Consider the following 144,179-nt stretch of genomic DNA (forward strand, 5'->3'; position numbering starts at 1 on the left):
TACGAAAAACAGAGCCTAGTGAAAATAGGAATGGCTATAACTCAAGTCTCATAGGATTGTAATTTTATCTTTGAAATCCAATGTCCTTCCCTTAGGTTATAACGATCAAGCTTTCTTTCTTAAAATGCATTTGCCTTTCATTTTCAGTTTCCTAATCCTAGTACTCCACATTTTATAGAGAGTCCATGTCTTTCTTTTGTTAAATCGCAAATTTCTGTAACTATACTTTTGATCACTATTAGTCTAATTTTTTTTTATTTTTTTTTGGCTTATAAGCTGCTTTTTCTAAGATAAGCCAAACAGGCCCTAAGAAAGAGGAAGGGAAAAAAGGAAAGCTAAAATGAAGATAAAAAATTAAGAAAAACATAATTAAGTTTAGCTATTATCCAATTATAAGATGACGTGTATAGTTTGGATCATGTTTAATTTGGTGTTTTTCCCTTCTCACGCGCATCCCAAAAATGAATAATATTTTTTTGCCACGTCATCTATTAAGGGGATATTAGTTTCACTTCAACCTGAATAAGAGTATTTAAACGTCTGTAAAGTTAAATTGCTACAGTGAGTTTTGTAGACAAGTTTAAGGGGTTTTTGTTTTTCTATATTTTCTCAAAAGGTTATGAAAGGTTCACTAAATTGACATGTACATGACCTTTTTCCCCATTACAACCCAAATAGCAAGAATTGTTGCATGGTGAAAAATGGAGAAAGGAATTGTTGCATATCACGACGACTTTAAAGTTTTCCAATAGCTTGCCAGTTAAAAACATAAATAGGCCCAAAAAGTCTTGAGAATTAAACAGATGAATCTCAATAAGTGATAGAGAACACAAAAGGAGATTTAACATGAAAACGACTAAAATTTCTAAGATTCATTTCTTATCCATCTAATACTAATGATTTTGTAGAAATTAAAGTTTGTCTTTAGTAGTGCCAGATTCATGTTATACGGTCTCTTAAAATACTTATTTATTTTGCATGTGCTTTCGAGATTCTACTCAATTCAATGAACTTAGTTATGTGAAACAAATTATTTCAGGCGACAAGCGTTTGTAGATCTATCAGTCATGAAGTACGCATATATAAGGGGAAAATAAGCTAAACTGATGGTTATAATTCATCTCAATAGAATATCACAGAAAACAAAAAGGAACTTTGATACGAAAACAATCAAAATTTTCTAAAATTCCTAACTTTTTCTTTCTTTATTTAGGGTAAGGTCTGGATAAAATTTAAGTATTTGATTCATGAGGCAATCATCTCTATTTTACTTCTAAGAGTAAGGACAGAAATGACGTTTCATTCATGAGCCAAAACTTCGACTTCATGATCTTGATGCCCCCATGTGTGTTTGTGCAATGTCTTTTGAGTGTCGTGTCTAAATTTGACATTAATCCATGTCCATTGAATATTAATTAAACTTTCCTGTTCTGTTAAAGGTATGTAAGTATTAAGTTGTCCTTTTTTTGCTTTCCTAGTTAAGAGTGGCGTGGAGGGTTTTAAATTGTTATTTCAAAAACGTATGTACATAATAGAATTTGATTTTCAAATATCATGATCAAAATGAACTTCTGCCTTAAGATTAAGTTCATCCAATGATGGCTCTTCAATGCACGTACACTTTCTCGTGAGTACCTATAAGAGTGTTAAAACAACTAGAAGAAAAGGTAGGAAATTTAGAGATTGAATAAGAAATAACCTCACTCAGGCTCTCTTGTTTTTCTTGCTCTACCTCACGGTCATCCTCTCCTTTTTCTTCTCATGGTCATCTCTTTTTTTTTTCATCTCAAGTTCACTTTTGTACCCTAACATTCCATTCTCTTCACACATCACATCCTCTTTTTTTTTTTCTTTTTTTTTTTTCTCTCTATTGGGATGTCAACATGCGCTCCCTTACTTCTCTCATTCTTTTCTCTCTCAAATTTTTTCATTATTTCCCGCACACGTTTCTGATCTTCATAAATTTGGGATGGCGTTAAAGGTGCAAGTATATATTTTCTTCTATTTAGCTCAAGAGAAACTTTATTCTTTCTCCTATCGCTAATTGCATTCCTATTAAAGTGTCATCGCCATCCAAGCATAATATGACAATCTTGCATTGAAATTATCACAAAGAACATTATCGGAATACCTCCCAATGGTGAAAGAAATCATGCATTGCTTAGTCACCCTAAGCGCACCAAAATTATTCAACAATTGCCGCTTATAAGGAGTAGTGTGATTGATGCATGTAAGTTCCAATTTCTCCATCACGCGCGAAATCACCACTTTAGATCCCCTTCACTATCAATAATCAAACGAGCTAATTTTACTCTTTATCCCACACCTTGTATGAAATATATTTTTCCACTTTAAATCAACTACAGTAACATTCATATCCTCCTATCATGTGGACACCGGTTCTTATTTCTCTCCTCACGTCGGCCATGTTCATCTTATTAGGTGGATTGAGGGAGACCTCTATCGCATGAAGTTGAACAGTAATCATTCTGAGCGCATCGACTAAATTTTTGTTTTGAGTTCCACTTAAAGACATCTTGAAAATGAAAAACAAAGAAGGAAATCTCGTAATTTGACTTTTTCCCTCTATTAACCTCATCCTGTCTTGCCTTTTCCACTCAAATTAGTATCGTTGGTTGATTCCTTTAAAATTTATATATAAACACTACTAGTCAACCTTTCAGAAGTAAGATGTAGAAACAAACAGAATTTACCAATTTCCAGACGATTGGTTTGATGAGACAAGAAAAAACCCGAGGAAATGAGATCTCTTACCCTCCTACAATTTGAATGGAAGAAAATGACCTTTTCAGATCTCTTATGTATTTTTTTTCAGATTTATTATGTGTAAAATGGAGATCTCTTGTAAGAAGGTCATGGAACTAAAAAGAATTTGTAAAGGACTAAAAACACATTTCTCCCATAATCCCGGAGTTTCTTAAAGTAGCTTAATCGCAAGCACTTAAGGATTTTTTTTTTAATTTTCGTTTTTTTTCCTTGTTATGTAGCTTACATTTTAAGCTACTACAAAAAAATAATTTTTCTTTAGCTTTTTTTTTGGGCTACAAAACTCCAAAGATTATCAAGAACAGAACCTTGATAGAACTGCTTTGATACCACTTAATAAGAATTGAGTTATTTGAATAAAAACAAGAAAATAATGTGGAAGTGATATGCAAAATTCGAGAATAAAATCCCCAAATTTCAGGGTTAAGGTCTAAGAATCCTAATTTATCTTAGTATTCAAGATTAGCTGATTAAAGCTAATTATGATACTAATTGAGTTAATTCAAGACTAAGATCAAAATATGATCTAGACCCTTTTTCGAAAAAACTAGAGATAATAACCAGTATAAGAGTAATTAAATTTTTTAATTTATGAATAAGAAACAAAAATATCAAGCTGAAGAATTAATCTTACCTCTTAGAAGAATCGTTCTTATAAGGTTGCAAGATAAATCCCAAGTAGTCAACACGCAAAGGTTTTAAAGAAGAGAAACTCTCAAATGCTAATGTTGTGCAACGAAAATAACAAAATCAACCCTTATATATAAGGGAAACTTATCCCAAATAGCATGAATTAGAATCATACTTTTATGAAAATAATAATAAATCTAAAACCCAACTAGGAAACTTTTTAAACTAGGAAAGCATGTAAAAGTTAATGTCAAAAACTACCTAACTAGAATAAGGGAAATAAAGAGCAAAATTTGCATCCAAAAATACGCATTAATTTCTGCCCTATTTGGACTGTGGACGTGTAAAAATAGTGGGAGAAATGGTTTTGGGGGTAAAAAGGTCAAATTTTTTCTATTCAAATTGTAAGAGGACAATATATCTCATTTCCTCTAAACACAAGTTTGTGAGGAGCTTCTTTGGGTTTTCCTTTGGGCTCCGTTCAACTTTATTTTGGGCTTTATGTTGCTCAATTTTCCTCCTCTTGGATTTAGACTTTAACCATGAAACATGTGTAGTACTAAGTCTCTGTCTCACCAATGTGGGACTCCAACATTTTCAATTTAAAATAAGTCGAAAAAAAGTTGCTACATGATACATTTTGAGCCTGAAACTGGCGACATAAACTTTCAACTTACAGAATTATACCAACAATAACATCATGAGAGGGAATTTTCTCAATTTTTCTTTTCATCTTATCTGGTAATTATAATAAATATATTACAATTCTTTCGGCTAACTTAAGAAATCCATTTTTATTTCTCCTTGCCCTTTTAATGGTTTGATCATTTGACAGAAAATAATGCTCTATATATGTCAGCAATCAATTTCTTCATAGTCAAATTCTCAAATTTGGTCAACAAAATTCAATCACAAATATCACTATGTCCAAAGAGTGAATATAGTGAAGTTAGATAAACTGAGACTCCATAAGAAGGAATGGAACACAGCAAATTATTTATATAACTTCGCCCTAAAGGGCAGCTTTTATTCTCTAATTTATTTTGATATACAACCTTTACTCCTATATATGGAGCAAATCACAATCATTTTGAATAGCTTGATTCTACCATACAAAAGAAGAGGAAATAATGTGTATATATGACTAGGTTTAATTAGTAAAACTTCTAAAACGAATCAATATCTTTTCAAACTCCATCTTTCCAATTAAATTGGAATCTAAGCAGTTGCAATCGGATCACTTTTCACATCTGCTTCCCTGGCCTTCATGGTTTCAAATCTTGGCTCTTTGGCCTGAAACTTGAGTCCAGCATATAACTTCATGTAATCGTCAAACACAAATTTTGGGTAAACTTGTTTGCTTTCCTCTTCCTCTTTCTCAACCAGAGTTGGTGCTGGATAGATTACTGCATCATTTCCTGGATTATAAAACGAAGCTAGTGACATTCGAGTCCCATCTGTTGGAGCAATCACTCTGTGCATCACACTCTTGTATTTTCCGTTGGTGATCACCTGTTTTTTCATTTGATGATAAATGGTTAAATACCATTCTAGTATGTAATTCTAAGTTTTGTCAAAAAAGAACAGACACATGATACGTGTTTGATATGACAAAAGTCAAATTCCACATTTTGACACAAAATCTTGTCCTCTTATATTGCCAAAATAATCTTTTTTATAAAAAATAACTTTTGTTGTATCAAATGTAATTTATTTTTTTTACCTCAAGTTGGTCGCCGAGGTTAACAACAATAGAGTGGCGCATGGGAGGAACATCGATCCATTGGTCGTCTTTGAGGAGTTGGAGGCCGCTCACTTTGTCGTCTTGAAGAAGAAGTATGATGCCACCCGCGTCTGTGTGAGCGCGGAGTCCCTTTATCAAATCGGGCTTGGGGCATGGTGGGTAATTGCTCACCTTAGTCCCAAAATTGGGACCTTTTGATCCATAAAATGCCTTTTTCAAGTAACCCTTTTCAAGTCCAAGATTTTCACAGAGCAAGTCCAGTAATTCCTCAGCCAACTTCTCAAGTCTTCTGGCAAAATCTCTCATGACCTCTCTGCATCATTTTGGGGCGACATTGATAAGAAACTTTATTAAGTACTATATATCTTTATGCCTGTATATCTTACATGTAGGACACGCCAAAAAATAAAAGAATAACGGAGGTGTAATGTGTTTTGCATGTTAAGTTAGGTACAGTATTCTCCTTCAACTTTTCAAGAACCTCACGTTTCGCAAGCTTGGGATCTCGGAGAGTTAACATTTCATGCATTGACATTGTAAAATGTCCATGTTAAGTTTAGGTTTTATGTACTGATGGCGTAACGGTTTTTGCACAATTATCACTCATAGAATAAGGATTTAAATTATATATACTGAATATATACCTGTATTTGTCATCAAGATCGGGTACTTGAGAGATGTTAGAAGCAGGAAGATGGCGCAAGAAGAAAGTGCTTTCCCAATCCAAATCAGTAACCTCAGCTTGCACAGCTTCAAGACCCTTGCTGGCGACCAATTTTTTAAACCTCTGTTCCATGCACTTCTTGTAATGTCCCTTTGTCAATTTCTCCACTGTGTCCATCACTTCATGTGGAATCCCATGGTTCACCAACTGCAATAATGACATAAACAAACAAAATATACATCAATTTGCAAAATTTCTTACGGGCTTAAATATTACTACTACTATTCGCCCTTTTGTTTTATGTGTCTCTGTTTGACTGAACATTAATTTTAAAAAATTAAGGAAAACTTTTGGGTCTTGTGATCTAAAATTTAAGATATGCTTAATATACCACCCTTCAAATCTTGCCGTGGTATTAAACATACCATGCAATAATGCATGATGTTAGAATTACAGGTTCCAAATTTAGAAACTGAAGTTCATTTTTATACAGATTAAAATGGTAAAGTATGAGCATAAATTAAAACAAAGGGAGTAATATATGTTTATGAAAACTGTAACTACCTCAAAGAAGCCCCAGTTCTCACAGGCATCTTTAATCATTTCCATGGTGTTGGATCTCTCAGCTCCATTGAGCTTTTCCAAGTTGATAATTGGGAAGTTCTCCATCTTTCTTGGTAAAGAATGTGTTTCTAAATGTGTTACTAATAAATAGAATATGTGTGAATACTAAAGATTGTAGAGATGAATGAATTTTAGATTAATATTTGATGCAAAAGAATGAGGTTTGTGAGGGTATTTATAGGAGAAGAAATCCAGAAAGTACGTGTTATAACAACAATGAGGAGACTCAAAATAATAGTTTGGCCCCATAATGCACAATCTTAATTCCAAGTCTCCATGAAAGGTCCAAGTCCAAGTCTACCTTATGAGTCATAGTTCCTTGTTGAACCATCTTACCTACAAAGGGGATTTTGGTCTTAAGACAATTGGAGGACCCATCTTGACCAGAATACAAGGCTCCAATTGGTGGTGGATCATGACTGCACTAGTGGAAACTATTGTGCTTTTGTTTCATGTGTTATTTAAAATTCCTTTTGGGACAGTTTGACTAGGATGCTAACTACTATATGTTTGGGAAGTTGCCTTGAATTTCACAATAATCTTAAGGCTGCGCATTTAATTACTTATATTTTCTTAAGAAACTTCCCGGTGAGAGCCAACGCTAGGGGTGTTAAATGAGTGGAGATGAATTGAATTTGGATGAATCAAAATGGATTGTATTGATAAATTGAAGGGTCAATGATCAACCTAAAAGTTATTTGGGCTAAATTGAGGAAAGAAATAAGGAAAAAGGACACTGTGTGTCTAATGGCCCAAAGTAATGTCCCATTTGGCCAATATTTGGACCTAATAACCTTAGGAGTCCGCTCGGCCCCAAATAATGACAATTGCTGGCCGGCCCAGCAGCCCAAGCGCTTTTAAAAAAAAAAGTCATATTTTTGTGGCGACTAAAAATCGTGATAAAAAAATAGCCACTAAAGGCTTGCTATAGACAACTCAGGCTTTTTAGTGGCAATTAAAAAAGTCGCCACTAAAGATTAAATATCCCAAAACTTGTATAATATGTGTATATTTAGTAATAAATATCCCAAAAAATGTATAATATGTGTATATTTAGTAGTATATTGATACAGTTTATATACATATGCTGGAATTATATATACAGTTTATATACAAGAATGATACAGTTTATATACATATGTTGGAATTATATATATACTTTATATACAAGAATGATACACTTTATATACATATGTTGGAATTTATTATACATACATTATACGTTAATTATACATTTATTATACTCATATTATACAATAATGCTATGATTTTTTGTTTTTACATATACAATAGTGATACATATTATATACCACAATGAAACAATTTCTATGATACATTTTTAATACGTATGATACACTTTTTATACAAGATTGATACAATTTATATACACATGCTGGAATTATATATACACTTTATATACAAAAATGATACAATTTTCTATTCTATAATACACATTATATACACAAATGATACATATTATATACAAAAATGATACATACCTTAATGATTCATATTTTATATAGTTTATATACATTACAGATAGGTAATGATACATATTTTTATAAACAGATGCTACATATTACATACAAAAATCGCCTCAGAGTTTTTTGAAATATTTCTTACAAAATATGCACATATTATACATGTTTTGGGATATTTAACGTTTAGTGGCGACTTTTTTAGTTGCCACTAAAAAGCCTGATTTTTCTGTAGCAGGCCTTTAGTGGCGACACAAAAATCTAACTTTTTTTTTTTTTTTTAAAAGCGCTTGGTTGTTGGGCCAACCAGCATTTGGTGATGACTTTTAAAAAAGAATTTGGCGAAAAAGTCGCCAGAAAAGGCTTGCTACAGATTTTGGCTACCTCATGGGAATTGTTTAGGGGATACTTTTTGGGTTTGGGAAAACTTGGGCCAGGGCATGCGTTTATTTTGGGCCCAGCGGCCATTTGTGTCCTTTTCCTAAGAAACAATTCATAACTCAATCCGTCTAATTCTTACTGAGTTTTTAATGTCTTTCTTTGTTTTTTCTATGATTAGTTTAAGTAGGCGTTTGGCCATAAGAATTATTCACGTTATTCCAGAATTTTTTTTCACTTTTTTCACATTTTTCACTTGTCAGCGTTTGGCCGTAAGAATTTCGAATATAGCTTGAAGTTGTATTTCAGAATACCAAAAACTCAAAAAAATTGTTTTTAAAATTTTTTCACTTTTTTACAACTACATTTCACCCTAAAACTACAATTTCAAAAACTATGATCAAACACAACTCCAACTCCAACTCCAAAATTTAAAAAAAAAAAAGTGATTTTTTTTTTGGTTTCTATGGACAAACGGGGCCTAAGTACTGAATAAAACTTTTTTCCCTTTATATGTGAAATATGACACATCTCAAACAAAAAATGTATATCTATTTTGACATAGTATTTAATGAATTTTTTGAGCTACATATTAGCTCAGATTTTAGACGAACTGAATTGAACGGGTATAAATAAACGATTCAATGATCCGCCCGATCTAGAACAAATGAAGTAATTGCATGGTTTGTTCTTCAAATGGAATGGTCTTTATTTTTGCCACTCAAAACCAAATTTATGCCTAGCGGGGCAGACGTTCTTTAAGGGCACATGCATAATTTGTGGATATTATAATACATAACTTATGTTCCTTTAGGCATAAGTTCGATTTTGAAGGGCAAAAATCATTTGAAGGGCAAAAATTAAAGACTAACACAAAACAGGACAAAAGTGCAAATGACCCGAAACAAATTAAGGGGGTCATATTTTCATGAGCTAATTTTTTCGCCACTAGCCAAGGTCTTGCTAGCACTATTGGTTGAAGTAATTTTGTCTTGTTAAATCAGCACAATTTTTTTTTTTTTAAATTGTCTTGTTTGACAAATTAACTCTCAAGAGTAGCGGCAGAACTATGTAAATAGGGGTTTCAATATATCGAATGCCTGTACTGCCTGCGTATATAATTTTTTATACATATTATACCTAACTGTTTACCCCGAAATTAGGTAATCAATTGAATTTGTAAGTGAGGTATAGGATATGTGGACAAACTTTAATCTATTTTGATTTTTGAGGGAATATATATATATATATATATATATATATATATATATATATGGATTCGTGCACAATGATTTGTAGATATGAATATACGTGTTAATAACTTGGATAAATACGTTGCATATGTTGCTATGAATGATTAAGTAAAGTGATATTAGAAGAGTGAAGCTAAACAATAATACTCCACAGATTCGGACTAAGGAGAGAAATAATGTTTTAATTTGCTATTACAATACTCTAGATTCCAAAAAGCTAACTCTTAAAAGTAGGGAAATGCCCCGTATTTATAGTTTTGCCTTATGGGCCTTGCATACAACATAAAACCCCTTTAGAATAAAGAAAACCGTAAAAGGATAAGGTTGGGTCGTACGGTCTGACACCCGTACAATTGGCAATACAATGTGGCAGATCAGTCTTGACGTGTGACAATTTTGTAACTGAACACCCGAACTAACAGCCACGATCAACTTGGTCATGAAGGAACCTGACTAACAGCCACGATCAACTCGGCCATGGAGAAATCGGACTGGCTGTGATGAGGAATTTGCTCCGGACAAACCGGACCAAACGATTTCCTCCGCTTTCTTCTGATCAACCACTTCTGGTGCAATACCTCCGGTTCGAAAGAAAGTCTTCATGCTCGTGCTTGTTTCTTTCTTCCCTCAATTCCCGGTCTCACCGGTCTAGCATAAATCCGATTTTTACTGTATACAGATAGCCTGATAAAATCTTTTATTAAAAATTAAAAAATTTAATATAGTAGTTTTTGAACTTGTAAGGGTTTCTAACTCTGCCACTATATAAAAGGCCAATTTAATTTATTGCTTTATTTATATGTTAGTTTGAGATCATGAATGATAACAACAACTAGGGGTGTACATGGACCGGGTTGATTCAGATTTTTTAAACACCAAATCAAACTAATTGCGTCGGGTTTTTAAATTTATACACCAAACCAAACAAATAAAATTTGGGTTTTTCAACCTTGGGTTTTCTTGGGATTTTCGGGGTTTTTTTTTTCCGGAATAGTCTTGATACAAAAGATATAACTTTTACTTCAAATATTTCTTTAGTCCTAGTAAGATACAACTATATAATTAAGGTGTTTCTTAAGAATATAACACAAAATGTGAGAAGAGTAATGATGTTGTATTAAAATATTCAACAAAAGCAATAAAATTGGTTAAAATAAATATTGCTAATTAACAAGCCATAAATAAAATGACCATAATCTAAAAATACTAAGTCATGCTAAAATAAGTACGGCTAAATAAGTATTAATTACATGACAAAGAAAAAAAACTTAAGTTATGTATTTTCACTCTCTAAATCAATTATGCAAAACTAAAGAATAAATATCCAACATTATTGTCATTCCTAGTGGTAAACTGAATTTCTCTTGTTAACATTAATGTTGAGTTGGTTTTGGCTTGGACTTTATTTGAGTTACCAACATCCATAATATAAAACTTATTGACATTCAAAATTCTAAGTTCAAGCTTGAATAATATGATAATAGATAAAAAAAACTACGAAAAAATTTAAGAAATATTTATAAATTACATTACAAATAAATATTTTTATGTACAAAATAAGTTAAAAATTGAATTCAAGTAATGTCGGGTTCGGTTTGGTTCAGTTTGACTTTTTTTTAGTTAAAACCAAACCAAACCAATTATGGTCGGATATTTTTTTTTCAACACCAAACCAAGTCAAACCAAACCACTAGTCGGGTTTTTTTCTCGGTTTAGCGGTTTGGTGCGGTTTGTCGGTTTACATTGTACACCCCTAACACCAACCCATACAGGCCTTCATGTTTTATTGTTAAATTCCTTAAAGGATGAAATTATATCAGTACTGGGATTAAAAACAACTATCGCAGATTTATCTTTTATTGGTCTTAGAACTTAGAGATATTCTTGATACACTTTGCTGAAAACTTCTTTTGTTCTTAATATAAACACTTTATTTAAATTCTACAAATCTCTTATTTATGTTTAACTTTAGGCGTCAGACTAAGGTGACCACGTAGATTTGAGTCAATTGATGTTATAGTTCTTTATAAATTTATAAGTGATCGTAGGAGGTCATTTCCTTGGTGGATTTTGACAAGAAAATCGAGATTACTCCAAAAGATTTGAAGAAGTTGAAGATGATATTAGAGTAATTTAGACATTGGAATCACGTTTCTAAAACTATATTCTTAAGTTACTTTCTAATCCTGATATTAACTATTATTGACTCTGATATTGTTGAACTTTGAACAGGTCATATTTGTTGTGTATTTTTTGCTTTGTCATCCATTTTGTTCATCAGACAACTTTACCTAATTAATTGTGCAAATTCATTATCTAACTAATTTTCCACATAAAAATCAAGTTGATGCACATGCAAGCGTGGGCCAGATAATAATAATATAGCAATTAAGACGCCCAAATTGACATTTAATTATTTTTGTTGGGTGTAACTAATTAAGTTTATCTTTATAATTCTGGTTATTTAATTGGAAATCGCTGAGTAGAACATTCTACATGAGAAGGAAAATAGTAACACCAAGAGAAATGTTCATTTGAATTTTCTTTATAGGAGGAAAAAGAAGAGAAGGGTCGAGACCATGTGGGTTCCTCTATTGATGGATTTTGATTTTACTACTTGCATAATTAATCAAATATATTCAACCTTCAATTAATTAAATCGTGCCACTTTTAATCTCTTTATTAGTGAATATTTACAAATTTACCCCGGTTACCAATTGTTCTACAAATTAATTACCAGGCCGGGCCGGGCCAGTTTTAAATATTTTTCAAAAACAATTCTAATACTAAAATTTATTAAGTTTGAACTTTAAAATCTAGTTGTTGCCAACTTTATTTTACCCATCAGGTTTCTTAAATAATATTTTGGCCTTATTTCCAATCTATAAATATCCTTCATTCTTCTTCATACTTAGTGGATTAAAACAAATATAAAAATCTTTAATAAATCTTATTTAATCATACAATTAAAGGAAAATTGACTAGTTATTTTAGAAATGTTGTGTCTATTTACTCTCATAACTTGGAAGGAGATCTTTCATTGAGAAAATACTCAAAATATTCCCCAACGTTTGACCAAAATTCCAACTACACACCTAACCTTTGCGGGGGTTCTATTACCCCCCTGGACAAATTTTTTCAGTATTAAAATGCCCCTTTTTGCTGATATGGACAAGAGCGTGAATGCACCGCTCAGTGGCGCATGATAGCCTTCAAAAAACTGCATCTGACGTGTTTTGGAGCGCCAACTAAGCTGCCACATAGATAAATTTAAATTCTCTCCATTTTTAGGCTACTTCATCTTCTTCTTCACCCTATTTAATACCCATCTCCATTTTTTTGGTCAAAATAATACCCATTATGAATTCATAAATTAAACTCCGTTGCTACTTGTTGCTTGGTTGGGGATTCTTTGAGTTGATTTGGCGAGAAAATTAAACTCCATTGTGGAGAAAGCTATGAAGAACACCAAGTGAGTTTCTTTAAATTCTTGATTGTTTGATCAAATTAATGGATGAACTTTGTTCTACTTGGCGTTAGGAAACTTCCTTTCACATTTGGGTTTGTTTGGATTATAATCACTGTTTTCCCAAATCAAATTCAAAAAAAAAAATCTGAAGAAAAAAAAACGAAAAATCTGGAAAAAAAAACCCAAGGTTGAAAAATCTAACCTTGTTAAAGAGATTTGAGATTGGAAGTTGCTTGTTTGGAGTTGCTACTTGTTGCTTGGTTGGAGATTCTTTGAGTTGATTTGGGGAGAAAATTAAACTCCATTGTGGAGAAAGCTATGAAGAACACCAAGTGGGTTTCTTTAAATTCTTGATTGTTTGATCAAATTAATGGATGAACTTTGTTCTACTTGGTGTTAGGAAGCTTCCTTTCACATTTGGGTTTGTTTGGATTATAATCAATGTTTTCCCAAATCAAATTAAAAAAAAAAAAAAAATCTGAAGAAAAAAATTGAAAACTCTGGAAAAAAAAAAACCAAGGTTGAAAAATCTAATCTTGTTAAAGAAAATCTGATTGGAAGTTGTTTGTTTGGAGTTGCTACTTGTTGCTTGGTTGGAGATTTTTTGAGTTGATTTGGTGTGATTTTGTTTTTCAACTAGATTCTTTGAGTTGATTTGGTGTGATTTTTTTTTCAACTCCTAATGAAGACGATGATGACGTGGCACGTGGGCCAGGCGCGTGTAGACAAACGCCTGTTAATAATTGGGAGTTATCATATTGGACTGCCACATCAGCAAAAAAGGGGCATTTTAATACTGAAAAAATTTGTCCATGGGGGTAATAGGACCCCAGCAAAAGTTAGGTGTGTAGTTGGGATTTTGGTCAAACGTTGGGGGGTATTTTGAGAAAAACACTTAAGATGAAAAATAATTAAAAGAACACAGTATTTTTAAAAAAAAATTATAAATGGGGGATGAACAATTAAAATGGGCAAAATATGCATTGTTTCAGATGAGAGGAAATAATATCTAGTTTAAAGTTGAAGATAAAATTTAATTTTTAAAGCAATTGAAAGTGATACTTTTTTTTTCCCCTTAAATGTGATAGTGATACCTAAATTTAAGTTAGACGGCCTCGACTTTTACTAGTTGGACTCACCTAAATTGAAAACGTATTCTATCATCTTGTTACCATTTATTATATATGAATTACCTTATTGTGGAACTTTTGCCATAGATAAATGTCGTACTAATGTAAACTTAGTTAATTATGCCTTTGCCGAACCGGGCCGGGTTGGGGGCTCGGTGGGCCAGAACCCGAACCCCCGTGGGCTGGGCTACCAAGCTACATAGCATGTCCGGCCCAACCCCTAAATTGTTCCACCTAGCCCAGCCCACTACCCCTCTTACCGGTTCCATTCCGGGCCGGTTATGGGCAGGGTTAAACGAGCTGGTCCGGCCCACTTGACAGGTTTACTCTAGCATATGATAATATGTGAACTTTCTTCCTACCCTTTCGAATACTCCCTTCGTCTCATTTTAACTATCGTTAAGCTCTTTTCACTTCCAAAATCAATAATACAAGTTATATAGTTAAGTTATCCCTATTTATTATATGTTTTTTGAAAATTTAATAATTATCCATTTAACTAATAATCAATTAATATATATTTCTACTAAAAATGGTAAGTTGATGAGCTTGGTGTAAATAGTAGTAAGTACTTAGTAGTGCATGTCATTACATATTTACCTTTGACCTTATAAGGATTTTAATGGGGTTAAAGTCCTAATAATTTCAATATTTTATCAAACACACAATCAGGTCATTGCACTAATTTTGCCATCCTAGTGGGGGAACTAAAATGCAGGAATGTACTTAAAGAAAAAGGAGCTTTATAACGTGACCCAAAGAAAAGAGGTATATTAGGAGCCAAGCCAAAGAGCTGAGTCACTTTCAACTGATAATTTCAGTTCATATTCCTCTACGAAACATTATATGTTATTTACTTCCCTTTTACTTTTAGAATTTGCTCGACCAACCTCAAAATATCATTTTTTGTAAAGATCTAGCACATATATTAAAAAGTCAAAAGGTATATTTAATTTATTGCAGTAGAAGAAACTAACTGATAACATTTACAGGAGGAAATGATGATTATGTTATCTATAGTTTTGTGTTTACTGAACTTGCCACTAATTGACATGGCGGCATTGAAATAACATAATTGACGGATCTAGAAAGGAAGAAAGAGAAAGGGTAGAAAAGAGTAAGAACGAGGTCGGTAACGGTGCCGCGACTGAGACAATTAAAAGACGGGAATTTCAGTTTTATTTCATAAGTCTCATTCCTCTCAAGCCCTAACACGAAAGTTCTCTTCTCTCAACTTCTCCAAGCATCAAGGTAAGCTCCTTAAGACCATCCTAAGTGAATTCCATCAATTACCCATGAATTCTAAGTAGGAATTTCATGTTCTTAACATAGGATTTTCAAGAAAACCCACCTAAAGGAATCCAAGACCAAGGATTAGAATTCTTCTTCTAAGTTCAGATTATTAATACAAGTTTGGAGCATTACCAGGTATCTAGGGTTGCTATCTATGTGTGGAAACATCATTGTTCTTCTTCACGCTTCTTCTTCCATATAGTATGAAGCTTTACGAAAACTTGATAACGTCCAAATTCACTCCTCAAAGAGAAAGTGTACACGGTCGTATGCAATATAATTTACCCAACTATGAGTCGGGGTCGATCCCATAGGGAACAATATACTAGGCGATTTAAACAAGTAAGGAATTATCACTTTCTACGCTAAGCCAAACACTTGATAATATTTTGATTTTAAGAAAATTATAACTAATGCAAAAATGTAAACTAACCTAGAAAGAAAGTAAAATGATCAATGGCCACAAGCATGGGTACAAGGAACTCTCAAGTAACGATCCAATATGTTTTATGATCTTACAACTAAGAGCGGGTTTATGTTAATAGATAATGGTTTCTAAAATCTCATTAAAAGTTTTCCAACCAAATAAATGAATTTCACTCTAAGCTTTTCCAAGCCTTAGAGTGTGATATCAAGCACAACCAATTGAATCTCAAGTAACTTTCCTATTCCTAGCTCAAGTTATTAGATGGGTTTAATGATCCAAATTCTTGTTAATTAATCTTTCCCAACCTAGATTTCCTCTTCCGAGCTCAATCAAAGTAAATGGGCGAGTCTTAGGGTTAGTTAATCCCTTAAGAAACATTAAAGAACAAGATTAATTAAATCAACAAAGACCCACTTCAATAGCAATAAAAATAATTCAATACATAAGCAAAACAAGAGTTTCATCCAACACTTTAATCATAGAATATTTCCATAAACAAGATTCAAGTGAAGAAAATAAATACTACACACTTAGATATACAATACAAAGCAAGAAATTGAAGAAATGAAGTAAAGGTTTAAGAAATGCTCAACCAAATCTTAAAATCTTCAACCCCAAAGTGTGGTGTAGGAACCTAGTCTCCAAAACTTGTATGAAATGGCCAAAGATAATGTTTTACAAACCCTAAAAGAGTATTTATAACATTCCAAACTGGGAACAAATTGTGGATAAAAATGCCCTGGGTGTAGCGTATGTTGCAGCAAGTGCTACTCGCAGGCACAACATGCTACAACAAGTGCTACTCACAGATGCTACATGCACAACATGCTGCAGCAAGTGCTACTCGTAGATGTTGCATGCACAACATGCTGCAGCAAGTGCTGCTAGCATGTACTGCGAGAAAGTGCTGATTGTTCTATTTTTGCTCTATTTTGCTCCGTTATGCTCTTCAGGCATCTTATCCTACAAAACGACATAAATACACAAAAAGTAACAACAAAAGTGCTAGAAGATTCACAAAAGCTTAAGGAATTAGCATCGAATATCTCGAAATTTCGCGGTACATCAAAACTAGGGTTTTTAACCATGTTCATGATAATCCTAGGTCCATGCCCCATGTTATATTATGCATTAAATTGTTATAAATTCTTCATTGTGTTCTTGATACATCATTATGATTATTGAGAATCTGTCCGTAATTCATGAAAACTCGTACCTTGCATTCCATGGGTTTTTACATGCAAGTTTATGAACTATTATGATATTTTCAAGAAAAGATATATATGTTTTATAAGTTCATGCAAGAATAATACGAATGATATCCATGTACATGCAAGTGATGATTCATGAAAAGCCATGGGCAGCAAGTGCCACTTATTTTTCATGTTCATGTTTTTGGGAGTTGAGTTGCATTAATTACCGAGAAGGCTTCAAACAACCTGAAACTACGTAGCCACCGTAGGATGAGGATCACTCCACCCATGCTTAAGATGATCTCTTATAATGACTGGATCCTTTCATAATATTATTAAATCTCATGTCCCTGGCAAACTATGAGTATTCTGCTAGTAGGACGCAAGTACCAGACCATGTTGTCGGTTGTATTTAATGCTCTCCCTACTTACGATACTTTACACATGTTATATATGTACTCATTGTTGACACCCAATTTTGTCCCGCCTCTCCCCGAAATACCTATTTATACTTCTGATATTTTGAGAAATTAAAAAAAAAAAACATGCTCCTAAATTTTACTATAATTATTAGTCTTTTATTAACACCCACGTTTTATTATTCCGCTGCAGTTATTATTATCGTTATTATTATTATTATTATTATTATTGTTATTATTATTCTTAAATTATCATTTTTATTTTTGTCATTAATTATTATTTCTTGTTATTTCCTTTATCATTATTATTGTTATTATTATTATTATTAACTACTAATCATTATTATCAGTGTTATTTTGTTATCAATTATTAATCATCATTCATCGTTATTTTATTATTAATTATTATCATTGTTTTATCAATAATTTTTATTTATTATTATTATTATTATCATCATTATTATTTCTTCTTATTATTATTATCATTATTATCTTATTATTACCACTATTATTGTTACTATTATTAATTTATTAACATTTTGTCACAATCAATAGCGTTATTTATTATTATTTTTTATTAATTATTATCATCTTTATTATTATTATTATTAATTATTATCATTTTTAATTATCAATATTTGTTATTTACTATTATTATTATATCTATTATTATTTTTTATCACCATTATCATCAACATTATCATTTTTACCATTATCATTGTTATTAGCAGTATTACTACCGCTATTTATTTGCTACTATTATTTAGTATTATTGAAACTTGCATTTCTCGACGTTTCTACCAACTTCCGCACACACATCGCATTTATTTCGCACATTTAAATGGTAGCGTTTGTTATTAAATATTATAGCACGGTCATTTGCGACATCATATAATTTTTACCCGGATCTTTTTTATAATTACATATTTCCGTATTAGGTGATATTCTGGCACCCTTAGTACATCGTCAATCAAAATGTGTCTCTTATTCAAATTTAGAAGCCAAACTATTTCTTGCACTCAGTCCGTATTTTGACTTACCGGACCCCAAATCAAAGTCCGATTAATTCCTAATATTTTTTGGACTAGACCATATTTTTTATCTCAATTTTTTAGATCAGTCCATGTTTAATTTAATAGTCCATTCTTTTAATACCCAGTCTAAAATTTGACCCGGTCCACAAATGGACCGGGTCCAATTCATTTTTCAGCCAAATAAGGGAAACCCTTTTTAGGGTTTCCCCTTCATTTTCCTCCATACCCACCGCCGCACCCCTCTCTTCTCCTTTCCCTTTCTCCCTCCTCCTTTCCCGCCTCCCTCGCCGCCGCTCCCACTTCCCCCCTTTTCTTCCTTCTTCTCCGCTCCCCACTCACCCTTGTCCTCCACTCTTCTCTCTCTCCCGCTCCTCCTTCCCTTTTTCAAGCACAAAAACAAAAAAAGCAAACAGGCAAAAACCTATAAAAAGGAACCATCGGGGGAGAAATTAAAAAAAAAAGCCGGAAAAAACCTCCTAAAAAATATACCAGATCTTGAACCAAACCCCCCCTAAAAATCATTTTTTTTTCTCTTCAGCAGTAGCAATCTCATCTTGATACCGAATCCGAGTCCAAACCGCCTTTCTTTTTTTTTGTTCTATTTTCGCGGATCCGAGAATACACAAATCCAGAATTTGAGTTAATTTCGCAACGTCAAATCTGAAATGTTTCGAGTGTAGATTGGAAGCCCTGTACCCATTTCGCTGCACCTGCGAAAGGTCAGTAAACCTCTTTCATTTATTCTACATTTTTTATCATTCAATTTCTTTCGTCATTAGTAGTTTGGTTTTTCTTTTATTAGACTAATATGTTTTATGGTTAAGTATGGTTCAAGTTTCTGTCTAAATTGTTATGTGACATGGGTTAGACGTTATCAGTTTTAAATTTTGTTAAGTATAAGTTTGGTCTTGAATCACTTGAATCTGCATGTTAGTTAAGTTAATGAGCTAGAATCAATTTGTGTATGGCTTTTGTTGGAATTGTGTGAACTCATATAAAATATAGAAGGGTATGCTGTTTCTGCTCCTGCGTTTATCACCCTGTCCATTAGAAATTTGTTTACTTGTGTAAATGACTGGTTTTGATTATATTGTGTTAGCTTGAAATCTGGTTTGATCAGGATTATCGAAAATACTCATGTAGCCTGTTTTTTGATGATTTACATGATTCTTAAATAGCTGTTTGGTATTCGATAGCATAAAGTCATAGTTAAGCATGTGTATGTCTGGTTGTAGATCGATATAGAATGATTATTCCATATGATGTTAATTCTTAAGGAGCTTAAATTTGTTGTATATTAAGCCTTGATGATAAGTTATATACAAGTTTAGTATGAGGCTGCTTTAATCTAAAGTTAATTTATATTTGTTCTTCCAAAATAAGAACTCCAACTTGTTTCTTTTTTTCTTTGAATTTCGAATGCTGTTTTCTGGAAGAAAGTTTAGAAACCTTGAATCATTTTCAGTATTTCTCTTGAGAGGTTGAAAGAGAAAATCTTAAACTGGTAATGTCAAGTTTTGGTTTGAAACATGCAATCTCTGTTTTCTTGCAGAAAATCCACATTAGCTTACAAATGATATTGCCATTAAAAAAATGACCTGGTTATTCTTTCCAAATGCATGCTCATGTTAATACCTTGTTCTAGGCTATTCTGGAGCTGGCAGCACTCCTATTGTGTTGTATTTGGTGTCTGACATTCATTAAATAGCTTGACATGATCATGTTGAAGATTTAAACTGGAATTTTAATTAGCTATAGAGGTATTTGAACCCTAATTTGCCTATTTTGGAACGTGCTGTTAAAAACCTTGTGTCTATGCAAGCATGTTCTAAGTACAAAGGTTTGGACTTCTATTGGTTCATTAGTTAACCATGATCCAAATTGGAATTAGATATTAATCTCATCTAGCCTTCAGGTTCTCTATGTGTTAAAGATAAATTTGAAATAACTAGTTATGCCTTTCTCCTCTCTTGCTTGTATTAATCTGTGTTTGTAACTTCTATGCTCATCTACTTTGAAATGGCAGCTTTGATGATATACATATATCTGGTTCTAACTTGTTAAGTATATCCAGTCTTGCACTATGATAAGAATGATAATTTGTGGTAAAGATGATTGAAATTTGGTTTGTTGTTACCTTAAAAGGGTGAAATCTGGTCTGATTTGCTTAACCTCTTGAAATAGACATTGTGATCATAAGCATGAGCCTTATAGATTCATTGTTGTATTCATGGAAACATTTTCAAAAGCCCCAGGGATTGCCTTCTTTTACTCACTGTCACTTCGATGCAGTTTGTTTAATTGCTAGTTTCATGGATGTCATGTATAGGCTAAATCCTCATGTTCTTTGGATTCTGCTCTTCTTTCGCTGATTTTATTTTGCCCAGTAATGTTTAGAGCACTTCTGCCCCTCTATCTTCATTTAGATCTATCGGGTGAAATATAACTATCTCTCAGCTCTGTGTATTATTTTACCAAGCATAGATTAACTAAATCTGATCTGAATTAGGAACCTAGTCCATCTGTAACTGTTGTCTCTATATTTATGGTATAAAATGCTTGTGGTCTATTTGTCTGCCCCTGAAGCAATGAACTGAAATACTGATTTAGGTGTTTTCACAGGCTATATGCGACTGGCAGTTATTTAGATATATCGAAGTTGCTTGTATTGATTAAGGCTGTTTGAAATGTCAATTTGCTGGTTCCATCATATATGAACTTAACGTATTCATCTTTGCTTAATTTTGTGCGATTGGCTATAAAAAAAAAAAGATTGAGAATCTGTGTGTTGCAAGTGTATTGTGTACGAATGTGTATATATGAAATATACCTGGATATACATAGTCTTCACACAAGTTGCTGAACTGTTTGTTTTGAATCTTGCATTATATATGGCTTTATTTATTGATTATACACTAATCCCTTTTCTTCCATTTTTTTGTGCATGACCATCACGTATGAGTCCGGAGGACTCGTTCTACTCCGCATTCGGTTTGGGCTAAGGCCCAACGTAAATCTCCTCTCCGTGTCAGCCCAACAGCAGTTCAAAAAAAAAAAGAGGCTGCTGGGCCGAAACCCAGCAGTGACCCAGTAATAAGCAGCAGCGGCCCAACAAAAAATAGAGCTGCTGGGCCGAAGCCCAACAGCCCCAAAATGGCTGGGCCCATTTGATCCATTTTTTTTTATTTCATTTTCGTTTGATTGTGTATTATGTGACTAACGTTTTGTATTTTTGTTTTATCCTTGCTGATTTAGATGAACTTAGTAAATTTAGTGAGTTAATTTTAACATATTGGGTAGTAAATTTAGGAGAAAAACTCACAAATCAATCTCCCATAAGTTTCATCTTTCTTCTTTATATTGACGGTACCCATAATAGTTACCCCAAGAATAATTAGTGGCATAAATTCATTTTGAGTTAAAGGAATCACATTTTATTCTTATTATATTACTTCCAAGAAGTCATTAATGTGCAAATATAAACTCAGGCATATTTTAAATAACCCTTTAAAGTTTGAATCAATCATGCATGTCTTTAATTAAGCATAGTTCATAAAAAATAACAAAAGGGATGAAGAAGCTTATCCGTTATTTTGTATTTCATTTATACTTTTAAAACTCAAAGTCAATTAATACATCATCGTTCAAAATTGTTTAAATCTTCATCAAAACGCTGTACAAACTTGCGTTTTCTTCTATTTATTATTTTATGCAAATTTTATTTTAAATAGCGTTATTTTATAAGTTTATTTTAAATGGTATTTGAAACGTCCTTTTATGCTAATCATTATGTTTTTCCACAAATCTCATTCTAAATAGCTTTTTTTAAAGCCTTATCAACTTTTTTTTAAATTCTATTCAACTTTTATAAATTCTATTGTTAATGGCATTTAGAATCTTCTTTTATACAAATTATTATATTCTTTCCTATAGGTTTTATTAGCATTTTATTTTAAGAACCTTAGTAACATTTATAAACTTTTATTTTAAATAGCATTCTAAAATCCCCTTTTATGCGAATTACTAGTCCCATTTTAACAACATTATTATTTGAAGTCCCTTTTTTATAAAATGACATTTAAAATCCTCTTTTGCACAAATTGTTATATTTTACAAGTCTTATCTGCACAAGCTATTTTCTTAAAATTGAAATACTATATCCAACATTGATTAATTAACCCAAGTTTGGTCGGATAACCGTAAGTTAACGGATTCTAAAGGATGCCTAACCCCTTCCCTTTAGGATAATATAGAACCCTTATCTAGAATCACACTGGTTAAGCAGACCATTAATAGAGGTTTAGCTTTAGCTTTACCTTAGTTAATATCTAGGTGTCCTAATTCACCGTAAAATCAATTAGGTGGCGACTCCTTAAAACATAAGTATTTAGGAATCTCCAATATGTTGTACTCCGCTTCAACCGGGGTTAAAAAGGGGTATAACACTCATGTTCATGATCATGTTTCAGTTCAGTCTCTATTATGTTATTTCCATGTCCCATGTTATTTCATTCAGTTGCTTTACATACCAATACATTCAATGTGCTGACGTCCCTTTTTATTGTTCGGGGGCCTGCATTTCACGATGCAGGTACTGATTTACAAGACGATGCATCTGTCTAGTAGGACTTCACACTTATCAGCTTGTTGGTGAGCCCCATCTCTTCCGGGGCTTAGGTATTTATTATTTATTCTTTTCATGATAAGATATGCATTTAAAGGTATGCTAGGGGCCTTGTCCCTGTGAGTATATTTTCATGTTCAGACTTATGTAGTGGTTTCATAGAGTAGACTAGTCAGACATGCCATGTCAGATGATTGGAGTCGGATAGCCATTAAGGCTCATTTACGATATTTCTGCATTCACGTTTTAAATCAATATTTTATTAATGTTATGATTTTCATATTTTATAAAATCTCATCACATTCATGTTATATTTTTCCGCTCATGTATGCCTCAAGATGATTCAGCAAGCCATGTGGTTCGCTCGGTCACATGCAATATGGCAACGAGTGTCGTGTTTCGCCCAGGCCATGATTCGGGGCGTGACTGAAAACCTACTTGGATCGGATTTAAATGATAAGATGGATTTGGTGTGGAATATGAGTAGACTTATATGAGCTTCAAAATGGAATTAAAGTGGACTTAATAAAACTCTCACTTTTCTTATAGGGACAAGGCCTCATTACCCCCTTCACCTAGTAGCGTTTTTGCTACAAAACACCTTACCTAATTTTTTGTCCTATCACCCCCCTAAACTATTTAAAACAGTAATATTATCCCCTCTTAAGGTTGACGTGGCAAGGAGAGTGTGTTTCACTCTCTTTGAGAGAGTGAGAAACATAAAAAACGGGAAAACTTAAATTTTTCTTAAAATATGAATATAAATCTAGTTTTCCACATTTAAAAAAATAATTAAATTTTTCAAAATTTTATAAAAAAATCAGTTTTTTCTTTTCAAATTTTGACAAGAAAAACACTATCTCCGTATTTTATTTGAAAAATAAAAGTGTCCTAAGAAAATGAAATCATGAAAATCAAGATCTTTTAAGACATTTTAAAAAACATAATCAAGCTTTCCATATTTTTAACAAATCCATTTTTCCATATATTTTTAAAAAAACATGTTTTCAGTTTTTTTTTTTTAAAACATATGGATTTTAAAAAAAAAACAATTTTTTTTTTTTAGAAAAGGGTTTTAAATTTATTTTTTTAAAGAAAAATCAGTTTTTAATTAGCGTTTTAAGTTTTTTTTTAAAACAAGTTTTAAAAATAAATTTTTAAAAGAAAAAATCAGTTTTTATTTTTTTATTCTTAAAAATTGACACGTAAGCGGATTTTTAAAAAAAAAGCGATTTAATTTTTTTTTAAAAGAAAATTCAATTTTTTAATTCACGTTTTCAGTTTTTTTTTTAAAACGGGTTTTTAAAATAATTTTTTTAAACAAAATCAGTTTTTGATTTTTTTATTCTTAAAAATTGACACGTGAGCTGAATTCTTTTTAAAAAAATAAAATTCAGTTTTTAATTCGCGTTTTCAGTTTTCTTTTTTTAAAAAAAAAAAAAAAACGGGTTTTAAAAATAAATTTTTTAAAAGAAAAATCCATTTTTTATTTTTTTATTCTTAAAAATTGACACGTAAACTGTTTTTTTTTTTTTTAAAGAAAATAAACAAATGCATATGTGGCAAGGAGGGTGTATGTCACTCTCCCATATGAGAGTGGGCATCAGCGTTTAGGGGGTAAAATATTACGGTTTTAAATAGTTTAGGGGGGTGATAGGACCAAAAATTAAGTAAGGTGTGTCGTAGCAAAAACGCTACTAGGTGAGGGGGGTAATCATGCCTTATTCCTTTCTTTTATATATATATATATGTATGTATATATATATATATATATATATATATATATATATATATATATATATATATATATATATATATATATATATATATATACATACATATATATATATGTATATATATGTATATGTATGTATGTATGTATGTATAAAACAGAGATATACTCGTATTTTCCTATATAATAACAAAACGCATAAGTAATAAACCCATTTTATTAGGACTAGAATAGTAGTAACTGTACTCGGGAGAAATCCCAGGTGTGTCCTAGTCCGGCAATAAAGTGAGTTGAACACTTATGCGGATTTTTAAACCCAAAACCCCTTTTCTAAATGGGTACTTTTTGCCATTCTTGAGTTTATGATAAGAATGAATGACATTTTTTGCGGAAAGTTAAATATTTTAGCAAATAAATACATTAATCACACATTGAAGCTCGTAGGTCAACCGTATTCTATGGATCTTTAATACTAGGGTGCGTAATACCTTTCCTAGGGTATCATCAGAATCCTTACCTTAAACTTTGGTACCAAAAGATTTTTCTATTGCTTGAATAAATCTTTTACTCAATTTTTCTAATTTCCCTTAATAAATTAGGTGGCGACTCTAAAATACTAAAATTTAATTTAGAGCACTAACAATCTCGTAGTAGCTTTTATTTGCCCGCGTAAAAAGAGAACCGTAATGAATTTAGTTACGTGAAACAGATTACTTCAGGCGACAAGAGTTTGTAGATCTATTAGACATGAAGTACACATATATAAAGGGAAAATAAGCTAAACTGATGGTCATAATTCATCTCAATAAAATATCACAGAAAACAAAAAGGAACTTTGATACGAAAACAACCAAAAATTCCTAAAATTCTTAACTTTTTCTTTCTTTGTTTAGGGTAAGGTCTGGATGAAATTAAAGTTTTTGATTCATAGGCAGTCATCTTTATTTTACTTCAAAGAGTAAGGACATAGATGAAAATGGCATTTCATTCATGAGCCAAAACTTTGAAGACATGATCTTGATGCCCCCATGTGTGTTTGTGCAATGTCTTTTAGCATCGTGTTTAAATTTGACATTAATCCATGTCCATTGAATATTAATTAAACTTTCCTGTTTTGTTAAAGATATGTAAATATTAAGTAGTCCTTTTTTTTGGGTCCCTAGGTAAGAGTGGTGTGGAGGGTTTCAAATTGCTATTTCAAAATCGTATGTACGTAATAGAATTTGATTTCTAAATATCATGATCAGAATGAACTTCCACCTTAAGATTAAGTTCATCCAATGATGGCTCTTCAATGCAAGTACACTTTCTCGTGAGTACCTATAAGAGTGTTAAAACAACTAGAAGAAAAAGTTGGAAATTTAGTGATTGAATAAGAAATAACCTCGCACAGACTCTCTTGCTTTTCTTGCTCTACCTCACGGTCATCCTCTCATTTTTATTCTCATGGTCATCTCTCGTTTTTTCCTTCTCAAGTTCACTTTTGTACTCTGACATTCCATTTGTTGGAAATATTAATAATATTAATCAGTAAAACGAACAAAAGGAAAGAATCAACTTATCGGATGAATGTTGCGTCATCGCAAGCCGCTATCTTGAAAGAGATTTCGAACCGACCGTGGTGCAAATCGTTTAGCCCGGTCGCTCCCCAAAGTTCCACAGCAATTCCAAGCACTTGCATTAGTGGCTGGAAGTTTGGAGTTTGCACAAACACAATTGCCCAAAAAGAGAAGAAGAAGAAGAAGAAGAAGAAGAAGAAGAAGAAGAAGAAGAAGAAGAAGAAAATATTTTACTTTATCTTTTTTTGCTATGTCCAAATATGATCCCATAAGATCATATATGTAGGAAAGAATTTTGCTTTTTCTGAAAATATTTTTCATGAAATTATAAGAGTAATTAAGGCCGTAAAGACAATTGTAGATCATAAAGACAAATGTAATCAAGGCCATAAAGACAATGTCCATAAAGACAATTCAAAGCATTTTCCTTGATTATGAGGCTACCATTAAGACTCATAAAACATATAATCAATTCTTCTTTTGACCAAAATTAGTAGTAGATATTATATAAATTTCAAAGATGTTTCTTATTCTTTATTTGAGATATTAATAATATAAGTATATATATTTTACAATCCCCTACATATCTCAAAAAAATAATAAGAAATAATTTCTCGGCAAAAGGAAGGAACATGTACTTAAGTGTAAATATCTTTCGATTTGAATTAACACATAGTGAAATGAGGCAACAACTAATATCCATAAAGTGAAGTACTCTTGAACTGAATGGACATAAGTTGAGACCCCCACAACACATACGATATCCTTAATTTTATGCAAACTCTGTGATACTAACAAAGTGCTTTTATGGTCATGCACACACCTCGGGTCTTATGAGTGCTCTAGAAAGACGGCTGAAATCTTTCATAAAATGCGACCACACCTTTACACTTACGTAGGTGATTCCATCAATTCTATCTCAAATAGACCACCTTAAGGCTATGGAACCATTAAGAGAAGAATAAGCTCAACCTTCTCATATCAAACGGTGAATCCATTAAGTGCTTCTCAATAGCACCACCACAATGGGTTATGGAAACATTAAGAGTAAAGCTCAAGTAAATCCATCAAGTGCATCTCAAACGCACCCCCACAACAGGCTATGGATTAAGAGTAAAAATCAACCTTAAAAAACATTACCACACGTCATAGGGATAGGATATGTAGTGTATATTGACGCCCTATATGGCTTTGTTTGATCACAAACGGGTATCCACCATATTACCTCAATCCATGTGCTTTAGCCCTATCCCCCTCGATGTTTCAAGAATTATTCTCTTTGCCAAATTTTGGTTAAGGATCCGCCAAATTTCTCTCGGACCTTACAAATTCCAAGCTTCAACAATTGCTTGACAACATCATGTCTAACGAAAATATGTCACGACCCAAATCATGGATCATGCGGGCACCCACACTAACCCTCCCTGGTGGGCGAACCCTTCAGGTAACTACCTTAATTTGATACAACATACGGAATAAATACTTTTATTATAAGAAATTCCCAAGACCTGGTCTAGACTCATACAAGAGCTTCTAAGAAGTTTACAATTTGAAGTAGATAACAGACTCAAACTGGATACGACTTCTGTATAAGGATAGAGAACAACATAAATCTAAGGAGAGACTCTGGGTTGCAAGATCTCAAATAGCTCACCCAAACGCCTTTGACGGATGCCTCAAAACGGTCGTGAGACTTCGAACACTACCTGAAAATAACTCTACACTCCATAAAGAGTGTAGCAAGAGTAGTATGAGCACAACACAAGGCTCGTAGGTATCATAGGCTGACAATGGTTAGTTTACACATATAAACAAGAAGCAACTAACAAGTAAGCAGATAAGTAATCAAACACAGTCCCAACTCTAGCATATATAAAAGTCTAGCGGTACGATAGTTGTTATACCCCATTTTAACCGGGTTGAAGCGGAGTACAACATATTGGTGATTCCTAAATTGCTTTATTTTATGGAGTCGCCACCTAATTGATTTTAAGGTGAATTAGGGCACCTACTTGTTAACTAAGGCAAAGTTAAAACTAAACCTCTGTTAATAGTCTGCTTAACCAATGTGATTCTGAGTAAGGGTTCTATATTATCCTAAAGGGAAGGGGTTAAGCATCCTTTAGAATCCGTTAACTACGATTATCCGGCCAAACTTAGGTTAATTAATTAATGCTAAAGATTTAAGAAAAATAGCTTTGAGAAAAAAAAAGATCAACTTACAACTAACGAAATTCAAAAATATTATTATATGAATGATGCACCCTATATGGTGAAAATAAGTACTAAATGTTCAGAGCGGTAATTCTAAATGATAAAATCTACCCATTCTAATCCTACGTGAATCATAAGTGACACACATTCTTTCAAACCATAGACAAATCCAACATACAGATAAATTAGCAATCACAAAAAAAACAAAGGGCGAAATAAAATGAATGATGAGGAAAGAGGAGAAGAGAAAAACGATAAGGATGTCATAGACAGCCTCAAGCGATTAGAGATTTCACTTGTTTCTCGCCGAGTGTTGTGATTAAAGAGTATGGGACGCATCGAATCCATGCATGGGTATAGCAATAGCGTTGAGTCTCATTTCGAGACTACATTGTGAGAGAGTCCTGAATTAAGACTCCATTTGCTCCAACGTGTACATGTAAAGAAGGGGAAATAAAGATTAGTGACCAACGATCCAAGTTTCCGGGATTTTAAAAGCAATCAAACACAACTTGACATATTAACATTCATAAAAGTAAAAATAAAAAGAGGAAACTAACAAACATTCATTACTGTGACCAAAACAGATTTGTAGCTCGCTATATTCTTGTTCATTAATTGATTCAACTGACTTTAAAACCTATTGCTACACAAGTTCATAAAAGAGAAAGAGAAAGAAAAAAACTGATTTTGACACATACTCCATATAAATGAAAGTGACGAAATAGACAGGAAAGTGAATGTAGGGCGCATAACACTTTGTGCTTGATCATTCAAGTTTAGGATAGCATTTAGCTGAGGTTTGCACTCCTAACTAAGGATCGAAAATTAAACAAACTGAATTTTAGGAATTGGAGGTAACTAAAAAATGAATCTGCATGATATGCCAGCCATTCAGCAGTCCCGAACTAAAACTACTCACACAAAATAGGAGAAACAAGACAACATCCATATTACCTAAAAGGGGGTAGGAGATAGACAAACATATTTGAGTACTCTTGAACCTTTGAACTAAAAAAACATCATTTCCCTATTTCAAACAAGGACTTTTCGACTCATATTTTGTCAAATAACCTTAAAGGAGATAAGCTATTTAAAGCATTTATAGTCTTATATTGATTTGAAGAGGAAGATAGGCTGGAAGAATGAAAGAAGGAAGCATTGTTCAAATCAAGGAAATATATTAGTTTGTAAAAATCCAGATGGCTAAATCCTAAATGAAAGGTAAACTTCATTACAATTATGAAGTCAGAAAACACATATTCTACAAATAAGGTTCAAATAGTCAAAGCTCAACCCAACGATGAATGTGTGGGAATATCACTAACACTTAGTCCATGAAGAAAATATTCATTTAAACTAGTTAAGCTAACATGGCCAAATTTTATACTCGTAAACTAAAGCTTTAAGCAACTGAATCCCAGGAACTTAAGTAAAGAAAACTGAGATGTAAACACGACCCAACGACTCAGAACTAAGCTAACAGATCCACAATCACAGAACTATACAAAACATGAAGAAAAGGGAAAAACGCTAGAATTGAAATAGGGAAGACCATTACTTATCCAACTTCAACAACACAAAAACAAGCTAAGCTAATTTTATGAGAAATCAAAAAGGCACAGCACTTAAAAAAAATGAAAATAAACTCTGACGAGGAACAAAATTATACTAAGGAATCACAAACCAGCAATCTAAACATACCAGATTAGAACCAACTAAACTAGACTAATCTAACTACATAAATTTACATAGAACAGAACTAAAGCGAAAGAGGAAGGAGGATTACCGACCTTTCTTGGGTGCAGCGAACTAGATGCGGGATCTCCGATATACCCTCGAACACTTCAAACTCCGATCTCGAATTTACTCGAACTCGAAACAGTTATAAGAAACGAAATAGAACCAGAATAACTTTCTATTTCGAATGAATATCAAAGAAATATTAAAACAGATGAAAACTTAGTAGTTTTCCAGGGGATTTGAAACGGCTGGAAGGACTTGATTTCTTAGGGTATTTCGGTGATTCAAGAACTTCCTTTTTAGGGAGATTTTTTGCGATTCGAAAGCTTTGATTCTTAGGGGTTTTCTCTGATTCCCAAAAAAAACCTCCCTGGCGATTCAACCCGCCACCCTTTTATAGGGTTTTGTTTTGTGTTGAAGAAAGAGAGAAGGAGGAGCGGGAGAGAGAGAAGAGCGGGGGACAAAGGGAAGTGGGGGACAGCGGCTAGGGTTTTTTCGCAGGAAAGGAGGAAGGGAGAAAGGAAGAGAAGAGGGGGAGGGGTGTGCGCGGCGGAGAGGAAACGAAAGGAACCCTAGTGGTTCCTTTTTGTTCAAATGGAATTGGGTCGGGTCAACTGATTTAATGGACTGGGTCAATTTTTAATGTGGGCTGGGGTGAATTAAAATGGGTAGTGGGCTATGAAAATTGGTTTGGGTTAATTCGAAAATATTGGGGGTGAATTGGGCTCGTATTTGGACTAACAATTTGGCTGATGAAAGAACCAATTTGGGTTTCTAATTTCAAATAAAAGATTCATTTTAATTAAATATATACTAAGTGTGCTAAAATATAAAATATTTAATTATTAGTGCTCAGGTAATAAAATTATACGATGTTGTAATAGCTGTGCAATAATGTTTTGAAAACAAATAAACGATATCATTTAATTGTGCGAAGATAAATGCGATGCATGTGCGTAAGACAGTAAGAAATGCTGAAATGATAATTATGATAATACTAGTAATAATAAAAAATAGTAATAAAATAATAATAATAATAATGGTAGTAAGGACGGTAGTAAAAGATAATGACAGGATAATGAAATGCCGGTATTAATAAAAACTAATTATAGTAAAAAATGCAAATAATTATTTTTTAAAGTTGTCAAAATATTAGAAGTGAAAAATAGGTATTTTGGAGAAAAGGTGGGACAAAATTGGGTGTCAACAACTTGTCCCTCTTTGCCTGATAATGATGAAAAGAGTTGTCGGGCAAAGACGTTGACTTAGTAGCCTATTTTGTCCCGGCTAAAGAATTATGGAGGACTAAGGGTAAAGAAAATTACGGCCGAACTCTGGTCTCTGAATCGCCTACATATCCCGGGTTGCACGAGAATCAGGCCGTGTGTAGTTCTGGGATGGCTACGACACCTATGACTGGTAACTCACGATTTGATGCGAATCTTTGCAAGAAAAAAAAATATATATATTGTCCCAGTGTCGAATTATGATGACACTGGGTATTGTGATAGAAACCTGAAAATTGATTGTACTGGAATGTGAACGGGAGATTTGGATTTGGAGCCGAGTGTTCGAGGTAGATCTTTGACCCTTGTCGAGAAGTCTGCTTGTCCTCCCCGACGTATTGCCCCAGTTCGCTGCCGAAGAAATAGTTCCACGTTGCGCTAAAGCTCCTGCGAAACTAAAAACTAGATGAAAATAGTCAGTAAGAGTAAATATTGAAATACAGCGATGCAAGTGCGGTGCAATGCGGCTGCGAGCATATGCAGGGCATTAATAAAATAATAACAAGACAGGGCAGGTGCGGTGCGGTGCGATGTCTTATGCAAAAATTTAAAAAGGGCGGTGCATGGCCCTTGTGATATATGAAAGTCGGTGTTCAACCTTATGCAGAAATTTTAAAAGGGTGGTGCATGGCCCAGGCAATATATGAAAGCGATGCGAAGGGCGGTGCGCAGCCCATGCATCATATGAAAGGCGGTGCATGGCCTTATGCTGAAATTTAAAAGGGCGGTGCATGGCCCAGGAAATATAAAAGCGATGCGAAGAGCGGTGCGCAACTCATGCATCATATGAAAGGCGGTGCATGGCCTTATGCAGAAATTTAAAAGGGCGGTGCATGGCCCAGGCAATATATGAAAGCGATGCAAAGGGCGGTGTGCAGCCTTATGCAGAAATTAAAAAGGGCGGTGCATGGCCCAACAATATATGAAAGCGATGCAAAGGGCGGTGCGCAGCCCATGCATCATATGAAAGGCGGTGCACAGCCTTACGCAGAAATTTAAAAGGGCGGTGCATGGCCCATGTAATATATGAAAGCGATGTAAAGGGCGGTGCGCAGCCCATGCATCATATGAAAGGCGGTGCACAGCCTTACGCAGAAATTTAAAAGGGCGGTGCATGGCCCATGTAATATATGAAAGGCGGTGCACAGCCTTATGCGGAAACTACAAAGGGCTGTGCGCAGCCCATGCAACATGAAAGGCGGTGCACAGCCTTGTGCAGGAAATTTAAAGGGCGGTGCATAGCCCAAGCAATATATGAAAGCGATGCAAAGGGCGGTGCGCAGCCCATGCATCATATGAAAGGCGGTGCACAGCCTTATGCAGAAAATTAGAAGGGCGGCGCTCAGCCCCCTGCAAGCATGAAAAGCGATGCAAAGGGCGGTGCGCCGGCCAAAATGTCCTATTAAAGGCGGACTAGCCTAAATGTCCTATTAAAGGCGGACGAGCCTAAATGTCCTATTAAAGGCGGACGATCCTAAATGTCCTATTAAAGGCGGACGATCCTAAAATGTCCTATTAAAGGCGGACGAGCCTAAATCGGTGCTTTTGCGAACAATGATGATGTGCCTTTGCAGGGCATTTGAAAGTAATAATGTAATGCAGGTGCGGTTGCTTTTGCAGTGCGGGGCATTTGAAAACAGTAGTGCGTATGTAGTGCGTGGTATTTAAAATAGTAGTGCATGCAGTGCGGGGAGTTTAAAGCAATAGTGCATATGCAGTGCGTGGTATTAAAAATAATAGTGCATGCAGTGCGGGGAATTAAAAGCAGCAGTGTGTGGTATTTAAAATAGCAGTGCATGCGCAGTGCATTTGAGAGCATTTGAAAACAATAATATTTATGCGTCGACATGTTTGAAAAATCATTTGCAAGACTCAAGCATTAATTTGTCGCGAATCTCGCAAATTATTGATACTCGAGAGGCATAATTGTTATAATAAAGATCAAACCGTTCGACGTGCAATCCTTGCAAGGCTGCGAACATTATATATTTTGGCTTCTGCAACTTGGGAACCGTGAAACAAAGCGAGCGTCCTTTCTCCCAAGTCTTCTTTTTGCCTGATGACTCTGTTGGCCATATTCTCTTTCTTGTTTCTCTGTGTCGCTTGCGATGATGCCCTTAAAAATTGTCCCAGTTACTCGAATAAGAGGGTGTCGCTTTGCGATGATGCCCCTTAAAACTGTCCCAGTTTCTGGTATAGGAGGATATTGAGCTTTTGCGGTGATGCCCTTAAAATTTGTCCCAGTTTCCGGTATAGGAGGATGTTGCTTTTGCGAATGACGAGACCGATCCTGACATAGGCTGCCTATGTATCCCACTAAGGGAATCAGGTCAAGCGCAGTTCAAATTACAAGGCAGAATAAAATTGAGATAGAAGACGGTGCTCGATCTTATGCTAAAATTTCAAAGGGGCGGTGCACAGCCCAAAAAATGTCCTTTTAAAGGCGGACGAACCTAAAATGTCCTATTAAAGGCGGACGAGCCTAAGATGTCCAATTAAAGGCGGACGAGCCTATAATGTCCAATTAAAGGCGGACAAGCCTAAATATCCAATTAAAGGTGGACGGACCTATAATGTCCTATTAAAGGCGGACGGGCCTAAAATGCGGTGCTTTTGCGAACAATGGTGTTGTGCCTTTGCAGGGCATTTGAAAGTTATAATGTAATGCGGGTGCGGTGCGATGCGGGGCATTTGCAAATAATAAAGCAATGCTAGTGCAGTGCAAATGCTTTATGCAGGAATTTCAAGGGGGCTGTGCTCAGCCTTACGCGAAAAATTCAAAGGGCGGTGCACAGCCCAGACAACGCATAAAGGCGGAATGAGCCCGAAATGACCTGCTTGATTTATGGTTACCAAAATTAGTACGGAGCGAAGAGCCTTTGCGATGCTTGATTCATATACGGTGAGACGTGTCTCGACGCAGTGCGTAATTTGCGGCAACAAATATTCATGATGCAATGCCGAAGATTTGGGGGACTTTCTACCCTGCCAAAATTTGCAACTAAAAGGTTCCTGCACTCAAAGAAATTTGTAAGTTTCAAAATTAATTAGTATCAAGTTGACTTTGCCCTTTGTTGTATCTGAATCTTGCAATTGCCGATTTGATACTGTGCGATGTCCTTCAAGAATAGCTAAAATATGTCCCTGCATTACTCAAAGAAAATTTTGTTAGTGTAAAATAACATGGTTGCCTTGCATCGAACACCAAAGCTTTGGCTTTGAATCTGCATTTCTTGAGGTGATGGCATTGCAACAATCTGGTGACGCTGATATATTGTTCGAGATTTCGATTCATGTTTTTTGTCGAATAATGATAGGCCATTTGCAAAGCTGCCCCAGTGTTGCTTTATGGGGAGGATGGAATTTTCACTATATTAAGACCGTGTCCGAGAATGGACTGCCTACTTATCCCGAAGGAATCAGGTCGAAAGTAGTTCATAACAAGCTTTAGCAAAAATTACAAGAAGGAAAGCTGATGGGTGGAGAATGCTAGTGACGGTAGATCCTTTCAATAGTCTTGCTTAGTCCTATACTTCCTTTTCAAATGTCTCGGTGCCAATTTTGACAGATCACCGGTAACAATAATTGCATTTGCAACTGAAGGGCCATCATTGTCGTACAATTTATTTTGTTGCACACTTATCTTATCCTTTTCGATCATGTTCTGGATCTTATGCTTAAGAGCCGGGCAATTTTCTGTGTCATGACCTGGAATATTAGAGTGGTAAGCACAACTCTTAGACCAATCAAAATCTGGCGGTAGGCTTTTAGGGATCCATCCTTTCTTTGGCTTCAAGAGTCCCTTGGCTTTCATTTTCTCAAATATGCTGGTTAATGACTCTTCAAGAGGAGTAAAAGTGCGGAATTTTGCATGCTCTGACTGTCGTAAGCTAGACTGTGCTTGATCGGTTTGATTTTGAAAGCCTCGTTGATGAAAGTATACATGATCACGCGAACATTGATAGTTCTGCCGTGATTGCGGCTGACGTGTAGACATGACAGTTGAGTCGGTCTCTCTGTTTTTGCCTTGCAAGTTGTTGAATGTCTCGGCTTGAAAAGTTTCTTGTACTGATGAAGTGTCAACAATTTTTCCTGCTCGAATGCCCGCTTCTACTTGCTTTCCAACTTGAATTAAATCAGAAAAGTCGCGTAACCGCGCACATAACAACTTTTCATAATATATGCCCTTTTGCATTTGGATGAAAGTTGAAATCAGCTCATTCTCAGGCAACGGAGGGTGTATTTTTGAAGCTTCCAATCTCCACCGGATGGCATATTCCTGAAAAGACTCATGTGGCATTCTTTCTATCTCAAGCATATCATACAGATTTGGACTAACCCCGATGTTAAATTTGAAATGTTCTACAAAGTCGCGGGCCATGTCCTCCCATGTGTACCATTTGCGAAAGTCTTGTTCTGTGTACCAATCTAACGCCAACCCTGATAGGCTCAGAATGAACAATTTCATTCTTATGGCTTCATCTTGTCCAATTCCCATTAATCTGCTACAATAGTCCTTCAAGTGCGTAATAGGATTTCCTCTGCCATTAAAGGTGTTGAATTTTGGCACTTTGAATCCTGGCGGCAACTCAACATTTGGAAGTATGCACAAACTTTCATATCTTAAGCTTTGGACATTTCTTGCCCGCATCTCTTCTTCGACAATTCTCCTCAAATTGTGAAGCTCTCTATCCGAGTCATTCTGGTTGATTGCGTTCGCTTCATTTCTCAATCTCTTGTGTGGGTATACCGCTAGCTGATTTTGCTGGTTTTCTGTGAAGGGCGCTGCAAGTGCAGGCTTTTGGACATTAGGTATCAATGTGACTTGCAAAGCTTCTGGTTTAATAGAGTATCTTGGTGGTATATTTGTAGGAGCTGGGTGAGGAGAAATAGTGAAGGAAATGTTTTGGGTTGAGCGGGAAGCTGAACTTGTGTTAGGAAGCAGGCTGAAGGTATTTCCCAAATTGACCAACACGTTTCTTTGTACCACATTCTTCTCGCTATTCTCATTTTGCGCTTGCACCAATCCCACACCGATGTTGAATGATTCAAATCTTTTTGCCATTGTATCTTGTCCTTAACGCAGATTCGCAGCCAACCCAATGTTCAATGCTAGGCAACCTCTAAAGAATTAAAACTAAACAAATAGAGAATAAATTCAAATAATTCTCTTGGCATCAAGTAATCGCAAATAAATTCGAAAGCGAGCATATTACAAATAAATTTCAGTAAATCACTTAGCAAGTAAGCCAGCAAATGACTTACAAAGTTTATAACACAAACAGTAATAGCACATCCTAATATGCAGGGACCTCTTTGTGCCAGAGGTAGGCCTAACGCTAAATATTCGAGATTATGATAGAGTGATCCAAGCCCTTTAATTGAGACACTTAAGTTTGGAAATAAAAGGCCAAGTTTCATTGAAATAAATAAAAACGAGTGTGTTGATGAGGCAAGTGACTAAAATACATAAAAGATGATATAATGTAAAAACAATCTTAAGACTTGGCCTAAATCTTTTGCACTTGATCACGCTTCAAAGATGACAATGTAGCATACTAGACTACAAATTCCCACGCTCCGACTTTTCGGTCTCCACAGTATCATTCGTCCCGCCAAGCACGAATGCTTCTCACCTTAGGACAGCAGGATCACCACCATTAGTTTGGAAAGTTAAAAGTCAATAAAGCTATTTCCTGCTCAACACAAACTATCATATCAAGCAATACAAATAAAGCCTAACATCAATTCTCTTGCAATCACTCATATGCATCAAAAGGATATGTATCACCTACTGAATGATTCACAAACACATAATCAAACATATCAAAGCATAGGTCCCTAAAGAAACTACAACTCAACTGATAAATATCAATTAAAACAATATGAAAGCTTAAGTAGCAAATTCCAATCTTCTAAAGATAGGCAAGGAAGATTGACATTACAAACACCTAAGACGAGAGATTGTATTAGGAATAAAAAATTAACTAATTCACTGATTGCCGATTATTAAATGAAAAAGCACTTGAGATTTCTTTATTACACTCCCACACCCAAACTGTGACTACTTTTAACTCTTCCCTTCTATAGATTTCTTTTCCACCAATAAATTCAACTTCTCACTTCTGTGATATTGACCAACCGCATATAAATTGGACAACACTTAAATTAACATGTTCTTTATCCTCTCTATCACTCGTCTTCCATGCGAAAGTGATCCATATGGGTATTTTAAACATTCTTGTGTGCTTAAGGTTGCACATGTTCACCATCCTTGAAGGATTTTTGCTCAATGCTCAACGGACAATGAATAGTGAACAAAGGTGATTTCACACACTATGGGACACCATGATGAAAGCAGTTTGCTCAGGGTATTGCATTTCGGACTTCAGCAAAAGCAAAATAATATTTAGCCTCCAAACTCATACATTTACTAAAGATGCAGCCCATAGAATACAACGACAAACTCATTGAAGTGCAACAATAGTCTATCAAATATAACAGCTTAAATGAAGCGTCTGTTTGTTTTAAAGTGCAGCAGTTGTTGCCTTTTAAAGTGCAGCATTGGGACACCAATTCAGCATCTGTTTATTTTGAGGCAAACAACTTAGCCACCCACATGATTGCAGCTCAATCACAAAATGTGAGCGTGAGCTCAAGTAAGTATTCTTTCTCCTAGAATCGAAGACAACAGTTGATGATTAACATACAACAAACAGACTACACAGACAATAGCGATAAATAGCCATCAGTAGCAAATTGGTCCAGAACTAGATCAATTATAACATTAGTTCCCAAAAACTAAGTGTAGCAATCTGCTCTTTAATATAGTATAGCAGCAGCAGCAGTTTTTTTTTTAATCAAGAAAACATCGTAGCAATTGACTCTAGGAATGCAGCAACAGTAACCTCAAAGCTCAAATAAAGCAGCAACAGTTTTGCGCAAGGTCCAACACTTGTATCTAGTGTAGTAGCAGCAAATTTACTCAAAATAGTGGCAATTTTCAGCCTCAAATACGCAGGAACCATTCAGACAAGATGCAGCAGTTACAAACCAAATGGAAACATCAAATTGACACAAAAGATGGCACCTTTTAGCCCCGAAATACAACAAATATTCAGCCCCACCACAGCAACAGGAGAACTTAGTTCAAATACAGAAATAACGAACCAAACATAGTGACATTCACTCAGAAGTTGCAGTAACAAAATGATTTAAAAGCCTTCCTCTGTTAGCTTCATCAAAATACTCCCAGGGCAGGGATCAACAATAAAAGCACCTTAAGACCGTTTGAGATTTGAAACTCCCCCAAGTCATGCATAGAAGAAAAGTGTGAAGGATGAGTATTTGTGCATAGAGAAACTGTAACAAGATAATATCACATCTTGGTTTAAAATGTTTGAAGAAGGATCCTGGCAACAACTGCAGCCACAGTATTCAGAACAAACTCAATGAGTAAGACCTTAGCTACAAATGAAACATAACTCAATATAGTATATGCCTCCAAGACAGATAAACACTAACACTATGACAGAATCTTAAACTCAAAGGCCTAAATAGCAAAAGGGAATTATCACCTTCCATATTCGATGTTGTACAAGATCCGAAGGTTTCTAGAACCTTAGGCATGGAAGGCTATCGAAGAGACTAAACCAAACCCAAACTTGCCTTAGCTTACAACCAACCAGATGACAATAGTAGCGGAGGAATCACTTAATAGAGATTTTTACACCTTTTTGAAATTGCAGCTTTTCATCCAAGAAACCAATAAATTAGCCTAAAGAGTTGCAACAATTCCCACCCTTATTTAGGATACTAAGGAAACATCAATAGGCTAGAGGTTTAATATCTCAACAAGATAACCATTAGTTTATTCAAGGTGCAACACTTCAAACCTCAAATTATCCAAGATGCAACAACAAGCAGTCAAGTTTTCTCAAAAAATACAACTTATGTAAACAGTTTCAACCCCATATGTAGTAGGGTAATCAAGTGTAGTGATCTGTTCTGCTTGTTTTTTGTATGACAAGAACAATAATTCTTAAGGGCAGGGATCAAAGGAAATGGTGTGGCAGTAATTGATTAATAGCAGCACCAAGGCATTACATTGAAGCATAGCAGGGAATTTAACAACCAAACAACCTTTAAGAAGCAACCATATTTGACCTCAAAGATGTAGGGTTAACCTAATCAATTTGCAGCATAGCAGTAGCAGTTCAATCACTTTTTGGCCTCATTTACAATCAAGAGTTCATGCCAGGACATGGTAACAAATAGCCTTACAACGGATGATTCTTATACCTCATAATACCATTTCAAAGAGTGAAGCAGAGTGCTGAAAAGCAACCTCTTGACACAGCAGACAGTTTATGGACTTGCAACAAGAATCATGGTGTATTTATTCACATGAGTAGCAGTGATAGCAGAAACTTGCCTCTCAATAAGTCATGATAGCAATCAATATAAAGGACTAAAGGGATTAGCAAACTTATCTGATAGTACAACAAGCTCCAAGGAACTCTAGTATAGCCTCAATAAAATGCAGCAAAGCCCCAGATGTGCAGCAGCTTACGAGCAGTTGGGGGATTTGCAAATTTCCCCAAGTCATGCAAAGAAAACAAAAGGGGAAAGGAGAGTATCCAACAACAGTTTTCACAACAAACGATAGCCAAATGAAATAAAGATTCTTCTCTTAGTTTAATAAATATCACCACTTAATCTAGGTTTGAAAAAAAATAACAACTCAAGGAGACAGAGAATTCAAGTTTTAAGGCCTTTTAAAATAGTTTCATCAACATAATCTCATAACTTAATCAAGAGTTTACATGAATCGTCACATGCTAGTCCTTAAGGTAGATTTCTTATTGAAATGAGATACATGCTATTGAGAGGGCACATACTCAAACTTAATTGTTTGCAAAGAACATAATGAGATAACCTTGAAACATATCCTACCCTCAGAAGGCCATAACAAAACCTAAACAGTGATGAACTTTTTATGACTTCAAACACCTAAACTTGACTCAAAATATTAGCTGAGGGAGGGAACTCATGTAACAGATATTTGAGCTGCTTTGCCCTCAAAACTAGTAGGCTAAAATCTGAATCTAAATACAGCACACAAGTCATTGATATTCAGGAAACTTATAGTTCTCATGATATGCAATTAATTTAGTATGTTCATAATCAGTTTCTTTATAATATATCTCAACAGAAAGAGAAATAAGCTTCCAATAAGATTAGTGAATCCTTATCCAATGTGAAAGATCATTTACCATACACCAGATTTATGCTTAGCATGGTCAAGCCCTTAATTCATTTAAAGAAAATGTTTAATAATTGATTAAGCCTAGGATAGCCTCCTAATCATCTTGATTTAACTAGATCAATCTTTGGTTTCAAGTGAGAATACACAAACATGATATACATCAAATAATGATTCATTTTGTAAGCTAATTCTTAACTAAATAGCCAGACAACTTCAAAAGTCTAGACGTGGTGAACAACCAAAACTTCATAGATAGACACTTAAACTAAGGCACTCAAATGAAATGCAAACAGAATGAACAAACGTTTACTGGACTGAACAGCTGAACAAAGCATATATGCGACAAAAACTGACAAAGACTGACTGACAAAGCCAATGAGCACACCAATTCGAGTCTGGTTTATACTAGATAGGTCTGTTACGATTGGAAAAAATGAACTAAACAATCCCTATTAGCTGAGTACTCATCTAGACAGATCAAATGTTTCAATTGTAACAGCTGAGTACTCATTAAGATATTGCTAATCTTCACAGATTTAAAACTAAAGAAGCCTCGATACTATGTTGAATATTGTTTCAGACATATAAACCTAATCTAATTAAAAATATTTTAAACAAAGCACATAAAGAACACATAATGCAACATTATGGTAGAACTATCCTACAAAAAGAAATGATTCCCAAACTTGGCATGTCGTGGTTAGACTTGGATCCTTCTCTCATTATCACGTTACACACATAATATGCTTGTTGGTCGTTGGGTTATGAAACCCGTCGACAATTTGGTAGATTTTCTAATTGTGGAGTCGATACCAAGGACCGACCCACCTAAGGCTTATGCATGCATGACTTAAATAGAATTGGTGGCATAGCTCTATCTTAAGTTTTCTAAGATTTGGCTTACTAGACACAAGGCTCCCCCAAGCGGACAACTTGGGAGTGGAAAGTCTGTGGCCGTCGACTGCACCGCCGATCGACTAAATCCACAAGATCGATCCAACTAGAAGGGTAATTTAGTAGTGCACGGGCGCGAACCGCGAAGCCGCTTTAAGTGTGTGAATATGTGTGAGTTTTCCAGGAGTGGAAGAAATATGAACGGAATGCCAATTAAAGAAAGCAGTAACATATTATTACATAGAAAATTTCACATAATAAAACAATTACTTAAAACATAAGAGAAACAAATAAGGCAACAATAAAGGCAAAAAATAAAATAAAAAACCAAACATCCAACAAATCAATTATTAACCTAAGTTGTTATGGTCAAGAACCTAATTAGTCCCCAGCAGAGTCGCCAAGCTGTTATACCCCATTTTAACCGGGTTGAAGCGGAGTACAACATATTGGTGATTCCTAAATTGCTTTATTTTATGGAGTCGCCACCTAATTGATTTTAAGGTGAATTAGGGCACCTACTTGTTAACTAAGGCAAAGTTAAAACTAAACCTCTGTTAATAGTCTGCTTAACCAATGTGATTCTGAGTAAGGGTTCTATATTATCCTAAAGGGAAGGGGTTAAGCATCCTTTAGAATCCGTTAACTACGATTATCTGGCCAAACTTAGGTTAATTAATTAATGCTAAAGATTTAAGAAAAATAGCTTTGAGAAAAAAAAAGATCAACTTACAACTAACGAAATTCAAAAATATTATTATATGAATGATGCACCCTATATGGTGAAAATAAGTACTAAATGTTCAGAGCGGTAATTCTAAATGATAAAATCTACCCATTCTAATCCTACGTGAATCATAAGTGACACACATTCTTTCAAACCATAGACAAATCCAACATACAGATAAATTAGCAATCACAAAAAAAACAAAGGGCGAAATAAAATGAATGATGAGGAAAGAGGAGAAGAGAAAAACGATAAGGATGTCATAGACAGCCTCAAGCGATTAGAGATTTCACTTGTTTCTCGCCGAGTGTTGTGATTAAAGAGTATGGGACGCATCGAATCCATGCATGGGTATAGCAATAGCGTTGAGTCTCATTTCGAGACTACATTGTGAGAGAGTCCTGAATTAAGACTCCATTTGCTCCAACGTGTACATGTAAAGAAGGGGAAATAAAGATTAGTGACCAACGATCCAAGTTTCCGGGATTTTAAAAGCAATCAAACACAACTTGACATATTAACATTCATAAAAGTAAAAATAAAAAGAGGAAACTAACAAACATTCATTACTGTGACCAAAACAGATTTGTAGCTCGCTATATTCTTGTTCATTAATTGATTCAACTGACTTTAAAACCTATTGCTACACAAGTTCATAAAAGAGAAAGAGAAAGAAAAAAACTGATTTTGACACATACTCCATATAAATGAAAGTGACGAAATAGACAGGAAAGTGAATGTAGGGCGCATAACACTTTGTGCTTGATCATTCAAGTTTAGGATAGCATTTAGCTGAGGTTTGCACTCCTAACTAAGGATCGAAAATTAAACAAACTGAATTTTAGGAATTGGAGGTAACTAAAAAATGAATCTGCATGATATGCCAGCCATTCAGCAGTCCCGAACTAAAACTACTCACACAAAATAGGAGAAACAAGACAACATCCATATTACCTAAAAGGGGGTAGGAGATAGACAAACATATTTGAGTACTCTTGAACCTTTGAACTAAAAAAACATCATTTCCCTATTTCAAACAAGGACTTTTCGACTCATATTTTGTCAAATAACCTTAAAGGAGATAAGCTATTTAAAGCATTTATAGTCTTATATTGATTTGAAGAGGAAGATAGGCTGGAAGAATGAAAGAAGGAAGCATTGTTCAAATCAAGGAAATATATTAGTTTGTAAAAATCCAGATGGCTAAATCCTAAATGAAAGGTAAACTTCATTACAATTATGAAGTCAGAAAACACATATTCTACAAATAAGGTTCAAATAGTCAAAGCTCAACCCAACGATGAATGTGTGGGAATATCACTAACACTTAGTCCATGAAGAAAATATTCATTTAAACTAGTTAAGCTAACATGGCCAAATTTTATACTCGTAAACTAAAGCTTTAAGCAACTGAATCCCAGGAACTTAAGTAAAGAAAACTGAGATGTAAACACGACCCAACGACTCAGAACTAAGCTAACAGATCCACAATCACAGAACTATACAAAACATGAAGAAAAGGGAAAAACGCTAGAATTGAAATAGGGAAGACCATTACTTATCCAACTTCAACAACACAAAAACAAGCTAAGCTAATTTTATGAGAAATCAAAAAGGCACAGCACTTAAAAAAAATGAAAATAAACTCTGACGAGGAACAAAATTATACTAAGGAATCACAAACCAGCAATCTAAACATACCAGATTAGAACCAACTAAACTAGACTAATCTAACTACATAAATTTACATAGAACAGAACTAAAGCGAAAGAGGAAGGAGGATTACCGACCTTTCTTGGGTGCAGCGAACTAGATGCGGGATCTCCGATATACCCTCGAACACTTCAAACTCCGATCTCGAATTTACTCGAACTCGAAACAGTTATAAGAAACGAAATAGAACCAGAATAACTTTCTATTTCGAATGAATATCAAAGAAATATTAAAACAGATGAAAACTTAGTAGTTTTCCAGGGGATTTGAAACGGCTGGAAGGACTTGATTTCTTAGGGTATTTCGGTGATTCAAGAACTTCCTTTTTAGGGAGATTTTTTGCGATTCGAAAGCTTTGATTCTTAGGGGTTTTCTCTGATTCCCAAAAAAAACCTCCCTGGCGATTCAACCCGCCACCCTTTTATAGGGTTTTGTTTTGTGTTGAAGAAAGAGAGAAGGAGGAGCGGGAGAGAGAGAAGAGCGGGGGACAAAGGGAAGTGGGGGACAGCGGCTAGGGTTTTTTCGCAGGAAAGGAGGAAGGGAGAAAGGAAGAGAAGAGGGGGAGGGGTGTGCGCGGCGGAGAGGAAACGAAAGGAACCCTAGTGGTTCCTTTTTGTTCAAATGGAATTGGGTCGGGTCAACTGATTTAATGGACTGGGTCAATTTTTAATGTGGGCTGGGGTGAATTAAAATGGGTAGTGGGCTATGAAAATTGGTTTGGGTTAATTCGAAAATATTGGGGGTGAATTGGGCTCGTATTTGGACTAACAATTTGGCTGATGAAAGAACCAATTTGGGTTTCTAATTTCAAATAAAAGATTCATTTTAATTAAATATATACTAAGTGTGCTAAAATATAAAATATTTAATTATTAGTGCTCAGGTAATAAAATTATACGATGTTGTAATAGCTGTGCAATAATGTTTTGAAAACAAATAAACGATATCATTTAATTGTGCGAAGATAAATGCGATGCATGTGCGTAAGACAGTAAGAAATGCTGAAATGATAATTATGATAATACTAGTAATAATAAAAAATAGTAATAAAATAATAATAATAATAATGGTAGTAAGGACGGTAGTAAAAGATAATGACAGGATAATGAAATGCCGGTATTAATAAAAACTAATTATAGTAAAAAATGCAAATAATTATTTTTTAAAGTTGTCAAAATATTAGAAGTGAAAAATAGGTATTTTGGAGAAAAGGTGGGACAAAATTGGGTGTCAACAATAGTCACAAGGGATTTCAAATCTCAGGTTATAAGCCTAGGGGAAAATCTCCAAACCTCGAGTCCATCAAGTCTCTAAAATAATTACTTACAACAACAACTCAATAATTCACAAATTAAAATCAATTAGAGAATGTGCCATGCAATGACATGAATAGCAATTCAAATGGAGTGCCTTGCAATGCAATGTCGTGCTATGTAAATGTTATGCAATGCAGTAGTCACCTCTCACGCTCCACTCTCGTACATACATGCTATGGCAATGCCTCATCGTCATGACCCATGGGGGACCCGCGAAGTCCATGTACCACTCGTGCTCTCCGGCAGAAACCTCGGAGGCTATCAATTTCTCTCAATCTCCGGCAAAGACCTCGGAGTCTCTCAATCATATTCAATCTCCGACAAAGACCTCGGAGTCTCTCTATCACTCTCAATCTCCGGCAAAAACCTTGGAGTCTTTCTGTCACTCTCAATCTTCGGCAAAGACCTCGAAGTCTCTCAATCACTCTCCTCACCATTAGGAAAACATAAAAGTAATATGGAAGCATGTCATGCATGATATCAGTCTCAACTATATCACCAATATGCAATAAACAAGTACAAGTCATAATATTGTCCGTGGCTCAATAATCAATATTACCCTTTTCTTCATAAGGTGAGTGAGCTAGTATGTGATAAAGATACAACTAGGTGATAATTACATTAAATAACACATAGAATAGGGGATGCATGCCTCGCATGAAAGCAACCTCAATAATCACCGCAGTCATAGATTCCATAGATTCATACTAGGAAGTGTAATTCAATATTCAGTTTCTCAGTAATAACCTTCCTCTTCCATATGACCAGTGAGATAACAAGAGAGAGGAAATTATATCAAGTACATGAAATCAAAATACAGTGACAAGCTCATATAACGATATCGCAATAATGGCGACAAGCCCACGTACAGCTGACATTATCAACCTAGATGAAATTTACCTCCACACCATGCCTGAAGACCTATCATGATTTCCCCGTCAATCACTACTATCTACATACGTTTTGCTAACCAGAGTCTAGAAATAAAGTAAACCGTAACCTACCTCAATGCTGAGCAGGTGTCACGAACTTTCACGCCAAAGATTTTTCCTTCTGAAGTGCTTCCGAACGGACAAAGTCTTATATGCCAATAATTTCTCTTTTTCCACCTTACTTCATTGTGAAGAGAGCCCGAATCCAATACACGGTAAAACGAACAACGAGATCAAAGCGGTGCCCAACACCCGTATTTTGTTCTTGAGAAGAACTACACGTTGCTGCCTCAAATTGCAGTGCCATTGCAGTACACTTCATTACTTATTTAATTTCCCCAAAGGAAAATTTCTAATTTGCACGACTTTTCAATTTAACAGAATCAACATTCCATGAAAAGTCTTGTGCTGCCCACTTCTTGGTATAATATTCATTATGTGCTGCCCACTTCATGGTATAATATTCATTATGTACAAGATCATAAATAAATTTTTTATTGTGGGCAGTGGTGTCCACCCCCTTTTTCTCCATTGCAAATTTCTCACTTAAAAGATTGTTATGTACACTTATAATCTCATGTTTTGGTATCTAAAGAAACAGTACTTGAAACATTTTTCTATAAGCACAATGAGAGTGCTGAATATAATGGCACCCACTTATACACTTTATTACATACTAATCATAATTATCCCAACGTGTCCACCCACCAGATATTGTATAGGATAGTCATGGGTTGCTTTACTTGTCATGGTCCCACGTGGACATGTAAGTTCTTAATTTTATCCATTTGATTCTTAATTTCCTCACTTGTCTCCCACTATAGTTAATAATAATAATAATAATAATAATAATAATAATAATAAATTCCTAAGAAGCATAAATAAAAAATGTAGTGCAGCCGGATCATTATGCAAAAGTGGCATTTGGGGTTTTCCAATAGTCAATACTTTGGAAAAAGTGAGCATTTGAGTACAAGATTGCTGTGAAGCATACATAAAAAAAAAAAAAAAATGCCACCAATTTGTTGTCACTGATTGTTAATTGCTATGGACCCACGTGGTGCATTATGGTTAACATACCACTTATTCTCTATCCACTAATTAATTATTTAGTCTGCCACTAAAATTCAATGTTTAATCCCTACTCACATAATTAATTATGGGCTTGTCCTATTACTCCCCAACAAAATCATTGTCCAAAATAATCTTTTTACTCAACCATTTTATTTTATTTAAAAATTATCCACTCCGTCAAATATCATATTTACCCACTTACACTTTATATGTGTGCAAATAATATTTCTATGAATAAACTATTCACACACATTAAATACATATGTTCTAAAATTTACTCGTCAATTAAATAATTGAATCACCCGTTATCGCAAGCTATAGACACCAAAATTAGACCACGAAAAGGGTGTTTTAGGGATATTAGGCCTAAAAGTGCTAAACGACCAAATGGGTCGTTACAAAATATGTCCTTGTTTTTTCGTTGTACACACTACTCTTAGCAATTCCAATTGCCTCATATGAGTCATAATGTAAAGAACTGGTTTAGCTTGTTCCCCCACAATGACACATCTTTCAATATTAGAGCTAAAAATCATCATTTACAAGTAATAACATGTGAGTTATTTCAAGACTGATATATTCACTTGTAATACCCTTTTTTTTTTTGTTAAAGCATTCTCAAAAATGCAAATTACATTTTTCATGACGAATATTTTTCTCATTTATTAACCCTCACTATTTTGAGAATTTAATAAAATTTAATACTCATGAAAATACACAATATTGTAGAAGTTTTAGGTAAAAGATAATTCTACCTTTTCATCTCTTGAGTTTGATAGGTAGAAAGTGATTTACCTTTTCAACTCAAAACAAAGCTTGTAAATAACTTCTACCTTCACATCTATTGATTTTTCAGTTCTTCATCACGTTGACATCCACAAAGTGATGTAATATATCTTTCCACCTCTACTCAATTTGTTCTTGAAATTAGCCAAGTCCCAATGCACTGGTTCAACCAATTCTATTTTTCTAGTAGTGACAGTCTTAAAAGACCTTTTGTTATGTTTTGCTTCTACACAAACTGAGCACTTAGAAAACTCATCAAAATTCATCGCATGAATTAAATTCATTTTCTAAATCTTTTAAAAGAAAAAATATTAACAATAGCCTACCCGGCCACAAATCAATAGACTAAGTAATATAAGAAGAATTGAGAGCACTTTTATTATTAATGATCTCTTAAAGTCTATAGAAATTCACAACTTTCAGCTATCAAACATACTTTAAAATTGTCATAAAGGTTCACCAACCTTAAGATAATATTTAAATGTAAATATCATTTATTTATGCGGTCAAACAATTGTATAACAACTTTCAAGTGTAGATATGATCCTCTCAGTTTAAATAATTCATATCATTTCACAACTTGAAATTAAAATCCACATGATCTTACAACAACATATTTATGTTAAGAAAATAATATGATGAGATCGCAAATCATCACATGCACATGATATATGTTAGTCTAACACTTAGTATGCATTTTAAGATCATCATAAAAATTGATATCTACCCTAATCACTTACATTGCTAATATTTTATAAGAAACACAAGGGTAGATTTGTAAAAATAAATATTAGTGGAGTTGTAAGATAATAGAACCCGATTATTGCGACATTCTTTTCTTGCACATTGAAATTGTCTTTGTTTTCCTATTGAAATATGACAATTTCCATTCCAAATAAAATTATTGTTGTTTCGGGTTCGTGTCCGTTCAAATCTTTCTCTGTCCCATAGCTGGCCTCGCTGCCCATCGTTTCCGTTATTATAATAATTAGCATGTCTCCAAAAGTGCAGTTATTTGACGAAGATAACTGCATATGAAATTAAACAACGATCTCGAAGTGAGCATCTCAGTAATAAAATTACTGCATGAACAAGAGGAATGTATGAAGCTAATATTTCCTTCAATCAAAAGCTCACAACTATGATAAATCGGGAATAATTAACCTCTTTCTTGCCAAGTTATAATCGCTAAAATAACGTACTCTAATTTAACATTATAATTTAATATTAAAATGTCAAGCTTCAACACATACATGAGTTCCTTCAGATATACATAACACCCATCCAATCAACTTTCATTATCATGATAAGCAACAAAAGTTTTTGAAATAAGTATTGGAATACTTGCTAGAATTCCTTTTTAGCACTACATTCACAATGTTGTCTCAAACACAATGTTCTCTATTAATCATCATCCAATCACAAGATTTATCTTTTGTAATGGATATTATGACTTGACAATAACAATTCATCGATGTAAAAGTGTAGGTTTAATTCCTAATGGAATAATCATCAAGAGGTTTCATAACCACTCAACTCATTATCGGTCAATTCAATATTACAAACTCATATTCCATGATATATAAACCCTCACACTTTCAAATATTTCAATCTAAAAAATAATCTTTCCACAATTTATAGAATTTTTTTCCAATCTTATAAATTTTCCCATTTTTTATATCACATACAAATTTACAAATAAAAATATATCAAACATAAAATGGAGAACAAGAACTTTTCTAGTGTTTCAGTGAAATAAAATAGACTTTATAAGTGAAGAAGTATTGTTTTTAATCTCTGTTCACCCAAGGTAAGGACTTTCAAAGATATATAACACATATAAGTCCTCTAACTAATTGCAGGTTGATTTAATAACCACATAACACATGCAATTTGATAGTCAAGTACCGATTTCATCATGATAATTGCCATTCAATTGTCTTAATTCCAACTGTTTGACAACATTAAGACCATATAAATACTATTCAAGGTCTGACCATTTTGAACAATAAAACCCATTTAAATCATAAAAATTTAAATTTAATAAGATGAATCTTCATATTATTTTCTCAACATAAGAAAAAACTTAACCTGGCATTTTCTTAATATAAGGAAAATCTAACATATACATGTCTAACAGGCCATAAGTCATATTAATCAGTCAAGTAAACAAAACACTAATTTTAATCTTAATAACCTTTCAAAATATGTATACCTCTAATAACGCCCATAAATAAAAAGGATTAATCAAGTCCCAACATTTTCATCCATTTTTTTTCCAAATACGAGTTTAAGAAGAACTTTCTCTTTTTAAGAACCTGAGTAGTTCTTGAATCACCAACATAAATAAATCTTTTTTTTCTTCCACTCGTGTGACACAAAATAAACTTTGTTAGCACAAAGATGCTTAGTAGCACAAGATTCTAACACTCAACCTCTTGCATTAGCCACAAGATTCATTTGAGAAATGACCACAACACTCATATCATTCACTTACTCAAATTTATTCATGTCTGTTATGAAATACATATTTATTGTATGGATTTCCATACACATTCACCAAGTTCCATGAACCTTTTGTATGTTACATGTACCTATTTAAGTTTGTACTTAATTGTTGTAACTCTTGGGTGGTTCTTTCACCCTATAAAGGATATGTTGATCTCTTGATAGAGAGCACACATAAGAAATATTTAATAAAGGCGTTCTCTTCCATATCTATTGTCTATATATCTTGTTTTATATTGAATTATTTGATTTCAATTTACAACACGTTATCAGCACGAGACTCTGTCGTCTAAAGAAATTTTAGAAGGTTAAGGTACTATTTTTCTTAGCTCTATTTTATGGCTAACCTTGCGAAACTTGAGTTTGTTGCCCTTGATATTTATGGCAAGAACTACCTATCATGGGTGCTAGATGCTGAAATCCATCTGGATGCTATGGGTCTTGGAGACACCATTAAAGAAAAAATAAAGCTTCCAACCAAGAAAATGCCAAGGCTATGATATTCTTGCGTCATCACCTTGATGACGCCCTGAAGATTGAATATCTTACTATTAAGGAACCACTTGTTTTATGGAAAAACTTGAAAGAAAGGTATGACCACCTGAAGATGGTCTTCCTCCCAAAAGCACGACACGAATGGATCAATCTATGCTACAAGATTTCAAGTCAATTACGAAGTACAATTCTGAGATGTTCAGAATTCTCAGAATTACTTCTATATTGACACTATGTAGAGAGATGATTAGTGATTCTGATAAGCTGGAAAAAATGTTCTCCACCTTTCATGCCTCGAATGTGCTCCCGCAGCAGCAACATCGAGAGAAAGGTTTCATAAAGTATTGTGATTTAATTGCTCATCTTTTTGTGGCTGAACAAAACGATGATTTGCTGATGAAAAATCATGAGAATCGTCCTACTGGCGCTGCACCATTCACCGAAGTGAATGAGGTGTACGCCCACTACTCTAGGCGTGGAAAAGGTCATGGCCCCAGTCGTGGTCGTGATAATGGTTAAGGATGAAATTCTTCTCTGGGTGTTAATCATTCATCAAAGAAGAATCACGATAGGCATGAAGTGCCAGAAGCACGTGGCTCAGAAGATATCGATGTGGCGAAAGTGGACACTGGTCATGTACCTGTTGTACGGAGAAGCACTTGGTTGAAATTTATCAGGCATCAATGAAAAGGAAAAATAAAAATCCCGAAGCTAATTTTATCTCTAAAAATCAAGCTAACATCACACACTTGGATGTAGCAGATTTCTTTGAGCACTCTGAAGGAAAGATAGATCACTTGATTGGTGATGGATCTGTTGTTAGAGGTGATTGAGTAATTTTATTTTATTTTTTTCTAGTCGTAGTAACTAATGAATAAATGATCATGTAACAATAGTCGTTTACATGAGTACTAGCTTTTCAATTAGCATTAGTTAGTCTAGTCATATTATTATAGTTAGTTATTAATAAAATTTTAAATCTGGTTTGTCTTGATTAAATAATATTTTGATATTGGTATTAGTATCCTCTGCTTACTAATTATAAAGGCCCACTGAGTATTTTGGGAGATTTATAAACTTATGACACCGATTCAATGGAGTTTGAATTATCTGTATCTTGTTATTTCTTCTATTCCTCTAGCGGACAAGATTTTTAATTTTATCTACACTTTGCATTCTTCTTAATCACTACACTTTATACTTGAAGTATAATAGAATTAATATACTACTAAAGAGTGAACTGGAAAGATGGGAATTGATTTATCAAATCTAGTGGTATAAATTACAGTGTTATGCTACTTCATTTTTACGGTTACATATTTAATTCATGTCTCTTGGTACTTATTTTGTAGCTTGTTGGCATAGATACAATATATTTGATTAAGATGTGCATAATGTGGCTATACCTTATTAGTTTTCTAATTGGACGGATGTGGTAACAAGTCACATGGATCATAGCTTGTCAATTTGCTTTTCCACGAGTCATAGTAATGGATATCTCAGTACTTCATTTTATTGGATAAAATACATGAAACTGTTTAGCATTATCTAACCTCCTTGACTTTATATGTATATAACAGTGTTAATATTTAATGTGGATTTATTTTATTTGGTGTATGTAATTCCATTTGAAGATGTGGATAACTCTCAAAGCAAGTTTGGATAAAATTCAATTATGAAAACATTTGTTTGATTGATTCTGCTACTACACACACGATATTCAAAGACAAGAAATATTTTTCTCATTTACTTATGGGTAAGGCAAACGTTAATACTATTCCTGGTAGCACTAATTTCATTGAAGGCTCCAGAAGAGCCATCAAAATTTTGCCTAAGGGAACAAAACTTATTATAAATGATGCTATGTTCTCTTCTAAGTCCCGAAGGAACTTATTAAGTTTTAAAGATATCCGTCAAAATAGATACCACATTCAAACAATGGATGAGATGAATCTTGAATATATTGGTATCACCAAGGATGTCTCTGGCCAGAAAGTTGTTACAAAAAAGTTTCCTGCTTGTTTCTGGCTTATATTGGGCAAACATTGATGTGATTGAGGCACACTCGTAAACCAGAAGTTTACTGACTCCAATACATTTGTACTTTGGCACGATCGATTGGGACACCTTGGATCGATAATGATGAGATGAATTATAGAAAATTCAAATGGGCATCCATTAAAGAACCTGAAGATTCTTTTAAATAATGAATTTTCTTGTCCTTCTTGTTATCAAGGCAAGTTAATTATAAGGCTATCACCTATAAAGGTTGGGTTTGAATCCCCTAAATTTTTGGAACGTATACATGGGGATATTTGTGGACCTATTCACCCACCTAGTGGATTATTTAAATATTTTATGGTCCTAATAGATGTTTCCTCTAGATGGTCTCATGTGTGCCTACTGTCATCTCGCAACCTGGCGTTTGCAAAATTATTAGCACAATTAATTCGATTACGAGCACAGTTTCCTGATAATCCGATAAAGTCTATTCGTCTTGATAATGCTACAGAGTTTTCATCCCAAGCATTTAATGATTATTGTTTATCAATTGAGTGAAGAGTTGAACATCTTGTAGCTGATGTTCACACTCAAAATGGCCTTGCATAGTTAAACATCTACAGTTGATTGCAAGACCATTACTTATGAAAATGAGGTTGCCCACGTCTGTTTGAGGTCACGCTATTTTGCATGCAGCAACACTTGTTCAACTAAGACCGACAAATTATCATAAATTTTCTCCGTTGCAATTGGTTTTGGGTCAAGAACCTAGTATATCCCATCTACGAAATTTTGGATGTGCCGTATATGTGCCTGTAGCACGACCATATCGCACCAAGATAGGTCCCCAAAGAAGATTAGGAATATATGTTGGGTTTAAACCGCCCTCCATTATTCGCTACCTTGAACCATTAACATGAGATTTGTTCACTACTCGATTTGCAGATTGTCAGTTTGATAAGACAATTTTCCCAAAATTAGGGGGAGAGAATAATGAAATAAAAAGGAAAAATTTGTGGAATAATCCATCATTGTCTCATCTTGATGCACGTGCTTCTACTTGTGAGCAAGAGGTCCAAATTATTATTCACTTGCAGAAAATAGCAAATCAAATGCCAGACGCATTTACAGATTTGAAAACGGTTACCAAATCACATATCCCTGCAAAGAATGTCTCAATTCACATTGATATTCCTATAGGACTATCAACTAGTATCATAGCAAGTGAGTCCAAAGCACGCCTGAAGCGTGGTAGACCATTGGGTTCTAAGGATCGAAATCCTAGAAAAATAAAAATAAATGATCAAGATGACACTTCAAAAGAACCTCATAGATAAATTCAAGATTTGAACAATACCATTATTCTTGAAGAAATAAATGAGCCTAGGACTCAAGAAAATTAAGAAATATCAATTAATCCAATTGATGTTGGGACTAATTTGAATCGATTGGAAATAAATGTGGATTATGTCTTTACTTATAATGTTTTAACAAGAATATGCAAGATAGTAAGGATCTTGAACCGCAATCTGTTAAAGAATGTCGAGAAAGAGGTGATTGGCCAAAGTGGCAAGAGGTAATTTAATCAAAGTTAAACTCGCTTACCAAACAGGAAGTTTTTGGACCTGTAGTCTAAACATCTAAGGGAATTAAACCTGTTGGTTATAAATGAGTTTTTGCACAAAGATATAAGATACAAAGGTATAAGGCACGCCTTGTTGCACAAGGATTTTCACAAAGGCCTGGTGTCGATTATGAAGGGATGTACTCACCCGTTATGGATGCAATAATGTTACATTATCTCATTAGTTTCACTGTCCATGAGATACTTGAGATGCATTTGATGGATGTGGTTACAACCTATCTCTGTGGATCACTTGAAAATGAAATATACATGAAAATCCCTGAAGGATTTAAGATGCCTGAGGCATGTAGTTCAAAGACTCGAGAAATGTATTCAATCAAATTGCAAAGATCATTGTATTGTCTGAAGCAATCCAAACGCATGTGATATAACCGTCTTAGTGAGTATTTGTCGAAGGAAGACTATACAAATGATGCCATTTGCCCATGTGTTTTTATAAAGAAAACAATATCAGAGTTTGTTGTACTTGCTGTATATGTTGACGACATAAACCTTATTGGAACTCCTGCAGAGCTCAAAAAGGCAATTGATTATTTAAAGAAGGAATTTGAGAAGAAAGATCTTGGAAAGACTAAATTATGCCTTGGTATGCAAATTGAACATTTGACAAATGGTATCCTTGTCTATCAATCTGCCTATACAGAGAAAGTGTTGAAACGATTTTATATGGATGAAGCACATCCATTAATTACTCCCATGGTTGTTCGATCACTTGATATGAATAAAGATCCGTTCCGACCTCAATAAAAGAATGAGGAAATTCTTGGTCCTGAAGTACCATATCTTAGAGCAATTGGTGCGCTAATGTATCTTGCCAGTACAACAAGGACTGACATATCATTTTTCAGTTAATGTGTTAGCAAGATATAGTTGTGCTCCTACAAGGAGACACACTGGAATGGAATTAAACACATATTTAGGTGTCTAAAAGGGACAATCGATTTGGGCTTATTTTATTCTAACAATTGGAGTCTCGATCTTGTTGGTTATGCCGATGCAGGGTATTTATCTTACCCACACAAAGCTAGATCTCAAACAGGCTATGTGTTTATATGTGGAGGTGCTGCCATAACATGGCGATCTACAAAACAGTCTATTGTAGCTACCTTATCAAATCATGCTGAGATAATAACAATTCATGAAGCAAGCTGACAAGTTGTGTGGCTGAGGTCAATGATACATCTCATTCGAGAAAAGTGTGGTTTGAAATGTGACAAAATATCTACAACCTTACATGAAGATAATGCAGCATGCATTGCTCAATTGAAGGGAGGATTCATCAAAGGAGATAGGAAAAAGCACATTTCACCAAAATTGTTCTTCACACACGAGCTCCAAAACAATGGTGATACAAACGTGCAACAGATTTGTTCAAGTGATATTATGGCTGATTTTTTCACTAAGTCTCTACAAACTGCAACTTTCGAGAAGATGGTGCACAAGATTGGAATGCGTCATCTCCGAGATATCAAGTGAAGTTTCTATCAGGAGAGAAAATACGCGCTGTACTCTTTTTCCTTTCACCAAGGTTTTGTCCCAATTGGGTTTTCCTGCTAAGATTTTTAATGAGGCAGCACTCAATGCGTATTACAAGATGTGTGTACTCTTTTTCCTTCACTAAGGATTTTTCCCACTTCGGTTTTCCTAGTAATGTTTTAACGAGGCACGCTATCTCTCAAATGGACATCCAAGGGAGAGTGTTATGAAATACATATTTCTTGTATGGATGTCCATACACATTCACCAAGTTCCATGAACCTTTTGTATGTTACATGTACCTATTTAAGTTTGTACTTAATTGTTGTAACTCTCGGGTAGTTCTTACACCCTATAAAAGAGACGTTGATCTCTTGATAGAGAGCACATAGAAGAAATAAATAATAAATGTGTTCTCTCCCATATCTCTTGTCTATATATCTTGTTTTATATTGAATTATTTGCTTTCAATTTACAACAATGTCAAATTTCTCACTTTTTTAGACAAACTAGATTTCTCATCTTTTTTTTCCATGACCACATTCTTAGAGAGGAAATAAAGTTTTTTACCTTGCATCACCACAATATGTGTACACTTATTTTACCTCTCCATATGCTACTGATCCATATTGTATAAAATAAATCGCTTTCAAATTGTTGGAAGTATTAACAATATTAATCAGTACAACGAACAAAAGGATAGAATCAACTTATTGGATGAATGTTGCGTCGTGGAAAGCCACTGCCTTGAAAGCAATTTCGGACCGACTATGGTGAAAATCGTTTAGCTAAGTCGCTCCCTACGGTTCCACAGCACTTCCAAGCACTTGCACTAGTGACTGAAAGTTTGGAGTTTGCATAATTACAATTGCCCAATAAGAGAAGAAGAAGAAAAGATTTTACTTTATCTGTTTTGCTATGTCCAAATATAATCTCATAAGATAATATATGTAGGAAAGTATTTTGCTTTTTCTGAAAATATTTTCATGAAATTATAAGAGTAATTAAGGTCATAAAGACAACTGTAATGAAGGCCATAAAGACAATTCAAAACATTTTCCTTCATTATGAGGGCTACCATTAAGACTCATAAAACATATAATCAATTCTTCTTTTGACCAAAATTAGTAGTAGATATTATACAAATTTCAAAGATGTTTCTTATTCTTTATTTGAGATATTAATAATATGAGTATATATATTTTACACCATTATCTTCACACATCACATCCTCTCCTTTTTTCTCTATTGGGATGTCAACATGCACTCCCTTACTTCTCTAATTCTTTTCTTTCTCAAATTTTTTTCATTATTTCCTGCACACATTTCTGATCTTCATAAATTTGGGATGGCACTAAAGGTGGATGTATATAATTTCTTCTATTTAGCTCAAGAGAAACTCTATTCGTTCTCCTATCACTAATTGCATTCCTATTAAAGTGTCATCGCCATCCAAGCATAATATGTCAATCTTGCATTGAAATTAAATCACAAAGAACATTATCGGAATACCTCCCAATGGTGAAAGAAATCATGCATTGCTTAGTCACCCTAAGCGCACCAAAATTATTCAATAACTGCCACTTATAAGGAGTAGTGTGATTGATGCATGTAAGTTCCAACTTCTCCATCACGCACGAAATCACCACTTTAGATCCCCTTCACTATAAATAATCAAACGAACTAATTTTACTCTTTATCCCACACCTTGTATGAAATATATTTTTCCACTTTAAATCAACTACAGTAACATTCATATCCTCCTATCATGTGGACACCGGTTCTCATTTCTCTCCTCACGTCGGCCATGTTCATCGTATTAGGTGGATTGAGGGAGACCTCTATCGCATGAAGTTGAACAGTAACCATTCTGAGTGCGTCGACTAAATTTTTGCTTTGTGTTCTACTTTCAGTGTCTTTTCCTATTAAAGACATCGTGAAAGAGAAAAACAAAGAAGGAAATCTCGAAATTTGACATTTTCCCTCTATTAACCTCATCCTTTCTTTCCTTTTCCACTCAAATTAGGATCGTTGGTTGATTCCTTTAAAATTTATATAGAAACCCTACTAGTCAACCTTTTAGAAGTAAGATCTAGAAATAAACAGAATTTACCAATTTCCAGACGAATTGGTTTGATGAGACAAGAAAAAACACAAGGAAATGAGATCTCTTACCATATTACAATTTGAATATAAGAAAATGATCTTTTCAAATCTCTTGTAAGGTCATGGAACTAAAAAGAATTTGTAAAGGACTAAAAACACATTTCTCTCATGGTCCCGGAGTTTCTTAAAGTAGCTTAATTCGCAAGCACTTAAGTTTTCTCCTTCTTTTTTTTTTTTTTGCCTTTTTTTCTTGTTATGTAGCTTACATTTTAAGCTGCTAAAAAAATTCTGTATTTTTTTTTTGGGGCTACAAAACTTCAAAGATTATCAAAAACGGAACCTTGATAGGATTGGTCTGATACCACTTAATAAGAATTGAGTTATTTGAATAAAAACAAGAAAATAATGAGGTCGCGAAATACAAAGATTAAAAACGAAATTTAAAGACATGCAAAATTTGAGAATAAAATCCCCAAATTTCAAGATTAAGGTCTAAGAATTCTAATTTATTTTAGTATTCAAGATTAGTTGATTAAAGATAATTATGATACTAATTGAGTCAATTCAAGACTTAGATCAAAATTTGATCTAGACCCCTATTTCGGAAAATATAGAGACAATAATTAGTATAAGACTAATTACCTTCTTTAATTTACGAATAAGAACCAAAAATATCAAGTTGAAAAATTAATCTTACCTCTTAGAAGAATCGTTCTTATAAGGTTGCAAGATAAATCCCAAGTAGTCAACAAGCAAAGGTTTTAAAGAAGAGAAACTCTCAAATGCTAATGTTGTGTAACGAAAATAAGAAAATCAACCCTTATATATAAGGGAAACTTATCCCAACTAGCATGAATTAGAATCATACTTTTATGAAAATAATAAATACTAAAACCTAACTAGGAAACTTTGTAAACTAGGAAAGCATATAAAAGTAAATGTCAAAAACTACCTAATAAGAATAACGGAAAGAAAGTGCAAAATTTGCATCCAAAAATACGCGTTAATTTCTGCCCTATTTGGACTCACTATGGACGTGTAAAAATAGTGGCAGAAATGGTTTTGAGGGTAAAAAGGTCATTTCTTCTATTCAAATTGTAAGAGGACAATTTATCTCATTTCCTCTAAATACAACTTTGTGAGGAGTTTCTTTGGGTTTTCCTTTGGGGTCCGTTCAGCTTTCTTTTGGGATTTATGTGGTTCAATTTTCCTCCTCTTGGATTTAGACTTCAACCATGAAGCATGTGTGGCACTTGGTCCTTGTGCCGCCAATGTGGACTCCAACATTTTCAGTGAAAAATAAGCCGAAAAACAGTTGCTACATGATACCTTTTGAGCCTGAAACTGGCAACATAAACTTTCAAACTTACAGAATTCTTCCAACACTAGCATCATCAGAGGGAATTTTCTCAATTTTTTTTTTTATCATCTTATCCGGTATTCTTTCGGCTAACTTACGTAATCCATTTTTATTTCTCTTTGCCCTTTTAATGGTCTGATCATTTGACAGAAAATTATGCTCTATATCTGTCAGCAATCAATTTCTTCATAGTCGAATTCTCAAATTTGGTCAACAAAATTCAATCATCAATATCACTATGTCCAAAGAGTGAATATAGTGAAGTTAGATAAACTGAGACTCCATAAGAAGGAATGGAACACAGCATATTATTTATATAACTTCGCCCTAAAAGGCAGCTTTTATTTGCTAATTTATTTTGATATACAACCTTTACTCCTATATATGGAGCAAATCACAATCATTTTGAATAGCTTGATTCTATCATACAAAAGAAGAGGAAATAATGTGTATATATGACTAGGTTTAATTAGTAAAACTTCTAAAACGAATCATTTTCTTTTCAAACTCCATCTTTCCAATTAAATTGGAATCTAAGCAGTTGCAATCGGATCACTTTTCACATCTGCTTCCGTGGCCTTCATGGTTTCAAATCTTGGCTCTTTGGCCTGAAACTTGAGTCCATCATATAACTTCATGTAATCATCAAACACAAATTTTGGGTAAACTTTTTGTCTTTCCTCTTCCTCTTTCTCAACCAAAGTTGGTGCTGGATAGATTACTGCATCATTTCCTGGATTATAAAACGAAGCTAGTGACATTCGAGTCCCGTCTGTTTGAGCAATCACTTTGTTCATCACACTCTTCTATTTTCCGTTGGTGATCACCTGTTTTTTTCATTTGATGATAAATAGTTAAATACCCTTCTAGTATATAATTCTATATTTTGACAAAAAAGAATTGACATATAATATGTGTTTAGTATGACATAAATCAAATTCCACATTCTGACAAAAATCTTGTCCTCTTATATTACCAAAATAATCTTTTTATAAAAGAATAACTTTCGTCGTATTAAATGTATTTTTTTCTTTTTTTACCTCAAGTTGGTCACCAAGATTAACCACAATAGAGTGGCGCATGGGAGGAACATCAATCCATTGTCCGTCTTTGAGGAGTTGAAGGCCACTCACTTTGTCATCTTGGAATAGAAGTATTATGCCACCAGCGTCTGTGTGAGAATGGAGTCCCTTTATCAAATCGGGGTTGGGGCATGGTGGGTAATTGCTCACCTTAGTCCCAAAATTGGGACCTTTTGATCCATAAAATGCCTTTTTCAAGTAACCCTTTTCAAGCCCAAGATTTTCACAGAGCAAGTCCAGTAACTCCTCAGCCAACTTCTCAAGTCTTTTAGCAAAATCTCTCATGACCTGTCTGCAGCATTTTGGGGCAAAATTGATAAGAAACTTTATTAAGTACTATATGTCTTTATGCCTGTATATCTTACATGTTGGGAACACCCCCAAAAAATAAAAGAATAACGGAGGTGTAATGTGTTTTGCATGTTAAGTTAGGTACAGTATTCTCCTTCAACCTTTCAAGAACCTCAAATTTCACAAGCTTGAGATCTCGGAGAGTTAATGCTGGAAGAGTTATTGATGGTGTAACATTTCATTCATTGACATTGTAAAATGTCTATGTCAAGTTTTATGTAGTGATGGTGTAAAGGTTTTTGCACAATTAGGTCAATTATAAAATAAGGATTTAAGTTCATTAAACTGACAATATACCTGTATTCGTCATCAAGATCAGGTACTTGAGAGATGTTAGAACCAGGAAGATGGCGCAAGAAGAAAGTGCTTTCCCAATCCAATTAGTAACCTCAGCTTGCACTGCTTCAAGACACTTGCTGGCCACCAATTCTTTAAACCTCTGTTCCATGCACTTCTTGTAATGCCCCTTTGTTAATTTCTCCACAGTGTCCATTACTTCATGTGGAATCCCATGGTTCACTAATTGCAATAATGATATAAACACACAAAATATACATCAATATGCAAGTTTTCTTACAAGTTTGACTAGGATCTATTATATGTATGGGAAGTTGCCTTGAATTTTACAATGATCTTAAGGCTGCGCATTTAACTGCTTACATTTTTCTTAAGAAACTTCCTGTAGAGAGCCAAGGCTAGGGGTGTTAAGTGAGTGCTGATGAATAGAATTTGAAGGGGTCAAAATAGAAAGTGTTAATAAATGAGCGTCAATTATCAGCCCAAGAAATTATTTGGGGTGAAATGGCTAAGAAGTCATAACTCAACTTGTCGAATTCTTAATAAATTTTTAATTTCTTTGTTTTTATATGATTTGTTTAAGTACCTTATAAAACTTTTTTTCTTTATATGCCGATATGACATATCTCAAAAAAAAAAAAAAAAAAAAAAAACCTTTTTAAAAAATATTTTGACACGGTTTGTAATGAATCAATCTAGGCTACATATTGAACGGGTCAAAATGAGTTGAACTAATAAATAGATAGATCAATGACCCGCTCAAATTTGAACGAATAGAGCAAATCATACTTTCATGGGCTAGTTTTACCGCTCCAGCCAAGGCCTTGGTAGCACTATTGGGTGGAATAATTTTGTCTTGTTAAATCAGCAAAAGAAGAAACAATGTCTTGTTGGACAAACTCTTAGAGAAGCGGCAGAACTATGTATGGAGTAGAGGTTTCAATATATCAAATGCCAATAATGCGTACGTATATAAAATTTTTTATATATATTATACATAACCTGTTAAACTCTTTTATTGAAAACTAAAAACTTTTAATATAGTGATTTTTTGAACTTGTAACGGTTTCTAACTCTGCCACTATATAAGGGAAATTTAATTTATTGCTTCATGTAAATGATAGTTTGAGACCATGAATGATAACACCAACCCAAACAGTCCATGTTTTCTTGTTAAATTCCTTGAAGGATGAAATTATATCAGTACTTGGAATAAAAAACAATTAATGTAGATATATCTTTTACTGGTCTTAGAACTTAGAGATGTTCATGATACACTTTAATTTACTGAAAGCTTCTTCTGTTTAATATAAACATTAATTAGATAAATCTCTTATAATGTTTAACTTCAGACATCAGACTACGGCGACTACGTGGATTTAAGTCAATTAATTTTATAGTTCTTTATAAATTTATAAATGGTCGTAGGAGGTCATTTCCTCGGTGGATTTTAACAAGGAAATCGGGATTAAGCCAAAAGAAGAGAAGAAGTTGAAGATCATATTAGAGTAATTTAGACATTGGAATCACGTGTTCTAAAATTATATTCTAAGGTTACTTCTAATCCAGATGTTAACTATTATTGACTCGGATATTGTTGAACTTTGAACAGGTCATAATGTCATATTTGTTGTGTATTTTTTGCTTCTTCATCCGTTTGGTTCATCAGACAACTTTACCTAATTAATTGTGAAAATTCATTATCTAACTAATTTTCCATATAAAAATCAAGTTGATGATGCACATGCAAGCTTGGGCTAGATAATAATAATTTTAGCAATTAAGACGCCCAATTTGACATATAATTATTTTTGTTGGGTATAACTAAGGAGCCTTTATCTTTAAGTTTATCTTCTTAACTAGTTAACTAATCAGCACTTCGCCCGATAAAATACTTTCTAAATTAATTTATACGAAATAGAAAAACATTATAATAAAAAAATGAAAAAAAATATTTTTTAAGACATATATACATATGAAAAACATATATACATATTTTTTTTCCGTTTAACACTTAACCTAATCAGAGGCGTATGTAGCCTATAAGGTTGGGGTTCAACTGAACCCCAAACTTTGGACGTGAAGCCTAAATTTGTGTAAAAAATTATTAAAATTGCAATAAATAGTAGATATGAACCCCTAACTTTAAAAATATATGGGTTCAATGCTAAAAATCTATAGGTTGAACTCATAAAATTTAAATCATGGATTTGTCTCTGAACCTAATAGTACATGAATGTTGTAGATATTGAACATGTGCACACAATATATATATATATATATATATATATATATATATATATATATATATATATATATATATATATATTTATTTATTTATTCCTCGTTAAAGTCTAACTTTGAACTTATGTATGAACTTTAAATTTTGAAAAGTTGAAACTCATTTTATAGAAAAACATTATGCAACGGAAATCTTCTGAGCGTTTTATTTTTATTTTGTGTTGTTTTATAGATAATATTATTAATTATGTTATAATATTAATTATGCAATTAGGACGCTACAATTATAACTCTCTTTATTCAATATGTTTGGAACATAATTTTTTATAAATTGTCAAAATTATTTATTGTAAGCCATGAGCAGACAAATTATTATGATATCTCTAATAAATAAATAATTATATGGAAGGGGAAAATTTAAGTAATTGTTGACTTTAGATTTTTAAAATAAGGAAATTGGGTGATTGAGGGGAGAAAAAGCAAATTATGAGAGATGTGATGTCACGTTTACTATGACCACAATTAATTTGTATAAGAATTTTGGTTCTTTTTCTTTCCTTTGTTTAATTGTATCAATAACACATGCGTAGCCCTCCTTCAAATGTACATGTCTTTAGGCGCAAATAAAAATTTTGATAATTAAAAAAAAAGTTTTATCAATAAAACATAATCATATTGTTCGAGTGATTTGTATCCAATAAAAAGGTTAATGTATACATATAATTGATAAGTTGGTATTTTACCAACTTATTTATTCTTTAATCTTAGATTGTTGTTATGTTTTGATTGAGAAAATAATGCATTTAATGTCGTTTACTTCATTGTTATAGGTTTATATGATTGAGAAGTGATCATGTAGAAATCAAGTGAAAAAACAAGTGAAAGTGAAGAAAATGACAAAAATGGCTAAAACTACAAAAATGTGACAGATTTGCAAATCTGAAAATATGGGCTGTTTTGGTCATATTTTAATGTGGGAATATTGGGAGCTATAAGTGCATGACTTGGGAGAAAATATCATCATCTTTGGCCATTTCATGCAAGCTTGGAGAGCAAAGATTTCATCTACACCATTGGAGGGGAAGATTGGATCACTTTAATGAGATATTTCTTAAACCTTTCTTCAATTCCTTGTTTTGTATTGAATATTTAAGTGTGTAGTATTTTCTTCTTTCACTTGAATCTTGTTTATGATGTTATTCATTATCAAGTGTTGGGTTAAATCTCTTGTTATGCTTATGTATTGAATGATTTTTATTTCTAATGAAGTGGGTCTTTGTTTCTTTAATTAATCTTGTTTTGAATGATTCTTAAGGGAGTAGCTAACCCTAATACTCACCCATTTACTTTAATTGAGCTTGGAAGAGGAAATCTAGGTTGGGAAAGATTAATTAACTAGAATTTGGGTCATTAAATCCATCTAATAACTTGAGCTCGGAAGAGGATAGTTACTTGAGGTTAAATTGATTGTGCCTACTATCACACTCTAAGGCTTGGAAAAGCTTAGAGTGAAATTTATTGATTTGGTTAGAAGACTTTCAATGAGATTTTAGAAATCATTATCTATTAACATAAACCAGCTCTTAGTTGTAAAATCATAAAATATATTGGATCGTTACTTGAGAGTTCCTTATATCCATGCTTGTGGCCATTGATCATTTTATTTGCTTTCTAGTTAGTTTTATCTTTGTTAGTTTTTAAATCAAAAACCAAATATTGAAAAAGTGTTTGGCTTAGCTTAGTTGGTGATAATTCCTTACTTGTTTAAATCGCCTAGTATATTTTTCTCTGTGAGATCGACCCCGACTGATAGTTGGGTAAAATATATTGCATACGATGGTGTACACTTTCTCATTGAGGAGTGGATTGGGACGTTATCAATTTTGGCGCTGTTGCCGGGGAACAGTTTGGAATATTTGGGTTAGTTTGGATTTAAGCTTACTTGCTTTGATCCAAACTTGTGAATATTTGTGTAGTTATTTTCTTTGTTTTTGTTTATTTTCTTAGTTTTTGTATATGGCATCATATAATGAAAATTGGGCGGATGGTAGTTGTTCATACTTTGATGATCCTTGTTCTTATTGTGGAGGACCACACTCATGGCAACATTGTTTGAATTCTTCCGGGGGCGGATTGTGCGCACAATCTCAAATCTATGAGTGGAGTATTTGTGATAGGTGTGGTGGTCAAAATGGTCATTGGGCTAATTGTGCTTATTTGTCCTTCCCTTCTCCGAACCCCCACTATGACGATTCTACTTTTGATTTTGATGATAATAGGGATATGGAAGTGGAAGAAGTCTCAAATGCTCAAAATGAGAGGATAATGCTCATGTTGGAGACCATTCTTGAAAAGGAGGAAAAGTTGAACTTAGCACTTGAGGCAACCACTTAATGACTTGAGGCAAGCAATTAATTGTAATGAAAAAGCTATTCACACCTTGGAGGATCAAATGAGATTATTGGTTGAGGCTTATAACGCTCACCAACTTGAGGGTGTTGAAAGTAGACAAGAAAGTGTCCAAAACATGAATTTCTCCATGAGTGGATTTTTACAAGCTTTGAACGACTCTCACCATGATGAAGAACTTGAAAAAGTGGAAATTGTGAGCCAAGATTGGCTTATGAATCAAGCTCAACAACTTGGAGTCTATGGGGATTACCATGAAGGCATTTCATAGATGATGGAAGATTGTCTTAAATTGCATGTTGAGCAAAGTCAAGAAATGGAGCTACTTGAAATTGCTATCCGGGACTTGGAGGCCGAATTAAATGCAAAAATTGAGGCATGTGATGCTCAATATTAAAGGGCCATGGATAGTAGTTTTGAGTTGGTTTCCAACGAACAAGAGGTAAAGATTGATTTTCAAGAGCTTTTTTAATGGTGAATTGCCAACCGACCAACCCAAAGATAATGCAAGATGCCGAGATTGAAAAAATGATACTAGAGTTGAATGAAAAAGTTCATAACATAATTTTTGAAGACTCTAGTGCATTTTTGGTGAGGATGTCAAAATTCATGCAAGTTTGAAAGTTGAGCGCATTGTACCACATTCTAACCATTTTTCAGCATTGTGCTTAGTGGGAGATATGAAAATTGAATCACCGGAGCCTATGGAGGAATTTGGTGATGAAGAAGAATATGTTTTCATTTTGAAGTTTGCTATGCTAAGAAGACAAAACGACATCCCTCACTTAAAGGCAAAAATGTGCAAGACGCGACACTCGAGACTTTGCCTCCTTGCTTTACTACCACCGCCCCATGAGCATCATCGTGTTCTTGATTCAAAGTTGGGCGACAATTCATATCCTCCAAGTGGAGGGAAAAGTGGTAAAGTTAATTCATGTCATGCCACGACGTTAAATGCGGCGCTTTATGGGAGGAAACCCATATCTCCTTTATTTTTAATTCAATTTTGAAATTTTATTTTTTAAGATAAGTTTTTGTTTTTAGTTTTGATAATTCTACCAAGTTTCATGATTTTTGAAATTGATTTAGACATTATTTGGGGTGTTGGAGTGGTTGCATATTGAAAGCACAAGTGCTTCAGGACCATTCTTTGAGCTCAACAAGACACAAAAGTGCAGCTTGCACCTATTTTTTAGTCCAGAGGGCTTGTTGTCATTTTTGGTCCAGCAAAGGCAAAAATCAACTTGAAAAGAAAAAAGCCTCTTGTTTGAGCACGTACAGAGTTTGCCATTCCACAATTTGTGCTAAAGTTGCTAGAAACTTGGTCTAAGTTTAAAAGAGCTCCAAGCCTTGTGCCACAACTTAAGGTCATATGTTGTGCTGAGAACTTAAAGCCCCCAGGTATGTCTTTCACTTTTAGGGGTCGTTTGGTTTAAGGTATAAGCTGGGATATTCCAACACTAATTTTTGTACCAAACATGATACAACATTAATGCTGTGATATCCCAACTTATACCTTCTTATCCCACTTATACTGCGATTATTTTATACCATCTTTTAGATGCTATAAAATAATCCGAATAGATAGGATAAATTAGTCCCGAAATTATAATCCCGGGACTAATGAGTCAATCTACCAAACGACCCCTACAGTTTAAAATCATTCCCTTATTTCCTCCTTACTTCGAAACAAAAAAGAGCATGTCCCTACTGTCTCCTTCCACTTTTCACCACGTTGCTTCCCCACAAATTCGAACCATCCTTTCTCGTTTCTCACAACCACCAGGTAAGTCTCTCTCTTTCCTCAACTTTTTGTTGAAAATCTTATGGAAAATACTTCATTACAAATGCGTGTTGGGACTTTTCTTTTACACGAACACTTGTAGGAACTTCCCCTCATCACGAACACTTGTAGGGACTTCTTCTAAGCTTGAAGAAAATACTTGATCATGAACAATTATAGAGAATTCTTCGTAGCTTGAGACATGTCATTCAAGACTAATAAAATAATAATAAATCTTTGTACTAAAATTGATTGACCAATTGACCGACCTCATTATTTTGAGATACCAAAAAATAATATTTTTCTAGCACTCTTCTCCATCGTCTCAATGTTCTCTATGCCTCGCTGTCTCTCATTATTTTGTTCTTTATTGATATATCTTTTGGCACCCTTCCTCCTTAAGTGTTTTGAAAGTGCAAACATCAGCTAAACGCCTAAATTTGGGGGTGATGATTGGAAATAGTTGTGATATAGGAGTTACTTTAAAGGTGAAAAGGTGGGGAAAAAAAAGTAGTAGTAGAATAGAAAAGAAAAATAAAAAAAACTTGGAAACTTCCTTGTTATTTTTGGAAAAAAAAAAGGAAGAGCAAAAGGAAGGAAGGAATAATAAGAGTTGTGAATAAATGGAAGACTAGCTGGTGAAATGAAAAATGAAGAAAGGGGTAGAAAGTTTCAAAGGAAGTTTGCTTTTAATGTTGAAAATTGTAGTGCTTAGGGAGGTTTTGAGTCACTTTTACCCAATTGTGTCCTACCTTAACCAAAAGCCTACATTACAACCCTTTAAGTCCTAATTAATTTTGAACCAAGTGTGTCTATATTAGTGGAAAAATACATAAAGGGAAAGTTTATGGTACTACTTGTGTGCATTTGAACCTCTTTCTGTGTGTGTGTGTGTGTGAGAGAGAGAGAGAGAGAGAGAGAGAGAGAGAGAGAGATAGAGAGAGTTAATTCTTTCCATTTGATATCCCATTTGTGTTTTAAATTGCATTTTGCGAGTTGGGATTCTCTTTTGATTGTGAGGGCACATGAGAATTTGAGTTGTGAATTTGTTCCATTTTCCAATTGAGAGGAATGAACAAGAGAAAGTTATTTTGTGATGATGAGGTAAATTTTGAAACTTTAGTGTCATGACTTGATTATTACTTTGGTTAGTTTGGTGTTTGAGCACTCGAAATGAAATGAAGTTTTTGAGAAGAAGTGGTAATTCATATGTTTTGGATTAATTGTTGGTACCAATCAAAGTATGTGTCTGTGCTTAAAGTAGACTTTTTGACTTGGTATGATGTTGGTGCACTTTTGAATGGAGTCGTAAGATTTGATTTGCTTGAGGACAAGCAATAGTTTAAGTTTGGGGGTTTGATAAGTTGGTATTTTACCAACTTATTTATTCTTTAATCTTAGATTGTTGTTGTGTTTTGATTGAGAAAATAGTGCATTTAATTTCATTTACTTCAATTTTATAGGTTTATATGATTGAGAAGTGATCATGAAGAAATCAAATGAAAAACAAGTCAAAAAGAGATCAAAGTGAAGAAAATGATAAAAATGGCTAAAACTGCAAAAATGTGACTGATTTGCAGTTTTGGTCATATTTTAATGCGAGAATATTGGGAGCTATAAGAGCATGACTTGGGAGAAATATCATTATCTTTGGCCATTTCATACAAGCTTGGAGAGCTAGGGTTTCATCTACACCCATTGGAGGAGAAGATTGGATCACTTTAATGAAATATTTCTTAAATCTTTCTTCAATTTCTTGTTTTGTATTGAATATTTAAGTATGTAGTATTTTCTTCTTTCACTTGAATCTTGTTTATGATGTTATTCATTATCAAGTGTTGGGTTAAATCTCTTGTTATGCTTATGTATTGAATGATTTTTATTTCTAATGAAGTGGGTCTTTGTTTCTTTAATTAATCTTGTTTTGAATGATTCTTAAGGGAGTAGTTAACCCTAAGACTCTCCCATTTACTTTAATTGAGCTCGGAAGAGGAAATCTAGGTTGGGAAAGATTAATTAACAAGAATTTGGGTCATTAAATCCATCTAATAACTTGAGCTTGGAAGAGGATAGTCACTTGAGGTTAAATTGATCGTGTCTAATATCACACTCTAAGGCTTGAAAAGCTTAGAGTGAAATTCATTAATTTGGTTGGAAGACTTTCAATGAGATTTTAGAAATCATTATCTATTAACATAAACCCACTCTTAGTTGTAAAATCATAAAATATATTGGATCGTTACTTGAGAGTTACTTATATCCATGCTTGTGGCCATTGATCATTTTATTTGCTTTCTAGTTAGTTTTATTTTTGTTAGTTTTAAAATCAAAAACCAAATATTGAAAAAGTGTTTGGCTTAGCTTAGTTGGTGATAATTCCTTACTTGTTTAAATCGCCTAGTATATTTTTCCCTGTGGGATCAACCCCGACTCATAGTTGGGTAAATTATATTGCATACGACTGTGTACACTTTCTCGTTGAGGAGTGGATTTGGACGTTATCAATAATCACTGATCTGCCACCCTCTTAATTACTTATCCTTTTTTCTTTTCAGAATGCTCGTCTTTAGTGTGCATTCCGGTCTATATCATGACGTAATTTCTGGAAACAAATATCATAGTATCGTATAAGTATTCTACACTCATTTAAAAAGAAAAAAAAAATCTACATTCATTAGCATCCGGTCAAAATCTACACTCATTAGATTCCGGTCTGGAAGAAAAATCACCTAGGATTTGTTTCCCCATATTTTATGTCTAATTTTTTTAAAAAAAAACATGATTTTTCTTTATAACTATCTGTATATTAAAAACCCAAACTCATTCTCATTTTAATCAGTTATTCATCAATTCCAATCAAGTTATCAGTTATATATGAATTTAAGTAATTGTTGACTTTAGATTATTAAAATAAGCAAATTGGGTGATTGGGGAGAAAAAGGAAATTATGATAGATGTGATGTCACGTTTACTATGACCACAATTAATTTGTATAAGAATTTTGGTTCTTTTTCTTTCCTTTGTTTAATTGTATCAATAAAATATGCCTGGCCCTCCTTCAAATGTACATGCCTCTGGACGCTAATAAAAATTTTGATAATTAAAAAAAAAAAAGTTAAACCAATAAAACATAATCATATTGTTCGAGTGAATGTATCTAATAAAAAGGTTAACGTATATATATAATCACTGATTTGCCTATCCTTTTTTCTATTCAGAATGCTCATCTTTAGTGTGCATTCCGATCTATATCATGATGTAATTTCCGGAAACAAATATCATAATATCTTATAAGCATTCTACTCTCATTTAAAAAAAAAAAAAAAAAAAAAAAACTACACTCATTAGCATCCGGTCCAAAAGAAAAATCACCTAAATTTTTTTTTCCTCATATTTTATGTCTAATTTTAAAAAACATGATCTTTTTTTTATAACCATCTGTATATTAAAAATCCAAACGCATTCTCATTTTAATCAGTTATTCATTAATTCCAATCTAGTTATCAGTTATATATGAATCTTCTACATTAATTTTTTTGCCCAAGCAAATTTTTCTGTATCAAATAATTCATTACTTAAGATAAATTTGGCAGTCCAAAGCAGAAAGAATCTAAAGTTACACATTATGTCACTTTGGTTATGAACAAGCAAATTTGTCTACGTGCTTATGTAAAAATATGCAACATACCACCATAGAAAGAGGACATATTTTGAAAAATATGCTACATCAGTTTTGAGTAAGAAGAGGGAATTAAAGGAACACGCTATATAGGCAACAGACAATGCTGCGTCATAAATAGAGTAATTTTCTACCAGCAACATAACACTAAACTTTTAATGTATATATAGGAGGACCAGACTTGTCTAAATTGTTCGGAGTAAAATAATTAGATCTCACTTAAACTCTGAATATATATATATATATATAAAATATTTCAAATAACTATTAAAATTATCCGATAAATACCTATAAACATTGGATCCTCTCTAGAATTCGGATCAGCACACCCATTTGTGAAAAGAAAGCTCCGTATGAGAGGGATGAGATATGTTCATAGTAAGTACCTTGTCAAATGAGAGACATTTGTATATTCAACAATATTTCAAATAACTATTAAAATCATCCAATACATACCTATAAAAATTGGATCCTCTAGAGTTCGCATGAGCACAACCATTTGTCAAAAGAAAGCACTGTATTGAGAGGGATGAGATGTGTTCATAGTAGTACTTTCTCAAATAAGAGACATTTCTAAATTATATTTTTCATGGTATCTGAAGAGTTTTTGCTTTAATTTTTCACCTTTAATCTTACAAAATAAGATGGGATCCTAATTACACCACGTACGGTTACTAACTTCTGAAATGACTAACATCTATATGTTATCTTTGCAATTGTATGTTGGCATGTGAAGAGTCTTTGTTGTAAATGTTCTTTCAATATTAAGTCATTTATTAATAATAAATTAAATTAAGTAGGTTACTTTTACAATGAAGTAAGTTAAATAGGAAGAACGGCCAAAAAAAGGGGAAAAAAAAAAGATAAATATGATTTTTGGTCATGGACAGATGTCACATCACATCATCTTGTGTATGCTAGATTAAGAAGTGTTGAGGCTATTTATCATTCATAAGTACCATCAATTTAAAGAAATTAAGCAGAAATTTATAAGAATATGAATATGAAAGTTTGGTATTAAAAATTTATAGTTACCGCAACGTGGGTTGGCTTAGATAAACAGTCACTTCAGGCTTTATTGCTCAACATGGCCGACTCATCCAAACGGTTAATGGAATAATGACAAAGGAATATTTACTTTAAAAGGCTCATTAATCTATTTAGTTAGTAAATTCTGTAGAGAAATTACAGAAAAAAGTCAAAAAAAAAGAGAAAAAAAGATAAATAAATGTAGGCCTAACAGAGGTGTCACATCACCTTATCTATACCTAGCTTTATATTATATATAGACAGATTCTAGTTATTTAATTGCAAATCACTGAGTAGAACATTCTATATGAGAACGATAATAGCAACACCAGGAAAAAAAATTCATTGGAATTTTCTTTATAGAAGGAAAGAGAAGAAAAGGGTAGAGAACATTTTGGTTCCTGATAGATTCTGAGTTTAATACTTGCGATGCTTCATTAAATATATTAAACCTTCAATTAATTGAAATGTTCCGCTTTTGATCCTTTTGTTTGTGAATATTTAAAAATTTATATGATTATTAATTATTCAACAAGTTAATTACTCATGTGTGTTAAACTTGTATTATTATATACTTCATATTTGACAGTGATATAGTTCTAAAATTAGTTCAGTATATCATATAATTTCTACATAAGAACAAAATTATATTTGTTCAATATAACAAGAATTAAAATTAAAATTTGTCAATAATTGACTGACCAAAATTATCCTAGAATTTTTTTAAGTGGTTGTCCAATTTTCAGATTCATTGCACATGAAAGGACAAAAAACACCACATGACTACGGTTTTTTAGAACCTCTAAAATAGATACTTCTAGAAAAAAAATAATTAGTTTGTTTTTTCTTGGTTTTTTTTCTCTTTTGTTTTGCTTTTGATTTGGTAAAAGAGCCCTATTACCTCCTATTTGGATGTTTCCTTTTTCCTTTTTCCTTTTTCCTTTTTTCTCTCTGTTATTACAAATATTTTCTTTAGATGACAAAGTTTAAGTAAGATAAATAGATGGACACAAAAAATGTGAAATTTGAACCTCAAGATTTTTCGAACTTCAAATATTTTCTGCTTACAGCTTTTCCAACATTGAATTTTATTCATAGAAGTTTCACAGTTTGAAGTTTCAGTTATAAGCCAATTAGAAAAATTAAAATTCCATGCAATCTCATTACTTTAACTCATAGAAAAACAAAGGCCAAGCCGACGACTACAATTCATGATCCTTCTGGTAAAAGAAAAATTGCACAACATCCAAGTAATTTTTTGGATGTCAAATATCTTTCACACACATTTTACACCTCCCACGCTTGTCCTAGCTGACCATTTAGCATTTGAATTACCACCTTAGCACATGATAATATTTGTGAACTTTCTCCCAACCCTTTTGAATACTCCCTTCGTCTCATTTTAACTATCGTATTAGCCAGTGACGGTTCAACCTAATTAGAAGCCTAAAGCGAAATTCTTCTTAGAGGTCTAAAATTCAAACAAATTTTATTCGAAATCTATTTCTCTAAATGTTTTTAGATGCAAAATTATTACTTAATAATTTTTTTGTAATCGATTTCTTTGAATAATTTTCTTTTTCAATTGTTAGTTTAGGTAAATTTTTATCAATTTCAATGTTGAAAAACATCCTTCTACTGAAGTAATCATTACTGAACTATTAACATATATCTATAAGCAATAAGTTGACAAAATTTAGATAATAATACATAATAGAGTTAGAACGATAGAATTTGATTCAAGTTGTAAACTTGGTATACCCACTTTTATTTGCTTCAATGCTGGAAAGCCTTAGAAGAAACAAAAAAAATAATTAAAAAAAAAATAAGAATTTGCAATACACTTTCTTCAACACCTGTCGACTATTGACTCTTATTTTTGACAGAGTATTACTCTAACTTAAGCCTGTTACCGGCCCGGACCGGCAACCGGTTATAAAACCGGCCAGTTTCTGGTCGAAAAATCGGAACCGGCCACCGGTTACCGGTTAACCGGTTCCAAAGTTAGAACCGGAACCGACCGGTTTTAAACGTAAAAAAAAAAGCTTTTTGTTTTTCGTTTTTTGTATAGTATATGTATATTATAGTATTTCTTAGTATATTGTAGGTATATTTATATATGTTATATAAGTTTATAACTAAAGTTAATATACTTAAGTTATAAAATAGAAATTTATAAACTTAGAAAAAACTTAACTTATATGCTTAACTACTTATTATATATATATATATATATATATATATATATATATATATATATGTATATATTTATATATATATATATATATATATACATGTATGTTTAAGTTATATGTATTATAACTTAAGTTATTTATAAGTTAAGTTTTTTTCTTAGTTTATAACTTTCTATTTATACCTTAAGTATATTTATACTAGATATACCTAAAATATATTAAGAATATATTTATAATATAAATATACTTAAGTTATAAAATAGAAATTTATAAACTTAGAAAAAACTTAACTTATATGCTTAGCTACTTATAATATATATATATATATATAACTTAAGTTATTTTCCAAGTATATAAGTTTCTATTTTTTAATTTAAGTAGATATATATATTATAAGTATATTCTTAGTATATTCCTAACTTAATATAAGTAAAAATATGAACACAAGTAAATAGAAGAAAGCTCAATCAACCATATATTTTATTCATTCATGGATAACATTTATTTGCAAGTTGTAGTTTTTTTTTTTTTTTTTAGCTTGCAAATAATACATGAGTTGCAAAAAAGTAGTACAATAATAAAATAAAAAAGTGTCAATCATTTGGCTAATATCCGTAATATTATATCCGGTCATTGAGATATCTTCAAAGTCTTCCATTTGGTCTATTCCACTTGCTATCAAATCTTTAATCTCTTCCTCTTCGGCTTCCACCGCTTCTAAATTTTGGTTGCGTCGCTCCGATCTAATCCAATCGCGAATGAAAACTAGTACTTGCAAGCTAAATCCAGATAATGAGTGCCTATGGTCTCCAATTTGTTGTCTTCTTTGGCTAAATGCTCTTTCCGAAGCCACGGTTGATATTTGAACTGTTAGAATATCTCGAGCCATTCTTGAAAGTACCAGGTGACTCGCCTTGTATTTCTTCCTCCATGCCAAGATATCCAAATCATCTAGTTGGTTGATATTCACATTTGGCTGCATCAAATAAAGGTGATATTCATCAAAGTTTGCATTATGACGAGGAGTTGGATGTGAATGTAAAACTTTTAAATTCGACAAACCCGACAAGCCCTTTTTGCTACTTTGAAAAGTAGTTGGGCGTGAAGCAATGGGTGTAGCAATTTCTTCCAAAGTAGAATAATGACTAAAAACCTTTCTAAACTCGGCGTCATGTAAAGGTGGTTCAACTCCCTCGTTAATTTCTAAATAGTTATAAATTTGACCAACCAATCCTCTAGTATAAGACATTTTAAAACAAGGATTTAAAAGATAACCCAATATAGATAAAGTTGAGATGGGAAAAAAATACTTCTTAAATTTTGTCGTCATAGAAAAAATAGCCGCTTGATAACCGGATTTATCTTTATACTCATATAAAACTCTAGCTATTTCCGTTAAGTAGGCTAAAATTCCGATTACCGTGGGATAGAATTGTCTAGAAAAAGCAAGAGTTGCATTCTAAAATTTTTTGTAAAAGTTCAATACATTCCTTAACATCCTCTCAATCATTAATTAATATTTATCCAATCATCACTATCTGTATTAAAATGGTTGTGAACTTGTTGTATGAGAATCCTATAATCATATGCTTGTTGTAACATAATGTAAATGTAGTTCCACCTAGTGTTAACTTCTACTTGAATTTTCCTAGGTCTAAGGCCATTTTGCACACAAGAATTCTGAAAGTCTCTCATTTTTTGCTTATTAGCATTGTAAAAAAGAAAAGCAACCGCATTTCTAACTTTTTGAATAGAATCTTCAAAATAGTCAAGACCATCTCTAACAATCACGTTTAAAACGTGACAACTATATCTCACATGAAAAATATTTTTTTGTGGCGGGTTTAATCTCCTTTTTAATATCATCTAAAGATATTAAGTAAAGAGAGTTACTGCTTTGTTTGCATAATCTTACTACTATAAGATTGTTAATAACATTTCTTAATAGCATTTAAATAGGAATAATGGGCGAAGAAGACTTACGTTACATAATTTTTTCCTCTACACAATAAGATCCCTTCACAATATTTTTTTTTTATTTATTTGAATTTGTTTAATATTTTTTTTCATATGTATTTTTCCTTAAACAATTGATATTTTATCGTCTTTGTGTTTGTCTTAGATCAAAGTATATTTTTTTAATTAATTAAATTTACAAATAGTGCCTCACAGCGTGAAGCGCGGGTCAATTAACTAGTATATATATAAAGGCAGGACATAGGCTCAGGGATGTGGCACTCTCCTAGCTTAGAATCTCTATTTTTCTTTATCCTCAAATTTTTGCCTTTATTCTATATTTTAAATTAGTAAAAAAACAAATTGATTATATCTGTTCGGAATGAATGAAACGTTGCTACAAATGAAAAAATGGAACTGTTGTTACATCCTTCTAAAAGAAACAATGAAACGTTTCCACAATTGAAAATATAAAACTGTTACGATTGTTGAAACATTTAGTGATAATTAAAGTAACAATTAAGGAGCAACACCAGCCGTTTTCCACTTCACATTCTATCTTCCATCCATATTAACGTTCGTTTCAATCAACTACTGTAGTTCACCACCAACACGAGGCAACATCGAGAGCCAATAACAGGACCCGGCACTTTTGTAACCCCCCCAAAAAAAAAATTGGAACCAAACTAGCCCATCAAAAAAAAAAAAAAAAAAAACTAGGCTTCACGCACAGATTCTGTGCGTGAAACCCCTACAAAAACCGATCCCATTTCCAGCATACTCTTCTCTTTCATTTCCTCCATTTCACCCTTTCAACACACTTTTGCACTCCCAAAAACATATCTCAAAGTTTTGAAACTTCAAAGTTTGCTATACAACCCAATATTTGTGAATGCAGTTATTAATGTAAACTAAAAACATCAAAGACCCAAGATAATCCGGGTCGCCGTTTTTGGCGTTGTAAAGTGCCCGATGTAAATGTTTTTACATTTTTTAGTATTTTTTTTTCACATTATCCATATATTTTACTTTAAAAAACTGATTTTCTTGTAATGTTTATAGGATATGGGCAGTTGCAAACACTTTCGGTGGGAAGATAGCATTCACGTGGATAAAACGGTGGCGATGAAGTTTAAAAATCCACTTTTTGATAGGGATACCGCGAAGTTGGACTCACAATTTAAGCTTGTGGAAGCTGAAGAAAAGATTGAACTTTTGGAGGTCTTGCTCACCGGTTCCCAAAAAAAAAGGAATTTCGCTGAAGGCTAAACTTAGAGAGGCTCAACATGAGAAAATAGCTTTGAAAGAAAAACTTAAATTGTGGAAGATCATTTGTGCTATCTTGTTGTTGTTCATTATTTATATGTATTTTGTTTATTAAGTTTAATATTTCTATGGATTATGTTTTTTACTAGTTGTACCTTTTCCCCTATAATGTAATCCGCACCCTTTATGTACTAATTTATTTGTGTTTCTTTGTTAAGTTGTCAATTAATAATAGACATTAACAATAAACTTTGAAGAATTAAAAAAATGTCAAACTAATTCAAATTTATCACTTCATCATAAAATAAAAATACAAAGTGACAGCCTTAGTCCCAAACTTGACCCATAATCTAAGACAGTGAGCCTAAATAGACCCTAATCGTCATTAGAATATTAGCGATCACTTAACACACATCTTTTTTAAGGAGATGTTAGTTCTCTACCGGTTGATGATGCTTGTTCTTCGGCCAACTTTAGCATGTAAAATCTACAATGTCTTGCCAGCATTCTGTTGTTTTCTTTTCTAATCCTTTGTACGGCAAGCTCGCAAGTTGCTGGACCTACTCGAGGCATGGTTATTGAGTACCTTGTTGGGATTGGAGCGTTGAGATTTTCCAAGTCATAAACAAGACGTTCTGATTCGGCAATCAGATGTGACCATTCTCGGCGTAAACCGCAATAATATTCTCGTGGATCTAAATATTTCACACTGCAGAAATCATCATTACGCATTATAAGAAAGTGGGGATTTAGCTCGTCTAGTTTGAAATCACTGGTATCACTCGAAAAACTGCTATGATTTGAACTCTCATCATCACTGCTATTTGGTTTTTTTGGAAGGAGTAAATACCAAGCTGAGTTTCTACTACTCGACTTGAATACGTTGTAGTCTAATAACAAAAACAAGGGGATACTTATATAGTTGCAAACCCCCAAGTACCCTCGGGGGGAGGGGGGTCTTTATGACCCTGCCTACTTACCTTATTACAAGAAAAATATTAATCTTTATCGGACATTTCACAGTCCGAATCTCACTTGGATCTAAATCTTGTGCTATCATGTATACCATATTCTACCCTATGGTAATGTATTTGCATCCGATTGTTCTCTTCGCGAAAACGATATATTAAGAGCAAAATTAAAATCTTGTGGAGTTCCGCGAGGCATTGACATAGCACCTTTTTTTGGGCCTTTAAGCCCTACTGAAGCTAACTTTTGCTCCAGTGCTTCAGCCTCCCTAACACGCCAATTCCACTCGTCTCTCATTGTTTTATTGTATTCTTGACTGAATCTTTTGTTAGGGTTATATGAGTAATGAAAATCATCATCATCTAGTTCCCATGTCCGACCCATTGCTTCAAATATGTTTGCCGAGATAAAACTTGTAATAGAATAAAGATTACCGAATTGGGTGTTGAATGTCATGATAACTCGTTTTAAAGTGAATATTAGTTGTTTGTCAATCATGTTATATATAGTACTGCATTTTTTGACCGTTTATTTGAGTTTAATTCATATTACGCAACGTTTCAATGCGCAATAGAACATGATTTGATAACACATCATGCATGCCCATTTCAGCTTTTTAATGATACGTAAAGGACCGATTTGACAATACAATGTTGTATTTTTTTTTACCGTTTATTTAAATTTAATTCATATTACGTAATGTTTCAATGCGCAACAGAACATGATTTGACAATACATCATGCATGCCAATTTCAGTTTTTTTATGACATGTAAAGGACCGATTTAACAATACAATGCTACATTTTTTGACCGTTTATTTGAATTTAATTCATATTACGCAACGTTTCAATGCGCAATAAAGCATGATTTGACAACACATCATGCATGCCGATTTCAGCTTTTTATGACACGTAAAGGACCGATTAGACAATAAATGCTGTATTTTTTTACCGTTTATTTGAATTTAATTCATATTACGCAATGTTTCAATGCGCAATAGAACATGATTTGACAACACATCATGTATGCCGATTTCAGCTTTTTTATGACACGTAAAGGACCGATTTGACAATAAATGCTGCATTTTTGACCATTTATTTGAATTTAATTCATATTACGCAATGTTTCAATGCGCAATAGAACATGATTTGACAACACATCATGCATGCCGATTTCAATCTTTTTATGACACGTAAAGGACCGATTTGATAATACAATGCTGCATTTGTTGACCGGTTATTTGAATTTAATTCATATTACACAATATTTCAATGTTCAATAGGGGTCAATATGAATCTATTTAAGAAGAATGTTGGACGAGGTAAAAACTCATCCATTTCATAAGTTTAAGTCTCTTAATTCATTAAAAAAAAAAACAAAGTTCCTACAAAAAATGGCGCAAGATATTCCACTAGTTAAGGTTTCAATACATTGTGATGGTATTATCCTTGATGACAATAGTACAGTTCGTTACAATAAAAGACCAAATGTTCGTATTAAATGTCCACTTGAAAAGTCTTATGAATCACTAGTCACTTACATATATGAAAAAATGAAGGTTAGTACAGATGAGTATGAAATCTCTATAACAGGCAGACATCCACAATCAGTTTCCAATAGTATAGTTCTTTATGGTAGGCATTATATCAATGATGATTCTTTAAGGGATTATTTGAATGCGCCAGAAGAATTAAAACATTTAGTCTCCCTTAATGTTCTTGAGATGTATGTTGAAAAGATACCCCGAGAGGTCCCGCATGAACAGCCCAGTCAAGCTAGCACGTATGGAGATTTTAGTTCTTACGGGGGTATATATTTTGAGTGTCCAGGTGCCGCTGGAAAATCTTACCCAACAATTAAATCATACTTGGTAAATATGCATTCTTATATTATTATTTTATGCAGTAGCACGTGTTTATTGTATGTATTGGTAAATAACCATTTTTAAATCTTTGTAGGGGTTATAGACCTGATACGAGTAATATTGAGCAATCATCTCAATTTAGTGAAGGAACTCATTATTATCAAAACTCTCAGTTCAATGGAGTTGATTATTATAATAATTTTTAGTTCGGTACAGCTGATTATTATCAAAACTTGCCAATGGTATCAACTGTGGATAAAAGGCAGTCCTCTCAGTTTGGTGGAGTTGATCATTCTCCACACCATGTTCATTATCAATATGTGTAGGTTCATCACCTTGATGTTAAATTATATATATATATATATATATATATGTATATATGTATATAATTTAACAATTTGGAATTTAACATATGCTTTTTATCGTGTAGGAGAAGACCTTTCGTAGATGGCGTTGATTGTCCAAGTTATGTGGATACATCAGAGAATGATGGTGATGAACCAGCTAATAATACAGAGGTAACCGATGATGAAGATAGTGAAGGGGATAAAGAAGATACGCATTTTAGGCCCCAGAAGCAACCAGAACCAACTCACCACCACATACCACCTCCGATGGTGGAAAATCCAATTCCTGACAGCCTAATGCAGTGGCATTCTAACTATATTCCATATCTTGATAGTCTTCAAGGTGGTGAGGATGCATTTGTCTTCACAAGAGATGATGATCAAAGTCGCCAAAAAACGTGGATTGACCCAAAAAATCCCATAATTGATGAATGCGTCCTTGCAAAGGGAATGCAGTTCACATAAAAAAAGATGTTGCAACGGGCTGTCAAAATGTATTGTATAAAGGATATGAGGTATTTTAAGATTGATGACTCAAACAAATCGGTATGGAGGCTGATTTGTAAGCGACATAATCAAGGCTGTCGGTGGTTGCTTCGAGGAATTGCTAAGCCTGATGGTCTGTGGGAAATCACAAAATTCCACCCAAAGCACACTTGTGATATGGGACAAAGTCGAGAAGATCATTTTAATTTAGGCCAAAGTCATAGATGGACCCCTGAACTTGTCATGATTTTTCATTTAGACCCCTTAACTGAAACGTTGACCATCTGGACCCTCGAACATAAGATAAAATGTGTCATTTGAACCCCTCGTGCAAGCTGGGCACACGCGTGCAGTGCACTTCTTTAAACAGATCGTGAGTTACCAAATTTTTTCTTTTTTAAAAATTTCTAATCATTAAAATTCATTTTAACAAAAACTCTATTTTAAAATCTATTTAACTAATTAAAAAAATTGAAAAACTCAAACCATCCTCTCCGATAACCCACTTCGCCGTCGCCATCGCCACTGCCGTTGCCGCCTCCGCCGCTACTCCACTTCAAAATCTATTTAAATAAATCTCCGAAAAAAAAAACGACACCATTTTTTTAATTATTTAAATAGATTTTGAAGCGGCGGCGGCGGCAGTGATGGGGGCGGCGGAGGCAGCAGCGGCAGTGGCAGCTGCGATATGGGCTATCGGAGAGGATGGGTTTAGTTTTTCAGATTTTTTTAAAATTATTTAAATAGATTTTAAAATTAATTTTTCTTAATTTTTTTTTTTGCTGTCATGGCTTATTTTTATCGGTCTATTTTTCCATGTCACTGCAAGTGGACTGCACCCGTGTACCCAGCTGGCACGAGGGGTTCAAATGGCACATTTTATTTTATATTTGAGGGTCCATATGGTTAAAGTTTCAGTTAAGGGGTCTAAATGAAAAATCAGGACAAGTTAAGGGGTCCATCTATGACTTTGGCCTATTAATTTATATATAAACATGATTTCTCATGTGTTACTTAAACATATTGATGAAACTCCAAGATAACTTATCTGACCGTTTATCTTATATATCTTATAGCAATTAAAATATCATTGCTAAATGTTGTTTGTTTAAACTTATGCAGGATGCCTATCAAAACTTGTATTAGCATGGTCCACTCAAAATATGGTAAAATCATAAGCAAGAGAAAGGGATTTCTCGAGCGTAGACGTGCTTTTTGAGATGATCTTCGGAACTTGGGAATCCTCTTTTCAGGCGTTGCCGGGGTATATGGCGGCTCTCAAACATGCTTATTCTGGCATTGTTGTACAGTGGAGGCTTTTAGAGGGCAGAATGCTTGACTTCGCCTTTTGGGCATTCAAACTAAGTATTGATGGTTTTGCTCACTGTCGGAGTGTAATATCGATAGATGGGACGCATGTATATGGCCGATATGACATTAAGCTCCTAATTACAGTAGGTATGGATGCCAATAGGTCAATATTCCCTCTAGCTTTCTCAATTGTCGCCAACAAGAGAAACAAGACATGGGGGATGTTCTTGACTCACCTACAAACTCATGTCATTAAGGGTCGTCAAGGCATATGTGTACTGTCAGATCGTCATAAAGGCATATGCGTACTCTGGAAGGGTGGTAGCCTCCACATGCTTACCATCGATATTGTTTAAAGCACGTAAAGTCTATTTTGCAAACAAAGTTTGAAAATAGCACTGTAAACAAATTGATGTGAGGGGCTACGATGCAACATCAACAAAGAAAATGGGCTGCAAAAATGGAGCTGCTAAGGGAAGTGAGTGAAGAGGCATATGTTTGGTTGATGAAATTAGAAGTTGAAAAATGGACTTTTTATGCTGATGGAAGAAGGAGATGGGGCATGCTCACAAAGAACAGCTCGGAGTCTTTCAATGGACTCCTCAAATCTACTCGAGGACTACCTGTCACCGCAATGGTAAGACTAACTTTCAGGAAGGTCGTGGAGCAAATTTGCAGATAGGACAAGGTAGGCCAGAGCCATATTAGCTGAGGACGGAACATGGATGCCAAAGCCCGACAAAAAGATGGAGCACTATAGAAGAAAGGCAGAGGGTCACCAAATGACCGAGTATAACGTCGCTCAACGAGTGTATGAAGTTACAACGGGTTATTGTGACGACAAAGGAGGAAACAAACATATCGTTACTGAGCGTACAAAATCATGCACTTGATCGAATGGCCAGAAATGTAACTGATTATGTGGCAGAGGAATATAAGATCGTAAAATACCTTAAAGCATATTCCAGTAACTTCTATCCCCTTAGTGATCAAGCTTATTGGCCAGTCGCGTCGTTTTCTATGATTGCGAACAAGAACCATATCCGTAAATTGTGAGGGGGGGGGGGGGGGGGGGAAGCTAACCTGTTATCACAATCAAATAGATGTTAGCGAAAAGACTTACTCTTTTGGGCATGACAAGCGTTCATTGTAACACCCGTAAACTTGAAATAGGTGTGAATATGTAAAAATCTAGTATTAAGATTATATTTTATCTATATGAATCCATTATTGATGAATTCGGATGGAGTATGGTCGTTTTGAAGTCAAACCAGCTAGTGAAGTTCTTAAGGGCTCTTAAATTCGCCTAAGTTTTGGTGGGTCTGTCTTCTGGGCGATTTTCATGAAAATGTGTTACGAATTTGGAAAAACTTCCTTGATGAAAGTTGTATAACTTTGAAATATCTTTCAAAAGGTAGGTTGCCCAGCCCAAACAAAGTTGCGTACAAAAATTTATGCCCATTTTACTGAAGCCTATCTTCGCTGAAAATTTTGCCTGTGTTACGGTGAGACGTTACGGACCGTAACACTTGTTACGGGCCATAACATGAACCGTAACGTCTCAAAAATTTCCAAAAACTCTCTGAAAATTTTCACTAAGGGACGGTCCAAAGAACGGTCCGTAACACGAAGGACGGTCCGTCCTTCAGAGGCGTCCTTTGACACGTTTTCACCAGAAAAATATAAATAGGACACTTGTTTTGTTTATTCCTCCACTTCCTAAACAACCCTAAGTACGAGAATCATTCCCCCAAGTCTTCAAATCAAAGGTAAGGGCATCCTTAACATTACTAATTCATTCTAACATCAAACCCATAATTCTTAACATGATTTTTGTGACCAAAACTTAGGGTTTGCAACATAATTCTTCCCAAAGTAATTCAAGCTACGGTGGTGTTCTTCATTAGAAAAGTGATTTGTTAAATCTTGTTTAACAAATTAAGGTATGTCCCTCTTTTAAAAACCTTATTATGGATATATGTCTTTTTCTCAAAAGTTCTTTATTGAATAAAAGGGGTGAACTTCTCATACAAAACCCTAATGTATGTCTCTTTAAAAATAAAATCCTTTTTAAATATAAAGGTGATTTATATGTCTCTTTTGAAAATCCTTTTTGACTATGAAGGTGATTTGTATGTCTCCCTTTTAAAAAAAAAATTATTGTGATCGGTATGTCTCTTTAAAAAATAAAATCCTTTTTGAATATAAAGTTAATTTATATGTCTCTTTTGCAAACTCCCTTGAAAGATTGATTCTTTATAAAAGCATGTTTTGAATGATATGATGAATTGGTTTTACACTCTTGAAATTTATTACATTTTTTGATTAATGGTTAATGTGCGTGAGGGGACAAGCCCAACATTAAACCTAGATTGTATTATCCTCTGTATAGGTATATGAAATCATAATCATTTTCTTCTATAAGAGATGCTTAATGGTTAATTGTTGGTATTGATGATTTTATAAAGGAACTATGACAAAGGAATCTTGTTTAAAGAAGTGGAAACGTTTTCAAGATTATCTATGAAACTATGGATTTTCATAATGGCATAATGAAACTTAATGGTAAATGGTGATGTGATTTGGCTTTTATGCTATGAACTCTGTTGATGTGATTTTGCCTAGCCATTCGGGAGGATGAGTGGTCGCCGAGGATTTCATATTCCGGTGTATATATGTCTAGCTACTCAGGAGAAAGGGTAGTCACTATAGATCCTAGTGCGGTAATTGCCTAGCCATTCGGGAGGAGGAGTGGCCACTACCGGGTTCGCTACCCAGGGTGTGATTTAAGCCTAGCTATTCGGGGGAGAAGGATAGCCACCGCTGGGTTTGCTACCTGTATGCCTAGCTATTCGGGAGGAAGGATAGTCACCGCGTACTACATAGTCCGGTGTGATCTATGCCTAGCTATTCGAGAGGAAGGATAGCCACCGCGTATTACATAGTCCGGCTTGATTTATGTCTAGCTATTCGGGAGGAAGGATAGCCACCGAGAATTATATGTTCCGGTGTGGTGCGCTATGCGCGATATGATTGATTCTTGGGCCTGTATTGGCATGTGTGACATTCTTATTCTCTCATGGAACTGTTGTTGACAATCATAATTGATTAAAAAGGCATATTTGAAGTTGTAACTTGACAAGAGGATTTATAAATGGGTTTTGATAATTCTTATTGAGGTACATATGCTGAATACCTGTTTTTATATTGATTAATGGCTTTGTAAACTGTTTAACAAATGATATTAAGAATCATAAAGTGGAATGACTGTTTTTATGTTATCTTTTCAGAACTGATTTCTTTATCTATTATTATATTTTATTTTTATAATACTTGTTGTCCCTGAGGCACTCACTGAGTATGAAAGTACTCAGGCATACTATTGTTGTTTTTGATGGTATGTTACGTAACGGAGAAGAGCAGGTTCGTGATACTCTCGACGCTTAGGAGAACTTGTTACTGCTATTGATTTGGTGATCCCACATCCTTGTTCGTGGGGTACTTCCTGTTTCATTTATTACTCTAGATTTTCGGGCTGCGTCCTGAAGTTAGATGATGGTTGTGTCTCTTAGAAGCTCCATAGATAGTCGTCAGAATTGTGGGGTAGATTGTCAAAGTCTCGTACGACTTAATGGGTGTTTGCCACGTTTATGACTATTACTTATATTAGACTTCCGCTGATTTAATTCATGATTTGTTACATTTAATTTATAAATTGTTGGAGGCAAATGTTGAACCTGGCGGGTTCAAGTATTATTATTATTGTGTTGTTTAGGTTCTTCCGATGTTGTTCATGACATCGGATGTCGGTCACGTCTAGGGTGGGGTTTTGGGGCGTGACATTCATGTGGCCAAAACTCCCGTGGTGGCAGCACATCTGGAAGTAGAAGAGTGTCTAGAACTTGATTTGTTTTTTAAGTCTATTGTAATTTAATGATGCATTCCGTTGCTAATGGAATGAAATATTTTTCAATTATTATGAACCTCTCATATTGGATGAATTATATTTAAATATTATATTTATTTTTACACATTCAAAAGGTGCGGATTGCACAATACAATAACAAAATAAAATAGACATAAAAGAGAAAGAAAAAAAATTAATACAAAGCAGAGTAATTTTTTCTTTTCTATCTTTCTTGAACCAAAAAAGTACTTTCATAGTTTTGAGAGTAAAACAAAAGAGATTAATCAAAATCCTTTAAAATATGAAACTTAAACCTAAATATAACAAGTTTTCAAATGTACTTCGGAGCACTTTACAACCCCTAAAACGACGATCCAAATGTATATGTACACTTGATGTAACGAGCCGATATTATTGTACGCTAAAAAAATATTAAGTTCTATATTAAATATTTATATTCCGGTGTTTTGAAACGTGACTAATCTTCGGTCAAAGTATGAAAAAAAACCTTAATTTTGAGTTTAATTTCCAAAGAATAAAGGTTGGGGTCGGTTTTTGGTAGGGGTTTCACCCACAGAATTTATGTGTGAAAGGACCAAAGTGTAAATGTACACTTTGGCCCTTTCACGCATAGATTCTAAAGCCTAGTTTGTTTCTTTTTTTTTTAATGGGTTAGTTTGATTCCAATTTTTTTTTTTTTTTGAGTGGCGGGCTCCCAATAACAGGGACCATAGGTTGTTGTTCCAGGAAAGAACATAAGAGAACAAAAGAAGTTGATTGTGTACTGTTAAAGCAGAGGGAAAACAAAGTTCATGAAGAAAAGAGTCACTACAAGAAAAAATATAGTTGGCAACAATATTTTTTTTGTTGCCATAGATTGATTATTGTTGCAAAAGGCACTTTTGACAACTTTTGTGAGGACCCACAGCTGGGCCTTGGTGAGAGTCGTCTCCTTCGGGAGAACAAAAGGCCTGAGGTCACGGGTTCGAAGCTCTGCAGGGCGCAGCGAACTGTTGTGATTTCACTGCTACAATACCTGAGTATGTCATGACAAGTCATGGTGTCCAGTTGTAAGGGGCTGGCACAAGGGTTCACAGTATGGCCAAGGCCCAGCTGTGGGTCCTCACAACTTTTTTTTTTATTGCGTAGACTTTTTCCAACGGCTGTTATTGCAACAACTTTTTTTGTGTTGCCAAAAGTACTTTTTGCAACAATAATCAATACTATGGCAACAAAATTAAATTCTTTGGCAACAAAAAAGTTCATTTGCCAACAATAAAACTAAGTTATTTCCAAATATAAAAAAATTTGTTGCCATTTATATACTTTCTTGTAGTGATATTGTATAAGATTTATTTCTTTTTCCCTCTCTCACTTTCAAAATTTGTGCATTTATGTAATTCGTTTTATCTGTGTAAGTCTCATGAACAGATAGCATGTTTTTTCCAATGAAATTCTCTTGATTGTTTGGGTTTGAAATTTATATGCGATTTGGGTATTGTCTTAATTAATAACATGGTAAAGATTAAAAGAAAAACAACTATCAATTACTTTTCATTTTGGAAACATAAGTAAAGAGAAAAAAGTACACTTGAGTGATGACAACAAAAATTTTCTACGAACATAAATCTTATGTCATACCGAATGCGAAAGACTGAAAACATGCAAACGATCGATATACATCAAACGCTATCAATTTTAAGTACTCTAACGTCAATGGAGGAGAGAAACTACGACTGGAATTGAAGAATTAATATCCTAAAGGAGTAGAATTTACGCTGAACAACCTTCACATAAACTTAAAAGTGTAGCTTCTAAATCTTTGATTTTTAATATGGTGATACAACATTTTCGTCTTTTACTATCCCCTATTTGTTTGAGGTGTGTGTTTTAGTATCTATAAGTTTAAAGATAAAAGTCTTTAAATGATACGAGGATTTATCGAGAGAAATAAGTTAGTATTGAAATTTTATCTTATTATAAGGTGGGAAACGAATCATTTCTGGAATTCTTAAGGAGAGAGAAGAGTTACGAGTTGCAAATTTTGATCTTGGTATGATCGGGATTGGTGATTTTTTTCTTTTTCTTTTGCATACTAAATAAAAGGGAATATTAACTGCTATAAGCTTACTTTTAAGTTCTTGAAGTAGAAATATATTTAAACAAGAAATAATGGCGAATGAAAGCAGGAAGAAAGCTTGATAGACGAAAGAAATGGAGACGACAACGTCATTAGCACAATTTATATTAATGACTAAAGTTGATTCATTTATATAAAAATTTCTTTAGCACTTTAATTTTATTACCATCTTATTCCTTCTTCTATCAGTATGAGATGTTCTAAACTTTTCCTTTAATTTAGATTGAAATATACTTCGAAATTAAGACAAGACAATACATTTTCCGATCCTTTCATTTAGGGCCTGTTTGGAAAGCCACCCAGGTAATTGGAATTGGATGTAATTGGGTGTAATTACACAGTTTGGCCTGTTTGTTTGACCACGTAATTACACAGTTAGGTGGGAATTGGGTGTAATTGACAGGGTGTAATTACACTCTCCAATTCTCAAGGGGGGGGGGGGGGGGGGGGGGGCTGAGAATTGGGTGTAATTACACCCTGTAATTACAGAGTTACTTTTTAGTTTATTTATTTTTTATTTTATTTTATTTCTTTTATTTTATTTTATTTTAATTTCTTTGCTTTTATAATTTATTTTTTTATTTCTATTAATTAATTTATTTTTTATTTTTACTTTTTAATTATTTTTATTTTTTAAAATATATTTTTCTTTTTATATTATTTATATTTCATTTCCTTTCTTCTCATTTCCAACCTTTACTTCTTGTGGTTCCATGTAATTGCTCATATTTTTTTATTTTTTTATTTTATTCATTTAGCATAACAGTATTATTATTCTAATTTTTGAAACTACATCTCTTAATATTAGAAAGAATGAGTCATTAACAAACTTGACATATAATGAGTGACGTTATTAAAGTATAATTTCGTTGTGAATGTGGTTATAGACTTATATTTTCCCTTTCTTTTGAATTATAGGAGTATTTACTTATGTTACGTTGAAACTTACTTATGTAATGTTAGAATTTGACATAAGAGTATTATGCTAAAAAAAATTCTTTTGGATTTTGAATTTAGGTTATATTTTTTACTTTAATTTATTTGTTTTAATACTATTGACTTGTTATTTCACATTGCTTGTTATTTATTTTTCACCTATAATTGATAGAATTTTTGTTAAACATTTGAATAATATTGTGGCATTTTTTTTATAAATATTGTTTTTTTCTCAAACATCAAATCCCATGATGTTCTCACAAAAAAAGTATTTATAATCAATTAAAATAAAAATATTATTAATTTGAATTATATATCAACTATTTTTTACAATATTAGTTACAAATATATGATTATTAATTAACACATTTTCGAGAAATAATGTGTCATTAAATAGTTAATTTAATATCATGTATAAAGGCATATATTTTTTAAATATTAATTTTAAATTTTTTATAGTGAATTTTTATTTTAAAATTAAACTCACTATGTAATTACACTTGTGCAACCAAACAGCACGCTTGTAATTACACTGTAATTACATTATGACAAACAAACAGGTCATTGTAATTACAATACTGTGTAATTACTAGGGTAGTAATTACACCAATTCCAATTACCAGGTGGCTTTCCAAACAGATTAGTTTAGATTGAAACATTTTCAAATATATTAGAAAATCCTTCATAAGAGATAATATATCTTGATCTTAATTTTGAAGTTAAACCTTTTTCCCTACGAGGTGGGTATATATGTCCACTCTCTTATATAGCTTCGAAGAGGTTATAAGATCCACATACCTCTTGCTCTTGCTTTGTTGCTTTTGGATATTAATAGAGGAGATAGCGACCATTGAAGGTGAATTTAAATTAAAAAGAAAAACTTTCTTCCTACTTCATAAATAGTTTCACCTTTTTTCTACCTAAGTTTGCTATCAGATAAATTCGGTACTATTTATAAAAGCTATATAAAAAAATTTGAATTATATTTTGATCAATCTTATGTCTTTAGGTTGCTTTTCAATTTAAAAGTTGTTTTTCATTATAAAACAATTCAAATAACTGTTTAGTTAGATTTTAGTTCTCTTATTACCACGCGAAGCGCGAATATATTGACAGTTTTCAATAATGCTTGGAGCATTTGCATTGTTCTATCAATAATTGTCCTCACCGTAAGTTCTATTATCAGTAAAAACTAATTTAGTTAGAGTCATAGTTGATTATATTTCTTAAAATTAGCCTAACTTTGGTTTTTATTACTAACACCATTTAACAAAAAAAAATCATATAATGTAAGAAATGAATTTATATATCTGCGTTATTTATTCCTCGTTTTGTGGTTTGTGGAGTTATAATTACTCTTTATGATTGATCACTTCCGGTGCCTCTTAATTCTAAGCTTGGGCGTATAAATTCTTCCGGGTTCATTGCATTTTGCACTCCTAACGTGTGCCCTCTTTTGCGATTTGCACCCTATTCTATTTTTTTGAATGATTTGCACCCTAACCTCTTCAATTTCTTGCAAAACGATAAAAACACCATTTTTATAAATTTAGCATGAGGGCAAAATAGGAATACACATAAGAAATCATGAAAATAAAAAAGAAATGACATTATATATAAAAAGAGTTAAAACAATTTTTTTTTTTTGTCTCGTTCCCCTTCCAAATCAAACTATCAGCCACCTAACTTTGCTAAACATTAAGCTAAGAACATTTGCCCATGCTTCACCCACATAGAAAACATCGAAAAACCCCTTGTTAGTTTCATCCTCTTTTCCTGAAAATAGAAAAAGGATCCAAGAACCACATTTTGATTTATTGTTTTGCGTTTGCAGGTATTTTGCTTCTACTATTGACAACAGCAATTGATGTATTAAGACCTCTAGCATGTGGTGACGGATCCAATTTCTGTACTCAACAAACCAATATGTATTTTTGTATTTGGATCTGGCACTAGCATCTATAGGGATTATGGGTACACATTTTACGATTTCACCTATGGGAGCTTATCAATTTGATAAACCAAAACATCAAGCAATGTTTTTTGATGGGTAGATATTCATCTTTTACTTGTGCTGGGCTTTAAGCACCTCGTTCATCGGCTATATCAGTTGCATGATGGGATTTTGGAACGAGGGGGCATAAAAAAAGGGTGGTTTCCTTGGTGGAAAACGTTTCATGATTTCTTATTTGTATTCCTATTTTGCCCTCATGCTAAATTTATAAAAAGTGTGTTTTTATTGTTTTGCAAGAAATTGAAGAGGTGAGGGTGCAAGTCATAAAAAAAATAGAATAGGGTGCAAATCGCAAAAGAGAGCACACGTTAGGGGTGAAAAATGCAATGGATTCCTATGTTGCTAAAGATTCTCTCTTGACAAGCTTAACTTTCTCTCTATTGGAAAAAACTCTCTCCATACAAAACTATTTATTATTTTCTCAACGGTCAAATTAGGGGCATCTGAGCTCCACTCTCCATCTATGGGGCAGCCAGAGGACGCTCCTCCGGCGCGTGAACCAAAACATTTAATAGCCCACATAAACAATCCTACTAATTCTCATGAAATTGCTCTGGAAAAAACCTCCTATGCTAAAACCCTCACCGATCCCTCGGGTTCTATTACGATTATTCGTCAAGAACCTACAAAAGCTAGGAGGACAATTCACAATTGTATGCACGCAGTTATATTCAAATCAAGAGACTACTATGGAATCTTAGCAACTCCATGTAGACTAACTATAGTGGGAAGATTTCTTAAAAGTCATCCTCAAATTGATACAATTAGATCAAGATTTTCTGAGAAATTTTCTCTGAAGGGGACTGTCAATATTGGGGTTTTTGACAATTTCAATATATTTCTTACCTTCACAAACGATGATGATTACACCCAGATCCTATATAAAAGAATGATTGAGATTGAAGAGCTCCAGGTTTGGTTGCAGAGACGGACCCACGATTTCAAATCGGAAGAAGATCTGTCGATTGCACTTGTTTGGGTACTCTTACCAGGTTTACCTTTTCATATGCATAATTGGTAAATTGTTAGTGATGCTAGTAATCCGATAGAACTTGATTTGGCTACTAAGAACATGAATAGATCTAGCATGGCTAAAGTTAGAATGGAATTTGATCCGTTGAAACCTTTGATTACTAGTGTTTGGATAGTGGATGAAGATGAAGATTCCCCTTTAAAAGGATTTACGCAGACTATTAAGTATGAAAACATCCTTAAGTACTGTAGACATTGTAAAAAAAATTGGTCATAACATAGGCAATTGCAGAGTGCTAAAGAAAAAAAAGTAGAGGAAGGGAAAAGGAATGCCATCAAAGCTACTAGGAATAATAATCAGGCTCATCCTAAGTCCAAAGAGGAAACCAATTTCAAACTTGCTCCTACTAATAATAACAATGAAGTTACAGAAATGAAGAACGCTTAACAACACAATCAAAGAGATAGGGACAATCAAATAAAGGGTAGGAACAATGGGTACCATGTGAACCAAAAAAAAAGAAGGCAGAAGTGAACCACCAACAGTTTATAACAGGGAAAGGTTCTACCAAATGGATCGATCCAATTGAACCTATACAATCACTAGCTCACTATAATACCATGCTTCCGGAAAATGCTCCACAATTACCACCAACAGACGTAACAATCTAACTAGGCCAGAACCAAATAGAAAGATAGGTTATAAACATCATCTAAAGAGTTACTAATATCATCTGAGCTTTCCAACCTTCACTGCCAATAATAGAAGAGTTCACACTAACCTTACTCACGCATATGTGGCCCAGGATCCCGTTTTCATATACCATTTCCTCAAAATCAACCATAAGTCCGAAGTATAATCTAAAGAAGTACTATCAAATCAACATACCATCAACAGTCAGCTATCAAGTACAAAATGCACAACCATATGTAAATATGAGATGAATGCAATGCAATGCAGTGATACAAACACGCTTTGGGCAGAAATATCTCGTCGCCTCAACAATCATGATTCATGGGGGACTACTAAGTCTATGTACATGATGTGGTGCACAGCCTGATCCTTTAGCCAATGTTGCGGAACGGGCAACCCGATCCTAGTCAGTGTTGCGGTACGTACAACCCGATCCAAGTAAGTGTGTGGCGCGCAACCCTATCCCAATATATGTATAAATGAGTGTATGCATGATAACAAAGCCAATAAGAATATAAGAATCAATCATGCCACACATGGACACATATCTCAATCACAATATCAATTTCATAACTTTACTTTCCTTTCCAACAAACTCAACATTGACAAATATGTCCTCCAAATCATAAGGCAATGACTAAGCATCAAATCTAGACTCAATCACATGGCGACAAGCCAAAAAATCACAATAAGGCAACAACAATAGAACACAATAAGGCGACAAGCCATAGTCAACAACAATACCAACCTAAGTATTGCATCTCGAACTCCATACCCAAAGGTTTACATGCTTTCTCCAATAATCACTAATTCTACAGAAGATTCGCTAACCGAAGTCTAACCAAAAGGTAAATAAAATCCAAGACCGTACATAACCCACAGAAAGAACTTAACTCATTCATACCGACAACACTCATAGCTAGCAAGGTGACCAATAGGAATAATTTTGCAACAACACACATAACAGTACCAACCTAGAATTAACCAACCCAACTTCTTGTCCGAAGACCTAGACATGCTTTCTTCATTACTTTCTATTGTGCATATATGAGATACTAATTGAAGTCTACTCAAGTAAGCCATAACCTACCTCGAGGCCAAACAGGTGTCACAAACATCCATTTGTCTTCATCTTCTCGTTCTCGAACCATGATTCCCGACAAAGGGTCTAGGGAGGTCAATGAGTCCAAGTGAACATAAGTCAATTTCTAGAATTTGAATACAAGGTTCCACGTTTGTAAATTGTAAGGGTAAAATCGGTATTATTCTGAAGTAGTTTTCCCTAAGTTTTCATAGACTAATAATCTGTATTTTATTGCTAAACTTATCAAACAAGTCTTAAATAAAACTTTTTTCCTTATAAATTCCAATTTCAAGAAATCAAGTTGTGACCCATTTGTAAAACAGAGGAAAGATTAGCATTTGATGTTGGTTTATTTAGCCTAGAATAAGAATCTAGGTGATTAGCTCAAGAATGACATGATTTCAAGTTAAGAATTCCCTTTCTATCAAGCTAGGGTTTGAACAATTTGAAAGCCTCCCTTTTTATTAGATCTAGTAGATAATCTTAGTGAAAGAAGTAATAAATTGGAGAGAGGGTGAAATAAACGGGGTCTAAAGGGGTTACCTTTTCCAAGCATTCATGAGATTTTCTCCCAAAATGTCCCAAATGGCGGCTGAGATGTAAGGGTTTAAGAAAAATGAGGTCAAATATCCCGAAATGGGACTTAAATACCAGGTTTGCTCTGCGATGTCCGTTGTGGCGGACACGCTATTGTGGGAAAACATCCGCAAGGGCGTACTTCTAGGAACAAAGCTCCTCCGCCAGGGATCCACTGGGGTGAGCTCGCAAGTTTTGAGATGGTTGTTGTAGCGAGTAGATCATCACTGGGGCGGACTCGCTGCAACGGTCCAACCCTCGCTGTAGCGATGATCTGGGCCCAGGTGGCCCCACGCGTTTTTTAATTCCTTTCTAGCTCGACTGCGAATCAAATTAAATGAACAATTTTCCCTATGCGACTAACCGTACACCGATTAACGATGCTTTTAGGACACGAATTAAATGGACTTTTAGTGACGGCCGTTAGTAGAGTCCAAAAAGCTATTAAAAGGAAGGACCATTTGAGAATGACAGCACAATGGCAGTGCCTTCAATTTCTGAAAGCGCAAAACATGCGTCTATACTATTACTTTACTATTACTATATATATTCTTTTCTTTTCTACTATTAAAAATAAGAGGGAATGGAGAAGCTTGGGGTCAAAGTGAATTGATCGTTTGCCCTTAATATTTAAATTCATCCCAGCGGTTCTCTTTGTGTAATTTGGTAAGTATTTCAACTTTTGGGGCCTATATACTAGGGCTGAACATAAATACTGAAAATTAAAAAACCGAACCGAATCGAATCGAAACTTCAACAAATCGAACCGAACCGAAACTTCAACAAACCGAACCGAACCGAACTAGTTTGGTGTCCACCTTCAAAAAATCGAAATCGAAATAGCCGAACTGAAGATTGATAAAACTGAACTGAAAAACCGAACACACACCGAAATTTAATACATTACCCAAAAAAATTAAAATAGTCCAGGCACATTAAGTTTAAAGCCAAAAAAACCCAATTGCAACAAGCCCTCTTTTGCATTTGTATCCCTAATTTTCTACTTCAGTTGAGAAAATCAAATATGTTAAGGAAGGCAACTAGGATGTGTCTTTAGGATTAATTTCCTTTATGTGTTTTCTTAATTATTCTTACGGTATGTATATAAGACCTAGTAATCCTATATCATGGTTATAGTTTTCTATTCTTGTATATCCTGTTTTTTTTTTTTATTATTATTTCAATTTATCAGTTTTATGTTTTATTGCTTTTGAAACTATGAATTAGTGTCAAGGGAATCGCTTCTAGTATCATATTAAAAAAACTGAATTGAAAAAATCGAAACCAAACTGAATCGAACTTTAAAAAACCAAAACCGAAAGAACTGAACCGAACTAGTTTGGTTTAGTGTTCAGTGTCCACCTTCAAAAAATCGAATCCAAAATAGCCAAATCAAAATTTGATAAAATCGAACTGAAAATCCGAACGCCCTGCCCTACTTTATACACCCTCAAAAGATGATGTCAGCTGTATGTTTATCTATTTTACTATGCTTTGTCAAGCTGTGGGTCCCACCAAAGTTAGGACAACTGGACTGTTGAGCCTGGCACTTTTTCCTTTAAACTACCAAGTGGCAAACTTGTATAGGTAGTTAGGCACAAATCTATGGTCCCCGTGCAGATAGTAAATTCTTTCTACAGTCCTTTTGCTTGCTTAAATTCTAATAATACCCCTTATTTGGTGTAATATCTTATAGTTTGTAGGACTAAAGTTTTGCTGGGATATACATATTTTAAGTATTAATTGATTCACCAATTATATTAATTTGTAAAAAGTATGGTACCCTATTCAATTAAGTAACTACTCCAACTTGAAGGAATGAAGGTAAAACATTCTAATCCCTTTATTTATGTTGCATAGCGATACAAAAAAATATTCTAATATTTCGAATTTAGATTAGTTTTAAAGTTTCACAAAAACTGTTGCATTACTTTTTTAATTAAAATTATCATAGTGAAATTATAAATTAAGAATAGAATTATTATTTTGTATTACATCGATCTATCCCATTGTATATGGCACGATTGTCATAAGGAGATTTTAACAACAATTTCATTATGAATTTTAAATTTATTTTATAAAAGCTGTGCACTTTTGTAAATCTTGCAAACTCTCAAGTCATTTTTTTTTATGTCCGAAAAGGTTTTGAATGTGCTAATGCCATGTGATGGTGACATGTGAGTAATTTGGTGAAAAGAAAGTATTTTCTCCGTCTTAATTTATGTGATACTTTACGTTTTTTAAGAGTTGATTTGACTAAACGTTAAAACTAAATTATATCAGATTAACTCAATATGTTAAGAAAATTTATATATTTGAAAAATACATGAAAAGTATTATAAGTTGCAACTTTTCTTATATCAATTTGGTGAAAAAATACATCTTAAAATGTTAGTCAAAATTCGTGCAATTTGAATCTCGAAAAGAAAAAAATATCACATAATTTGGGACAAAGAATAATAATATTCAGATTCACCTTTCTTTGTGCTTCTTGGTGAATCGGATTTTGATCATTTTAACCAACTCATAATAAAGAAAAAGACGACTATTTCAAAACCTGATAACAATTTAGTCTGGTAAAAATGCTCACTTTAGATATAAAGGACAATGCTCACTTTAGATATAAAGGACATCTTTATTCATGTATGTGCATGTAATGGCATGCTTATTGTTTTTAAATTAACATATATAAGCACCATTATATATAATGTCTAACGTATAGCAATGCAAGTCATTTTTAAAATATCATCTAAAATGATAAGTTTGTCAAAAGAAATGAAAAATACTCCGATAACCTACATTTTTTGGACTGAAAATTTTAAGTTTAAATTTAGAAAAAGTTACCATTTTACTTTAGAAATTTATCCTTGATCAGGAGAAGAGATAGGGATTCACGTGAATTAACTAATTTTTGCCTAAATTATGTATTTCAATTACAAAATTCATAAAACAATATAATTTTGCTTATGTTGGTCCCGGGCTACCCCCACTAGTGACTACTATTATAAACGCGAATCTGAGGAGCTTCTCGTTATCCAGAAATGACTGATTTACCCTTTTGCTTTTGTAGAAACAACCAGTGTTTTAAAAGGCGTTTTTGAGGCGAGCCCCGGGGCGGGGCGTACCAAAAATGCCTCGGGGCGATGGGTCGGGGCGCAAGTCCCCAAAGGCGTACGCCCAGCAATTTGGGGCGTACGCCCAGGCGTTTGGGGCGAGTTTGTTTTTTGTTGGGGCGTAAGCCTAGGCGTTTGGGGCGAGTTTTTTTTTGTTGGGGCGTAAGTCCAGAAAACTTCTTCAAACTAAAACGAAATTTGTTAAATAAATCCTTAGTATAATGCCCAAATTTTCAAAAGTCAACATGTAATTACTCAAATATTTTAAAAAGGAACTGAAACATTAAATTTAAAAGTCAAGACCTTTTTTTATTGCTAGAATGCCTAATATATGTTCTTTTCCAATTATTTATCTTGTCTTCTACTATCTCAAAAAAGTAACGAGCAGTCACTTATACTTGTAAGTATGTATAATAGATTGTTCTAATTAGTTTTTTTGTGGGGGTGGAGTATGTATATGTGTGTGTATATATATATATATATATATATATATATATATCACTTATTTATTGTTTTCTTCAATTTTTTACGTTATTTAACCAATTTAAAAGTATTTATTATAATTATATCATTTTATAAAATACTAAAAATTAAAGTCCCATGAGGCTTACGCCTCGTGTCTCGGAGCTTACGCCTCGCTGAGGCAGACATAAAACGTCTCGCCTTACGCCCCCGCCCCTAATTTACCTCTATTGGACAAAAAGACCAGCCCTTTTTTATTTAGAGTCCATTTGGATTGGCTTATAAGTGGTCAAATCAGCTTATAAGCTGTTTTTCAATTTTTTAGGTATTTGGTAAAGCACTTTATAAGATAAAAAAGTGCTTAGCATAAACCAAAAAAATAAATTGGGATGGCCCAACTTATTTTTTTTACTTATAAGTTATTTTTTTATCAAACCAACTTATAAATCATTTTTTTTAAGCTAAGCCACACGGGCTCTTAATTGCTCTCTTGTCCGCTTAAATTTCCAGGGCCCCTCTGTCCTTCCCGTTTTAGCCTGCCGTCCGCAGCCTTTTCACATACGGAATTGCGTTATCTCAATCTTGAGTAGCTGTTATGGCAAATAACAATTATTGCCTTGTCCGAATTTAACAAATCAAAATATCGGAAGTTCTAACTGAGTGCCTGGATAGCCTATGAAGTTTCACCAATTTTATGTAATTTTGTACTGACAAATTTAAATGCACTCATCAAGAATTATTTTCAACCTATTTTATTTTGTGTTTTTTATTTTTCAAGGAGATTGTTTTATCTCTTTTTAGGAGTACAAAATTAAGGACGTGGAAAAAGATTAAATCTTTTATTAAAATCCCTGAACTATTGCATTTTCATTCTTTGCATTTCAATTATTGATTTGTGGGGTTGGGGGATAGGATTTCTCATCTTTCTAAAATAAATGATAAAAGGAAATATGGGAAATATTTTCTTCAAGCATGAAGGAACTGCTGGCTGTCAAAACGAAATTAATAACGTAGACTTCTTCCGTTTCAAATTATTTTACAAAGTTTTTGCAAAAGGTAAATAGATTTACAAAAAACGATCTAGCGCCTTTTAACTTGAGCGGTATTTTGACAAATTTTGATGTAACTAAGAACAAGTAGAAAAATTATTTGAAGTAAAAACATATTCAATAGAGAGTTACAAAAAAGAAAGCTCTTCATAATTGACTACAGGGGAAAATTATCTTATAGTAGTTCTATTAAATTGCACCAAATTTAAGTACTATTAGTACCATATTATTGCAAAATATGATTTAATATCTATTGTGACAAAATGTGGTAGATGTGCATAAGAAATGTTAAGAACTACTTATACAAAACGCCTCCAAACGTTTCAAACTATTTGCATTATTTCTTCATTAGTTTGTTTAGGAAAGAACAATACATTTTAAAATTTTAAAATAATATATAATTTAATTATTGCCACAAGTATATCATAATTTAAGCCTTACTGCCACAATATGAAAACAATATAATTTATACTTGATTGGCACAAACTTCATTATTTCTTTTTGAAATTTTATGTGCAAGTAGACTATGTCGTATAAATACAAAAATGTGATAAATACCATCAAAGAAAAAAAAACAATCACATGTTGGGCCCGTGCTCATATCAGCCCTAGTATATACTAAGAGGGAGTAGAGCAGCTTTGGGGTTAAAGTGAATTTACCATTTTGCCCTTAATATTTAAATTTATCTCGTTGGTTCTTTTAGTGTAATTTGGTAAATATTTCAACTTCTGGGGCCTTTATACACCCTCAAAAGATGATGTCAGCTGTACGTTTATGTATAGGTCCCACCAAAGTTAGGACTAGGACCACTTGACTGTTGAACCTGGCACTTTTTCCTTTAAGCTGCCAAGTGGCAAATTGCTTCTGTAGTCCTTTTGCTTGCTTAAATTCTAACTAATTATACCCCTTATTTTGTGTAACATCTTATAGTTGTAGGACAAAAGTTTTGCTGGGATATACATATTTTAAGTACTAATAATTGATTCACCAACTATATTAATTTGTAAAAAGTTTAGTACCCTATTCAATTAAGTAACTACTCCAACTTGAAGGAACGAAGGTAAAAACATTCTAATCCCTTTATTTATGTTGCCTAGCAATATAAAGAAATATTTTTAATATTTAATATTACGCTAAAAATACTGAGAATAGTTTTAAAGTTTCACAGAAACTGATGCATTAAATTTTTTAATTAAAATTATCATAGTGAAATTATAAATTAAGGATAGAATGATTAGTTTGTACTACATCGATTTATCCCATTATATATGGCACGATTGCCATAAGGAGATTTTAACAACAATTTCATTATGAATTTTAAATTTATTTATTAATTTTCATCAGGAAAGTTATGGAATTTGAAGTTTGAAATTTTAAATAAAAATTAAACAGCTTGACCCAATCAGAGGTGATAGCACTTTAATAACTTAATGTTGAATTTAATCATTTCCCACAACTGAATATAAGAAATAAAATTCTAAACAAATATATGGCTATCCGACAACATACATTTTTGAGCGGGAAATATAAGTTTAAATTTATAAAAAGGTTTGAATCAACATCTACATATTTATCAATAACATCTAATAAAATAATATAACTTTTATTCATGTTGAGCCCGGCTAGTAGCCCGGGCTATCGTCCCTAGTTATATGATATAAACGACTACAAAAAACAAGGAGCAATTAGGGCGCTACAGTCACAGAGTAAAATAAGACTGCCACTGAAGCTGTTCTGCTGAAAAATGCTAAATGAGATATTTGGAAAATAATAAAAGAGTAGTAAAAAGAATAATTAGAAAAGGAATGGTCAACAGCTGAAGACAATCACTATTTGGAGCTATGTTCATTTTAGGGAATTGTTTATGTTCTTTCGTTTTCTCTCCTTCTGTATTTTTGTCTCTATTTATTTAATGGTCAAACCCTTGTTTATTACTGTATTTAATGCAACCACACCCCAGCTCTCTGTTGTGCCTCTTTTGTCCATTTTTTGAAATTGGTAACATTTTTCCTTTTCTTACCACAAAGGGACAGCTCATTTTGACGACTTCTTTTTAATTCTGAATTTCCATGCTTATTAGTGGTTGATTTTGTTCTAATTAAGGATCTTCTTTATTTGTTTTTAGCTAGAACATGCGATTTCATGTCATGAGCAGGGGCAGAGTTAAGTGTATAGAAGGGGTTCGTTTGAACCCCTTTTGACAAAAAATTACACTATATATATGAGGTCAAAATTATTTTTTATGTATATATAGTACATATTGAATTTCCTTGGCTTGTTTGTGTGATTTTTTTTTTTTTTTATATTCTGAACCCCTTAGTGAAAATTCTGGCTCCGCCACTGGTCATGAGATGAAATCAAAGTTTGGACATGCGATTTCAACTCATGAGATGAAATCCCAAATAATCCAAAAGGCATGATTTGAGATTTCAAATCATGATTTCTAAATTTTTAAATGTAAAACTTGACCCATAAGTTTATACTTTATAAAAAAAGATCCATAAGTTGTTAGATATTTTTAACAACGGAAAAGGGCCAAAATTACCCCTGAACTTTGAAAAATAGTTCATCCATACCCTTCGTTATACTTTAGGGCCAATTATACCCTTACAGTTATACCATGGGGTCAATTATACCCTTATGTCTAACGGCTGCCACGTGGCATCATCTCAGCCCTTCAAAATTATTTTATCCTCAAATAATTTTTTATCCACTAAAATAACTCAAAACGACCCGATTTTTTTTTTCCAGCAAAAATAATACAGAATTATTTTTATATTTTTTCTGGAAAAATAATTCCGTATTATTTTTGCTGGAAAAAAAATTCGTGTCGTTTTGAGTTATTTTAGTGGGTAAAAATTTATTTGAGGATAAAATAATTTTGAAGGGCTGAGATGATGCCACGTGGCAGCCGTTAGACATAAGGGTATAATTGACCCCATAGTATAACTGTAAGGGTATAATTGGCCCTAAAGTATAACGAAGGGTATGGATGAACTATTTTTCAAAGTTCAGGGGTAATTTTGGCCCTTTTCCGTTTTAACAATTACTCCCACTAACCATTTTTCAACCTCATTAACTTCTACCAAGCTTTATTTATGTGGGAGCGTTATATTAAAGTGTAGTTACATTACTATTCATGTTAAATTTTTCTTTTTATTGAACTAAAGTTTGATCAATTGATGTTGTGTTTTTTTTTTAGAAAGGTCTTCTAGTAGCGTATTAATTTTGTTATGAACTATGACTTGCTCATTTGGTAAGATCGTATAAGAATTGAAACAACTTAAGAAATTCAAATTACGTTCAAACATGATTACATCTCATTGTTTCATCTCATGGCTTCAAATCATGTCCAAACGGCTCTTTAGTACCCACTTTTGAGTGATAAGAACTCATTTGTATCAGGTTGTTAATATAAAATCATTTCTAACATATCATGGTTAACCGATTTAATGAAATGAGAATATATATTAAGTAATTTAAATTAAGTGGGAGAAGTTAATATGTAAACACATATCATGCATCTATTTGTTTAGTGCAAACATTTGGTGCAGATCCTTTGAGAAAGTTTGACAACAACTGTGAATTATTACCATACCATCAAACAAGCATTTACAACAAAGAGAGCACTCATTAGTGAGCCTCAAGTACTAGTTACAGAGCAAATCTATAAAATGACTAATCTTCCTACCTTTCTTTGATTCCCTATATATTTTTAGCCTTTTTCTAATAACATATTGTATCTGTTGTAATATCAAGCTACTTTGTACATTTTGTTTCCTGAAAATTTTGTGGTTCCTTGCTGTCCATATCTGATATATAGTAGCACCATACACTGCAACAACTATCGCCTTCCTGAATTTGCTCCAATGTTTGTTCTTTATCTCCATCAGTGTTGTTGAAACCTTGCACAGTTGCATCTGAATCCCCATCCAAGCTTGTACTTCTCTCCATATTTCAGTTGTTCTGGTGCAATTGCAGAATATATGTTCTGCATCTTCCACTTGATCATCATCACATAGTTCACAGAAGATGGATTCACATTGTAAGCCTATCCCATGAAGTCTGTCTTTGGTTAACAGCCTCTCTTGGGCAGCAAGCCAAAGTATAAACCTGTGTTTTAATGCCAGTCTAGACCACACTAATTCTACATGCAATTCCCTTGGAGCATTCCCTATCAGGTCCATATATCCCTTTGTCACTGAGTATTTCCTAGTAGGTACTAAGCAATAGTGGCCATTGTTGTACCAGGAAGCCATCTTCAGCTTTAGCTTGCGGAGTTTCTTCCAATACCAACTGCGGTCATTAGGAGGTGTATGATTCCAGAAGTCATCTGTGTTATGCATATATATCCCATGTACCCATTTTACCCATAGCATCTCTTCTTTCTCTATGATCCACCATATTAGTTTGCCAACAGAAGCCATATTCCATGTTTACACCCCTATGTTCAGTCCACCTTGGCTTTTTGGCCTGCAAATTTTATCCCATGCCACTAAATTCACCTTTTTTGCCTCTTCTGAACTATCGCACAAGTAACTTCTACATTGGTTGTCCACATCTTTAATTACACCTTGGGGTAGTATAAACACTGCTCCCCAAAAGTTATCCTTTGAGAAAGTTACACATTTTGTTGCTCGATAAAAATTATGTATATATGTTAGCTAATATATTGTGTGTATATTATATATCTGTCGGCTACTTTTTTTAGTAGGCGGTTATTTATGTCTATTTCCCAAGAGTTTTACCCTACTATATTGGACGGTAATAGTCATTACAAGAAATTAATTCTTGCGAACAAAAAAGATAACAATAGCGTCCCTTGACTAGTTTTTGATACGCTTTTAAAACTTCATGACATTAGCTATTTCTCAATTACAAGGGCTGAAATTGATTGATTTGTCAATTATACCAAAAAGCAAAAAGACCAACGATAACCCAAGCAAATAAATTTGGAATAGTGATGCTAAAAAATGTTCTCCCAATAGAAATATGTAAAATCAACATTTGTCAAACTTACATATATCTGGTTTTGATTGTAAATGGAAGCCTAATAAATAAATTAAAAGTGGTCAATTTTATTCAAGATAATGCACTCCTACTAGTTATTATCTTAACATAATTAAACGACGCACGACTTATAGGTAATGAGAAAAGCTTGCAAAAATATCTAATTAAACCAATAAAAAGGACAACCCAAAATAAAGTGCGCCATGTTTGCTACACCTTTTGCAGTACTCTTGCTCAATTATGAAATCATTGTATTTTTATGGATCCAATTGCTCACAGGGGCACCAGCACCCAGGGTTGGGCATAAATACCGAAAACCGAAAAATTGAACTGAACTGAACCGAATTAATTCGATTTTTCGGATTCGGTTTACGTTTTCAGAAACTTCGGTGTTTCCATTTAAACCGAAATTTAATACATTACCCAAAAAAATTAAAATAGTTCAAGCCCATTAAGTTTAAGCAAAAAAAAAAATCCAATTGTAACAAGCCCCAAAAAAAAAATCCAATTGTAATATCCTTAACAAAGGAAGGTGACTAGGATGTGTCTTTAGGATTAATGTATGTCTTTTATGTGTTTTCTTAATTATTCTTACTGTATTTATATAACACCTAGTAATCCTATATCATGGTTATAGTTTTATGTTCTTGTGTATCCTGTTTGTTTGATTTTGATTTCAATTTATTAGTTTTATGTTTTATTGCTTATGAGAATATGAATTAGTGTAAATGGAATCGTTTCTAATATCATATCAAAAAAATCAACTGAACTTCAAAAAACCAAAACCGAAAGAACCGAACCGAACGAGTTGGATTCGGTGTCCACCTTCAAAAAACCGAAACCAAAATAGCTAAACCAAAGTTCGAAAAAACCAAACCGAATAACCGAACGCCCACCCCTACCTCCTATCTCCAGAATTGTGATAAAGTATGTACCTTTGTTCGTCACCCTCCAGGACAAAGAATATATCAGCCCTTAGTATATATGAAGATAAATCTGAAAGAAGAGTAATGATGAAAATACAAAGAATACAAACTTTTTCTAGCTTCTAAGGGTGATTGGTGGCCCTATTATTTTCAAGCATTCAATTATAAAGTTGTAAGATTATATGTAAATCAATACCAAATAGATTGAGCATAAATCATAAAACAGAGTTCTTATGGGTCCTTCCCGTAATGAAATAGTGTAACGAACTGCGACTGTAATTACTGATCAAAAGTAGTTATCACATTACAGCTGAATGACTCATATAACTACCAGAATGAAACTATATCTATATCGTCTTCTAATTGCACACTATAGGTATATTTATAAGAAATTTAGGTAGACAGTAATAACTAAAATAAAGGTTTTACCCTTGTCAGGGGCGGACCCACGTGATATCAGGTGGAGTCAATTGAACCCACTTCGTCAGGAAATTATAAGGTATGTACAGAGATAAATTTGGCTTAAAATAGAAAGTTTACTAATATTGATTTTTGTTGAACCCACTTGAACATAACTGTTGCTTTGGCGAGATGGTAAGCGGGTTGAAAAGGCACTTGAAGGTTAAGTGTTCAAACGCGCTCTCTCTACGCATTCTACTTGCTTCCTTACTCTCATTTAATAAGATTGATTGATTTTAAAGTCCAGTTTACTTTTTCTTTTTCTAAGAAAAGGTAAAACTGAAGTGATTTTACTTCTGTTTATTACTTTGGTTCCATTTTAGTATAGTTTATGTTGGAATTGTATGGTTACATTGAGATTTCCAATTTAGTTTATAGCTATTTTTCTTTAATATTGTGTGCTCCTATCAGTTTAGTTAAAATAACCATGTGTAATTTAGGAAACTATATACATTTTTCTTATTGAATTACAGCTTTTCCATTTATAAACAAGATAGATTTTAGATAGTTAAGTTTCTTAGAGTGTACTTAAATTTAAAATTTGTCGAAAAGATTCTTCTAAAATTTAAAAGCTTTTATATTTTTTTTGAAGTAAAACTTATTGGATTAAATAGATAAAATACAATTATTTACATTAAAGTAAATAGAGTTTTTGCTAGCTTTCGAAAAAAAAAATCCTAGGTCTTATGTATTTTTTTTTTAAAATCGTTTTTCCTGGGAAAGACATTTTTGTCCACACCAGAAAGCGCCAACTTTAAAATGGCTTCATGCTAAGGTCAGGTTATGAAAATAAGAAAGAAAAAAAGTGATGCACGTAAACTTTACTTGTCTTGCTCAACATCATTCGTATTATCATTTATTGTCGTCTTCAATTGAACCCACTTGTACAAATTTCTGGGTCCACCACTGACCCTTGTGACTTTTAAAGTAATTCCTTATGAGTGGATTTTTATTTTCAACCAGAGTAATGGAAACAAACAACTTCTCTTAATAATTTGGACATGTCTGGAACATTGTTCATGATGAAGCACTAAGTTAACTATGAAATGAAATCTTTGATTTACCCAAAAAAAAAAACCTTAATTAACTTACAACGCTGCCCAACTTCTCCTCATTTTTTTACTATCTATTCACCAAGAATTGCAAGTTAACTCGGCGTAAATGTGAATTAGTAAATTTTGAATATGTTAAAAAAAAAAATTACCTGAAATTGATTGACTTCCACCTTCTAGAAGTAAACATGTTTTCGCATTTGTTAATCTGAAATAGCTAAAGAGAGGAAACGTTTCTTTTCTAATAACAGTATGAGAAACAGAGCCTAGTGAAAATAGGAATGGCTATAACTCAGTCTCATAGGATTGTAATTTTATCTTTGAAATCCAATGTCCTTCCCATAGGTTATAACGATCAAGCTTTCTTTCTTAAAATGCATTTGCCTTTCATTTTCAGTTTCCTAATCCTAGTACTCCACATTTTATAGAGAGTCCATGTCTTTCTTTTGTTAAATCGCAAATTTCTGTAACTATACTTTTGATCACTATTAGTCCAATTTTTTTTTATTTTTTTTGGGCTTATAAGCTGCTTTTTCTAAGATAAGTCAAACAGGCCCTAAGAAAGAGGAAGGGAAAAAAGGAAAGCTAAAATGAAGATAAAAAATTAAGAAAAACATAATTAAGTTTAGCTATTATCCAATTATAAGATGACGTGTATAGTTTGGATCATGTTTAATTTGGTGTTTTTCCCTTCTCACGCGCATCCCAAAAATGAATAATATTTTTTTGCCACGTCATCTATTAAGGGGATATTAGTTTCACTTCAACCTGAATAAGAGTATTTAAACGTCCGTAAAGTTAAATTGCTACAGTGAGTTTTGGAGACAAGTTTAAGGGGGGTTTTTTTTTTTCTATATTTTCTCAAAAGGTTATGAAAGGTTCACTAAATTGACATGTACATGACCTTTTTCCCCATTACAACCCAAATAGCAAGAATTGTTGCATGGTGAAAAATGGAGAAAAGAATTGTTACATATCACGACGACTTTAAAGTTTTCCAATAGCTTGCCAGTTAAAAACATAAATAGGCCCTAAAAGTCTTGAGAATTAAACAGATGAATCTCAATAAGTGATAGAGAACACAAAAGGAGATTTAACATGAAAACGACTAAAATTTCTAAGATTCATTTCTTATCCATCTAATACTAATGATTTTGTAGAAATTAAAGTTTGTCTTTAGTAGTGCCAGATTCATGCTATACGGTCTCTTAAAATACTTATTTATTTTGCATGTGCGTTCGAGATTCTACTCAATTCAATGAACTTAGTTATGTGAAACAAATTATTTCAGGCGACAAGCGTTTGTAGATCTATCAGTCATGAAGTACGCATATATAAGGGGAAAATAAGCTAAACTGATGGTTATGATTCATCTCAATAGAATATCACAGAAAACAAAAAGGAACTTTGATACGAAAACAATCAAAATTTTCTAAAATTCCTAACTTTTTCTTTCTTTATTTAGGGTAAGGTCTGGATAAAATTAAAGTATTTGATTCATGAGGCAATCATCTCTATTTTACTTCTAAGAGTAAGGACAGAAAATGACGTTTCATTCATGAGCCAAAACTTCGACTTCATGATCTTGATGCCCCCATGTGTGTTTGTGCAGTGTCTTTTGAGTGTCGTGTCTAAATTTGACATTAATCCATGTCCATTGAATATTAATTAAACTTTCCTGTTAAAGGTATGTAAGTATTAAGTAGTCCTTTTTTTGCTTTCCTAGTTAAGAGTGGCGTGGAGGGTTTTAAATTGTTATTTCAAAAACGTATGTACATAATAGAATTTGATTTTCAAATATCATGATCAAAATGAACTTCTGCCTTAAGATTAAGTTCATCCAATGATGGCTCTTCAATGCACGTACACTTTCTCGTGAGTACCTATAAGAGTGTTAAAACAACTAGAAGAAAAGGTAGGAAATTTAGAGATTGAATAAGAAATAACCTCACTCAGGCTCTCTTATTTTTCTTGCTCTACCTCACGGTCATCCTCTCCTTTTTCTTCTCATGGTCATCTCTTTTTTTTTTTTTTTCATCTCAAGTTCACTTTTGTACCCTAACATTCCATTCTCTTCACACATCACATCCTCTTTTTTTTCTCTATTGGGATGTCAACATGCGCTCCCTTACTTCTCTCATTCTTTTCTCTCTCAAATTTTTTCATTATTTCCCGCACACGTTTCTGATCTTCATAAATTTGGGATGGCGTTAAAGGTGCAAGTATATATTTTCTTCTATTTAGCTCAAGATTTACTTTATTCTTTCTCCTATCATTAATTGCATTCCTATTAAAGTATCATGGCCGCTCAAGCATGATATGACAATGTTGCATTGAAATTACATCACAAAGAACATTATCAGAATACCTCCCAATGGTGAAAGAAATCATGCATTGCTTAGTCACCCTAAGCGCACCAAAATTGTTCAACAATTGCCGCTTATAAGGAGTAGTATGATTGATGCATGTAAGTTCCAACTTCTCCATCACGCGCGAAATCACCAAATTAGATCCCCTTCACTATCAATAATCATAGAGCTAATTTTACTCTTTATCCCCACACCTTGTATGAAATATATTTTTCCTCTTTAATCAGCTACAGTAACATTCATATCCACCTATCATGTGGTCATCAGGGCTTTATGGCTCTCCTTACGTCGGCCATGTTCATCATATTAGGTGGATTGAAGGTGACCTCTATTGCATCAAGTCGGACAGTAATCATTCTGAGCGCATCGACTAAATTTTTGTTTTGAGTTCCACTTAAAGACATCTTGAAATGAAAAACAAAGAAGGATATCTCGTAATTTAACTTTTTCCCTCTATTAACCTCACCGTGTCTTGCCTTTTCCACTCAAATTAGTACCGTTGGTTGATTCCTTTAAAATTTATATATAAACACTACTAGTCAACCTTTCAGAAGTAAGATGTAGAAACAAACAGAATTTACCAATTTCCAGACGATTGGTTTGATGAGACAAGAAAAAACCTGAGGAAATGAGATCTCTTACCCTCCTACAATTTGAATGGAAGAAAATGACCTTTTCAGATCTCTTATGTATTTTTTTTCCAGATTTATTATGTGTAAAATGGAGATCTCTTGTAAGAAGGTCATGGAACTAAAAAGAATTTGTAAAGGACTAAAAACACATTTCTCCCATAATCCCGGAGTTTCTTAAAGTAGCTTCATCGCAAGCACTTAAGGATTTTTTTTTTAATTTTCGTTTTTTTTCCTTGTTATGTAGCTTACATTTTAAGCTACTACGAAAAAATAATTTTTCTTTAGCTTTTTTTTTGGGCTACAAAACTCCAAAGATTATCAAGAACAGAACCTTGATAGAACCGCTTTGATACCACTTAATAAGAATTGAGTTATTTGAATAAAAAGAAGAAAATAATGCGGAAGTGATATGCAAAATTCGAGAATAAAATCCCCAAATTTCAGGGTTAAGGTCTAAGAATCCTAATTTATCTTAGTATTCAAGATTAGCTGATTAAAGCTAATTATGATACTAATTGAGTTAATTCAAGACTAAGATCAAAATATGATCTAGACCCTTTTTCGAAAAAACTAGAGATAATAACCAGTATAAGAGTAATTAAATTTTTTAATTTATGAATAAGAAACAAAAATATCAAGCTGAAGAATTAATCTTACCTCTTAGAAGAATCGTTCTTATAAGGTTGCAAGATAAATCCCAAGTAGTCAACACGCAAAGGTTTTAAAGAAGAGAAACTCTCAAATGCTAATGTTGTGCAACGAAAATAACAAAATCAACCCTTATATATAAGGGAAACTTATCCCAAATAGCATGAATTAGAATCATACTTTTATGAAAATAATAATAAATCTAAAACCCAACTAGGAAACTTTTTAAACTAGGAAAGCATGTAAAAGTTAATGTCAAAAACTACCTAACTAGAATAAGGATTTAAATTATATATACTGAATATATACCTGTATTTGTCATCAAGATCGGGTACTTGAGAGATGTTAGAAGCAGGAAGATGGCGCAAGAAGAAAGTGCTTTCCCAATCCAAATCAGTAACCTCAGCTTGCACAGCTTCAAGACCCTTGCTGGCGACCAATTTTTTAAACCTCTGTTCCATGCACTTCTTGTAATGTCCCTTTGTCAATTTCTCCACTGTGTCCATCACTTCATGTGGAATCCCATGGTTCACCAACTGCAATAATGACATAAACAAACAAAATATACATCAATTTGCAAAATTTCTTACGGGCTTAAATATTACTACTACTATTCGCCCTTTTGTTTTATGTGTCTCTGTTTGACTGAATATTGATTTTAAAAAATTAAGGAAAATTTTTGGGTCTTGTGATCTAAAATTTAAGATATGCTTAATCTACCACCCTTCAAATCTTGCCGTGGTATTAAACATACCATGCAATAATGCATGACGTTAGAATTACAGGTTCAAATTTAGAAACTGAAGTTCATTTTTATACAGATTAAAATGGTAAAGTATGAGCATAAATTAAAACAAAGGGAGTAATATATGTTTATGAAAACTGTAACTACCTCAAAGAAGCCCCAGTTCTCACAGGCATCTTTAATCATTTCCATGGTGTTGGATCTCTCAGCTCCATTGAGCTTCTCCAAGTTGATAATTGGGAAGTTCTCCATCTTTCTTGGTAAAGAATGTGTTTCTAAATGTGTTACTAATAAATAGAATATGTGTGAATACTAAAGATTGTAGAGATGAATGAATTTTAGATTAATATTTGATGCAAAAGAATGAGGCTTGTGAGGGTATTTATAGGAGAAGAAATCCAGAAAGTACGTGTTATAACAACAATGAGGAGACTCAAAATAATAGTTTGGCCCCATAATGCACAATCTTAATTCCAAGTCTCCATGAAAGGTCCAAGTCCAAGTCTACCTTATGAGTCATAGTTCCTTGTTGAACCATCTTACCTACAAAGGGGATTTTGGTCTTGAGACAATTGGAGGACCCATCTTGACCAGAATACAAGGCTCCAATTGGTGGTGGATCATGACTGCACTAGTGGAAACTATTGTGCTTTTGTTTCATGTGTTATTTAAAATTCCTTTTGGGACAGTTTGACTAGGATGCTACTACTATATGTTTGGGAAGTTGCCTTGAATTTCACAATAATCTTAAGGCTGCGCATTTAACAGCTTATATTTTCTTAAGAAACTTCCCGGTGAGAGCGAACGCTAGGGGTGTTAAACGAGTGGAGATGAATTGAATTTGGATGGATCAAAATGGATTGTATTGATAAATTGATGGGTCAATGATCAGCCTAAAAGTTATTTGGGCTAAATTGAGGAAAGAAATAAGGGAAAAGGACACTGTGTGTCTAATGGCCCAAAGTAATGTCACATTTGGACCTAATAACCTTAGGAGTCCGCTCGGCCCAAAATAATGCCAAAAATTGGCCGCTCGACCCAAAATAATGACAAGCACTGGCCGGCCCAGCAGCCCAAGTGCTTTTAAAAAAAAGTCATATTTTTGTGGCGACTAAAAATCGTGGTAAAAAATCGCCACTAAAGGCTTGCTATAGAAAACTCAGGCTTTTTAGTGGCAATTAAAAAAGTCGCCACTAAAGATTAAATATCCCAAAACTTGTATAATATGTGTATATTTAGTAATAAATATCCCAAAAAATGTATAATATGTGTATATTTAGTAGTATATTGATACAGTTTATATACATATGCTGGAATTATATATACAGTTTATATACAAGAATGATACAGTTTATATACATATGCTGGAATTATATATATACTTTATATACAAGAATGATACACTTTATATACATATGCTGGAATTTATTATACATTTATTATACATAAATTATACGTTACTTATACATTTATTATACTCATATTATACTCATATTTTTATAAACAGATGCTACATATTACATACAAAAATCGCCTCAGAGTTTTTTGGAATATTTCTTACAAAATATGAACATATTATACATGTTTTGGGATATTTAACTTTTAGTGGCGACTTTTTTAGTTGCTACTAAAAAGCCTGATTTTTCTGTAGCAGGCCTTTAGTGGCGACACAAAAATCTGACTTTTTTTTTTAAAAGCGCTTGGTTGTTGGGCCAGCCAGCATTTAATGATGACTTTTAAAAAAGAATTTGGCGAAAAAGTCGCCAAAAAAGGCTTGCTACAGATTTTGACTACCTTATGGGAATTGTTTAGGGGCTACTTTTTGGGTTTGGGAAAACTTGGGCCAGGGCGTGGGTTTATTTTGGGCCCAGCGGCCATTTGTGTCCTTTTCCCAAGAAACAATTCATAACTCAACCCGTCTAATTCTTACTAAGTTTTTAATGTCTTTCTTTGTTTTTTCTATGATTAGTTTAAGTAGGCGTTTGGCCATAAGAATTATTCACGTTATTCCAGATTTTTTTTTACTTTTTTCACCTTTTTCACTTTTCAGTGTTTGGCCGTAAGAATTTCGAATACAGCTTGAAATTGTATTCCAGAATACCAAAAACTCAAAAAATTTGTTTTTAAATTTTTTCACTTTTTTCACCTTTTTACAACTACATTTCACCAAAAACTACAATTTCAAAAACTATGGTCAAACACAGCTCCAACTCCAACTCCAACTCCAAAATTTCAAAAAAAAGTGATTTTTGTTTTTGGTTTCTATGGACAAACGGGGCCTAAGTACTGAATAAAACTTTTTTTCCCTTTATATGTGAAATATGACACATCTCAAACAAAAAATGTATATCTATTTTTACATAGTATTTAATGAATTTTTTTGAGCTACATATCAACTCAGATTTTAGACGAACTGAATTGAATGGGTATAAATAAACGATTCACTGAGCCGCCCGATCTAGAACAAATGAAGTAATTGCATGGTTTGTTCTTCAAATGGAATGGTCTTTAATTTTTGCCACTCAAAACCAAATTTATGCCTAGCGGGGCAGACGTTCTTTAAGGGCACATGCATAACTTGTGGATAGTATATTGCATAACTTGTGTTCCTTTAGGCATAAGTTCGATTTTGAAGGGAAAAAATCATTTGGAGGGCAAAAATTAAAGACCAACACAAAACAGGACAAAAGTGCAAATGACCCGAAACAAATTAAGCTGGTCATATTTTCATGAGCTAATTTTTTCGCCACTAGCCAAGGTCTTGGTAGCACTATTGGTTGAAGTAATTTTGTCTTGTTAAATCAGCACATTTTTTTTTTTTAAAAAATTGTCTTGTTTGACAAATTAACTCTCAAGAGTAGCGGCAGAACTATGTAAATAGGGGTTTCAATATATCGAATGCCTGTACTGCCTGTGTATATAATTTTTTATACATATTATACCTAACTGTTTACCCCGAAATTAGGTAATCAATTGAATTTGTAAGTCAGGTATAGGATATGTGGACAAACTTTAATCTATTTTGGTTTTTGAGGGAATATATATATATATATATATATATATATATATATATATATGGATTCGTGCACAATGGTTTGTAGATATGAATATACATGTTAATAACTTGGATAAATACGTTGCATATGTTGCTATGAATGATTAAGTAAAGTGATATTAGAACAGTGAAGCTAAACAATAATACTCCACAGATTCGGACTAAGGAGAGAAATAATGTTTTAATTTGCTATTACAATACTCTAGATTCCAAAAAGCTAACTCTTAAAAGTAGGGAAATGCCCCCTATTTATAGTTTTGTCTTATGGGCCTTGCATACAACATAAAGCCCCTTTAGAATAAAGAAAACCGTAAAAGGATAAGGTTGGGCCGTACGGTCTGACACCCGTACGATTGGCAGTACAATGTGGCAAAACGGTCTTGACGCGTGACAATTTTGTAACTGAACACCCGGACTAACGGCCACGATCAACTTGGTCATGAAGGAACCTGACTAACGACTACGATCAACTCGGCCATGGAGAAACCGGACTGGCTGTGATGAGGAATTTGCTCCGGACAAACCGGACCAAACGATTTCCTCCGCTTTCTTTTGATCAACCACTTCTGGTGCAATACCTCCGGTTCGAAAGAAAGTCTTCATGCTCGTGCTTGTTTCTTTCTTCCCTCAATTCCCGATCTCACCGGTCTAGCATAAATCCGACTTTTACTGTATACAGATAGCCTAATAAAATCTTTTATTAAAAATTAAAATTTCAATATAGTAGTTTTTGAACTTGTAAGGGTTTCTAACTCTGCCACTATATAAAAGGCCAATTTAATTTATTGCTTTATTTATATGTTAGTTTGAGATCATGAATGTTAACAACAACTAGGGGTGTACATGGACCGGGTTGGTTTGAATTTTTTAAACACCAAACCAAACTAATTGCGTCGGGTTTTTAAATTTATACACCAAACCAAACAAATAAAATTTGGGTTTTTCAACCTTGGGTTTTCTTGGGGTTTTCGGGTTTTTTTTTTCCGGAATAGTCTTGATACAAAAGATATAACTTTTACTTCAAATATTTCTTTAGTCCTAGTAAGATACAATTATATAATTAAGGTGTTTCTTAAGAATATAACACAAAATGTGAGAAGAGTGATGACGTTGTATTAAAATATTCAACAAAAGCAATAAAATTGGTTAAAATAAATATTGCTAATTAACAAGCCATAAATAAAATGACCATAATCTAAAAATACTAAGTCATGCTAAAATAAGTACGGCTAAATAATTATTAATTACATGACAAAGAAAAAAAAACTTAAGTTATGTATTTCACTCTCTAAATCAATTATGCAAAACTAAAGAATAAATATCCAGCATTATTGTCATTCCTAGTGGTAAACTGAATTTCTCTTGTTAACATTAATGTTGAGTTGGTTTTGGCTTGGACATTATTTGAGTTGCCAACATCCATAGGATATAAATCTTATTGACATTCAAAATTCTAAGTCCAAGCTTGAATAATATGATAATAGATAAAAAAACTACGAAAAAATTTAAGAAATATTTATAAATTACATTACAAATAAATATTTTATGTACAAAATAAGTTAAAAATTGAATACAAGTAATGTCGGGTTGGTTTGACTTTATTTTTAGTTAAAACCAAACCAAACCAACTATGGTCGGGTATGTTTTTTTCCAACACCAAACCAAGTCAAACCAAACCACTAGTCGGGTTTTTTTCTCGGTTTAGCGGTTTGGTGCGGTTTGTCGGTTTACATTGTACACCCCTAACAACAACCCATACAGGCCTTCATGTTTTATTGTTAAATTCCTTAAAGGATGAAATTATATCAGTACTGGGATTAAAAACAACTATCCCAGATTTATCTTTTATTGGTCTTAGAACTTAGAGATATTCTTGATACACTTTGCTGAAAACTTCTTTTGTTCTTAATATAAACACTTTATTTAAATTCTACAAATCTCTTATTTATGTTTAACTTTAGGCGTCAGACTAAGGTGACCATGTAGATTTGAGTCAATTGATTTTATAGTTCTTTATAAATTTATAAGTGATCGTAGGAGGTCATTTCCTTGGTGGATTTTGACAAGAAAATCGAGATTACTCCAAAAGATTTGAAGAAGTTGAAGATGATATTAGAGTAATTTAGACATTGGAATCACGTTTCTAAAACTATATTCTTAAGTTACTTCTAATCCTGATATTAGCTATTATTGACTCTGATATTGTTGAACTTTGAACAGGTCATATTTGCTGTGTATTTTTTGCTTTGTCATCCATTTGGTTCATCAGACAACTTTACCTAATTAATTGTGCAAATTCATTATCTAACTAATTTTCCACATAAAAATCAAGCTGATGCACATGCAAGCGTGGGCTAGATAATAATAATATAGCAATTAAGACGCCCAAATTGACATTTAATTATTTTTGTTGGGTGTAACTAATTAAGTTTATCTTTATAATTCTGGTTATTTAATTGGAAATCGCTGAGTAGAACATTCTACATGAGAAGGAAAATAGTAACACCAAGAGAAATGTTCATTTCAATTTTCTTTATAGGAGGAAAAAGAAGAGAAGGGTCGAGACCATGTGGGTTCCTCTATTGATGGATTTTGATTTTACTACTTGCATAAATAATCAAATATATTCAACCTTCAATTAATTAAATCGTGCCACTTTTAATCTCTTTATTGGTGAATATTTACAAATTTACCCCGGTTACCAATTGTTCTACAAATTAATTAACATATGTTGTATTAAACTTTATTATTATATACTTCATATTTAACAGTAATATAGTCCTAAAAATACTTCAAGATCTAATATATTTACTACACAAGAATGAAAACATATACTTCAATTAATTAAAAATTAAAAATATTTATCCAATATCATAAGGATTAAAATTAAAATTTATTAATAATCAAGGGACCAAAATAGTATTCCAGAAAACAAATTCAATTGGTTGTTCAGTTTTCAAATTCATTGCACATGAAAGTACCAAAAGACACCACATGACTATGGTTTATTGTCCTGATCGTACTAAATTTATGGTTAGGAAATTTTTGAACTTCTAAATTAGATACTTCTAGTAATTTAATTAGTTTGTTTTTTCTTGGGTTCTTTTGTTTTGCTATTGGATTGGTAAAAGAAACATATTACCTCCTATTTTGATGTGTCCTTTTACCTTTCTGTTATTACAAATATTTTCTTTAGATGATAGTAAAGTTTAGGTTAGATAAATCGTTGCACACGAAAAATGTGGAAATTTGAACCTCAAAATATTTCGAACTTCAAATATGTTCTACTTACATCTTTTTCAAAGTTTGAATTTTATTCACTGAAGCGTTGCAGTTTGAAGTTTCAGTTATAAGCCAATTAGAAAAATTAAAATTCCAAGCACGATAACTACACCTATTCATGCTCCTTCTGGTAAAAGAAAATTGCACCTCCCACAGTTTTAAGCATTTGAGTTACCACGCTAGAATATGCCTGTCAAAAGGGTCGGGTCGGGCCGGGCCATTTAAACGTGGGCCACATCCGGGCCGGGGGTAGTCAAGGGGCCGGGCTATGGGCCGGGTTTGGGGAGGGGAAAGGGTGTCCGGCCCAGCCTCCTACCCGGGTAGGAGACTGTGGGCTTACCAGGCCGGGTCGGGCCGGTTTTAAATATTTTTCAAAAACAATTCTAATACTAAAATTTATTAAGTTTGAACTTTAAAATCTAGTTGTTGCCAACTTTATTTTACCCATCAGGTTTCTTAAATAATATTTTGGCCTTATTTCCAATCTGTAAATATCCTTCATTCTTCTTCATATTTAGTGGATTAATACAAATATAAAAATCTTTAATAAATCTTATTTAATTATACAGTTAAAGGAAAATTGACTAGTTATTTTAGAAATGTTGTGTCTATTTACTCTCATAACTTGGAAGGAGATCTTTCCTTGAGAAAATACTCAAAATACGCCCCAACGTTTGACCAAAATCCCAACTACACACCTAACCTTTGCGGGGGTTCTATTACCCCCTGGACAAATTTTTTCAGTATCAAAATGCCCCTTTTTTGCTGATGTGGACAAGAGCGTGAATGCACCGCTCAGTGGCGCGTTATAGCCTTCAAAAAACTGCATTTGACGTGTTTTGGAGCGCCAACTAAGCTGCCACATAGATAAATTTAAATTCTCTCCATTTTTAGGCTACTTCATCTTCTTCTTCACCCTATTTAATACTCATCTCCATTTTTTTGGTCAAAATAATACCCATTATGAATTCATAAATTAAACTCCGTTGCTACTTGTTGCTTGGTTGGAGATTCTTTGAGTTGATTTGGGGAGAAAATTAAACTCCATTGTGGAGAAAGCTATGAAGAACACCAAGTGGGTTTCTTTAAATTCTTAATTGTTTGATCAAATTAATGGATGAACTTTATTCTACTTGGTGTTAGGAAGCTTCCTTTCACATTTGGGTTTGTTTCGATTATAATCACTGTTTTCCCAAATCAAATTAAAAAAAAAATCTAAAGAAAAAAAAAACGAAAAATCTAAAAAAAAAACCAAGGTTGAAAAATTTAATCTTGTTAAAGAAAATCTAATTGGAAGTTGCTTGTTTGGAGTTGCTACTTGTTGCATGGTTGGAGATTCTTTGAGTTGATTTGGTGTGATTTTTTTTTCAACTCCTAATGAAGACGATGATGATGTGGCACGTGGGCCAGGCGCGTGTAGACAAGCGCCTGTTAATAATTGGGAGTTGCCATATTGGATTGCCACATCAGCAAAAAAGGGGCATTTTGATACTGAAAAAATTTGTCCAGGGGGGTAATAGGACCCCAGCAAAAGTTAGGTGTGTAGTTGGGATTTTGGTCAAACGTTGGGGGTATTTTGAGAAAAACACTTAAGATGAAAAATAATTAAAAGAACACATTATTTTAAAAAAATATATATATAAATAGGGGATGAACAATTAAAATGGGCAAAATATGCATTGTTTCAGATGAAAGGAAATAATATCTAGTTTAAAGTTGAAGATAAAATTTAATTTTTAAAGCAATTGAAAGTGATACTTTTTTTTCCCCCTTAAATGTGATAGTGATACCTAAATTTAAGTTAGACGACCTCAACTTTTACTAGTTGAACTCACCTAAATTGAAAACGTATTCTATCATCTTGTTACCATTTATTATATATGAATTACCTTATTGTGGAACTTTTGCCATAGATAAATGTCTTAACACTAATGTAAACTTAGTTAATTATGCCTTTGCCGAACCGGGCCGGGTTGGGGGCTTAGTGGGCCAGAACCCGAACCCCCGTGGGCCGGGCTACCAGGCTACATAGCACGTCCGGCCCAACCCCTAAATTGTTCCACCTAGCCCAGCCCACTACCCCTCTTACCGGTTCCATTCCGGACCGGTTATGGGCAGGGTTAAACGAGCTGGTCCGGCCCACTTGACAGGTTTACTCTTGCATATGATAATATGTGAACTTTCTCCCTACCCTTTCGAATACTCCCTTCGTCTCATTTTAACTATCGTTAAGCTCTTTTCACTTCCAAAATCAATAATACAAGTTATATAGTTAAGTTATCCCTATTTATTATATGTTTTTTGAAAATTTAATAATTATCCATTTAACTAATAATCAATTAATATATATTTCTACTAAAAATGGTAAGTTGATGAGCTTGGTGTAAATAGTAGTAAGTACTTAGTAGTGCATGTCATTACATATTTACCTTTGACCTTATAAGGATTTTAATGGGGTTAAAGTCCTAATAATTTCAATATTTTATCAAACACACAATCAGGTCATTGCACTATTTTTGCCATCCTAGTGGGGGAACTAAAATGCAGGAATGTACTTAAAGAAAAAGGAGCTTCATAACGTGACCCAAAGAAAAGAGGTATATTAGGAGCCAAGCCAAAGAGCTGAGTCACTTTCAACTGATAATTTCAGTTCATATTCCTCTACGAAACATTATATGTTATTTACTTCCCTTTTACTTTTAGAATTTGCTCGACCAACCTCAAAATATCATTTTTTGTAAAGATCTAGCACATATATTAAAAAGTCAAAAGGTATATTTAATTTATTGCAGTAGAAGAAACTAGCTGATAACATTTACAGGAGGAAATGATGATTATGTTATCTATAGTTTTGTGTTTACTGAACTTGCCACTAATTGACATGGAGGCATCGAAATAACATAATTGACGGATCTAGAAAGGAAGAAAGAGAAAGGTAGAAAAGAGTAAGAACGAGGTCGGTAACGGTGCCGCGACTGAGACAATTAAAAGACGGGAATTTCAGTTTTATTTCATAAGTCTCATTCCTCTCAAGCCCTAACACAAAAGTTCTCTTCTCTCAACTTCTCCAAGCATCAAGGTAAGCTCCTTAAGACCATCATAAGTGAATTCCATCAATTACCCATGAATTCTAAGTAGGAATTTCATGTTCTTAACATAGGATTTTCAAGAAAACCCACCTAGGAATCCAAGACCAAGGATTAGAATTCTTCTTCTAAGTTCAGATTATTAATACAAGTTTGGAGCATTACCAGGTATGTAGGGTTGCTATCTATGTGTGGGAACATCATTGTTCTTCCTCACGCTTCTTCTTCCATATAGTATGAAGCTTTACGAAAACTTGATAACGTCCAAATTCACTCCTCAAAGAGAAAGTGTACACGGTCGTATGCAATATAATTTACCCAACTATGAGTCGGGGTCGATCCCACAGGGATCAATATACTAGGCGATTTAAACAAGTAAGGAATTATCACTTTCTACGCTAAGCCAAACACTTGATAATATTTTGATTTTAAGAAAATTATAACTAATGCAAAAATGTAAACTAACCTAGAAAGCAAGTAAAATGATCAATGGCCACAAGCATGGATACAAGGAACTCTCAAGTAACGATCCAATATGTTTTATGATCTTACAACTAAGAGCGGGTTTATGTTAATAGATAATGGTTTCTAAAATCTCATTAAAAGTTTTCCAACCAAATCAATGAATTTCACTCTAAACTTTTCCAAGCCTTAGAGTGTGATATTAAGCACAACCAATAGAATCTCAAGTAACTTTCCTATTCCTAGCTCAAGTTATTAGATGGGTTTAATGACCCAAATTCTTGTTAATTAATCTTTCCCAACCTAGATTTCCTCTTCCGAGCTCAATCAAAGTAAATGGGCGAGTCTTAGGGTTAGCTAATCCCTTAAGAAACATTAAAGAACAAGATTAATTAAATCAACAAAGACCCACTTTAATAGCAATAAAAATAATTCAATACATATGCAAAACAAGAGTTTCATCCAACACTTTAATCATAGAATATTTCCATAAACAAGATTCAAGTGAAGAAAATAAATACTACACACTTAGATATACAATACAAAGCAAGAAATTGAAGAAATGAAGTAAAGGTTTAAGAAATACTCAACCAAATCTTAAAATCTTCAACCCCAAAGTGTGGTGTAGGAACCTAGTCTCCAAAACTTGTATGAAATGGCCAAAGATAATGTTTTACAAACCCTAAAAGAGTATTTATAACATTCCAAAATGGGAACAAATTGTGGAAAAAATGCCCTGCGTGCAGCACATGCTGCAGCAAGTGCTACTCGCAGGCACAACATGCTGCAGCAAGTGCTACTCACAGATGCTACATGCACAACATGCTGCAGCAAGTGCTGCTAGCATGTACTGCTAGAAAGTGCTGATTGTTCTATTTTTGCTCTATTTTGCTCCGTTATGCTCTTCGGGCATCTTACCCTACAAAACGACATAAATACACAAAAAGTAACAACAAAAGTGCTTGAAGAGTCACAAAAGCTTAAGGAATTAGCATCGAATATTCCGTAATTTCGCGGTACATCAAAACCAGGGTTTTTAACCATGTTCATGATAATCCTAGGTCCATGCCCCATGTTATATTATGCATTAAATTGTTATAAATTCTTCATTGTGTTCTTGATACATCATTATGATTATTGAGAATCTGTCCGTAATTCATGAAAACGCGTACCTTACATTCCATGGGTTTTTACATGCAAGTTTATGAACTATTATGATATTTTCAAGAAAAGATATATATGTTTTATAAGTTCATGCAAGAATAATATGAATGATATCCATGTACATGCAAGTTATGATTCATGAAAAGCCATGGGCAGCAAGTGCCACTTATTTTTCATGTTCATGTTTTTGGGAGTTGAGTTGCATTAATTACCGAGAAGGCTTCAAACAACCTGAAACTACGTAGCCACCGTAGGATGAGGATCACTCCACCCATGCTTAAGACGATCTCTCATAATGACTGGATCCTTTCATAATATTATTAAATCTCATGTCCCTGGCACAGTATGAGTATTCTGCTAGTAGGACGCAAGTACCATACCATGTTGTCGGTTGTATTTAATGCTCTCCCTACTTACGATACTTTACACATGTTATATATGTACTCACGTTCATGATCATGCTTCAGTTCAGTCTCTATTATGTTATTTCCATGTCCCATGTTATTTCATTCAGTTGCTTTACATACTAATACATTCAATGTGTTGACGTCCCCTTTTATTGTTCAGGGGCCTGCATTTCACGATGCAGGTACTGATTTACAGGACGACGCATCTGACTAGTAGGACTTCACACTTATTAGCTTGTTGGTGAGCCCCATCTCTTCCGGGGCTTAGATATTTATTATTTATTATTTTCATGATAAGATATGCATTTAAAGGTATGCTAGGGGCCTTGTCCCAGTGAGTATATTTTCATGTTCAGACTTATGTAGAGATTTCATAGACTAGACTAGTCAGACATGCCATGTCAGATGATTGGAGTCGGATAGCCATTTTGGCTCATTTACGATATTTCTGCATTCATGTTTTAAATAAATATTTTATTAATGTTATGATTCTCATATTTTATAAAATCTCATCACATTCATGTTATATTTCCGCTCATGTATGCCTCAGGATGATTCAGCAAGTCATGTGGTTCGCTCGGTCACATGCAGTATGGCAACGAGTGCCGTGTTTCGCCCAGGTCATGGTTCGGGGCGTGACTGAAACCTACTTGGATCGGATTTAAATGATAAGATGGATTTGGAGTGGAATATGAGTAGACTTAATTATATGAGCTTCAAAATGGAATTAATGTGGACTTAATAAAACTCTCACTTTTCTTATAGGGATAAGGCCTCATTACCCCCCTCACCTAGTAGCGTTTTTGCTACGAAACACCTTACCTAATTTTTGGTCCTATCACCCCCCTAAACTATTTAAAACAGTAATATTATCCCCCCTTAAGGTTGACGTGGCAAAGAGAGTGTGTTTCACTCTCTTTGAGAGACTGAGAAACATAAAAAACGGGAAAACTTAATTTTTTTCTTAAAAATCTGTATTTTCTTAAAATATGAATATAAATCTAGTTTTCCACATTTAAAAAAATAATTAATTTTTTCAAATTTTTATAAAAAATCAGTTTTTTTTTCAAATTTTGACAAGAAAAACACTATTTCCGGATTTTATTTGAAAAATAAAAGTGTCCTAAGAAAATGAAATCATGAAAATCAAGATCTTTTAAGACATTTTAAAAAACATAATCAAGCTTTCCATATTTTTAACAAATCCATTTTTCCATATTTAAAAAAAAAATCATGTTTTCAGTTGTTTTTTTTTTTAAAACATATGGGTTTTAAAAAAATCAAATTTTCAATTTTTTTTTTTTAAAAAGGGTTTTAAATTATTTTTTTAAAGAAAAATCAGTTTTTTAATTAGCGTTTTAAGTTTTTTTTTAAACAAGTTTTAAAAATAAATTTTTAAAGGAAAAATCAGTTTTTATTTTTTTATTCTTAAAAATTGACACGTAAGCTGATTTTTTTTTTTTTTTAAAAAAGCGATTTTAAATTTATTTTTTAAAATAAAATTCAATTTTTTAATTCACGTTTTCAGTTTTTTTTTTTAAAATGGGTTTTAAAAATAATATTTTAAAAGAATATCAGTTTTTTTATTTGTTTATTCTTAAAAATTGACACGTGAGCTGAATTTTTTTTTTAATAAAAGGGTTTTAAATTTATATAAAATTCAATTTTTTAATTCGCGTTTTCAGTTTTTTTTTTTTTTTAAAATGGGTTTAAAATTAATTTTTTTAAAAGAAAAATCTGTTTTTTATTTTTTTATTCTTAAAAATTGACACGTAAACTGATTTGTTTTTTTTCAAAGAAAATAAATAAATGCATACGTGGCAAGGAGAGTGTATGTCACTCTCGCATATGAGAGTGGGCATCAGTGTTTAGGGGGTAAAATATTATGGTTTTAAATAGTTTAGGGGGGTGATAGGACCAAAAATTAAGTAAGGTGTGTCGTAGCAAAAATGCTACTAGGTGAGAGGGGGGGGGGGGTAATGATGCCTTATCCCTTTCTTTTATATATATATATAGGAAAATACGAGTATATCTCTATTTTATACATACATAGGAGTATATATATATAATAACAAAACTCATAAGTAATAAACTCATTTTATTAGGACTAGAATAGTAGTAACTGTACTCGGGAGAAATCCCGGGTGCGTCCTAGTCCGGCAATAAATTTATATAACAAAACTCATAAGTAATAAACCCATTTTATTAGGACTAGAATAGTAGTAACTGTACTAGGGAGAAATCCCGGGTGCGTCCTAGTCCGGCAATAAAGTGAGTTGAACACTTATGCGGATTTTTAAACCCAAAACCCCTTTTCTAAATGGGAACCTTTTGCCATTCTTGAGTTTATGATAAGAATGAATGACATTTTTTGCGGAAAGTTAAATATTTTAGCAAATAAATACATTAATCACACATTGAAGCTCGTAGGTCAACCGTATTCTATGGATCTTTAATACTAGGGTGCATAATACCTTCTCTAGGGTATCACCAGAACCCTTACCTTAAACTTTGGTACCAAAAGATTTTTCTATTGCTTGAATAAATCTTTTACTCGATTTTTCTAATTTCCCTTAATAAATTAGGTGGCGACTCTAAAATACTAAAATTTAATTTAGAGCACCAACAATCTCGTAGTAGCTTTTATTTGCCCGCGTAAAAAGAGAACCATAATGAATTTAGTTACGTGAAACAGATTACTTCAGGCGACAAGAGTTTGTAGATCTATTAGTCATGAAGTACACATATATAAAGGGAAAATAAGCTAAACTGATGGTCATAATTCATCTCAATAAAATATCACAGAAAACAAAAAGGAACTTTGATACGAAAACAACCAAAAATTCCTAAAATTCTTAACTTTTTCTTTCTTTATTTAGGGTAAGGTCTGGATGAAATTAAAGTTTTTGATTCATGAGGCAATCATCTTTATTTACTTCAAAGAGTAAGGACATAGATGAAAATGACATTTCATTCATGAGCCAAAACTTTGAAGACATGATCTTGATGCCCCCATGCGTGTTTGTGCAATGTCTTTTAGCATCGTGTTTAAATTTGACATTAATCCATGTCCATTGAATATTAATTAAACTTTCCTGTTCTGTTAAAGATATGTAAATATTAAGTAGTCCTTTTTTTGGGTCCCTAGGTAAGAGTGGTGTGGAGGGTTTCAAATTGTTATTTCAAAATCGTATGTATGTAATAGAATTTGATTTCTAAATATCATGATCAGAATGAACTTCCGCCTTAAGATTAAGTTCATCCAATGATGGCTCTTCAATGCAAGTACACTTTCTCGTGAGTACTTATAAGAGTGTTAAAACAACTAGAAGAAAAAGTTGGAAATTTAGTGATTGAATAAGAAATAACCTCGCACAGACTCTCTTGTTTTTCTTGCTCTACCTCACGGCCATCCTCTCCTTTTTATTCTCATGGTCATCTCTCGTTTTTTCTTTCTCAAGTTCACTTTTGTACTCTGACATTCCATTTGTTGGAAATATTAATAATATTAATCAGTAAAACGAACAAAAGGAAAGAATCAACTTATCGGATGAATGCTGCGTCGTCGCAAGCCACTACCTTGAAAGAGATTTCGAACCGACTGTGGTGCAAATCGTTTAGCCCGGTCGCTCCCCAAGGTTCCACAGCAATTCCAAGCACTTGCATTAGTGGCTTGAAGTTTGGAGTTTGCACAAACACAATTGCCCAAAAAGAGAAGAAGAAGAAGAAGAAGAAGAAGAAGAAGAAGAAGAAGAAGAAGAAGAAGAAGAAGAAGAAATTTTACTTTATCTTTTTTTGCTATGTCCAAATATGATCCCACAAGATCATATATGTAGGAAAGTGTAGACAATAAAATTCGCGTCGAGAAAATAATAATCAAGACAGGAAAATATCGCAACAATCTTTGTAGTTGATTTCAAAATATGAGTGTTACAATCTCTATGATTCCTCTGATTCGTCTTTTCAACAATAATTTCAAGGGCTTTTGAGCTTATTCTTGAACTTGATGTATTTGATCTTGACTTGTACTTGAATTCAAGGGCTTTTGAGCTTGATCTTGAATCTGGTGGTCTTCATCTTGAACTTGTACTTGGATTCAAGGGCTTGAAGCTTGATCTTGAATCTTCGTCTGGATCTCTAGAACTTCTAGAGAAAAACTTGAATGCTTGAATGCTTTTAGCTTGTAGAGAAATCCGCAGCGTTTGATCCACGAGCTCTCTCTTGCTTCTTGTTAGAATTTCTGTCCCTTTTTCTGAATAATGAGACCCCTATTTATAGTTGTAGGATGGAGGAATTGTGATAAGGACAGGCTTCTTTCGACCAATCAGATTTAAGCTGACATGTCGATATTTGATTGGCCGGAACATGTCACTTGTATGCGTGGCGCATCTTCATTGGCCTTTGATTTGACTAGGCATGCTGCATCATTTTGACACGTGGCATGATCCTATTGGCTCTCTCGCTAGACTTGGCGTGCCACGTCATTTGACATGTGGCACCAATTTGGGCCTCTTGAATAAGATGACATCTTGGGCTTAATAAAGTGGGCTCATTATTTGTAGCCCAATTAAATGGACTAGCCCAACGATATTGGACCATTACTTAAATCCATGTTTATTGGATTTAACTAATTAACCTAATTTTATTAGCCCTCAATTTATTTATCCGGACTAATATATCTTGAATGTAATCCGATTTCTTTTGAATTAAATTTAATAAAATTTTGTTATCTACAAATGCCCCCTGCTTCAAGCCTTGTCGAGGTGCAAACTTGTTGACGAGGTTTGAAGTACCGTGAAAAATGGCATTTTACCAGTGACGGAATTATATCTTCTTCCACCGAGGCACATGCTTTTTGATTTGGCATGACGCCTGTCTAATTTAGATAGCTTCTTGAATGATTTTTCTCTATTTATTTGTTAAAGTAAAATCAAACAAATACCGGGGATATTAAATCCCATACCCACGTAACTTGATATAGTTGATCGGGCTTTTGAATTTTACACTTCCCAACTTTCTAGCAACTTATGATATGTGGCATTCTTTAATTTATAGGAATTCCACATGGCAATGTATTATTTGCTAGTATTCTCCAAACTTAATTTGATAAAGACCAAGTGGCAATTTGATTTAACCGACTATACACTTGCTGCTATCATTTAGTTGCAGTTCTAATGAAACTCAACTAGTGTTAACTAAGCCAAATTCTTCTAGGAGTCAAACCACAATGCAGCCGCCCCACATAAAAAATAAGTACCTATATAGCCGTCCATTGCTACCTATATATACCGCAAGATCTTGTCTTTGTTGACCATCAATGTGCCGTCTTCACAAATCAATTCATCTTCCACAGGTAATATTTTTTTTAGCGCTTTCTTTTGTTGTATTGTTTCTTCTTCCTCCTTTTTTTTAAACGACAATGTTGAGTTCTCATTCAATGGAAGAAAAATGCATGAAGAAGATAGTTTTGAGGCGCAAAAGGGTGGATACTAGTCCCCGAAATAAGAACGGCAAGATAATCTTACGGCGCAAAGGGATGGTTACTCGTCCCCGCCCTAAGAACGGTAAGGTAATCTTACGGCGCAAAGGGATGGACACTCGCCCCCGCCATAAGAACGGTAAAGTAATCTTACGGCGCAAAGGGATGGTTACTCGTCCCCGCCCTAAGAACGGTAAGGTAATCTTACGGCGCACAGGGATGGACACTCGTCCCCGCCCTAAGAACGGTAAGGTAATCTTACGGTGCAAAGGGATGGACACTCGTCCCCGCCCTAAGAACGGTAAGGTAATCTTACGGCGTAAAGGGATGGACACTCGTCCCCACCCTAAGAACGGTAAGGTAATCTTACGGCGCAAAGGGATGGATAATCTTACGGCGCAAAGGGATGGATAATCGTCCCCGCCTTAAGAATTTAGGGAGTTCATTTGTCAAGGTCTTTGTACCTATGGATATACGTCCAAGTCTGCTACTAATAACTTCTCTTGTCCTTTGCAACTTGAAGAGATGGTTTACTTCAGACACTACACTTCCCCATCGACCAAACTAAGGTATCTCGTAGTTGAGACTGAAGATGGCGCGGACCAAACTAGATTCTTGATTCATACCATACTAGCTGGGCGATATGCGAGTCCGTGGCCTTCTTTGAGGAATCCGCTTCATATGGCAAATTGGACATCGGAGAAAACCCAAAATTCTAATAGATCATCCAAGATGTGGTCACTCCAAGCACCAAACCATCATCATGCCAATACTGCGTCCGCGCTACCATGCTTAGCTCGTCGTATAATCCCATATAGATCATCCCAGATAAATCCAAGAACTTGGCTCTACATGCTGAAACGCAAATATTTCTTAGATTCAAGCAGTCTCGCCAAAATTCATATCTTGACGTAGGGGCGTTGAAATCACGAGCCGCAAAATTCCTAAGAAACTAGACTCATAAATCTTGCATGTATCCAAAAATCAATGTCAACAAACATATAGATCATCTCAGATAAATCCAAGAATTTGGCTCTACATGCTGAAACGCCAATATTTCTCAGATTCGAGCAGTCTCGCCAAAAGAATTCATATCTCGACATAGGAGCGTTGAAATCACGAGCCGCAAAATTCTCAAGAAACTAGACTCATAAATCTAGAATGTGTCAAAAAATCAAAGCCAACAATAATCTTAATAGTTCCAGATAAATTCAAGAAGTTTACAATACATGCTAAAACGTCGATAGTTTCAGATTTGCGCAGTTTTGTCGAGAAAATTCATATCTCAATGTAGGAACCTCAAAATCATGAGCCGCAAAATTCTCAGGAAACTAGACTTACTAATATAATATGTATCCAAAAATAAAAATTGGAAACCCTTTGTATCATCCCAGATAAATTCGGGAAATCCACCTTAGATTTTTTATTCCAACTTGAAGACTTGACGGATTTGAAGGATTGAATTTGAAGGCTTGCTGGATTCTAAGACTTCAACTTGCAGATATGATGAATTTAAAACTTTAGCTTGAGGACTAACATATTGGAAGGCTTCGCCGTGCAGTTGCGATGACTTTGGACTCCAACTCAAAGAGTTGCCAGATTTGAGGCCTTCAATTTGGAGACCAATGATTTTGCAGACTTTAACTCCTTGATTTAACCACTTGCTAAGAGATTACAGTCATTCCATTGGAGAAACCCATTTGTCATGGAGATTTTCCTTCGTTGGACTACTGATATTTAGTGAAAGTTCAAACCGAAGCAAAAGGATGCTTGTATGTACGATCTCCATGCGCCTGATTAGGCGAACTTCATTTTGAACAACGCATAGGGGGATGCGTTTTTTTTTTTTACTCATGCGACTGAACTTAGAATAAAACTCTAAGCGCCTACGTACCTCGGTGAAGAGGATCAAGTCATACCGTAGTTCAGAAAAATGAGTTTTTTCTTTTTTTTTTTTTTTTACTCGTGCGACTGAACTTAGAATAAAACTCTAAGTGCCTACGTACCTCGGTGAAGAGGATCAAGTCATACCGTAGTTCAGAAAAATGAGTTTTTTTTTTTTTTTTTTTAACTTTTGCCTAGGCTGCCCTTTGTGGGATTTTCAACCTAGCGGACATTCTTTTTTGGGCCGTGCACAGTTTATACTCTTGCGGGCCAGGAGTTACATGCAGTTTATGCTCGTGCCTTAAGGAGCGCCATCTCGCTTCAAGGATAGTACTTTTTCAAGAACTTTGCGTTGATAGGACCGATTCTCAAGCCATCTGCATCAACGAGCTTGTAAGCGCCACTTGAATATGCTTCTTGTATGACATATGGTCCATCCCATTTTGAGGTGAATTTGCCCCCAGATTTATGGGAAACGATGATGGGTCTTCTTATTGCAAGGACTTGATCTCCCACTTGGAAGGACCTCAAGCGAACCTTTTTGTTGAAGACACGAGATAGACGAGCTTGATAACATTCAAGATTTTGTTGAGCCTCCAGCCTTTTCTCATCAAGTGCTTCTAACTCTGCAAGACGCAATCGATCATTTTCCTCTTCGGTGAGCCCTTCTTGAATAGCAAGTCGTAAAGAAGGTATTTGGCGCTCAAGTGGTAGGACTGCTTCAACTCCATAAGCAAGCGAATATGGGGTTGCTTGCGTTGGTGTGCGGTAAGTCGTCCTATATGCCCACAAAGCTTCTTCCATTCGTTCATGCCAATCCCTTTTGGACTTGGAGACAACCTTCTTCAACAAGTTACACAAAGTCTTATTGAACGCTTCAGCTAGACCGTTGGCGGCAGCATGATACATAGAAGATTTACGCTGCTTGAAGCCGAAGAGATCACAAATCTTGTTCATCAATTTGTTATCAAATTCCTTGCCATTGTCCATTATTATGTAACGAGGAATGCCGAAGCGGTAGATGATGTTTACTCGGATGAAGTTCGCAACATTCTCTTTCTTCACTTCTTTAAGAGCGACAGCTTCGGCCCATTTTGAGAAGTAATCAGTTGCAGCCAAGATGTACAAGTGTCCACTAGAAGATTTCAACAATGGACCAACGACATCCAACCCCCAGGCGTCAAATGGCCAAGATGCGACGGTCAGGTGTAATGCTTCGGGCGGCTGATGTATAAAATTCGCATGAAACTGACAAGCCTTGCATCTTCAAGCATAGTCCAAGCAATCTTTCACCATCGTTGGCCAATAATATCCCATCCTTTTTATGTGGAAGTGGAGCTTTGGTCCAGATTGATGTGATCCACATACTCCTGAATGTGCTTCTTGCAAAGCTTGGACTGCTTCATCCTCCCCCAAACATCGCAAGAGTATCCCCTCAAAATATCTTCTATATAAGGTATCCTTGTAGTAAAGGAATCGAGGTGCACGACGACGAATCTCAGTTCTTCTTCTTGAGTCTTCTGGCAGTATCCCATAACTTAAGTAGTCAATGATGGGTTGTCGCCAGTCTTCCTTTGCATCTTCAGAAACAGCTACGAGATGCTCAAGCTCACTTTTCGCGCCTTCATCCTCATTTGACGGAGGTACTACCCATTTTTGACAGATAGTCACTTGTGTTTGATCTGGCAGAGTAAGCGCTGAAGCTAGAGCAGCTAAAGCATCAGCTTTCTTATTTTCCCTCCTAGGAACATGCTGAAGAGTCACATCACCAAGCCATCCTATCAATTTCTGAGCATAACCATGATAGGGGAGTAATTCAGGCTTCTTGACTTCGTAGCTTCCCAAGAGTTGATTGATCACCAACTGAGAGTCACCAAAGACTTGCAACTGCAACTGCTTCATGTCGACGGCTATTTCAAGTCCAAGTATTAGTGCTTGATATTCAGCGACATTGTTGGAGCAACGTTGTGTCAAAGTAAAGGAGTATGGTAGAACTTCTCCCTGTGGAGTAACAAACACCACACCAGCACCAGCTCCATCACGTTGTGCAGCACCATCAAAGTACATTTTCCACGGAGGTTGAATTTCAACGACCATTGCATCTTCGTCGGGAAGTTCATCGGTTAGCTCCCAGTCATCAGGTATCGGGTGATCTGCTAGGAAGTCTGCCAATGCCTGTCCTTTTACAGCCTTTTGAGGGATGTATGTAATTTCAAATTGTTGAAACTGGAGGTACCACCTTGCTAGTCGATCACTGAGGACTGGTTTTGACATCACAAACTTGATGGGATTTGCTCTGGAAATGAGGTTAACACTATGAGCTTGAAAGTAGTGCTTCAGCTTTTGAATCGAGAAGACTAGTGCCAAACACAACTTTTCAATTGGCGTGTAATTCAGCTCATTAGGTGTCATCATTCTGCTCAAGTAGTAAAGAGAATTTTATTTCCCTTCGCTATTCTCTTGGGCCAACAATGCTCCAACCGGCCTTTCTTGTGCTGAAATGTACAGTATCAATGGTTTTCCAGGTACAGGGGCTACTAGAACTGGAGGCTTCATTAAATATGACTTGATATTCTCGAAGGCATTAGTACATGCTTCGTCCCACTTGAAAGGGGCGCCCTTCTTCATGAGACGACTGAATGGTTGGCACCTCCCAGCTAAATTCGAAATGAATCTCCTAATATAAGCTAGCTTCCCTTGCAGACTTTTTAACTCATGAATATTTCGAGGCTCGGGCATTTTCAAAATTGCATCAACTTTGGCTTGATCAATTTTGATTCCTCGATGTCGAACAATGAAACCAAGGAATTTTCCAGAAGTAACTCCAAAGGCACATTTCAATGGATTCATTCGAAGTTGATATCTCCGAAGTATCTCGAACACCATTCTCAGGTCTTGCAAGTGGTCGCTCCTCTTTCTTGATTTTACCACCAAGTCATCCACATAACATTCAACATTTTTGTGGAGACAATCATCAAAGATATTCTGCATAGCCCTTTGATATGTGGCACCAGCATTTTTTAAACCAAAAGGCATCACTTTGTAACAATAAATACCCTTGGGTGTACGAAATGCAGTAAGCTCTTCATCTTTTGGTGCCATGCGAATTTGGTTATAGCCGGATGAACCATCCATGAAAGACATCGCCTCGTAACCAGTGGTAGCATCAATCATCAATTCTGGGATGGGAAGCAGGAAATCATCTTTAGGGCATGCGTTGCTAAGATCCCTGAAGTCAACACAAACTCGAATTTGGCCAGTCTTCTTTTTTACGGGAACGATACTCGAAATCCATGTAGGATATTTAACTTCACGAATAAAACCAGCTTCAATGAGTTTGTTGACTTCATTTTCGATTGAAGGAACCAAATCTGGTCTGAAATGCCTTTGGGCCTGCTTAACAGGACGGGCACCATTCTTGACCGCCAGATGATGGACTGCTACTTTGGGATCTAATCCAGGCATCTCTTTATAACTCCAAGCAAAAACATCCCTATATTCTTTGAGTATTTCCATATAAGTGTCTTCCTCATCACCTGTTAGAAAAAGCACTTAGGTAGGTGGGCCTTGGGTCTTCATCAGTACCAAGATTAACTTCTTTCAAAGAGTCTACTGTGGTCTTCACCCCTTCTTCAAGTTCTGGAGGAGCATCTCTGGCATCTTCATCCTCTCGAGGATCGCCATCATTGAAAGATATGTGGTAACACGAGGAGATGTCCTCCAACTTCTCGGCAACCTCTATCTGAAATGAAGTATCTTGATCACTTTGTGCAGTAATATGATATGAAGAATCTACACTCTCCTCATCTTCGTCACGCTCCTTGGTATACACTACAGTGTGAGACTTTGCTTTTAGCACCTTTCCATATGAAACCACAAGCTTTGTTTGTCGTCTCATTCTAGAAGGAATCAAACTCTGTATATCCCTCTGGGTTCCAGGCAAAGCAAGCGCTTTCACACTTTGATAATCTCTGTGGAACTTGTTCTTCCTTTTCTTCTTCAGTTTTAACGACCCTAATCTCTCAAATACAGAAGCTTTTGTGGCCAACTTTCCAAGACGATCAAACACTGAAGGCCTTTTGTTGGAAGCAACAGACTCATCTTCCACAGTGACATAGTTGATACTTGCCCTTCTTATGGATATGCGAACTGGCGGAGGTTGTTTGTATCCCAAACCTTCACGTGATTGCATCATGATAGCTCCTGATGGAAGTTTTCCTAACTTTGACGGCTCATTAGGGTTGTACCCAGCCTTGACAAATAACTTGTAAGCATTTGGATCAAAGCCTTCATTTGTACGTTTTGTAGGGAGTGCCATATTTTGTGGCGGATTCTGAGCCACGAAGTCTCCAAGTAACTTTGAGGACAAATTTATCGTATCAATTCGTCTGATGGGAAGAGTTAGCCCTCCTAGCGTATTTTCTTGAGCTTCAGATGGTTGACCTTCCTTTTTCTTCAACTTTGGGACATAGCAGAGCACGGGAGTTGTCTTCTTTTTTTTTCAAAGACACGGTGTTCCCTTTATTGGGACTGGAGTGCGACACCTCAGCACCAACTTCAACTTTTCCAATAGTCTCATCAGCTCTTTCAGTTGCAATCTTATCACTCTTGGTCGTTGCGATGTCATCGATTTTTACTTCTCTCACCATGTAGTTCTTCAAGTAGAACTTCGCATCGACGAAGTGTGACTCTGCTTCAGTAAATGGCTTATCATCAGCAACTATCTTTTTTTCGACCCTGCCTTCGAGATACTTCAAACACTGATAGTAGGAGGATGGGACAACTTTGTTCTCGTGTATCCATGGCCTACCAAGCAACATATTATACGAAGTCTTCGCGTCGATGACATGCATCCATGCACTTGATCGCAAATCTTCGATGGTGATATCTACTTTGATAACACCTATGGCTCGTTGCCCCCCTTGATTGAATCCTTGTATCATCAAGCGGCTTTCAGAAAGTTCTTCAGTTGTGATGCCAAGTTCCTTCATTGTACGAATAGGAAGAATGTTAACCCCAGATCCATCATCTATCAATATTCTATTTATCCTCTTCTCGAGGGCATAAACCACCATGTACAATGGGCGATTATGTAGTGTTTCACCAAGTAGAAGATCGTCATATGTGAATGTGATTCTTGTATCACATGTGTGTACCTCTTTCGAAGAAGATTCAACAGGCTTTTCAGACGATAACAGAGACGATGTTGATAGATTTTCATCATTTGCTTCCTCTTTATCAGTATTGAAGCATGATGCCTCAATGTTGTCTCGAGTAGTATTATTGTGGAACCAGCTTGGTAGGAATTCCCACAAAGTCACAGGACATCGTGGTTCTTGGTGGTAGTTCTTCTCCATTTTTGCTTTCCTCGGACGCTCAATTGATCTCTGCTTCCTTGGTCTTCTAACCATTCTTTTCCTTGTTGGTTGTTTAGATGATTCTTTTCGTGGACTTGTTTTACAGCGTCTCCGCCTAGTCACCATAATCCAACCTTCATCATTGGCTTCATCAACTTGGGTTCTATCTTCCTCCAATGGTCCTCCCTCATGTTCTTCAAAGCTGTATATCTGGACCGAATCGAAAGAGCCAAAGGTGATAGAGACTTGATTCGAACTTGCCTTCTTATCATCAAGCAGAATCTTATTTTCATTAGCCAACTGCATAACTTTGTCCTTGAAGACAAAGCACTTCTCAAGAGGGTGACCCACAAGTCGATGATACTTATAATAGTTCGGGTCGTTTGTTCTTCCAGCTTCATTGGGCCGCTTCAGCTCTGGTAACTCAATGAGCTTCAGCTCAAGTAGTTCATCCAAAATTTCAGGGACATCAGAATCCAGGAAGGGGTATTCTCTTTCTTGCATCTCCTTCAAGGTAGACTTTCGGCTTTTGTTGTCTTGAAAGGAAGTTTCTTTCATACTCTGCTTCTTGCTCACCTTCGTAGTAAACTTTACAGGCGAGGCGTTGACGTTCATGGATTCTTTATTATCACTCTTGGGGACGAACTTGCTCCATTTCTTGGGTTCCTGCTTGTCCTTTCCTTTGCGAGGGTCGTAGACAGGCATTACTTCATTCCCAGTGGAAGACATGCTCAACTCCATGTCATGAGCACGAGTAGCTAGTTCTTCAAAAGACCTTGGCTTAATTCCTTGCAATATGTAGTAAAGCCCCCAATGCATTCCTTGGATACACATCTCTATCGCAGAAGCTTCGTTGAGCCTATCTTTGCAGTTTAGACTCGCATTTCTCCATCGGTTGATGAAATAGATAACTGGTTCGCCCTTCCTCTGGCGAGTGCTTGTAAGCTCGACCATGCTCACGGTACGCCTTGTGCTATAAAAGCGATTGAGGAACTCCTGCTCTAGTTGCTCCCAACTATCGATAGAATTAGGCTCGAGATCAGTGTACCAGTCAAAGGCATTCCCCTTGAGAGAGCGGACGAACTGCTTGACAAGATAGTCTCCATAAGTTCTAGCGTTGTTACATGTTTCAACAAAGTGTGCAACATGTTGCTTTGGATTTCCCTTGCCTTCAAATTGTTGAAATTTGGGAGGTTGATAACCGGCGGGCATCTTGAAGCTATCAATTCTTGTAGTGTACGGCTTTCCGTAAGTAAATGAAGACTTGGCAGCAACTTCGTACTTATCCTTGATAGTCCCTTCGATGAACTCCTTTAATCAGTCAAACGGAATCATCCCTTCAGAAGAAACAATAATTTCCTTGGTAGGTGGTACCTGCTTTGCACGAGGTTCAGTCTCTTGTACTTATGGACCCTTCCCAGGTGCGTGGCTGGATTCTCCTTCCATTAATCCATCTATCTTGTCCATCAACTTCTCAATCCGAGCGTCTTGCTTTTGCACATGCTTGGCCAAGCCATCAATCACCTTTGCCAAATTTGCCAGTGTCTCCTCCATTGACGAAGCGTTAGTTACCATTGCTTGCATGATTGTTGGGGATGTTGGAGAATAGCATGGATTATCGCATAAATTGATATTTGACTGGCCTACTTCATGTGGTGTGAGTGGAGAGGATCCGTCACTTGAAGTATCATCATCTTCCTTCATAGCAGAGTTCTTGGATCCACAGAGATCAAGTAGAGCTAGAGTCTTCTTAATCTTTTCAGCAATGCTGCTTCCTTCCTCTGATGCATCAGTAGAGGATCTCGCTCCTTTTGGAGATGAAGATCCAAAAACAGGAGTTGTTACGGATGAGACTTGGAGTGCTTGTTGTCCCAACATGCTTGCTTTGCTCCTCGTAACTGGTCCAATGCTACCAAAGGTAATGTCGAGGATGCTTTCCACATCAGCAGAGAACTTGGAGCTAGCAACCTTGGAGGAAACTGATTTGGAGTTGATATTCTCTGAAGTCATCTCGATGTTGTTAAACTTTGATGATTGAAAAGTTGAGATGAGAGGTAGAGATTGTCCCACTGGGCGTGCCAGAATTTGTAGACAATAAAATTCGCGTCGAGAAAATAATAATCAAGACAGGAAAATATCGCAACAATCTTTGTATTTGATTTCAAAATATGAGTGTTACAATCTCTATGATTCCTCTGATTCGTCTTTTCAACAATAATTTCAAGGGCTTTTGAGCTTATTCTTGAACTTGATGGATTTGATCTTGACTTGTACTTGAATTCAAGGGCTTTTGAGCTTGATCTTGAATCTGGTGGTCTTGATCTTGAACTTGTACTTGGATTCAAGGGCTTGAATCTTGATCTTGAATCTTCGTCTGGATCTCTAGAACTTCTAGAGAAATGCTTGAATGCTTTTAGCTTGTAGAGAAATCCGCAGCGTTTGATCCACGAGCTCTCTCTTGCTTCTTGTTAGAATTTCTGTCCCTTTTTCTGAATAATGAGACCCCTATTTATAGTTGTAGGATGGAGGAATTGTGATAAGGACAGGCTTCTTTCGACCAATCAGATTTAAGCTGACATGTTGATATTTGATTGGCCGGAACATGTCACTTGTATATGTGGCACATCTTCATTGGCCTTTGATTTGACTAGGCATGCTGCATCATTTTGACACGTGGCATGATCCTATTGGCTCTCTCGCTAGACTTGGCGTGCCACGTCATTTGACATGTGGCACCAATTTGGGCCTCTTGAATAAGATGACATCTTGGGCTTAATAAAGTGGGCTCATTATTTGTAGCCCAATTAAATGAACTAGCCCAACGATATTGGACCATTACTTAAATCCATGTTTATTGGATTTAACTAATTAACCCAATTTTATTAGCCCTCAATTTATTTATCCGGACTAATATATCTTGAATGTAATCCGATTTCTTTTGAATTAAATTTAATAAAATTTTGTTATCTACAGAAAGAATTTTGCTTTTTCTGAAAATATTTTTCATGAAATTATAAGAGTAATTAAGGTCATAAAGACAATTGTAGATCATAAAGACAATTGTAATCAAGGCCATAAAGACAATTCAAAGCATTTTCCTTGATTATGAGGCTACCATTAAGACTCATAAAACATATAATCAATTCTTCTTTTGACCAAAATTAGTAGTAGATATTATATAAATTTCAAAGATGTTTCTTATTCTTTATTTGAGATATTAATAATATAAGTATATATATTTTACAATCCCCTACATATCTCAAAAAAATAATAAGAAATAATTTCTTGGCAAAAGGAAGGAACATGTACTTAAGTGTAAATATCTTTCGATTTGAATTAACACATAGTGAAATGAGGCAACAACTAATATCCATAAAGTGAAGTACCCTTGAACTGAATGGACATAAGTTGAGACCCCCACAACACATACGATATCCTTAATTTTATGCAAACTCTGTGATACTAACAAAGTGCTTTTATGGTCATGCACACACCTCGGGTCTTATGAGTGCTCTAGAAAGACGGCTGAAATCTTTCATAAAAGGCGACCACACCTTTACACTTACGTAGGTGATTCCATCAATTCTATCTCGAATAGACCACCTTAAGGCTATGGAACCATTAAGAGAAGAATAAGCTCAACCTTCTCATATCAAACGGTGAATCCATTAAGTGCTTCTCAATAGCACCACCACAATGGGTTATGGAAACATTAAGAGTAAAGCTCAAGTAAATCCATCAAGTGCATCTCAAACTCACCCCCACAACAGGCTATGGATTAAGAGTAAAACTCAACCTTAAAAAACATTACCACACGTCATAGGGATAGGATATGTAGTGTATATTGACGCCCTATATGGCTTCGTTTGATCACAAAAGGGTATCCACCATATTACCTCAATCCATGTGCTTTAGCCCTATCCCCCTCGATGTTTCAAGAATTATTCTCTTTGCCAAATTTTGGTTAAGGATCCGCCAAATTTCTCTCGGACCTTACAAATTCCAAGCTTCAACAATTGCTTGACAACATCATGTCTAACGCAAATATGTCCTTGTTTTTTCATTGTACACACTACTCTTAGCAATTCCAATTGCCTCATATGAGTCATAATGTAAAGAACTGGTTTAGCTTGTTCCCCCACAATGGCACATCTTTCAATATTAGAGCTAAAAATCATTTACAAGTAATAACATGTGAGTTATTTCAAGACTGATATATTCACTTGTAATACCCTTTTTTTTTTTTTGGTTAAAGCATTCTCAAAAATGCAAATTACATTTTTCATGACGAATATTTTTCTCATTTATTAACCCTCACTATTTTGAGAATTTAATAAAATTTAATACTCATGAAAATACATCTCACAATAATGAAGAAGTTTTAGGTAAAAGATAATTCTACCTTTTCATCTCTTGAGTTTGATAGGTAGAAAGTGATTTAACTTTTCAACTCAAAACAAAGCTTGTAAATAACTTCTACCTTCACATCTATTGATTTTTCAGTTCTTCATCACGTTGACATCCACAAAGTGATGTAATATATCTTTCCACCTCTACTCAATTTGTTCTTGAAATTAGCCAAGTCCCAATGCACTGGTTCAACCAATTCTATTTTTCTAGTAGGACAGTCTTAAAAGACCTTTTGTTATGTTTTGCTTCTACGCAAACTGAGCACTTAGAAAACTCATCAAAATTCATCGCATGAATTAAATTCATTTTCTAAATCTTTTAAAAGAAGCAATATTAACAATAGCCTACCCTGCCACAAATCAATAGACTCAGTAATATAAGAAGAATTGAGAGCACTTTCATTATTAATGATCTCTTAAAGTCTATAGAAATTCACAACTTTCAGCTATCAAACATACTTTAAAATTGTCATAAAGGTTCACCAACCTTAAGATAATATTTAAATGTAAATATCATTTATTTATGCGGTCAAAAAATTGTATAACAACTTTCAAGTGTAGATATGATCCTCCCAGTTTAAATAATTCATATCATTTCACAACTTGAAATTAAACTCCTCATGATCTTACAACAACATATTTATGTTAAGAAAATAATATGATGAGATCGCAAATCATCACATGCATATGATATATGTTAGTCTAACACTTAGTATGCATTTTAAGATCATCATAAAAATTGATGTCTACCCTAATCACTTACATCGCTAATATTTTATAAGAAACACAAGGGTAGATTTGTAAATAAATAATAGTGGAGTTATAAGAAAATAGAACCCGATTATTGCGACATTCTTTTCTTGCACATTGAAATTGTCTTTGTTTTCCTATTGAAATATGACAATTTCCATTCCAAATAAAATTATTGTTGTTTTGGGTTCGTGTCCGTTCAAATCTTTCTCTGTCCCATAGCTGGCCTCGCTGCCCATCGTTTCCATTATTATAATAATTAGCATGTCTCCAAAAGTGCAGTTATTTGACGAAGATAACTGCATATGAAATTAAACAACGATCTCGAAGTGAACATCTCAGTAATAAAATTACTTCATGAACAAGAGGAATGTATGAAGCTAATATTTCCTTCAATCAAAAGCTCACAACTATGATAAATCGGGAATAATTAACCTCTTTCTTGCCAAGTCATAATCGCTAAAATAACGTACTCTAATTTAACATTATAATTTATTATTAAAATGTCAAGCTTCAACACATACATGAGTTCCTTCAAATATACATAACACCCATCCAATCAACTTTCATTATCATGATAAGCAACAAAAGTTTTTGAAATAAGTATTGGAATACTTGCTAGAATTCCTTTTTAGCACTACATTCACAATGTTGTCTCAAACAAAATGTTCTCTATTAATCATCATCCAATCACAAGATTTATCTTTTGTAATGGATATTATGCCTTGATAATAAAAATTCATCGATGTAAAAGTGTTGGTTTAATTCCTAACGGAATAATCATCAAGAGGTTTCATAACCACTCAACTCATTGTCGGTCAATTCAATATTACAAACTCATATTCCATGATATATAAACCCTCACACCTTCAAATATTTCAATCTAAAAAATAATCTTTCCACAATTTATAGAATTTTTTTCCAATCATATAAAGTTTCCCATTTTTTATATCACATACAAATTTACACATAAAAATATATCAAACATAAAATGGAGAACAAGAACTTTTCTAGTGTTTCAGTGAAATAAGATAGACTTTATAAGTGAAGAAGTATTTTTCTTAATCTCTGTTCACCCAAGGTAAGGACTTTCAAAGATATATAACACATATAATGTAACGACCCATTTGGTCGTTTATCACTTTTAGGCCTAATATCCCTAAAACATCCTTTTCCTGGTCTAATTTTAGGGTGTTTATAGCTTATGATAACGGGTGATTCGGTTATTTAATTGACGAGTAAATTTTAGAATATATGTATTTAATGTGTGTGAATAGTTTATTCATAGAAATATTATTTGCACACATATAAGGTGTAAGTGGTTAAATATAGTATTTGACGGAGTGGATAATTTTTAAATAAAACAAAATGGTGGAGTAAAAAGATTATTTTGGACAATGATTTTAGTTGGGGAGTAATAGGACAAGCCCATAGTTAAATTATGTGAGTAGGGGTTAAATATTGGATTTTAGTGGGAGACTAAATAATTAATTAGTGGATTAGGGATAAATGCCATAGTGGACATCATCCACCCACTACATTTTGTTGAACTTTGGAATACATATCATTATGGGAGATTAATCATTTAATTAATCAATTGCGGATGGCTATTGTGGTGCACTGCCACGTTGAAGTGGTGCAAAATAATGACTAAGGGTTATGTAGAAAAAGGTGGCATCCTAGGAAGGAGTATTAGTGGATGAGTATTACTTGGAGCCCACATTTAAAGAAATAAAAATAGAGTTATATTATATCATATCATTTCCTCATTTTATGTTATAAATGTGTATGCAGCCACTATGTTATTTCATACAACAACATTTAGTAAATATAACAGCAAAAAGATGACTATGACTATATTTTAATATCTGACACTTTAGGGAGATAGATAAAATGTAATGATTAGATGAGACCCATTTGCATTTAATGTGTACAATTCTTATCGTACTTTATTAAAGGCAAACATATCTTTGGATTTTGTTGACAAGGAGGCAGCAGTCACGTTTTATATATATATATATATATATATAGTGAGATATATATAAATGCTTTTTCTTATCTTAAGTTAGAAGAATCTTATATCAATTAAGTCAGCAATAGCTTGATATTCAATTTAGGTGGCTACGTGATTTAAGGGGGGTGGACAGCCTCTAATGACTAAAGGTGGTCCTAACGTGTCCTTCTAGGTGCAAGGACCCAATTAAATCCAACACCTTATTTTATAATTTATATAGTAGAAACTTGTCTTGAAAGGACACAAATGTTTTCCAGCAACATTAATCCCATTTTCTAGTTGAAGGAGCAATATTATTCTTTGGAGGAACGAAAAATATTTCTATTAACTCTCATACCCCTTTTGAATAAATCTATTAGTAGCAGCTGCATACGGCTGTAGTTGTTTGAAGCTCTCGGCTAAGCTTCATTTATTGAGAAGAGGATTTATGACTTCCAGCAAAACTTTTAAGAGGCCAAGCTTGCTAAGGAGGCAGCAACATAAGGAAATTGAATTAAGGAAGAAGAAGCGGTGTAATTTGTGCAAGTGATTATAGGATCCGTCCTAATTACATTAAGACTTTGTCCGTTCGGAAGCACTTCAGAGGGAAAAAGCTTTGGCGTGGAAGTTCGTGACACCTGTTCGGCATTGAGGTAGGTTACGGTTTACTTTATGTCTAGACTCCGGTTAGCAAAACGTATGTAGATAGTAGTGGTTGACGGGAAAAGCATGATAGGTCTTCAGGCATGGTGTGGAGGTGAATTCCATCTAGGTTGGTAGTGTCAGTTGTTATGTGGGCTTGTCGCCATTATTGT

General features: G+C 34.0%; 2 protein-coding genes, 1 long non-coding RNA gene and 1 pseudogene across 3 annotated transcripts; 1 reads left to right on the forward strand and 3 right to left on the reverse strand.

Annotated features, from left to right (window-relative positions):
- Positions 1 to 4,410: 4,410 nt before the first annotated feature.
- LOC132617192 (1-aminocyclopropane-1-carboxylate oxidase 3-like) lies at positions 4,411 to 6,594 on the reverse strand. Its single transcript, XM_060332144.1, has 4 exons — positions 6,390 to 6,594; positions 5,806 to 6,032; positions 5,141 to 5,474; positions 4,411 to 4,929 (listed from the first exon to the last, which is right to left on the reverse strand). The coding sequence occupies exons 1-4, from the start codon at positions 6,492 to 6,494 to the stop codon at positions 4,636 to 4,638; spliced, it is 960 nt and encodes a 319-aa protein (XP_060188127.1). The 5' UTR covers positions 6,495 to 6,594; the 3' UTR covers positions 4,411 to 4,635.
- A 44,941-nt stretch (positions 6,595 to 51,535) lies between these two features.
- LOC132619553 (uncharacterized) lies at positions 51,536 to 51,913 on the forward strand. The gene has a single exon (XM_060334419.1). The coding sequence runs from the start codon at positions 51,536 to 51,538 to the stop codon at positions 51,911 to 51,913; it is 378 nt and encodes a 125-aa protein (XP_060190402.1).
- An 8,587-nt stretch (positions 51,914 to 60,500) lies between these two features.
- LOC132616758 (1-aminocyclopropane-1-carboxylate oxidase 3-like) lies at positions 60,501 to 112,410 on the reverse strand (annotated as a pseudogene).
- Positions 94,679 to 96,265, reverse strand: LOC132616759 (uncharacterized). The gene is made up of 2 exons (XR_009573391.1): positions 95,538 to 96,265; positions 94,679 to 95,078 (listed from the first exon to the last, which is right to left on the reverse strand). It is a non-coding gene; the product is annotated as an uncharacterized LOC132616759 (long non-coding RNA).
- Positions 112,411 to 144,179: the final 31,769 nt, after the last annotated feature.

The sequence above is a fragment of the Lycium barbarum genome, chromosome 11 (assembly GCF_019175385.1).
Source record: "Lycium barbarum isolate Lr01 chromosome 11, ASM1917538v2, whole genome shotgun sequence".
NCBI classification, from domain to species: domain Eukaryota; kingdom Viridiplantae; phylum Streptophyta; class Magnoliopsida; order Solanales; family Solanaceae; genus Lycium; species Lycium barbarum.

Coding starts and splice junctions, on each gene's coding strand:
- LOC132617192 (XM_060332144.1), bottom strand. CDS start 6,494: ATGGAGAACTTCCCAATTATCAACTTGGAAAAGCTCAATGGAGCTGAG. Junction 6,033..6,389: donor AGAACTGGGGCTTCTTTGAG/GTAGTTACAGTT, acceptor TCATTATTGCAG/TTGGTGAACCATGGGATTCC. Junction 4,930..5,140: donor ACCTCGGCGACCAACTTGAG/GTAAAAAAAATA, acceptor ATGAAAAAACAG/GTGATCACCAACGGAAAATA.
- LOC132619553 (XM_060334419.1), top strand. CDS start 51,536: ATGGATCAATCTATGCTACAAGATTTCAAGTCAATTACGAAGTACAAT.